Genomic DNA, 144,179 nt, shown 5'->3' with positions numbered 1-144,179 from the left:
TTCCATGATCCTCCACCTCGCAAATTGACTCTGCCATTTGTGCACTCTCGCCCATCGCACCCCATAGAAGGTATTTTCAGTATGCATCACACCTCCCGTGTGCATTTAGGTGGGATGCAGTGCACTTTAACCATGGAGCAGGTGAGATGGTCTAGCTTTGACCAGTTCTGAGTAGTTTTTCATGGAGAACTTCTGGGAGATGATGTAATCAGCTGACCTTGTTCTTTCAGGGGATGGAATAGCACTTTTAGGGACTTAGGAGTCCTTGGTTTATGGACATGTTTGATTGGGGTTGCAGTGCCCAATAATGTCTATAATAGTTGCCCCCTAAAGCATGAGGTTGTTAATCTTTTGATGTCGGGTGAAATGCTTTATCATGAGGATCCAAAGTTTTTTCGAGCTGGAAGGTGACCTGTAATAAGATACAATACAATACATTATCTTCATAATATTTTCATGATCTAGTTGAGGCGGGCATTCCCATGCTCAGCTTTATAAATTCATTTTCATGTACATAAGACAGACAATTGTCTGTGTGCAGACTGATGATTCTGGTAGAGCCATCATCCCTTAGATTAGATGATTATCTGTGCAGCAATGATGTACATTTGATGTCTTTATTTTCCTGAATATATATCGCATCCCGGATGGATGAAACTAGATCCGGGGTCTTCAATATCGTTCGATCTTCACTCAAAGTACAAGTCGATCCATGCAAGAGATGTTCTGGAGTCGAACATGGAAAGACATCTCCTGATTACCAGCCAGTGATGTAAGCTTTTAACAGGCGCAAGAGGAATCCCCAATAATGATGATGACCCTCAAGGTACGACAGTACAATTCACGTGGTGTGAAAAAGGGACTTGGTGTCGAACACCACGCAAAATATTTTGGTCGAAGGCCATTGATGTAAACCTGTCGTCGGAAGTGAGAAACTTGCCATTGAGGCATGCAAGCTTCAAAGTACTGAAAGGGTTGTTCCTAGATAGGCTTCCTGGATAATGAGCTGATGTCGACAAGAAGTGATATGTCATAGGAGGGCTTTAATGAATCCCACATCTATGACATGGAACGGAGCAAATGATTTTAATGGAGGTGAAAACGATCTGATGATATAAGGTTCAGGGTGGCGGTCATGAAAGAACGGAGCGTAAATGTATTGCAGTGGATGAGACACAGGTGAATTCTCTGAGTGACTTCTCTTGAACATATTGGCAACACTGACATAATGGATTGGTAGCGTTAACCCCAAATGTGGATGGTGTGATGGACCAATGGTGATAAGACCAGTGAATGGAACAACCCAACCCGACTCGGATGCGGAGCGAAAGTGTCATGTTCAAGAGCGACTTGCTACCAATAAAGTTTCTTCAAGTTTTCTTCCCAATTTTTCCCCTGTCATTGCTGACCAGTACCTCTTTATTTTTGTCAAGCTTGAGGAGGATAACATATGCTTGTTCTATAATTTTCCCTTCGGGCAAACCCATCGCTATGTTTTAACGAGCCTAGCGATAGTGAAACTCGTTCTTGTCTGTATGGACAAGTTTGTCGCTATTCGGTTTTAACGAGTTTAACGACAAAGATAACTTGGTCCTTTTCAATTTTAGAGAGTCTAAAAGGGACGTAAATAAAACTCCAACAATCCTTTTTCATCTCATAATCCCTTAAGTCCGAAAAAGTATAAAATAATACAAAATGGATGAATTTTCGGTTATTTTAACGAGCCGAACAAAACAAGAGCTCGATCTTTTTGTGTAATAATCCCTCAGGTCCAAAAAGATTAAAATCTAAAGGAGGGATAACACTTCCAGTCACTTTAACGAGCTGGAGAGGCCAATTACTCGGTAATCTTTTCATATTTTACGAGTCAGATGAAAAGAGCTTAAAGGAGACTCGTTTTTTGAGGAACGAGTGATAAATTCGGGTAGCAACTGATTCCAGGTAAGCTTTGGAATTTTCCAATCATGGCAGTGTCACAAGGATGGCTAACAGGATCACTCTTCGCAGTTGTTCCTCAAAAAAGGTAAACAATCAAATGGAGGTGAATGATCGGCCAATATAGAGTGGAGGTGATGATGAGAACACGACCAAGGCTTCAAAGGCTGATGATAATGCATTCACAATGGTTATTTACCGGAAATTGGTTCATTTTTTAATGAATGAGCTTAAACTCTGGGGGAAACATTTTCTCACTGCTTAAGTTTAATTTTTAACGAGCTTGAACTCCACATAAAAACTACTCGATCCAATCGTATAATAAGGATGCCTCATCTAAGATGCCATTTGCACTTTAAAAAGATTTTCCCCGCATCCTTTCTTTATGCAAGTTAGGAAACGACCAATCCTACGAGTTTAAAGGGTTAGAGGACCTACAAATTTAAAAAAATAAATGGTCGCTCTTCTCTTGCATTCCAAAAGGTTTGCATGCCCTTAGGTATAGTGAAGTAGAGTTTCCCAAGTTACCCCTCAATTTGTAGAAAAAACATTTGTTTTATCGGGAAAGGCCTACCTTTTACACGTTACCCCTCAATTTGCAGACAAAACATTTGTTCTATCGGGAAAGGACTACCTTCCTACAGAGGTATCTTATTCCAGTCTAATCTCATAAACCATTCATATATCCTTCACGGAAACCTACCCTATGCCCAAGGTTTTCCTGCCAAAGTAGACCAGGGTGCATGCCCCCTGAGTTTCAATCATTTCCTCCCGAATCACTCACGTTCATCAGGTGGACGGACTGGGGATTGATGAGAAATTCCTTGCATGAAAAGACCATTCAGGGATGGTGTTTGACTATTTGCTATGTGTGAGCCGGGGAATGAAAGCTGGTCTACGAGCTTGACCACTCTTCCTTCATGCGGAAAACACATTACTCTAAAGAGCGAGGAGACAATGGCTCCCATGCAAGAAATATAGTCGCGTCCAAGGAGTAAATTATAATCTAGGGGTGCTTGGAATACCATTATGTTCATGTGAACAATTTTCCTTCGCAATGTTATCGGCACATTGGGAAGGATCCCTAATGGTCGACTGGTTCCTTTGTCAAAGCCTGTTAGATTTCTCATTTCAGGCAAAAGTGATGGTGAACCAAGCATTTTCCAAGCAATTGAGGAAAGGATACTCACAGAAGCCCCTTCATCTATGATGGTACCGGCCATGACCATTATTCATATTTTTGCAATGATTCGAAATGGTACACTAGCCGGTAAACGGGATCTGCCTAGTAGATTTCGATCGAAGGAAACAACTAGGTTGCTTGGAGGTGGGACCGAATAGACGGCCGGATATGATTCTGACAAACTTCCTTCCTGCAGTAAAGGAACGGGTAGACTGCCCCCATGTTCATCAGAGTCTGTGTTTACGAAGAGAATTTGAACGGTGTCGTTCTTGTTCTCTCCGGTGACTGTATCATCTGAAGATGGACCTTCTGAAGGCAAGACCGGGTCAACTGCTGCCTCGACCTTTTGAGTTTCGTCTAGTGTGAATTCAGATGGTTTATCTTCAACGATAGACGCTTTGACTGACCACAATGGCCTGTCAGTCAGATTTTCAACTAGTGATGGACTTGGCAAGAGTTTATTATATCCAGGAGGAAGCCGTAACGGTGAAACTAGACAGTCGTCCAAAACTCTTTTGGCCTCGTCTAGGAAGGGACAACGATGGACAGCGTGATCGCCTTCACACAGTTTACAAGGGAATTTGCTTTTCCTTTTCTGTCCTGACATTTCGCTTTCACTAGTTGATGGTGTACTCTCAACATGATCATTAGAAGTTGTTGACACCGGATTGTGCAAACGAGGAGACCAGTGCCTTAAGATCTGAGGGATGCAAGGACAATCTCGATGATAGTGATCTCCTTTACAAATGACACATGGAGATTTAGGCTTTGACAGTGTAGTGTGTGGATTTTCACTAGATGATGCCTGGTTGCCCCCTGTCATCTTTGGCTCCTTCTTCTTCTTCTCTTTCTTCTTCTTCTCCTTCTTCTTCTTAGTTACTTGACTTTTGGCTTTACCAGCTTCATCAAGCGAAGAGGAAGGAGGAGAGGGAGAATCGAACGAAGTAGAAGGTTGGGGGGTAGCTTTGGTATCGTCTAGTTGCTTACTTGATTGCTCAGGAATCACAGTGTTCTGAATGACAGAGGTCGAGAAGAGCCATACGGGCAGGCCGATTGTCAATCCTGGAAGCGACAATGTGGCCATATGGGGTGCACCAACATCTCCCCAAGAGGAGAAAGGACTAGGATTTCCTCCAAGGGGAAATCCTTGGTTGGTGGACTCCATTTTCCTCAACCTAAGACCAACGTAGGAAAGGTGATGTTTATTTCGATTAAAATAAATTTTAGACGCTTTGACACAACTTGTTTTTTCAATTTTTAAGAGTCGAGAAAAAACAAAAGATGACTCTAGTTACCTTCGATTTTTAATGAGCTTGAAGTGACAAGTGCTCAGATGGACCTTTTCCTTTAAGGAGTCTGAAAAGGAACGAAAGAGACTACTCTGGAAATCTAGACAGAGGGATTACCAAACCAATCGCAAAATTGTAGAATACTTTTTACGGTATAGCAGTCAATCTTCCCGAATGCTGTGTTCAGTGCATTGCAATCGATAGGGCGGCAGACACGGCTTCCTATGGATAAAGGATATAGCTTATTGTGGTCTGCCAATATATACTCGATGGTACGTGGGAGCACAAGTCTGTACTGGCACTTGTTGTCTCAAAGTGGAGGAATCACCCAACCAGCAATGAAAAGAACAGTTACCAGGCTTTACAATGCCAGAATACGTCTCTAGCCTAGACTTCTAAATGTTGTGCGTTAGGTTCCAAAGCGTTTTTAGATTCATTAAATTTATTTTACAGTTGATCTTGTTTAAGAAATTTTCCTTTCAGGTTCACTGCGTGATGTAGATATACAATTCCTAAAATGCAATCTAATATGATAAACAATCGTTTAATCTTCTTTTTGCAATGAAAATCCTAGCTACTAAAGAAAGAGAGATGATATTCTTTCAACATAGAGCAGAGAGCACACACTATATGCACTATCCTAAATCAAACCAACAAACAGTCTAAATGCAAATGCACATGCATGTATTTGTTTTCAGCCTTCTTAATGTGTGAATGATAAAAAGAAACCTAAGCGCAAATCTGAATTATTCTTCAAAGCGACTTTACTAAAAAGCTTCTTTTCAAGACAAAATGAAGACAATGGAGACACTTTGCAATTTGGAATTGAAAACTTGCTTTCAACGCTTGAAAACTACTAATTCAAATCAAATACAAGAGTAACAATGTAATCGACTATCAAGAACAATCAGATTCTCTTCTATGACTGAAAACGATACTTGCGACACTTCCAAATCAAGAAATGACAATCCAATTACGCTACTTCTTTGTAAAAGAAAACTGAAAATGGCTCACAATACATAAAAAAAATTACAGTTCTTTCCACAATGGAGGTAGAATAATGGCAAGGAAGGGGGTTTCCACAGAGGTATACTAACTATAGACAACAAAACTCCTGAATAGAGCTGAAAAGAGTGAAGAAAAACCAAAGTCTGGAGGCAAAATTAGCCTTTTCTGACCAATGCACCTGTTACACAGGGATTCCAGTATGCATCCCACCTACAGCACACGGGAAGTGCGATGCATACTGATATCCCTGAAGAGAGGGTGCGATGGTACAGTGCGAGACTTTTGATCCAATTCTTGATCACAGTTTGCAGTACAGTTCAGGGATTTAGGCCGAGCAAGTGATAATCAGTAAATAAATCACAGGGGTAGATCTAAGGAGGTTACTAGAGCCACCACAAGGGCAATTAGAGAGTTTTTAAATCGATTGTTTAGTTCATAAACAAAACCCGGAGATAGACTGAAGCAGCATTGATCTACTTTGCACTTGCATAGCAAATGCAGTTCGAAGGCTAGCTGGCTTGACTTCAGGCTCCGTCTGTAAGTTTATAAAGCAAACAAATATAGACAAACAAACAATCTATTCGCTCCCTAGTGGAGTCGCCATTTTGTTATCGAGAAATCTAGTGTCTATGTAGAGCTGCGAGTCCCACTAAGGCTGGTAGCTATCTTAGAAACAAACAAACTAAAACTACTTCGTTTTCCTTTATGAGAAGTAGATAAGAGGGGAACAAAGGAGACCAACCTCTGTCTTGCGCTTGGTTCCTTGCTTGATTCCTCTCCCTTCTGATAGATCTCTGCCACTCGCTTCCTCGTCTACCCAGCTTCAAATAGTACCTGTGGAATCAAAGCAGCATAACACTATCCAAGAATAGAGATCTACTATCACAAACAATATAGGACCAGATATATATTGACCACACAAATGCATATATCATCAATCATACAAGAATGTGGAGGAAAAATTGAATAGCTTTATTAATATCAAGAATAGCAAAGAGGATTACAACCAATTGTTCTGACCCAGCGTCATCCTCTTAGCAAGAAATCCCTTCTTCACCTCATGAAAAGCTTAGATCACCCAACACTATGATGTTGCACCAAGAAACCAGCAACACTTCCTTACAAGATACAAAATTCCAGCCTCTGGATCTCTGGGATGAGGGATCCATATATAGATGATTGCAGGGAGGTGAGTTAGCTTCTGAGATTTGATTAGTGTCCTCTCTTTGATAGTTCTTGATTCCACTTGGAGATTGATGATCTCTTACTCATCCCTGGGCGAATGTAGAGAGGCAAGTGTCTCAGGAGAAGTTTCTGGAAGATTCCATGATCCTCCACCTCGCAAATTGACTTTGTCATTTGTCCACTCTCACCCATTGCACCCCATAGAAGGGCTTTTCAGTATGCATCGCACCTCCCATGTGCATTTAGGTGGGATGCATCGCACTTTGACCATGGAGCAGGTGAGATGGTCCAGCTTTGACCAGTTCTGAGTAGTTTTTCATGGAGAACTTCTGGGAGATGATGTAATCAGCTGACCTTGTTCTTTCAGGGGATGGAACAAAACTTTTAGGGACTTAGGAATCCTTGGTTTATGGACATGTTTGATAGGGGTTTCAGTGCCCAAAAATGTCTATAACACCTATCTCCATGATTGATCGCCAGCTACCCCTACTTCTGTAAGTATGAAAGGCTTTGAGGAATCACTGCATTGAATTTAGATTTCTTTTCTTGGGCCTTTGAAAGTATTTCATGTGCTGCATTCAACCTATTATTATTTTCTTTACAAATCCGAATATATTCCCCCATAATACTCAATGTATCTACTAGATTAGGAGAATATTCCTCTCCTTGCTACTTGATTGACTTCTTCCCTTCCACTGATTTCAATTTGGGCCTGTATGGGGAGTCATGTGAATTGTAATCTATCATTCTACTCTTCATATTTTGGCCTTATATTTACTGCAAAAATACCATTTTAGATAAACCAAATAGAAGACATATTCAAAATCACACTTCAATGTATATTTCTAGAGATTATTACATCTGCATAGGTAAGTCTAGATTAGCATGATACATAATAATATCAAGGGCTTAATTTTCATGAACGTAGTCGCAATGACAATAATAAAAATCCATATAAATGCAATTAATATAAATAAAAACTAACTATCATGCATGTATTCCAAAAATATAAACCTACATGATAATATTCTTTTACTGCAAGGTCCAATGTTGTAACATTTCTCTGATACCATCTTGTAACAACCCACCCCACATTTACCAACTTTGACAAGATTTCTAGGGTAAACACGAGTCGAGAGTTACTATGGCATCAAGAAACATCCCAGTTCTAGTTGTGGAAGTGGGGTATATGAACCGAAAACGTACTGCAACCTCACAAGGACACCTAATCACTGAGATGTCAGACAAAAACCCCTGGTGATTTTTCCCTCAGATAGAACTTTTTATTTTCCTTGCCTCATAGCCTAACCACACGAATTCTAAGTTTTTCATGTGGCCAGAAGGCTCCAACTACATACACAAGCCATCCTCCAGTGGCTACTACAAAAAATCCTCAGTTTTGTGTTGAAAATGGCAACAAAAATGATAAAAATAGAAGTGCTAAAAATAGCACTGCTATAAATAGCAGTTCAGGTACTAGTGTTGGACTAAGCAACAAGGAATGAAAAATGAAAGTGCTAAAAATAGCATTGCTATTTTTAGTAGTTTGGGATAGATTCCTATTTTAGTTAGTCCTTGAACTAAAATAGTGAAGTAAAATTCGAATTTGATCTTTGCAGTTGTTTGTAAAATAATTAATTAATTTATCTTGGGTTAATTAGTTAAGAAAAATCAAACATAAAGTCTGTGTGCGGACATGCAATAGTTTATCCATTAATTGAGGAATTTATCCATCAGTTAAAAGATAAGGATGAGTTGTAATTAGTTGGCTCAGTTAACTGAGTCAAGTCCAATTAGATTCATTCAAACAGTTTGTTGAATTAATGTAAGTTCAGTTAGTTAATGCTTGCATGCATGTAACTACTACGCTTCAGATAACTGAGTATTCTCTCATAAATAACTCATGCATGTCAGTTCAGACAGAGACACAGTTGAGATCAGAGGAGGGAGAGTGTACTGTCAGTTGGATGAATTTTTCCTATAAAGGAACCTCATCCATGTAGAAGGAATTATCTCCTTCAGGATTGCGTAGTTACTACTAGGCCAAGTGAGTAGTGTGAGGTGGCAATTCACATGTGTGGAAGCACTGGACCCCAAGAAAAACTATGCAAGGAAATAAGAGGCTTGGAGGGCACAGGAGAAGGTCTGTGAGAGGCCTTTGACTGTCTATAAGCAATAGAGGGATTATACTAAGAGCTGGTTGGCTTCCAAGCTAAGGCTTTGTGTAATTCTATGACTATTTTCCACTTTTATGATAATACAGAGATTGGGGCTTTAGGCTGAGGCTTTCCCTAGGTTATTTCTTCTGTGTTATGTGTGATTGATTTCTCATTCTCAGTTATATGTGTTCTCATTGATCTTGCTCAATTCGATTAAGCTTCCGCAAAGTTTGTTGTAGAAGTAGATCTTGTATTTTGCTTTAGTCTATTGCATAATATGTTGATATACAATGGGAATTTCTACATGGTATCGGAGCAAAGGTGATCAAAGCAGAGAACAATATACATGAAGAAGAGAATTCGAAGTTAAAAAAAAATTGGGCCGCGCGTTCTCAGAGTAGATCTGAAAATTTTTGTGCAAAATTTTCAGAAACAAATAGAAGATCTGGATTCCTTACACAAAAAGACCCAAATTCAAAAAAAAATCATCTACATCAGAGTTTGGACGAGGGAGGTATCACTGATTTAAAATCAGCTCTTTTTTCCAGAAAATTTCGTGATGGCGGGAAAGATGAAACAAATTGGTGTGCTAGCCAAGAACCTGTATGCACTTGAGGTACAAGACGCATGTAAAGCCTTAAGGAGAAAGGAAAAGGTTAGATACTTGGTGGTTGAGAGGGAGAGTAAATTACCTCTCAACATGCAGCGCCAAAAGAAGTCTCAGACAATTGTGTAAGAGCCAGAATTGGTGAAGCAACTTCAGGAGGTTGTGGAGCAGCCACAACTATAGAAGCCCATAGGAGACCGAGTGGAGGCATACACTCATGTAGAGACCTATAGTAGGGGGATATTTCGATCCAAGTGGGTAGAGCGATCACATGCATCCATACCTCCAAGTAGGAGGTGGGGCGATGTGGAGTGACAAGTCCTAAGAAGGCTGGAATAGGGGCGGGATCATTGAGGTACCCAACCTCTTTGATTAGACCTTGCTATGGGAGCCTCGACGAGGAGTAGCAGGACTGACTGAGTGGGTAGAGAGAGATGTGGATGGAGCAGCAGAGAGAGCAATAGTGTAGGAGTCCCAAGACTCTGCAGAGCTAGCAAGTTGTAGCAATGCGAGAGGCACAGGAGTGTTGTACCAGTGCAGGATGGCACAGAGAGGTGTGCAATGGTGTGAGATGCATGGAGATGTTGCAGTAGCTTAGAGGTCAGAGAGGGAGCACTTTTTAGTGACAGAGGGAGCTTCAACATCAGAGTATGTTTCTAGCCCAATAGAGAGGTCAGTAGGGAGTTGTTTTGTTTCTAGAGTTACTAGAGCAACCACACTGGGGAGAAGTGTTGCATGCAGAACATTCCAAAGGTTTAGGATCGGGTTCGAGTTGAATTCCTTTCTTGTTGAGAGGGAGTGTTGAAAATGGCAACAAGAAATGGTAAAAATAGAAGTGTTAAAAATAGCACTGCTATAAATAGCAGTTCAGGTACCAGTGCTGGACTGAACAACAAGGAATGAAAAATGGAAGTGCTAAAAATAGCATTGCTATTTTTAGCAGTTCAGGATAGATTCCTATTTTAGTTAGTTCTAGAACTAAAATAGTGAAGTAAAATTCGAATTTGATCTTAGCAGATATTTGTAAAATAATTAATTAATTCATCTTGAGTTAATTAGTTAAGGAAAATCAAACATGAAGTCTATGTGGGGACATGCAACAGTTTCTCCATTAATTGAGGAATTTATCCATCAGTTAAAGGATAAGGATGAGTTGTAATTATGAGTTGTAATTAGTTGGATCAGTTAACTGAGTCAAGTCTAGTAAGATTAATTCAAACAATTTGTTGAATTAATGTAAGTTCAGTTAGTTAATGCTTGCATGCATGTAACTATTGCACTTCAGATAACTGAGTATTCTCTCATAAATAACTCATGCATGTCAGTTTAGATAGAGACCCAGTTGAGATCAGAGGAGGGACAATGTACTATCAGTTGGATGAATTTTTCCTATATAGGAAACTCATCCATGTAGAAGGAATTATCTCCTTCAGGATTGCGTAGTTACTATTGGGCCAAGTGAGCAGTGTGAGATGGGAATTCACATGTGTAGAAGCACTGGACCCCAAGAAAAACTGCACAAGAAAATAGGAGGCTTGGAGGGTAGAGGAGAAGGTTTGTGAGAGGCCTTTGACTCTCTATGAGTAGCAGAGGGATTATACTGAGAGCTGGGTCGCTTCCAAGCTAAGGCTTTGTGTAATTCTGTGACTATTTTCCACTTGTATGATAATATAGAGATTGGGGTTTTAGGCTGAGGCTTTACCTGGGTTATTTCTTTTGTGTTATGTGTGATTGATTTCTCATTCTCAGTTATATGTGTTCTCATTGATCTTGGTCAATTCGATTAAGCTTCTGTAAAGTTTGTTGTAGGAGTACATCTTGTATTTTTCTTTAGTCTGTTCCATAATATGTTGATCTACAGTTGGAATTTCTACATATTTTTCCAGTGGACATGGATTCAACACCACATTTTCTGATCTAGCCTTTAGGCCACTACCAAGAACTACCAAAAACTCTCTAGAATCAAGTCTAAGATAATCACAAGTATGCATAAACTATACTTAGGCTCAGATCTTACCCAAAAATGGAAATCACATGATAAACATTTATACAAACTGTTATAGACATATTTGGGCACTGCAACCCCAATCACATATGTACATAAAACAAGGGCTTCTAAACCCCTAAAAGTGTTGTTTCATACCCTAAAGGAACAAGGTCAGCTAATTACATCATTTCCCAGAAGTTCTCCCTGAAAAACTGCTCAGAACTGGTTGAAACTGGACCATACAGACTGCTCCATGCTGAGGGTGTGATGCATCTCACATGTTACACATAGGGGGTGCGTTGCATACTGAAAATCCCTTCTATAGGGTGCAATGAGTGAGAGAAGACAAATGGAAAAAGAAGTTTGCTAGGTGGAAACTTAAAGAATCTTCTAGAAACTGCTCATATGACACTTGCCTCTTTGAATTTGCCCAGGGATGAGTAAGAGATCATGAAATCTCCAAGTGGAACCAAGAAATATTAGTGAAATGACACTAATCAAAATCCCAGAAGCTGACTCACTCTCCTGCAAACATCTATATATGGATCCCTCATCCTAGAGATCCAGAGGCTGGAATTTTGTAATTTGTAAGGAAGTGTTGTTGGTTTCTCTTTGAAGACATTGTATTGTTGGGTGATCTTGCTTTGTATGAGGTGAAGAGGGCTTTCATGCTGGGAGGATGATGCTGGATTAGATAGCTTGGTTGTAATCCTCTCTTTTACTACTTCTATCAATAAAGCTATTTGAGTTTTCCTCCATATGTTTGTATATCTCTGAATCTTGTATTTGTATATGCATTTGTATGGTTAATGTACATCTGATCCTACATTGTTTATGGTTATAGATCTCTATGCTTTGATGGTATTTTTCTACTTTGACTCTACAGGTATTATTTGAAGCGAGACAAGTGAGAAAGGAGTGGCAAAAGCTCTATCAAAGGAGGGGGGAAACAAGCAAGGAGACTAGCGAAAGACTGAGGTTGGTGCTCTCTGCTTCTCTCTCATCTATCTCTCATAAAGGAAAACACAAGTAACTTTAGTTTGTTTGTTTCTAAGATAGCTACCCATCTTAGTGGGACTCGCAGCTCTAAATGGACACTAGTTTTCCCGATAACAAAATGGTGACTCCACTGGGGAGCGAATAGTTTGTTTGTTTTGTTACTGTTGTTTGTTTTATAAACCACAGATGAAGCCTAGAGTTAAGCCAGCTAGTCTTTGAATTGCTTTTGCTATGCAACTGCAATGTAGATCAACGCTGCTTCAGTCAATCTCCGGGTTGGTTTGTGAACTGAACATCTGACTTGCAAACATCCTAAGTGCCCTAGTGGTATCTCAAATAACCTCATTAGATCGCCCATGTACTTTGTTTTTATTGACAATCATTAGCTCAACCTAAATCCCTGAAGTTAGTTGCAAACTGTGAGTTAAAACCAAGCTCAGTCTCGTCCCTAGACCATCGCATTGTCTCTCATTGGCAATCTAGATGCATCGCACCTCCTGTGTGTTGCAGGTGAGATGCATCCCTATTTCCCCGTGTTACAGGTGCGATGATTGAGTGAGACTGTTTTTGCCTCCAGATTTTGGTCTTTTCTTCATTGTCTTCAGCGTTATTCAGTAGTTTTGCTGTCTATGATCAGTATATCACTATTGAAAGCATCTTCCTTTGCATTATTCAGCCTCCACTGTTAAGGAATTATGAATTTTTTTAATGTATTTATCATCATTTACAATTCTCCTTTGCAAATAGTAGCTTAATCAAACTGTCGTCTTTTGATTTGAAAGTGTCGCAAGTGTCGTTTTCAGTCAAGAAAAAGAGTGTCATAAAGAATTCCTCTTTTAGATAGTTGATTACAATGTTGCCATTGTATTTGATTTGAATTAATAGTATTTCAAGTGTCGAAAGCAATTTTAAATTCGAAATCACAAAGTGTTGTGTTATTCTTCCTTTCGTTTTTTGAATTCGAAATCACAAAGTGTTGTCTTAGTCTTCCTTCCATTTTTTTGAATTTGAAATCGCAAAGTGTCGTCTTAGCCTTCCTTTCATTTTTTGAAGAGAAAATTGTTAGTACTGTCGCTTTGAAAGAAGATAATTTAGATCTGTACTTATTTTTATTTTGTCATTCTCACATTAAGCAAACTGAAAAACAATACATGCATGTGCATTTGCATTTAGACTGCATGCTGAAATTGATTTAGGAAAACTGCATCTAGTGTGTGCTCTCTACTCTATGCTGAAAGAATTTCATCTCTCTTTCCTTAGTGGCTAGGATTTTCATTGCAAAAAGAAAGTAAATGACTGTTTATCATCTTAGATTGCATATTTAGGAATTGAATATCTACATCACGTGGTGAACCTTAAAGGAAAACTTCTTAAGAAAGATCAACTGTAAAATAAACCTCAATGAACATAAAAATATGCTTTGGAACCTAACGCACAACATTTAGAAGTCTAGGCTAGAGACGTATCCCGGCGTCGTAAAGCCTGGTAACTATCGATTTCATTGTAGGTTCGGTGATTCCTCCTCTTTGAGATGACAAGTGCCAGTATGGACTTGTGCTCCCATGTGTCGTCGAGTATATATTGGGAGACCACAATAGGCTACATCCTTTATCCTTAGGAAGCCATGTCTGCCACCTTATCGATTGCAATGCACTAAACACAGCATTCGCGAAGACTGACTGCTGTACCATAAAAAGTGTTTTGCAGTTTTGCGATTGGTTTGGTAATCCCTCTGTCTAGATTTCCATAGTAGTCACTTTCATTCCTTTTCAAACTCCTTAAAATAAAATGTCCATCTAAGCACTTGTCACTTCATGCTTATTAAAATCGAAGGTGACTAGAGTCATCTTTAGCTTTTTCTCGACTCTTAAAAATTGAAAAAGCAAGTTGTGTCAAAGCGTCATAAAATTTATTTTAATCAGAATAATGTCACTGTTCCCTTGTTGGTCTTAGTTTGAGAAAATGTAGTCTACCAATCAAGGATTTCCCCTTGGGGGAAATCCTAGTCCCTTCTCTTGGGGAGATGTTGGTACTCCACATATGGCTACATTGTCCCTTCCAGGACTCACAATTGGCCTGCCAGTATGGCTTTTCTCGACCTCTGTCATTCAAAACATTGCAATTCCTCAGCAATCAAATTGGTAACCAGATGATACTGAAGTTGCTCCCCCACCTTCTACTTTGTTTGTTTCTCCCTCTCCTTCTTCCTCTTCGCTTGGTGAAGCTAGTAATGCTAAGAACCAAGTAACTGAGAAGAAGAAGAAAGGGAAGGAGAAGAAGCAGAAGAATCCAATGGAGAAAGGGGGCAATCATGCATCATCTGGCAAAAAGACACACACTGCACCTTCCAAACCTAAATCTCCATGTGTCATTTGCAAGGGAGACCACTATCATTGAGATTGTCCTTGCATCCCACGAATCCTGAGGGACTGGTCTCTCTGCTTGCACAATCTGGTGTCTTCAACCTCTAACGATCATGTTGAGAGCACAACATCAACTAGTGAAAACGAAGCCAATGGAAAGAAAGGAAGATCTAGATTTCCTTGTAGACTGTGTGAAGGTGATCATGCCCTCCACCGTTGTCCTTTCCTGGATGAAGCTAAAAGAGTCTTGGATAACCATCCTACTTCACTGCAGCGACTTCCTCCTGGATACAAGAAACTATTGCCGAGTCCATGACTAGTTGAAAATCCAACTAACACACTGTTGTTGTCAGTCGAAGCACCTATCATTGAAGATAGACCCTCTAAGTCCACACCGGACCAAAGTCAATAGGTCGAGATGACAGTCGACCTAGTCTTGTCTTCAGAAGGCCCACCTTCAGATGATACAGTCACCAAAGAGGATGAGAATGACACCATTCAAATTCTTTTCGTTAACATAGAATCCGATGAACATGGGGGAAATCTACCCATTCCTTTACCACAGGAAGGAAGTTCGTCAGAGATTTACCCGGTTGTTTATTCGGTCCCTCCTCCAAGCAATCTAGTCGTTTCCTTCAATTGGAATCTACTAGGGAGACCCCGCCTACCATCTAATGTACCATTCCGAATCATAGTACAAGCTTACAGAATGATCATGGTTGGTACTATAATAGATGAAGGGGCTTCTGTGAGTATTCTTTCCTCAACTTCTTGGAAAGTGCTTGGTTCACCATCGCTTCTACCTGAGATTTGAAATCTGACAGGCTTCACTAAAGGAACTAGTCGACCGTTAGGGATCCTTCCAAATTTTCCCACAACTTTGAGAAGGAAAACCGTTCATCTAAACATGATGGTAGTCCAAGGGCCTCTAGACTACAATCTACTCCTTGGGCGTGACTACATTTATAGCATGTGAGCTATTGTTTCCTCACTCTTTCGAGTGATGTGTTTTCCGCATGAAGGCAAAGTGGTCCACCTAGTTGACCAGATTTCATTCCCTGGTTCAAACACAACTATTAGTCAAATTCCATCCCTAACTGGTCTTTTTGCACAAGGAATGTTTCATCAATCTCCAGTCTGTCCACCTAATGAGCGCGAGTGATTCGGTGATTGTGATTGAAACCCAGGAGGCATGCGCCCTCGTCTGCTTCAATAGGAAAACCCCATATATAAGGTAGGTTTCTACATAGGAATATGAATAGTTTGATACCCCTGTCCATTTAGGAAAATGGATTTAGACTGGAAAAGGATTCCCCCATCAAAGGTTATGTGACTGGCACTTACAACAGTCACCCTTGTCCATTTCGATGGACGAAGCCAAGGAAGTGTTTTGTCTGCTACGTGGATGGAACAATCTTGCTAATGCAAGAACTTCCGTATGGTAACCTGGAAACTCTACTTCGTTATACCTGGGGGCATGCAAACCTTTTTGCATGCAAGTGAAAAATGACCTTTTATTTTCTTAGTTTGTAGGCTCTCAACCCTTTAAACTCGTAGGTTGTTTGTTCCTAGCTTGCATACAAAAGTCTTCGGAGCAAAGTTTCAAATGGCACAAGCTCCCTAAAAAATGAACCTATCGATGAGACATCCTTATTATACGACTGGCATGAGCAGTTTTACGTGAAGTTCAAGCTCGTTAAAAAATAAACCTAGCAATGAGCAAATGTTCCCCCAGAGTTCAAGCTCATTAAAAAATGAACCCACCTTCGATAAATAACCATTGCGATCGCATAATTATCAGCTTTTGAACCTTGGTTGCGTTCTTACCATCACCTCCACTCTTTTTTAGCCAATCATATGCCTCCATTTGATTGTTTACCCGTTTTGAGGAACAGCTACAACGAGTGATTCCATTAGCCACCTTCTTTACACTGTCGTGATTGAAAAGTTCCAAACCTTACTTGGAACTAGTTGCTATCCAAAAACATCAATCGTTCCTCAGAAAACAAGTCTCCTTTAAGTTCTTTTCATCTGACTCATAAAATATGAAAATATTGCTGAGAAATTGGCCTCTCCAGTTCATTAAAGCAATCGGAAGTGCCATCCCTCCTTTTTGGAACTGAGGGATCATTACACAAAAAGATTGAGTGCTTGTCTTGTTCGGCTCGTTAAAACTATCAAAAATTCATCCATTTCGTATTATTTTATACTTTTTCGGACTTAAGGGATTATATTACAAAAAATGACTACTGGAGTTGCCTTTACATCTCTTTTTAGACTCTCTAAAATTGAAAAGGACCGAGTTATCTTTGTCGTTAAACTCGTTAAAACAATAGTGACAAACTTTTCCATGTAGACAAGAGCGAGTTTCACTGTCGCTAGGCTTGTTAAAACATAGCGACAGGTTTGCCCGAAGGGAAGATTATAGAACAAGCATATGTTATCCTCCTCAATCTTGACAAAAATAAAGAGGTACTAGCCAACAATGACTGGGGAAAAAGGGAAGAAAACTTGAATAACTTTATTGGTAGCAGGTCGCTCTTGAACATGACACTTTCACTCCATCACCATGATTGAGTTGGGTTGGGTAATTCCATTCACCAGTCATATCACCATTGGTCCACCGTACCATCCATTCTAGGGTTAATGCTACCAATCCATTTCAGTGTCACTGATATGTTCAAAAGAAGTCGCTTAGAGAATTCACCAACCCAACTAACACCTCATCTGCTGCAATACCTTCACTCTCCATTTTTCATGACCGCCACCCTGAACTTTGTATCATCAGATCATTTTCACCTCCACAAAATCATTTGCTCTATTCCGTGTCGTAGATGTGGGATTCATTAAGGCCCTCCTACGATGGGTCACTTCTTGTTGACATCAGCTCATTATCTAAGAATTTGACTTAGGAAAAACCCTTTCAGTACTTTGAAGCTTGCATGCGTCAATGGCAATTTTCTCACTTTCGGCGATAGGTTTACATCAATGGCCTTCGACCGAAAGATTTTGCGTGGTGTTCGACATCAACTCATGTATTCACACCACATGAATTGTACTGCAGTACCTTGAGGGTCATTATCATTATCAGTGATTCCTCTCGCACTTGTTAATAGCTTACATCATTGGCTAGTAATCAGGTGATGTCTTTCCATGTTCGACATCAAAACATCTTTTCACATGGATCGACTTGTACTTGGGGTGAAGATTGAACGAGTTTGAAGACCCCAGATCTAGTTTCACCCATCCAGGCTGCGATATATGCAAGAAAATAAAGTCGTCAAATGTACATCATAGCTACACAGATAATCATCCAAGCAAAGGGATGATGGCTCTACCAGAATCATCAATCTGCCACACAGACGATTGTCTATCTTATGTACATGAAAATGAATTTATAAAGCTGAGCATTGGAATGCTTGCCTCAACTAGATCATGAAAATACTATGAAGAAAATGTATTGTATTGTATCTTATTACAGGTCACCTTCCAATTCGAAACCTCGGATCCTCATGATAAAGAATTTCACCCGACATCAGAAAATTTATGACCTGATGCTTTAGGGGGTAACTGTTATAGACATATTTGGGCACTGCAACCCCAATCACATATGTCCATAAACCAAGGGCTTCTAAACCCCTAAAAGTGTTGTTTCATACCCTAAAGGAACAAGGTCAGCTAATTACATCATTTCCCAGAAGTTCTCCCTAAAAAACTACTCAAAACTGGTCAAAACTAGACCATACAAATTGCTCCATGCTGAGGGTGCGATGCATCTCACCTATTACAGATAGGGGGTGGGATGCATACTGAAAATCCCTTATGTAGGGTACGATGAGCGAGAGCAGACAAATGGCAGAAGTAGTTTGCTAGGTGGAAACTCAAATAATCTTCTAGAAACTACTCATATGACACTTGCCTCTCTGAATTCACCCAGGGATGAGTAAGAGATCATGAAATCTCCAAGTGGAACCAAGAACTATCAGTGAAATGAAACTAATCAAAATCCCAGAAGCTGACTCACTTTCTTGCAAACATCTATATATTGATCCCTCATCCTAGAGATCCAGAGGTTGGAATTTTGTATTTTGTAAGAAAGTGTTGTTGGTTTCTCTTTGAAGACATTGTATTGTTGGGTGATCTTGCTTTGTATGAGGTGAAGAGGGCTTTCATGCTGGGAGGATGATGCTGGATCAGACAACTTGGTTGTAATCCTCTCTTCTACTACTTCTATCAATAAAGCTATCTGAGTTTTCCTCCATATGCTTGTATATCTCTGAATCTTGTATTTGTATTTGCATTTGTATGGTTAATGTACATCTAATCCTACATTGTTTATGGTTATAGATCTCTATGATTTGATGGTATTTTGTTGCTTTGACTCTATAGGTGTTCTTTGAAGTGGGACAAGTGAGAAAGGAGTGGCGAAAGCTCTATCAAAGGAGAGAGGAAACAATAAAGGAGACTAGCGAAATACTGAGGTTGGTGCCCTCTTCTTCTCTCTCATATATCTCTCATAAAAGAAAACAAAAGTAACTTTAGTTTGTTTGTTTCTAAGATAGCTACCCGTCTTAGTGGGACTAGCAGCTCTGAATGGACACTAGTTTTCCCGATAACACAAGCATATAGTAATCATGGTATCTAAAGGTCATGAATGCATATATGTAAATTATTTCCTTAGCTTCATCAGAGGATCATCAAGAAGGATCACTTCCCTCTCAAGCTATATGCAACAACACTAGTTATCTCATACATCCATATAACCATTTAATAACTTATCTAATCATGGACAAGATCCATAACAAGAGCACATCATTGAACCATGCCTATAACCAATATTTAAGAAGAATGAAGCCATGATAAACGAGTCATAAAATCAATATACTAACCAATAGATATGTTCATTTATCTTAATAAGAAATAATACATAGTAACATATGCATAAATCCAACAAAGTCAGGGACTTCCACATACCACCCGAACATAGATAGGGATGAACTAAATTTCTCTTTTAGGAAATCACCCCCATGCAATATTCCAAGCATGAGTGTGGTATTTCATGGGATAAACCAAATAAAAAGAAAATAGGGACTCTAGAGGTTAAGCCACCTCGACCCCCAAGCCATAGTGATCTCACCTAAACTGGTACAGAGATCACCCAAAAAACACAAGATTGGATGCATCAAAATTTCTTCACCATACCCAGGCACATTTTTTTTGTCTCCACCCACCTATCAAGGGCTTCCCGAAGAAAACCGTCTCCACCCCCAACCCTTGGAATTTTCGTAATACCACCTAACTCGGATCCAAAATATTATTATCATCACCATCCATAGATCAACTAATAATTAATCCCAACACACCATGGCTACCCAAAAAATGGCAAGACAATCTGAACAAACTGTGAGTCCTGGAAATCCCATACCAATGATAGAAGAATAATCATGTAAACCAAATGCATGCAGCATGCATTCAAATCCCAACAAGGAAATCATCATGAAACCTGTTACCTGCAAAATACTCCTACTATAGTTTATCCTCCAACCTTCTCCTTGTGCTCCCTTTCTTTCCTTTTCTTGTCCTTTGATTGATTTCTTTCTTATGTCCAAGTGCTCTCTCTATCCTCTTGGTGTTTTATTTATTCCTTATCAAAACCAAAGTTGTCAAAAGCTAAAGTTGATCAAAAGTTTTCAATTATTTCTCATATTCCTTTTTATCATTGATGTATAGTGTCTCTTCCTTTCCTTTTCCTCTTTTCTTTACCTTTCCTTTATTTTCTCTTTAGTTTCTCTTCCATACATATTCTTGTCTCTAAATCTTCCTTTTCTCATACTTCCTTTATTCCTTTAAATTAATTTCCATTTATTGCTCTTTTCATTTTGCTAGTGCCAATGAAAGATTCCAAAGCCATTAATTAACCACAAGTGATTGTCACTTTAATGTTTTTCCCTCCATGGAACTCGAAATACATGTCCCATGACCTTGTTCTTATTTTTCCTTTATAATGTCCCTCCATATACATGTAAAATCAACTCGAGGTTATTACAAAGGTGCCTCTTTCTTGGGACAATGTTTAGTCTCTTGGTTTAGAAAAAGAAAAGTTATATATCCTTATCAATTGTTGAAGTAGAATATGTTGTAGTTGTAGCCTGTTGTATTCAACTCCTCTAGATGATTCAAACACTGCAAGATATCTAACTCACCTGTCCTCAACCTATGCCTATTCTTTTTCACAATACAAGTGCCATTATCATTTCTAAAAACTTAGTCATTCACTTAAAAACTAAACATATTCTGATCAAATATCACTTTCTTAGAGATAAAGCCTTAGAATAGAAAACAAAGTTGGAATATATTCCTTCAAAGGAACACGTTGCATATATTTTTACCAAATCTCTTCCCCATGATTCATTTGAGTATCTTTGCCAATGGTTAAGAATGATCTCTGCTTCTTCCCTTTCCTAATTATAATAGGTGCATGATCTCAAAGGGAGATATACATGTGTACTAACATAATTATTTCATAAGTTACTGATGATTTATTATATTATGATAAGGGTTGGCCAGCAAAGTTTCAAAGTGAGAAACTCTTATGCTTCAAATTAGTCCATTAATTACATTATGGCTCCTTCCTAGTAGATGTGATCTACTTATCTCCTCTTGGTTCCTTTAAGATTGTTCATAATTCCTATATTGTCTTTGAGAGTGTGTTGCTTTATGATGGGTTCATTCTTACTACTTACATTAATTACTGTTATATGGAAGCCAGATATATCTATTTATGTCCCTATGTCATGCTGCTATGGACTGTTCAATAATTGGTGTGTGACATGTTACAACTCATACCCATATTTTCAGAGGGAGTACTTATTTAAGCCTACTTCTTCCCTTTTCCCTTGAGGTTAAAGGGGGAGAGATAGACTTGGTATTTCGGGTGGAGGTTTCCATCAAGTCTAAAGGGGGTGATTGTTATCATTATGGATATATGTTGTCCTTGATGACAAACTTGATGGCGATTTCATAAGAACTTTACAATGATCACAAGAACAATTAATCATTATCATTCATTTTGGTTAATATTGATTAGAGATTACAAGCCATTATTGAATATTAGCCCAATCCTCTTACATACAACATATTTTATTTATGGTAGAGGTTTCCATTAGTCACTATCTATTCTATATTTTATTGTAAGGATGAAGAATTCATTGGCCATCGATGGTTGATATCATGATTGGAAATTAAAGCCATAACAAACTCTTTAAGTTGATTTAAAAGTTGGACCCAATAAAAAATAAATTATTTAATAATGAGGCTCAATTACATGGTCAAATACTATTAAAATTCCATCAGTATGAGCTCATGGTTTTGTGGCTTGAGAAGATCCCATCAAACTTATAAATTCAAAATCTATACAAGGTATGGTGTGTGAAGCTAGTCTGAGATTGATCTCGTTGGCTTGGGTGTCCTAATTTGTTTTCTCTATCACAAAAAGGGTTTCATTATGATCTTACTCTGCATATCTAGAGGTTCATTGTTTTTGTTTTGAATTTCAATGTTATGGGTATATGGATCCCATAAAGGTACATGTTGGAAAGGAAATTCAAGAATCTAGGCACACTACAACAGATATGAGACATGTATCTTTAAGAATGCATCATCTAAGGGATGTGTGGTCAATGTTTGATTTGTTAGTCTGACCTCATAGACAAAGATAAATGTTTTAAGTCATCAATTTGATATTATATATATATATATATATATATATATATATATATATATATATTATAGACACACACACACACATATCCAACAATTTCTTTTGTAGCATCCATGGCTTATAAACTTTGCCTATAGATGGGTGTGTGTTGAATTGTGAAAAGAATGAATATCACATTCGTGTGTGTTGCAGAAAATTACCAAATTAAGTATGTGTTTTGAGTTGATATGATCCCCAATTTATAAGCATATGTAGGACGATATCACTGAGTATATGTCTGTTTTCTTTAGATGCCTGATCTCAAATATGTATGGAAGCGACTTATCTTGTGCATAAACTAATATAATTTTTCTATTACTTATTGATGCAATTAATATAGGTTTTCTTTGGAAAAAGAAGCACTTTATAGTAGAGACCAATAACTTAATGTTTACACACATAAATTCAATGCATTCTACTAGATTCATTTGTGGGGTATCCTTACTATATGTGCAATAGTGATTGACTTATCTTGCGCACTTGGATGCCATAGGGAAATAAGCATGGATAGTTTTATTTTATTTTTATCTACATTTCATATGCAAGGGAGAGAAGTTGTTTGAACAAAGGATTGTGAGTTATCTAAGGATTTTAAATGCCTATTAGAGGTAAACAAAAGAAATCAAATACAAGCATATTTATACTAATCCTGTAGATTTTGTTGTGATCTTGATGGTTGCTACTATTGACAGTGATGTTGCATGTTGTTGAAGTGTGGTAGATCTTGTTATATTCTTAGAAGTTCTTTGTTGAGAACTGGTTTTATGCAGTGAACATATATTTTCTAATAGTGATAGTTGTAGGGCTTCTATTCACTAACTTATGTTTCACATTGATGATCAATATATATACACCACCGAATTTTGCAGGTCTCTGAAGTCATTTTGCAGTAAATATTGAATGGTTTTAGAGAAAAAGTGAGGCCTGCTTGATGCCATATGCAAAATTGTGAATTTTTGGTTGACTTGTTTGCAAAAGATCTTATTATATCTAAATTTCTTTTGTTGCAAAAGGAATATTAATTCTTATGACAGTGTATGCAGGGATTTGATGATAATGCCTTATTTTTTGCTTGAGATCCTGTTGTCGTAGAGGCTTTCATGTCTTGACTTGTTTTGTATGTCTTGTTGGGTATATATATATATATATATATATATATATATATATATATATATATATATATATATATATATATATATATATAGATATATATATATTATTCAGTGAACAAATTAGATATTGTATGTAGTCTATAGATCATAAGTTGGTGATGAAAATAAGAACTAATCCTATATTTCTATAGTTTTCATGAAGAATTGGGGATAGAAGCCACACATTGTTTACACTATGCTATTGTTGTCTTGCTTATGAGATTGACTGTTCATTGTTCCTTTGAAGCTTGTTAATGTATCGTTTTAGATATGAATGGATCACATTGATGAATAAAATTTTTATGAAGTTGGAAATATGTTTGAGAAAGTTTATGGGCAAATATTTCTTGGTTGCATTGTGGGTCTAGTGACCTACCTGATCAGTATTGTATAGGTGGTCCCAGTTTGAAAATTTATAAAAAGTGGATCACAAGAATATTGGAGGGGCTGGTTTCTCCCTTCTAGTAGCAGTTGGAAAGCATAGTGAAGGTAGGAGCCTTTAGTAGGTAGGAGATTGTGGATTGGAAAATTTGTACACGAGTGCAAGATGTAAAAAAGTTATTTGATAATAATAAGAAGACAAAGTAGACAACAACAATGATGGTTTCTGTTGTCTTGGGTTTCCACCTAAAATATCAATGTCTCAATGTGTTGATTGTGTGGTGTAATTTTATAGTTTATTTACTTTTATCTTGAATGATGTTCATGTTTCCTAATATTGATTGTAGATGGAACATAAGTTAAGTGAATATTTTTGGGGATCAAATACTAATTTAGAACCCCCCACCGCCCCTATTATTATTTATAACAACTATTCTCTTAAAAAGTGATACTTTGTGGGAATGTGTTTCATCTTTGAATGCCTCATAAGGTTCTTTGAAAATTTAATTTCACTTGTATTATCATAGAAAATGGTTATTTATTGATCATATTCTTCTATGATATCCTTTAGAGTCTTCTTCTTCCAAGCAACTTGAGTACAATATGTTATCAATGAAACATATCTAGTGTTAGATAGTGGATAGGGAGATTGAGGTTTGTTTCATGCTCAACCACGATACTCAAAAATTTCCCAAAAATAATGCTCCTCAAACTCTACTTTTCCTGTCATTTATACCTCCTTCCTTCCTAATCTACCTTTGTATATTCTATTATAGTAGATTATTTTATTTGTATATAACATAGTCTAAAGAATATAGTTCCCTTTAAATATCTAAATATTCCCTTAACTATTTGTGCATGAGTCTCCTTTGGTGCATATTGAAATATTGCAACCAATCATACCACTTGCATAAATTATATTCCTGATGCTTTCAAATATAGTAAGCTACCAATTATTGACTTGTACATAGTTTGATTTTCATTAGGGGATTCATATTATTTTCTCAACATATATATTGTGATCATGGATGTGCTCACTAGTGCACAATTTTCCATGGAAAATTTTTATAACATTTCCTTTAGATACTTTGTTGAGAAAAAAATATGCCTTGTTTGATTGAGTAATCCACAATTCTAGGAAGAATGATAGTTCTCCTAGCATGGACATCTCAAACTCATTTTTCATTTATGCTGCAAAAATTTGACTCATTATATCAACATCATTTCCAAAAACGATATCATATAAATATACTATAATAATTAACAAATTTTCATTATCTCTTTTTTGCTTGCATGGTGTTGGCAATGATGGAAACCCTGGGAAGTTAGTTAATCAGTTGAGGTTTTTATTAATGTTAACAAGTTTTGTATTGATGATTAGGTGTGATGCATATGTTTTTTGAGGCTGTTATAGGTGATTAACATCCTTACTATGTGGTGTTTAAGTTTCTTATGTTCTTGGTAGAGAAAGTTTGATTTTCCAAGCACTAAAGTGGTGGCGCAATCATCTCTCCTTGATAGTGTGGCACTATATTAGTGTTGTGCTCTTCCTTTGTTATTCCTATAGACATTGTTGCACAATGGCCATTCACAAACACCACCACTCCTATAGGTGAATATTGTTCAATTCATTGGGCCTAAACCTAAGAAATTTCGCAAGTTTCTAGTTAGAAGGTTCGATTGTATTGAGTCTTCGACAATTAAAGTTATTTGGTTATCATTCACAGTGTGTACGCTACTAATTGACTTGGTTATAATTTGAATGAAATGATTGTTTAGTAGTCGCATTAGTGTTTTTCTTAGTTCTATATCTGCTCCACATGTTGAATTAAACAATGATTAATCTAGTCTTTGTAATGAATGCATGTTAGTGGTGAAATTAAGTTTATATGGAGTGTTGGATGTTGTTTTATATATACCCATGCATTACACTGAGTCGAGGTTGCTATGTGCACACATATCGAGCAACAGATGGTGTTAAATATGCATGAGTTATGAGAATAGAGAGAGATGTTCATTGTACAAAAATGGAGAGCTTTACTAGTTCATAATAAAGCCAATGCCTAGTTCAGATAGTGCACAATTATTGGAGAGAAATGGATATAGAGATATAATGCTAAGAAGAGTGTGCATAGAACATGGAATTACTAAGATCAATAACCAAAGTGTGCTGATGTGTGACTAGTAGAAAATAATTGTGAACTAATATCTTGATGTCTTTGTAGAAATAACTTGAAATTTGCAAATGCTAATGAATTCAGCCTGAAATAAATGGACACAAATTTCTTTTACTAAAATTTTCATAAGGAAAATTGACAATAGAAACACATACTATCATTCAATCATAATAAAAATAGATTCTACTTGGGAACCAAACTGGGAAAACTCCCTCCTCAGTTTCTATTATATCAGATGAGAACAATGATCTATTAGAATGTCTACTTCAATAATTGAAGCTCAAACTGCACTACAATATTAATCTCCTTCTGAGTCTGCTCTGGCCAATACTTAGCCAAAATAGGCCTCTTACTTCCTCCTATTTCCTTGCATAATTCCTAAGGAAATTAGCTCACCTGCTACATGAAAACACTTTACACTCACTAGTATACATTAATGATTACAATATTCATTTTCTCTCGAACTTCACTAACAAATATGACTTGCATGCCTGACTGGGGAATTTTTTAGTAAATTGACTAGTCAATTGAGGGTTAGTTGAATTTACAATAGTTACAACCACTCAACTGAACTCACACTAAATCTATTCTAGACTATAGTTCAAATAACTGATTTTCACTAAATATAACATAACAAGACAGCTAGATCGTAGCCATAAACATGTACGTAATTCTACCATTAACCAACCAACTCGAATTCACTGGCTTAACTCAGTGATTTTTCCATGTCACTCCTTCTGATTTCTTGACAACTCATCCTATTGAAGTGGAAATTCAAATTTATTCATTTGACTTAGGAACAATTCAAAATAAGCCTTTTCTTGCTACAATTTAACACTCTGTCTTAGCAAGAGAAGGATTTTGAACAACCCCAATCCCGCTCATGTGGAACTAAGACTTACCTCTTGACAAAACCTTTGTCAACATCTCTACATCCACTCCTCTGTAGGAATTTAATATAACATAAAAATCATCCTCTACACATAATCTCTTAGATTATGGTAACACATGTCTATATTCTTGGACCTATCATGAAAGACTGTATTTTTAGAGAGTTTTATATAACTCTAATTTCATAATGGATCAATGTAGGCTCCATAACATGACTAAAGATACCAATCAATATCTTCCTCATCTAAATAACCTTGCATTCTACTTTATTAGCATTCATATACTTTGCCTATTCTAAGTTGAGTGCTATAAATATATGTTTCTTTTTGTACCAAGAAATTGTTGTTGACCCAACACTTAAGACTGCTCCTGATGTGTTCCTACCTGAGGGATTCCCTACCCAATCTGCATCTATGAAGCCTTGGAGCTTCACTCCATCAGTCTACATGTACCATAAAATAAATTTTGTTGTGCCTCTAAGACATCTTAGAATATGTTTTTTCTTTTCCAATGAAGCTTGGAAGGTTGTACCACAAACTAACTAAGGTAGTTCACTGTAAAACAAATATTGGGCATTGTGTTCACCAAGTACATCAAGAAACCCACCAACTGTCTATAGATAGTGCCATATATGGCCTCCCTCGTAGAAGCATCCTCTTTCCTCTAGTTGGTACCTAAAGAAGTATCCATGGATTTTCAATCCTGCATAAGGAATCTCTGAATGAATTGATAGGTGCACTTCCCCAATCCAACAAATATCTCTGCATCAAACCTGTATCCTTCATCTCGAGCTCTCTTGCAAGGTCCTCCTTGAATTATTGGATCAACCTATCATCTTCTATCAATGTCAAATCATCCACATAGATAACTAAGATGAGTAGACTTCCACTTACCATAATGTAGTAGAGATTGGTCTTTGCTTCACTCTTAATGAAGCCCAATCCACTAAGATAAGAATCTATGCGATTGTACCAAGAACGATGTGCCTAATTGATACCATAGAGGGATCTCTTGAGTCTCCATTTGGTGGATTCTCCACCCCAATTGTGCTATTACTGCAAGTATGGTCCTGATAGATTATTATATTTCCACATTGGGAAATGTCTCCTCATAATCAATCCCCTCCACCTGTGAGAAGCCTTTGGCCACAAATATGGCCTTGTACTTCTCAACGGGACCATCAGTTGTGTGTTTCACCTTATACAACTACCTGTAACCAACTCCTAACTTGTTCTCGGGTTTGGACACAACTTTCCAAACTTTTTTCTTCACGATGGATTTATACTCCTCCCCCATGACATATACCCACACTTGCTGGGAAACAACCTCTTCAAAAGAAGATGGCTGAAAATATACTAGCATAGATCCATATTAAGTACGAATCTAACATGAGCTGAGAGGGATCAAAATTCTTCATGTGAAAATGTTTTTAGAGTGAAAAATAAAATGTGTTATTTTTCATTATTTAAATTGTATTTTTGAATGTTAAATAGAGTATATATAGGACCAAATAAAAATTTTAACCATAAGAACTTAATTTTTTTTCTATATATAGATACATACGAAGTTGATATCGACATAAATTAGTTAACATAGATCTTAAAATAGTTTATTTAAATCTCTTGTTGAAGTATTTTTGAAAAGTATAATATTTAAACATCTAATTCACAATTTCTTTTTTTACTTCTAATTACTTTACAACATATTCTTTTCTTTTTAATTATAGCCAACTTTATTTTTCTATTTAGAACACACACACACACACACACACACACACACACACATATATATATAAAGGGGTCATGTACGGAAGAACAAACTTACACATCCCATCATACTGGGATGTAGAATGAGTGTCTCATCTCAATCAAGTTTGTGACGAGTGCCATATATCTTGTATATCTATCTGGTGAACTCCTCTTCCTGTGCAAGGAGCTAGGCACTCCAACCTACTCTCGAGCTTCCTGCACCAATTTGCCAACCATCCTAGTCCTCTTCCTCCATTATCTGGAAGGATTTGTGTGAGTGGGTGCCTCCACTCAATTTTCTCTCTTCTCCTCCATATGTGTCTTCTCCACATCATCCTCCTAGAATTTCCCCTTACGTTTGAGAAATATATTACTCTGTAGATCTGACTAAGGCTCCTCCTTTGGAGCTAGAAACTCCTCCTCTGGTGGTATTCTTAGCTCTTTCTCTAGCAAGCTCCTCATGGCTTCATCCTCATCAAATCTCACCTTCCTCCTCATAACAGTCATCCTGAGTGAGGGAATGTACACCTGGTAAATATGAGGTGTCTCAAAATAGACCACAAAGATCCTTGTCTCTGCATTGAGCTCCAACTTTTTCTTGCTATCCTTGTATACATGACAATAGACTATGGATATAAAAATGAAAAAGTGGGAGACATCTAGACAAGTCCTAGAGAGATCCTTTTTACGTGTAGTCATTCCAAGAATGTTGTGAGGGATTTTGTTCTGCAAGAAAACAACTATATTTCAATCTTCCTCCCACGGGGATAGTGGAAATCCATGGTCATACAAAATTTCTCTAGAAGCTCCTAAAATAATTATATTTTTGTTCTCTGCAAACCCATTTTGTTGTGGGTTGGGGGGTGCAATCAAATCCCTTCTAATACCCTCCTTGGATCATAATTCTTTGAAGGAATTAGACACACACTCTCCTCCATTATCACTTCTCAGGGATTTCATTTTGTTTCCAGTATCATTTTAAACTAAGGTTTTAAATTCAACAAACTTTTAATAAACATCATCTTTCTTCTTCATGAAATATATCCAACATTTGTGGGAAAAATCATCTATGAAGATCACATATTACCTGTGCTTTGCAACTGAGCTTATGGAAAATACTCCACATAAATCTCATTGAAGTTCCTCCAAGATGGCTCCAACTATGTTATTTTGGTCATGTAAGGAGGATTAAATGTATTTTCCAAGAGTACATCCCTTGAAAGTATCATGTTGATCAAGGGTGAATTTTGAAATTCTGGTGGTTATTTGTTGCACTATTTTCAAATATCCATGGTTTAGGTGTCCCATATGCCTATGCCAATGCTCTCCAACATCCCATCCCTAAACATGTTCTGCCTTGCTACTTAATGTAGCACATGCATCCAACTCTAGTTTGTAGATATTTTTAATGCGAACACCAATTTGTTTTACTTGTCTAGTAGAAACATTCTTCAAATAAGCCTTCCCTCTATTGAGCACCACATCATATCCTTTGTCTTGAAGTACATCTACATAAACTATATTTTTCTTCGCACTAGGCAAATACATTAGATTCTTTAGGTGAACATGGGAGCTTGACTCCCTCTTAAAGGTGACAGTTCCAATCCCTTTGGTAATATACCTTCCATCATATCCATGCTCTATGTGTATTTCTAGGTCCTTCTCCTCAAATATGCTGAAGAAATCATAATTTGATTTCATATGAAATGAAGCACCAGAGTCTAAGTACCATACATTACCTTATACAATATTTTACATGGAATTAGTGAGGGTGAAATCAAACTCAAATTGTGATGTGAGAGCATCTCCCCTCGCTCCTGCTACAACCTTCCTACTAGATTTCTTGCATGGACACTTGGTTGCATAGTTTCCATACTCATGGAATTCAAGCCTTTAATTTTACTATGGTCTTTCTTCTTGCCATGGTTTTGGATGGATTATTCCTTGACTTGTTCCTTCTCTCCTTTGTTTTTTTTCATTTTCCTACTAAAACAAAGTTTTATTCCTCATCATTTCTGGATGTGACTCCATCTCTATTGTTTCTTCTAATATCCTCTTGAACCAAGCTAGAACAAACTCTCTCCCAATCTGGGATCTTGTCTCTTCCATTAACTAAATCTTGATAGTTGTGCGAGGGCCTTGGAAGACCAAGGAGTTCTAAGCTCAAAAGTTTTGATGGTGGTATAGTCTCTCCAACTCCTCCAAGATCATATCTCACTTCAGTGAATCTGGATAGATACTAAACAATAATTTCATTTTTATTCATTTGAATGTCCTTGAGCTTATATTTCAATGCCATCTTCCTGGAATCACTACTATTTTTGAATAGCTCTGTAAGGGATTTCCACATTTCATAAGAAGTCTCCTTTCCATACAAATTTGAAACCACGTGGTATCTTAATCCCTCCAGGATAAACCTCCTAGATGTAGTTGTATCTTCCTTCCACTAAGCTAGTTGTTGTGCATCTAATGTTGTTGGTTTTGGAATATTAGATTCTGAATACTCTAATACTCCATTGTCATCCAACACAACTTCCATTTTGTCTTTCCAAGCACATGAATTTGAATTTCCCTCCAATTCATATTAAAGCTGCAATCCATTGGAAGACATTGTTCCTGCACTAAAGAAATACCTACACTACAAATATTCTATTTGAAAATTATTTGAGAGATGATAAAGAACATAGTTTTTCAGCTGCTAATGAATTGAGACTAATATCAATAGAGACAAATTTCTTCTACTAAATTCAGTGGAAGGAAAATTTACAATAGAAACACATGCTATCATTAAATCACACTGAACAAAATGTTTACTGGGGAACCCAACTGGGAAAAACCAGTCCGCTATTTGTATTACATCATATGAGAACAATGATCTATTACAATGGCCACTTCAATGCTTGGAGCTCAATCTGCACTGCAATATTGATCTCCTCCTGAGTATGATCTTGTCAATACTTAGCCAAAATATGCCTCTTGATTCCTCATATTTCCTTACACAATTCATGCTCCTAAATAATAGGGAAGCTCTTATTTCCTTGTGCATTTACTAATGAAATTATCTTACCTACTACATGCACACATTATACACTCACTAGTATACAATAATGATTACAATATGCCTTTTCTCTCCAACTTCACTAGGAAATTTGAATTGTATGCATGACGAGGGATATTTTTAGTGAATTGACTAGTTAATTGAGAGTTATTTGAGTTTACAACAATTACAAATAGTCACCTTAACTCATACTAAATATATTTTAGGCTAGAGCTAAGATAAATTACTTTAACTAAATATAAGACCTCTAGATATCTATATCTTATCCATCAACTTGCAAACAACTCTACTACTATCCCACCAACTCAAATTGAATAACTTAATTGAGTGATTTTGCCATGTCACTCATGCTAACTACTTGACAACTCATCTTGTTGAAGTGGAAATTCGAATTTATTCATTTGACTAAGGCACAAGTCAAAACAAGCCTTTTCTTGCTACAATTTAATAGTCTTGAACAATGGATTGAATGGTGGTGAATAGTGTCTTGTTCACATGAAGTATTATGAGGCTAGAGAATGCACATATGTACAAGTGAATTATATATAAAAATAATGGAAATACCAATAACAAAGTTTAATGATAGAGTTTCCTATGCTATGACAAACTATGAGAAGAGATTGAAGTGGTTGTGTTAGAGTATTGGTTGTGTTTAGTATTCTATCATGTTTGTGATTATAGGGGTTACCAGCTTAGCATATTTTGTTGTAGAAAAAATCTTATATGGTTGTAGTATTATATATTTGCTTTGTATGGCTAAGTCAAGATTGTTGAGATTTATTGATTTCATGTGTAGATGAGTCTTGATGCAATGCTGCTAGAGTGCTTAGGTTTAGTGTATGAGAGCTTGGTTACACACAACTAATTGTTTGGGGGAAATTTATATTGTGGGGGATGTGTGTATACAGTAGAGAGTCGTGCATTGTCATATATTGATATATGTATGTTGTGTCGAGAGCATGTTGTTGACTTGATGTGAGAGTTGAGATTGGCTATGTGTTGATGATAAAGACTGAATTGACCTGGGGCTTATACCATACTTAGGAAATACTAAATATCACTCATGGATACTATTAGGGATAAACTTAAGAACCATTATTAATTTTTTTGCAAATGCAAAAGGCTAATTCACACACATTCTTATTGGAAGGGAAAATTTAGTATATTATGGGATAAATCATGGTAAAAACCAAGCTAAAGGTCTCAACATTTAAAAACAATAGGTGATGCAATTTTTTATTAACTCGAGAACTGCATTACAACCACTAGCCATAAAGAGGTGTATTTCTATACCTACCATTTTTATAAAATTAGATTGATGGGTGGTTTATAGCTTTTGAAAATATTCCTTGTTATAATATGAAGGTGACTCTATATTTCCTTCTGCTGATATGTTAAGAAAAGATAATTACTTCCTCTAATTACATACCTCTCCATTTTCTATAATTAGGCTCCCCCTATCAACGTAATGTCTTTTTACCCTTAGATGCAACAATTACTCTTGTTTAGCTATGCTCATGAGACTACTACCTCTATACCTAAACTTCCTTTGACTTTTTCTTTTTGTAATTTCTTCCCAATGGCTTATGTTTCCTTTTCTATATAATTTAACTCCTTCGAATACAACTTTCTTCTTTTCTACTAAACATATGCTCCCCCTAGACTAATGTTTCTTCTTATTTATAACTCTCACCCTTTGTTGATGTCAAAGGAAAGATGCTACTTCCCTTGAACTTATGTAATATTGTTAACTGAAATACCTCCTTTTGATCACTTTCTCTTGTTGATTTGTATCCTACTACTTTTTCATTTAACCTTTTTTCTCCTGCATCTCACTCTCAAAATTTCTTATCTTCTTAATGTGGATTGAGGTGTTATAGTGTCTTACTTCTCTGTTACTCCCAACATTTGTCTTAGGTATTCGAAAGTTTCGCTAGGAAGAGGTTTTGGTAAATATAATTGCAACATGTTCCATGGCAGAAACACTTTGTTCAACTACTTACTCTCTTAAAAAGTGATACTTGATGGGGATACATTTTTTTCATTGAATGCATCATAGAGTTATTTGTAATGTTAATTTCAATTGTATTACAATAGCCAATTGATATTTCTTGACCATATTCTACTATGATATCCTTCAAAGTATTCTTCATCAGAACAACTTGAGTTCAATATGTTACCGATGCAATGTATCTAACATTCAAAAATGGATAGGGAGATTGAGGTTTGTTTCTTACTCAACCATGATACTAGATACTTTCCAAAAATTAATGCTCGTCCAATTATAATTTTCATGTCATTTATACTTCCATCCTAATTGGCATATGTATATGTCATTAAAGTAAAGTCTTTTCTTCTTGAATACAACAAGATAAAGTATAGAGTTCCCTTTAAATGTTTAATTATTCTCTTAATTGTATGTGCATGAGTCTCCTTTGGTTCATTTTGAAATATTGCAATGAATCCTACCACTTTCATAAATTCTAATCATGATGTTGTCAAATATAATAAACTCTCAATTATTGACCTATACCTAGTTTGATTTTCATTAGGGAATTCATATTATTTTCTCAACTTGCATGTTGTGACCATGGACGTGTTGATAGGTTCACAATTTGCAATGTCAAATTTCTTTAATTTTTCCTTTAGATACTTTTTTTTAGAAAAGAAATATACCTCATTTGATTAATTTTTAGAAAATAAATATACCCTGTTTGATTAAGTAACCTGCAATCCTAGGGAGAATGATAGTTATCCTAGCATGGGCATCTCAAACTCCTTTCATATTTATTATACAAAATTTTGACTCGTTATATCAACATCATTTCCAAAAATAATATCATATACATATTCCACAATAATTAACAAATTTTCATTATCTCTTTGTTGTTGCATGTTGTTGGCATTGATGTCAACCCTAAGGAGTCAGTTAACCAATTGAGGTTGACATTGATGTTTAGAAGATTTATATTTATGATTAAGTGTGTTGCATAGGTTTGATGAGGCTTACATAGGCCATGGAGGTCCTTGATGATGTGGTGGTGAAGTTTCTTTAAATTCTGGGTAGAGAAAGTTTGATTTTCCAAGCACTAAGGGGTGGAGTGGTCATTCCTCCTTCATAGAGTGGCACTAGCTCAATGTTGTGCTCTTCATTTGTTACTCATGTTGACATTGTTGCATGGTGCCCATTCACCACGGTGGATTCACCTGGGGATAAATTACATGCCACGTGCATTCATATTGCAAATATATATTGAGGCAAAAATGACATAATATATTGAGCATATAATAGAGGGTAAACGGTTTTTATATGGGAAAGTGTAAAAAATGGAGCTCAATGTTAATGAAAAAGTATCAAGGGGTACAAAAAAATGTTAGTGAAAAAATGGATACCTATAATATCTAGTTAAAGTAGCGTTTTTTTTATATTTGTAAGGTGTACTAGGTTCATATTGCTAGGGAGTTAAACAATGTGAGTTTTAGAGGAATTTTCCAATATGTAGTCAAATTAATGGTATTGTTTAGTATGCCACAAACACATGTGATATGTTAGAGGTTCATTTATTGAAGTCCCTCTGCCATTCACAGACAATACCACTCCTATTAGTGAAAAACGTGTAATACCTTGGGCCTAAACCAAAGAACTTTCTGAAGGTTCTGATTATAAGGTTCGATTGGATTGAGTCTTCAATGATTAAAGTGATTTGGTTATCATTCACACTGTGTACACTATAAATTAAGCTGGTTATGGTGTGAATGGAATGATTTTTTAGTAGCAGAATTAGTGTTTGACTCGGTTCTAGATCTAGTCCACATGTTGAATTAAACAATGATTGATCTAGTATTTTCAATGAATATGTGTTAGTGGTGCAATGAGGTCGATCTGGAGTGTTGGATGTGGTTTTTGATATACCCATGCATTGCACTAATCCAAGGTTTCTATTTTCATATACAAAAAGAAATAAATGGTGTTAAGTATGCATGAGTTGTTATAATAGAGAGATAGACACACAATGCACATTGTACAATAATGGAGAGCATTTCAAGTTCGTAAGAAAGTTAATTCCTAGTTTAGATAGTGCACAGTTGTTGGAGATAAATGGATAGAAACATATAATGCTAGGAAGAGTGTGCATAGCTTAGCATGGAATTACTAAGATAAATAGCGAGAGTATGTTTTTATGTGATTGGTAGAAAATAATTGTGCGTTGATATGCTGATGTCTTGAGCAAAGGATTGGATGGTAGAGAATAGTGCCTTGGGTGCATTGTATGTAAAAATCATTGAAATAAAAGTCATAGGGTTCCATGAAATATTTTTTATGTAGTGACAAAGTATGAGTAGAGATTGAAGTGTTTGTCTTAGAGCATTGGTTGTGTTTAATATAATAACATGGTTATAATTGTAGGGGTTCCTAGCTGAGCATATTTTGTTGTAGCACAAATCTCACATGGGTGTAGTGTTGTGTATGTTTTCTGCATGGATGATTCTAGAATGTTGAGATGTAATGTTTCTAGAGTGCTTAGGTCTATTGAATGGTAACTTGGTTGTATGCGACATATTTTTTTGAGTAAAGTTATGATGTGAAAGATGTGCGTTGCAATAGAGAGCCACATATTTTCATATCTTGATATATGTATGTTGTGTTAAGAGTATGTTTTTGAGTTAATATGAGAGTTGAGATTGGTTATGTGTTGTTGATAAAGATGGCATGTAGAGTGAAAATGTGAGTCTTGAGTCAGTTGATGTGCATAATGTTATTGTGGGTCTAGTTTGAGAATGGGTTGAAACGACACCCATGGGAAATTGAGTTTGAGTCAAGTTGATCTGTTGTAGTCGATGCAACACCAACCAGATTTTTTTCCCACACTCGAATATTGGAGCCTACTATGGATCTTGTGATTGATCGTTCCTTAGTCACTTACTGGTCTGTTGATGATTGCAAGTACCCTTCTCAGATATCAAGTGGCATTCACACTTTTATCTTCATATACTAAGTGTCTTGTTCGGGCATGGGAATTATCACTTGTCATGCAAAAGGAGAGTTTTGATTTGCATCAAGGGGAAATATTTGTGAAAATGAATTTTTCTCATCATATAGATATGTTTTTCACTCTTGTCCAATGATTCAATGTAACACCCTCCTCCCACACCTTCCCAAGCAACCAGTCAGTCGGGGTAAACATGCAACGAGAGGCCACTATGATATGATTATACCTCTTAAATCACATTAAGGAAGCAAAACTAGAGAAAACATGCCATATAGACATTAATGATCAACTACATGACCCTCAAGAACCAATCTAATACTTTAGACATCCTACCTTGGGGTCCCACTAAGATTTTGTACAATTTAACACTTAGTCGCTCAGATGCTATAGGCATGAGTGCGAAAAACAACCCAAATTTTCTCTCACAGGCCTTCCTTCCAAGGACCAAAGACCAAAAATGTCAGTGCTATGATAATGACTCTGGGATTTGAACCACTTTTTCTGGCCCAAAGCCTAGGTCACTGCCCAGAATTGAACCATATCTTCAGATCAACAAAATAACATGAAAATAACGGTGCTAAAGAAAATACTTGTTAAAGACCTTGACTGGACCCCTACTAGCCATGACAGGCATTTCGTCAAACATATTACCAATGTGTAATGTATAGGTGTAATTAACAGTTCTGAGCATAGGGGTCTCATACTTAGCTGAGAATCACTAAGAACCATTGATGCCTCAACACATCAACTTCCATTCCATCCATTAGGTCATAGGTACATTGTTCATTCAATTATAGGTAAAAACATGATGAGAGCCACATAAGGATGTTGTCATAAAACACATACATAACCAGCATAATAGCACCAGAAATACTCATGAAAGTACAACCATATGGACCACATACAATCCATCAAAATTCTCATATAAATACAAGGATAAATAGCATTTCATTAATGATGCAAAATCCAAACCCAGGACAGGACTTCCACATTCCACTCAACCGTAGAATGGCTAAGACAAATTTCTCATCAGTGATTCACCCCCGTGTCATATTCCAAACATGAATGTGTCATCTAATAGAAGAAATCAATAAAAAATCATCCAAGGCTTCCACAAGCCACCCACATCAACCCGTCAAACAGAGATTCCACTTCACAGTTAGACATCACAAAATCATCATCAGATTGGTCTTTATCCAAGTATTCAAAGGCTTCCAGAGTGTTTGTTCTAATCAAGGGTTATAGGACTAGTATCTCAACCCACAGTTGTCGTCGGGCTTCCAGAGCCTTTGTCCAACAAAGGCTTCTATGACTATTAGATAAACCCACCAAGGGCATCCAGAGCGTTTGTCCAATTAAGGCTTCTAGGACTAGTAACTCAACCCAAGTTGTTACAGAGCTTCTAGAGCGTTTGTACAACCAGGGCTTCCAGAAAATAATAACTCAACCCAAGTTAAGGAAACATGATAACTAACCAAAAACAAATCATGAAAGTAAACCAATAATCACCATGGCTATCCAAGAAATGGAGAGGCTAGGAAATCCATTTTCAATCCTTAAAATCCTCCATGCCAACGACAGATCACAACCAAGAAACCACATGCATGTGTCATGCATGCCAAAACTAGTAAAGGAAACATACATCCAACTCAATACCTACAAGAAAATCTAATGTAGTTGTTGATCCTGATGCCCTCTTATTCTTTCATGTTGTTGCTTTGGCTTCTTGCTCCAAAAATCCAAGTATGTGACACCGTCCAAGAATGCTCCAAGAAAACTATAAGTCTCCAAGAGTATGATAGAGAGAGGGAGAATATTGAGAGAGATTCAAAACTGAATTGGTAAAAGGTTACCAAATGATCCACAAAAGCCTTTTTAAGAATGAGGCCTCTATTTTATTCATTTTCTATTATTTTCCTTCAATTTCCTCCTCACATGAAAGCTGTGACCTTTCACCTCCCTCTTCTCCTAATTTCCATTATTTTCATAAATAATTGTGCCAAAAATGATACTTTTCATTTCCAAAGCGTTAGCCATTTCCTTAGCCATAAACAATCACAAGTGATCCCTGTCACTAGGATTATGCCCAACATTCAACTTGGAATAAGTGTCCCATCATCCATGGTTATTATTTTGCCTTTATTTACTTTTATTACATGGAATTTTCACCATATATAATACAAAAACCTCACCGTTGGGGGAACACCTTCCTCGATTTTCAAAAACACCTATAACCACAAGACTATTGTAAGAAAATATATAATGTTGGTGTAGTTTTATAACTTATCTCGATACAATATTTACAATGATCATCCTGATGAAAGAAAAACAACATAACAACATAATAACATGACATCATAACAAGTTACTGCATAGTGGAGCTTTATAACATATGTCATGGAGGTATTTACACCCATATACATATGTACATAAACCAACATCATGAAAACATATATACCAAAGTATATACCACAACCTATACCAAAATCACACCAAAACACCAAGCCAAAATTGCTTTGCCTCAACTGGAAAACAAGGAAGGATACATAGCCCGCATCTGATCCACCATCTCCCATGTAGCTTCATCGGGCCCAATGTGCTTCCGCTGCACCTTAACTTGCTCCAACTATAATTCTCCATCTAGTTCCACCTGCAATACAGACCGATCAATGACATGATCATCATCCTTAACATATTTCTTAAGTAAAGATACATGGAAAACATCATGGGCTTTCACTATCGAAGACAATGAAATTCGATAGGCTACTAGCCCAATCCTCTCAATGATACTAAAGTGTCCACAAAACTGTGATGCCATCTTGGCACATGATCCAATTGGCAATGAACTCTTATTCAGTTTGATGCACAAGTACACCTATTCCCCAACCTGTAAATCCTTGAATAGCCTGTTCCTATCCGCATAACTCTTCTTCTTATCCTATGTTTCCTTTATATTCTTCTTGATTACCTGCATTTCCTATTCCATGTCTTCCAACATATCTGGTTCAATCAACACCTTGTTAACCAGATCACTCCAACTGATATGAGTGTTACAATGCTTCCCATACATTTCCTCAAAAGAAATCATCCTTAATGACTTATGATAACTATTGTTGTATGTGAACTCTACCAAACGAAGATACTCTTCCCACTTCCTCTCTGATGGATCACATACATCCTCAACATGTCCTCTAATATCCTATTGATCCACTCTGTCTGTAGATGATAAGTTTTTCTGAATGCCAACTCTATGCCCAAACCTATAAATAACTCCTTCCAAAACTTGGAAGTGAACCTCACATCCCTGTCTGACAAAATATTCCTTGGAAAATTGTACAGTCTAACCACATCTCAGATGAATACATGTGCTACATCACTAGTTGAGAATGTAGACTTCACTGGAATGAAATGTGAAACCTTCATCAACCTGTCCACAATAACCATAATGGAATCATCTTGTCTCACTTTCTTCAGGAGCCCTGTGATGAAGTCCATGGAAATAACTTCCCATTTCCACTTTGGAATGGGAATCAAATGTAGTAGTACACCTGGATGTTTACATTCTTCTTTCACTTACTGACAATCGAAACATATGACCACAAAATTTGCTACGTCCCTCTTCAAATTTGTCCAATAATAAAATTTCATCACTGCCGTTAACGTTTTCTGATAACCTGGCTGTCTTGAATAAGGTTTTGCATGAAACTCCTTTAAAATCACCTTCTTGAGATCATTGTTATTTGGAACATATATCCTATCCCTGAACCTGACCACTCCATCTGTCGTTAAAAATAATCCATACCCTGTGCTCCTGCTCCTATACCTATACCTGTACTTACACCTACATCTATACCACTACCTATACATGTACCAACATCCTACTGCAACTTGTGCACAATCTCCATATACTTGACATCTGGTTGACCTATCTATAAGACCATATCCTATAATTCTATCCCATAGAAGCTCATAGCTACCAAGTGATTTACTTTTACCCATCTACTGAGAGCATCTGCCACCCTATTCTGTTTACCTTTGATGTACCTTATCTCGAAATCAAACTCGTTGATTATGGCCAACCATCTAACCTGCATAGCATTAAGATTGAGTTGGTAAAACAAATACCTAAACCCAATGTGATCACTCATAAGTAAAAATATCCTGCCAAGAAGATAATGTCTCCACATCTTCAATGCATGTATGATTGCTGCTAACTCCAAATCATGTTTCAGGTAGTTCTTCTCATTCTCGTTTAGTTTTCGAGACTCATAACATACCACTTGTCCATCCTCCATAAGGACTCCACCAAGTCCTCTCTTGCAAGCATATGTGCATACCACAAACTGTTTGTTTAGATTTTTAATATGTAGCACTAGTGCATGTGTCAACAACTGATTAAGTTTCTCAAAGCTAGCCTCACACTCCTCAGTGCATTTGAACTTCTTACCTTTCCTTTACAATGATGTGATATGATAAGCAATCTGCGAGAAGTTCCCGATGAACCTCCTATAGTAGCTTTCCATACCCATGAAAGATCTCACCTCATCCACACTTTTAGGAGCTATCCACTCAATGATGGCTTTTATCTTCTTTGGATAAACTATAATGCATTCCTTGGAGAAAACATGTCCCAAGTAATGTACCTCAGTCTAAAATAAACTCCACTTGCTGATCTTAGCATACAACTGATGCTCTCTCAACAACCTCAACACTCCTTCTAAATGTTCGGCATGCTCTTCCACAATTTTAGAATATACCAGTATATCATCAATGAAAACAGTAACAAACTTATCCAAATATGGACACAACACAATACTCATCAAGCACATGAATGTAGCTGGAGTATTAGTTAAGCCAAATGGAACAACAACAAACTCATAATTCCCATACCTGGTCAAGAACACAGTCTTGTGAATGTCCTCCTCTTTGATGCATACCTGATGGTATCTGGATCTCAAGTCGATCTTCAAGAATATTGTTGCTCCCTTCAGCTGATTGAACAAGTCATCAATCCTTGGCAAAGGGTACCTATTGCTGATAGTAACTTTTTTCAACTACTTGTAACCAATGCATAATCTAAGTTTTCAATCTTTCTTATTTACGAACAATACTGGTGTGCCCTGTGGTGATACACTTGGCCTAATGTATCCCTTATCTAACATTTCCTTCAACTATACGTTTAACTCAACCAACTTAGATGTGCTCATTCTATAAGGTGATTTTTATGCTGGAGCTTCCCTTGGCACTAACACAATAGAAAAGTCTACCTCCCTCTAAGGTGGAAACTTTGTAATGTCCTCAAGAAATACATCCTTGAACTGTTGTAAAAATGGGTACCTTCTCAACACATCTATACCCTCAACTTCCTTACCCTTATCACTAGAAATGTGCACTGCAAATAACTTACACCCTTTCCTGTGACTAGAGTTTGCTTGCATAGTTGCCACTGTCCCAACTGATGTAGCTTTCTTCTTACCCTATAAGACTCGTGTTTATCCATTCCCAACAACACACTTAATGTCTTTGTCATAATAGTCTACCTTCGTTCTATGAAGATACAACCAGTCCCTGCCCAATAACATATTATATGAACCCAATGATAATACATTCAAATGTGTTGCGGTAGGCATAGCATTCAAATCAAATGCACAAGATCTTACCCAATGATAAAATCATTTCTTTGTACCTGTATCCAACTGTACTAACCAAGACACTGCATGTAATTCTGTACTCAAACCACACCTTTCCACCAATTCAGGACTAACATAGCTATAATTATATCCAAGGTCAATCAAAATAGAAATAACTTGATCACAAAGCTTAAAACCCACCTCAATGATAGATTCTTTATGATCTACATGTTTGTTATCCAATGTTGCATAGATGCATGGAATACTCTAACCAACATCCCAAATAGTGTGTTCCTCCTGTGCACTATATGTATGGGGTCTACCACCCTGATTCTCCTACGATGATCCTTCCCACAAATTTGACACTCTATAGGCTTCCAACTTGTCTCCTTGTTTTGTTCTTCTTATCAAAATCCCTATCCTCTATATGATGCATTGAACCTCTCAGGTGGTTCCACATTCTCCTTGTTATATGTATCTCGAGGTCTTTCTCTTTTTGTACCATTTTCCTTTGTTATTTGCATTACCTTTCTAGTATGGCTTAGTCTTAGTTCTACGCTTCGATTGTTCATATCAATGTCTTAGCTTCTAAATGGCCTCCTCCAATGATCTAGGCTCATTGAAATCAATTCTATCTTTATATGCAACTGGTAACCCACTACTGAACCTCTAAATCTTGGCCTTTTCCTCTGTGAGATAAGGCACATACCTCAGTAACTCCAACAACCTGCTAGTGTACTCATCATCTATCATGGATCCCACCTTTAGCTCATAGAATTCTTTCACCCTATCATAAAAGTATATTTCTAACAAATACTTCTTCTTGAAAAGATGCTCAAACTCACTCCAAGTCAAATCCTCCTCGTGACTTCATCTGTCACTCTTCACATCTTCCCACCAAATGTATGCTTTACCTTTGAGATTAAATGTAGCCACTCTAGCTTTCATGTTCTCTGAATAGTCATACAAACTGAAGAATTTTCGCATGCCAAGAAAGCATGCCTCTACATCATATGGTTTCTTCATCTCAACATCAAATGTTGGTGGCTTTGCTTTCTTAAATTCATCTGGAAAATATCCCCTATCACTCCTCCTGTAACGATGATACCGATGACGATCATAGTGCATATTTAAATCAGAACTAGAATCATACCTGTGTCTATGCCCTCTCCTATCTAGAGTATCGAACAATATGTCATCTATAATTGTGTCATATCTATCAAATATGTGACCACCATGTGACAAAATAAAAAATTCCCCATTAGTTCTATCCTCCTTCTCATGGCTGATCTGAAGCGGTCCCTTTTACTGCAAATATGACAAGCTCTGAAGTATGACTACATTTACCTCTACTAACTTTTCCCATGTCTGTATTATAATGTCATTATCCACCTTACAACTCCTTATTTCTTCCTTTAAATGTCTCAGTGTTACTACTGAATCAAAAGAGTTCCCAACACCATGCTGCTCATCAGATTCATAGGGGGACTCTTTGTAGTTAACCATCTTTCTAACCATTTGATATTTCTTCCTACAAGGTATATCATGTCATCTAAACCAAATCACAATAAACCAACGTACCTTAGTATATCTTAGGGAGGATACCTTGTCTGCGACATAAAAAAATGAACATGATACATGTAAAACATAATCATGACAACATATAGAAACTTAATACATAAGAATATGACCATGAAACTATAATTCTAGCTAGCATCCAGTCATTAATGCATGACCTCATGCATTAGAACCACCTTCATTACATCACTATACACTTGACCACATGCAGCCATGAACATGCATAAGCAATGCATAACCATCCACACATATGCATAAAAAGGCATAATCAAGCATGAATGAGCAATACTTGAAACCAAACTTGTAAGAACGATACATGCAACAAAGCATACAAGAATATAATCAACATGTAAGAATGTAACTACTCATACTACAATGATACATGTAAGCGACATAAATCAAAATGTACCCAGTCATATAGACACATCGATGCATTTCACAATAACACCTCAAATTCCACATGACGACATTACTACAACCATGACCAATATCATGCAAATGCAATAAGAACATGGAATACAAGGGTGAGAAACACACATGAAAATGACATGCCTGCATGACCAACACATAGCCCATCTAGTATGAGGAGTGAACCATGCTCTGAAACTACTCTGTAACACCCTCCTCCCACATCTAACGAAGAAATCATCTAGCCGAGGTAAACATGCAACGAGATGCCACTATGATATGATTCAACCTCCTAATTCACATTAAGCAAGTGGAACCAAAATAAACATACCATATATACATTAATCATCAACTACATGACCCTTAGGAATGAATCCAATACTTTATACAACTTTCCTTGGGGTCCCACTGATCTTTTGGACAATTTAAGGTGCATTCACTCCCATGATATAGGCATGAGTGTGACCAGAAACCGAAAGTCGCTTTCACAGGTTTTCCTGGCAAAAACTAGAGACCAAAACTATCAGTGCTATGCTAATGAATCTCAGATTTGAGCCACTTCTTTAGGCTGAAATCTCAAGTCACTACCCAGAATTGAAGCATCTCTTCATATTAGTAAAAAAACATGGAAATAATAGTGCTAAATCAAATACTTGTTCAAGACCTTGACTGAACCCCTACTAGCCATGACAACGACATATTGCAAATGTGTAATCTACAGGTGTAATTAACATTTCTGATGATAGGGGTCTCGTAGTTAGCTAAAAATCGGTAAGAACCATTGATGCCTCAACACATCAACTACCAATCCATCCATTAGTTCATAGGTACATTAATCATTCAATTACAGGTAAAAACATGATGAGAGGCACACATGGCTACTATCATAAAACACATACATAACCAATAAAATAGTAGCATACATAATCATGAAAGTACAACCATATGGACCACATACAATCCATAAAAATTCTCATAGAAATACAATGAGAGATAACCTTTCATTAATGATGAAAAATCCAAACCTGGGATGGGAATTCGACGTTCCACCCGATCATAGAATGGGTGAGCCAAATTTCTCTCCAGTCATTCACCCCCTTGTCATATTCCAAGCATGAATGTGGGATCTCATATAAAAAATCAGTCAAAAATCACCTAGGGCTTCCAGAGGCCACCCACCTCAACCCATAAAACAGGGATTCCACCGCATGGTTGGAAATCACAAAGCCATCATCAGATTGGTCTCCATCCAAGATTTTTAGTGTGTTTAGTGCATTTTTTCCAACCAAGGCTTCTAGGACTAGTAACTCAACCCACATCTATTGCTGAACTTCCATTGAATTTTTCCAACCAAGGCTTCCAAGACTACTAACTCAACCCACAAAGGGCTTCTAGAGAATTTTTCAAACCAGGGATTCCGTGACTAGTAACTCAACCCAAGTTGTTACAGGGCTTTTGGAGTGTTTGTCCAACCAGGGCTTCTAGGAACTAATAATTCAACCCAAGCTAAGAAAACATGAGAACCAAGCAAAAAAACAATGAAAGTAAACCCACAATCGCCATAGTTATCCAGGAAATGGAAAGGCTAGCCAATACACTATCAATCTATGTAATCCTCCATGCAAATGACATATCACAACCAAGAAACCACATGCATTTACCATGCATGCCAAAAATAGTGAAGGAAACATACATGCGACTCCATACCTGCAAGAAAATCTGATGTAGCTATTGATCACGATGCCCTCCTATGCTTTCCAGCTCTCCCTTTACCTTCTTGCTCCAAAAATCCAAGTATGCCACACCCTCCAAGAGTGCTCCAAGAAAACTCTAAGTCTCCAAGGGTGTGAGAGAGAAAGTGAGAATAATGAGAGGGCTCCAAAACTAAATTAACAAAAGTTTCCCAAGTGATCCTTAGAAGCCTTTGTATGAATGAGGCCTTTATTTTCTTCATTTTCCTTCAATTTCCTCCTCACATGCAATTTGTGACCTTTCACCTAACTTTTCTATGAATTTCCAATATTTGCATAAATAATTGTGCAAAAAATGTCATTTTTCCTTTCCAAAGCCTTAGCCATTTCCTTTTCCAATTTCATTTTCCATAAGCATTGACAAGTGATCCCAATCACTAGGATTCTACCCAATATTCATCTTGGAATAAGTGCCCCATGATCCATGGTTATTATTTTTCGTTTATTTATTTTTATTACATGGAATTTTCACCTAGGATATTACATTCACACACCATTACACAAGTGTCATCATTATCCTCACAATGTCCATTATCGGGGTGACACTTCTCGTAAGTTGCCACAAAGATTGTTGCATTAAGAGAAACATTTTTTCATATGTTCTGGGTGATCTACGTTGTATCACTAAGTATCCATGTGTGTGGTCATAGTCAAGTTCTATCATTGTTCAAAATGATTCTACTAATTCCACACTTACCCAAATTCCAGAGGCTTCCTATCAGCCTAGCCTCATTTAGCCTTCGTAAACTGCACACTTTTCATCTGCAACCCTCAATATTTTTCCTTTCCTGTCGGAACTACATAATGCACATAAAATTCAACCTCCCTTCGCCTCCAAAAGTGTGCATATGCTTCCTCATGTGTCCTTCCCTCAGCCAGAGCTCACTGCCTTCAGAAACTGTGCGGTTACATCTCTCAACTCTCTTAGCCACCCATTCCGCCTTGCCTCCTGATAATGTGCAGTTTGTCCTCTCAGGGACCCATCCCACAGTAGCCACTACCTACTTGAATTGTGCAATTATGTCCCTCAATGGGAACTGCGTAAATTTTTGCCTCAATGGGAACTACATGAATGTTTCCCTCAGTGGGAACTGTGCAATATTATCCCTCAGTAAAACCCATTCACTGAGCCTTACCCCTTGACCTAATACCAGTTCTAGCTTAGTCAATGAATTATGATGCCACATCTTAGACTAGAAGTTTGTCACATTGTTCTTTTCTTGTCATGAGTGGATTGTAGATAGAGGAATTCTACCATGTTGTGGCAAGATGATGAAGAAGGAGATGGACAAGGAGGACATGATGGATGACACTTAAGGAGCTGAGCAGAAAATATAATCATCAGATAACGAGACCATGAAACCCTAGGGTATGATATAAGATCAAAGATAAAGACCGCATCAAGACTCCATCTGATTCACAACCCTTTGGAGGGTAGGTATGAAAAACAAAGCACATCTTTCATGAACTTGAAATTCACCTCTTAGTGTAGTACAAAGGACAACTTACCATTGTCACAAACACTGAAAGTCATTACATGTGATTTTGCTAATTGTTTCACTTCCTTTCGCAAGATAGGAAAGATGTCGTATTTTTGCATGATGTTTATCACACTTTATGTATAGTCGCATTCTGGGGGTTGCAAGGGGTCATCTAAGTGTTTATGATTTTCCATAACCATCTAAACATCTGTCATCCTCATTCACAAAGTTTTGAGCATTTTCACACAAGTGTTGTCACAATTGTCATAAACTCTATTTTAGGTGTCACACTTGCTAGAGTTGGTCATGAAGTGATCACACATAAGCGAAAGTGTTATTCATGTCTCATGGGTGATCAATGTTGTTGATTTGTCAAGAATTCTAAGTGTTAGGACATAGTATAAGCTTCATCACTTCACCTGTTGGTCTCATTGGTCCAGCACTTGGTCTTTTCCGAAGAAGCTCCTTGTCCCATCAACTTGGCTTCACCCAACCTACCTTGACTACACATTGCACATTTCCATTCAACAAATTGTGACCTTGACCCTAGGATCCGTGGTATGTGCAGTTCTTGTCCCCTAGAGCTACTATAATGCAAAATTCCTCAACCCAAGACCCAACCTTCCCTTTCAGAATTGTGTAGGCCTTTCAGTCAGCCTTTCCTTCCAAAACTACATAGAATCTCCCTTCAGTAGTCCTTCCCTAATATTAACCCATTTTCTAGCAAAAATGTCTAGAATTTAGTCATCCTTCCTCTCTAGAACTACACAAAAATATTCCATACTGGCCCCTCCTTCAACCAGACTCCTTGTGTCTCAAAACTACGCAGACCATGTCCCTCAACCCAGCATGGAATACACATTACGCAGTTCCAGGCCTCAAGCCTCAACCCTAGCTAATAGGACTGCATAATGTACAGTCAGTAAGCCTCCCTCTTCAACCTGTAACTCAACTCCATCTCATTATTTGAAGTTGAATGTAGCATCTTGGGTTAGGAGGTTTTCGGGTTGATGTCGTCTCGTCATTAGTGAATTGTAGATACATGAACCTGTTGATGCCCCGAAAATCGTTGTATCAACATTGGGGGATAACCACCCGGTCTGGACCTTAGTACAGCTCCTTTTTCATTTGGAATGGTGGCTCCGACTGGGGATAATGGGACTAGTTTCCCAGAAATGGATAAACGGGATGAATGAATGATTGGTTGACTAATCTAATGATAGGCGAATAACTTAATCTATCGGCGAAATAAAAGAACTACTACTAATCCCGAGAACTATTGTACTTCTAAAGTGTAGCGCTTGATGATCTATGCTTATAAATAGGCATGTAGATGACTCTATTCAATAAACATGGACTTTTATTCATTCAAGAATTACTCTGCTTAAATTGTTAAACAAAGGGATTAGCGCAATATTGCTACACTTTATATATCATCAATACATATATGATCAAAGGGAAAGCATCCCATAAACATCCAATAGTAGAGGGAATAAAGAAATGTTGTTAAAACACATACATATATTCGATAATAGCAAAGGAAATCAAATAACAATTCATATGAAAAGAATGAATTCAGACATAGATAATAGTACCATATGAGCTTCTAGACACTCCCAATATCAATCGCTATTTGAGATTCTTCTTCCAACGCAGAAATACTTTCAAACAAAGACAGTAGTGCACATTTGCATAAAAGCTTCCTTGTCAAAATTAGAATAACTGGTCCAGTTTTATAAAAGAATATGGCTGAAGCACAATAGTGAAACTTCAGTCTTTAAGTCAAGTACAAAACTTTACGACCCTTTCTAAAAACATGAAAGGGTCTATAAATACTTAATTAAGCTAACTATCTATGAAACTGAAATCCTACTTAATTGGTATCAATTGATTTTAATCATATTCTTCTCAGCCATCTAGTAGTCAGCGGCATGACTCATCAAGTAGGCTGTTTGCCTTTGAACCTGAGCTGACTTATCGCAAGCATTGGCTCCACTTTGGGCGGTCTGTTGAGACGAGAGCTAAGCTGGGCGGCATAGGTGGCATCCTAAATATCGGGGATAATATACCCGATTGCATCTGTAAGGAATTTGAGGGCGGCTCTTTGAGTGTGTGGTTTTACCAAGAAGAACCAATAGGTGTCCCATGTTAAACTGTTAATTCCAGCAATTAATCTTCCCTTTTCCTCTAGATCTGGATAACATGACTGCTCCAATGTTTTCATCGCTGTCAATTTTCCTGGAGTGCATTGGGAAATCATGTTTGACAAGTAAAGAGTGTTATTAACTAATTCAACCAAATTGCTTGTATTTGATTTTGTTGGAAATAATACTGAGAGGGGGGGGGGGTGAATCAGTATTATTAGAACTATAAAACTTTTTCAATGCTCAGAAACATATACGCTACTTTCGTTAAGTGAACCACCGTGTACACGCAACTGTGTATAAAGAAAACAACGTATAACTAGAAATCTTATAATTCAGTCAGTTTATCTTCAGTTAAGTGCATGAGGACATTATTCACCATATTAAGAGTAAGCAGATGCAGTAGAACAGATCACACAGAAACCACACACATGAACACCAAGATATAAGGTGGAAACCCAATGTGGGTGAAAACCACCTGCTGCAAGTCGTCTCTATCTTTCTTTAATATGAAACTTCAGTTTACAATCTTTTTGTACTGGTGCAGCCTTATACCAGTACGCAGGCTACAACCTGCAGAAGGCTACAACCTTCTCTCGTTCTCCAAACTTCCTTGGAAGGGAGCTCCAACCCCCTTTTCTCTTGTACTAGCTAAGATACTAGTACGTAGGTGCTGACCTACAATCTTCTTTCTTTCAGGTACCACCTTTCATACATTTTCAGACTGGATATTCCTGAAGCACAACATTACAATATGAAGACCACAATTCATTCAACTTTCACAACAGATCATTGAAGCATAAAACAACCAATACTAGCATCATCAAACTTTGAATCACTGAATCACTGAACCCTGTCAATCACCAGTTACCAGAACACAGAGCAGACTACAGAACTCTACAATAACAGTCAGACCCAACTGTAAACCCAAAGATCAAGCTTCAAAAGATATACGCTACTTCAATGAGCGAAACCCGCGTATACACGCGCTTTTACCGAAGCCAACCTGCGTACAGATCTAAAAATAAATTCTCTCAACTTGCAGCTGTACCAGACATCAGTTAGACCCAGAACATAACATTGCGACAGTATGCAGATCTAGAAATACGCATAATCAACCATATCATAATAGTGCATTTCAAACCATTAGATCCCGATCTATCCTTAGATCTAGTCTTCCATCAACCGATGTGATCTCTCCTTAGCTTAGATCAAGCAACCCAGAACCTGCATATCAGATCTCTTTCCTTTTCAGATATTCAAGCCTTTTCAAAAGATGATATTGCCTAATGATTTTCTTCTCCTTATATAGCCTTAGGCCTTGCTCAATACCAAGAGCCAAAACCATTAGAAATCGAAAACCATCAACTTCAAAACTAGAGATCTACACGTTTGTCGAGGTACTTTGGTCCAAAGACATGGGCACAAGTACCGAGGACTAACTACCATGGACCAAAAGGAAACTTCCCGACATATACGCCCTCTTCTGTTCATGCATCTGCGTGTATACGCGCCTTTGTATATAGCTCTCCTGCGTATACGCGACTTAGTATGCATATCACCAGCGTGTATACGCAACTTTGACTTAATTAACATGCGTATATGAGATTTCTCTTCATTCTGTAGTCTGAACGGAGATCTGTCATCAAAGAGAGTTGCCATCAAGGACAACACCTGTATCATAGCGCCACACCTGAGCCAAAATGCCAACAGATTTGCACCTTGAAACTACCCTCTCTGCTTTCATTAACTGGGACTGCCATTCTGTAAATAATATATCTTTATGTGACTCTAAAATTCTTGGTAAATTCGCCGCTTGTCCCTGTTCAGTATCTTGCCAGTCAAGAAATGCAGCTATCGTTTCTTCAGCTTGATCCAATTCCGCTCTAGCCTTTTTTGTTTTTTCACTTATTGATGCCGTCAATTCGCATAGTGGCTCTGCCTGGGCGATTTGTTGACATAGAAGCTTGATTTGGGCTATTAATGCTGTATTTATCTGTAGTGCTTCTACTCTGAATTCAGTTATTTGTGGAACGCCCTTTGTCTTCTCAAGCTATGCTGATAGTTGAGCAATATGCTCATCTTTTGTTTTCAGCATTTGCTCATTTGCTGCCTTCAGTTGTGCCAAGGCCTCTGACAACTCTTTCTGCTTCTGGATTGCGTTGTGGTCAATCCTTTGTTTCTCTGCCTGCAATTGTTGAGTTAATTGATTATTTACTTGCTGTTGTGTCAACAATTGCTGTTCTGCCTGCTCCGCTTTCTGCTTTGCTTCAGTTAGTTGTGCCTGTAATAAGAAGATTTCCTGGTCTTTTGTTTTCAATAAAAGACTCACCTTTGATGCCTTGTCTATTGTTGCTGCCGAATAGGCTCAAACATATTGTGATAGTTTTGTCAGGTCATCAGAGGGGTCAAATTCCTCCTTCCAAACCACATTGCCCGTGACCGTCTATTCTGGGAAAAGGGAAGGTTGATCAGTCCTTCTTCTCTTCCTCTATCATTTTACTACAGCTTTATGCCTTGGGCTATAGAAGACATCCAAGGGAGGAATCTCTTCTACCTGCAAAATGATTTGATCGGAGGGGTCCTTTGGTATTATTTCTACTTCTTTTGAAATGGGTGGGCCGCTGGTTCCACTTGGAACCTGTTGTGAAGTGGTTTCCTGTGTGTCTGCTGCTTTCGGATTTTCGGTGTCCTTTGAACATTCTAGGCTGCTGATAATAGAATCAAATTGTTGCCATTCCTGGAGCAGTTTTGGATCAATATGAGTATCCACATTTACTTCTGTGTTGCTCTGCTTCTGCTCTTTAGTCTGGGTCTCCTCCCGCACTTTCTCCTGCTCTTTAGTCTGAGTTTCCTCCTGTGGTTTTTCTTGTTCTTTTGTTGTAACCAGAGGTTCCTTTGACTGTTGCCGTTCAGGCTCACTTGATGTTGTTGTTGGGGTTGTTGCTAACAGATCTAGAGGCAGAGTTTGCAACCTCTGTTCTCTAAGTCTGTTGAATTCAACCAACCCTTCATCTTGATATTTCATTCTGGAAAATGCCTTAACCTGCATTATTGACTCGGCTGAGGAGAACAGGTCATCGAACATATCTTCTTTATGATCAAACTTTGTCAATTTGGCCTGTTCAAGTGCATTATAGGCGACTTTGTTGGGATCAAATCGCCTATTAGGGAGAGTTGCTAGAGTTAATGATTTTATCTTTGTAGCTTCTTTCTCTGCATGTTTGAAATCATGCAACGTGTAGACACCACATCTCAAAGGAAAAGAGGGCCAGCCCTGCTTCTTATTTTTCTTGAGAGTCTGTGTTACTCCCTCGGCAATGATCTGATAAGCTATTTCCCTCGCCAGCAGTTTATCAGGTATGTACAAAGGAAGGACGTGAGGATCGGCTTGGCTACTGAAAACTCTTATATAAGTGAACTTTTCCTCCCCGAACCATCTTCCTATTGATGTTAAATCAATTCCGGCTTGGTAGGAAATCTTGGGAGCAGGTTTATCAAAAATAGAGTAATGAATGGGTAACATAAAGCCATTGCAGACTTGGTATAAATGGTGCTTATAAGAAGATTTCCACAATTTCTGATGGTATATGTGAATAGGCATGGGGTCTTGTGATGTCCACCTCCAGCCGAGCACAGTAAATTCAGAATTAAAACACAAGGTATCTAAAATATAGGCACTGTAGTAGAATGGGGGAATTAACCTTTCAGTAACGCGGGTCTTATTTCTAAACTCAAGAACAGCTGTTGCTAGTTTATCTGATAGTATAGTTGCCCAATCCATTATTTCGCTGTTACACGCCGCTTCCATCAAGGGAACCATTTCTATAGTGAAATTAGCGGAATCGTGCAACCCCACAATCTACACATCATTATCCCAACATAACAATAAGGAGAGCATAGGGAATCAACAGAATACTTACCGGAATATTCATGCTTGTGTTTTGCCTGATTTTGTCTCCAATCCCGGATGGGTTTGGATTCAATTTCATTTTCTTTTCGGAATTTCTCCAAAAACACCTTGTTGTACTTCTTCTCTGGCTCAGGCAAATGATACATTTGCCTTAAATCATCAGCCTTGAATGAACCGAAAATTCTCCCGTCTCTGGTGCAGAAGGTTCTGTCCATGATTGGGATTTCCTCAATTGCCCACCGCACTACATCCGTATATGGGAGAATTTGTTCCCGAGCTGCTATCCGATGAAGGAAGGAGTCAGCTAAGTCCTTTAAAGTACCATCAGATTTCTGAGTTGAATCTGCAGAGGCTTGTACTATTGTCACTTCAGGTTCTTCGGCTTCAATCAAATTATAGGTACTTTGCCAAGTAGTTTTGCCGAGACCAGAACATGTAGTATCAGATATCAATCCTTTCTTTTTATTTGTTGGATCAGCGACGGCTTGTCCTGTGGCTGGCGCAGCGGAAGCGACTGTGGTTTTCTTAGACTTCTTCCCCATTCTGCTTGAGTTTTCTGCTTTGGAAGAATTCTGCACAGGCGTGAAAATAAGCGTAACACAGAGAATTGGTAGTGAAAATCGAATATGAGAGAGATATATTGATCAATGCATGATGAGAGATTAACTTTAAAGTGGTTGCGGATACAATCTATGGGAAGATTTTAGGACTTACTATTACATTGAATGGTCGTTTAAAACCTGCCAATCCTTTAAATGCCCATCATATCATTAATCGGCCGAATGATTTGTTTAAGCGTGCCTTGGATGTTTTGGCGGTTGAGCGCAGGTAAATCATTGTTCGACAGATAAGGCTTTTAATATGAATTTATTGTAATATCCCTCTGTTTTTAATGGCTTTTTTAAAGTCTGCGATTCTGGCTTTATCGCAATCGGGCGTCGGGGAAAACTTAAATCCTTATATTGACACCTTTTGAAATCCCCGATTGCCGATAGCGATATCGCATCGCATCGGGAGTATGAGCACTTTACGAACGCATGGATGGTATATCGCCGATCGCCGATAGCGATATCGCATCGCATCGGGTGTATTACCTGGGGTGCTTTAAAAACATGCATAGCATATCGCCGATCGCCGATAGCGATATCGCATCGCATCGGAGCGAAAGGAACTTTATCGCATCAGGGAAAAGCAATGGGCCTTTAAAGTATCCTCCTATGTCATTGCGATATGCGATCTTGCGATCGCTTTATCGCAATGATAAAAGATTGATTATTAATATTAAAAGGCCAAAATTGGTTAGTCCAAAAGGTTTTTTATAATGTCTTCATTTTGTTTTCGAACCTTTTTGAATAATACAAGGTTGATACCAATCAAAATTAAAAGGGACCCATTTCATATGATAGTTTTTTGTGAATAAAAATGATATGAAATGGGGGGTTGTTGTAGAGCACAACAATTGGCGATTCGCTGGAAGAAACAGTTATCTCTGAAAAGTATGGAAATACTTAAACTTTTCCAAAATAGAGTTCTCATTAAAGGAGAAAATTCTAATATAACTAGGTATATATGCATTCTAAATAAAATGAATCTATCTTTGTTAATTTCCTCTCTTGTTTAAGATTAGATACATTCTAAGTTTTAAATTGGTCATTATTGGTTTATAATGATAAAACAGAGAACCTTTCCAAATCAGCTTTTAGAATTGACTCCTTTGTCATAGGTAGAGCCTCTGCTGCCAGCAAACGTTCATAGTTTCGACAGGGATACCTTTAAACCATATTATTGTCCATTGTCCCATCCATTTAAGAGTGTGATTAACAGAATGAATTCAAAACATGTTTTCATATTTTGTATTTCCTTTCTTTTTCTGTTATTGCTAAGATAAAAAGCCATTGTCTTGGTTTGGTGGCCAGCTATTGACAATGCCATTCACTGGTAGTAATCTAACTGAACAAGCTGGCTCGTGATGAGACCCCTTGTCTTATAATTCTAAGCCATTACCCTGTTTTGGTATGTAGTATTGGTAATGTCGGTTAAACTATTTCCCTATGAACATGGTAAGCAGGCTTGTAATAAGACCTCTTATCTTTAATATCAGATTTTTTAGAATTACACTCTGAGTAACCATAAACTTTGGTGAATGGGATGGACAATTTTCTCCTTAAGAGTAAATGGATGACAAGGTAAGAGTTGAAGATGCTAAAGTTGGATTAGCTTCTGTTTTGATATTGATAACCTTTATATGACCAATCTGAAAACATAAAATGATTTACAATACTTCTAAACTTTGAGAAGGGTTCACAAAAATTGAAGTGTGATTTTGGAATGCAATTATACCTGGTTTCCTAGAAATTATCCCTCTTGCGTAAGACTTCTATTATTTTAGAAGTAAATATCATCACTACTTCTGTTGAGCAACTTTTAAATACAGCAAAGGTCAATGGAAGATACATTACAACTTTATTTTCTAATGATCCTACAAACTACAAAACTCTATTAAACTAAAAAGGAGAAGGGGTTACCTCCTCAATTAAAGAATTTCTTTAAGATAAGGCCATTAATACGGAGAGAATCTCTCAAACCTGATAAATCTTGTAATATGAAGGTTGAATGGCCTATCTTCTCACAGATCTGAAATGGCCCAAGCCACATCTTCTGGAACTTGGTGTGTTTTCCCTGTCCTCATGGGCTTTGTCCCATTTCAGAACTAAATCACCGACTTGAAATCGTTTTGAACCGGATGAGACTGAATCAAAGGATGACTTGATGATTTGCTGATGTTTCACATGAATAATCTTGGCTTTTTCCCTTTCCTCTTCTAATTTTAGAATTTGGTCGTGTCTAAGTTGAATAGAAGAAGAAGGGCTTTCCTCAATAAACTAAACTAGGGCTAAGGAAGGAAGGACAAGATTTGTTGGTAATACTGCTTCTTTTCCATACACAAGGTTGAACGGAGAAGATCCTATGGAAGCCTTCTATGTTATCCTATCAGCCCATAGTGCGAATATTAAGGATTTGTGCCATGTTTTATGGTTCTGTTCGATAGTTCGCTTAATAATTTTAATCAAATTTTTATTTGTAGACTCTGCTAAACCATTACCCTGAGGATAGTAATTAGCAAAATATTTTAATTTAAATCCTCTTTTAATAGCGAAATCAAATGTAGCATTGCCTGAGAAGTAAGATGCATTATCACAAACAAGAGCATTTGGGACACCAAACCTGGTAATGATGAATTGATCTATGAATTCAATGATTGCCTCAGAATTTGTTGTCTTCAAAGGAATTGCTTCAACCCACTTAGTAAAATAATCTGTAGCAGTAAGGATATACTTATGCTGTTTGGAAGAATGCGGAGTAATTTCCCCAATGATGTCCAATCCCCATTGCTCAAATGGCTGTTCAATGTTGACTGGCTGCAAAGGAAAAGCCGATTTTCTTTGTCTTCCACTAGAAGTCTGACAATTTTGGCATTTCCTCACATATTCATGAGCATCTCTAAACAGAGTGGGCCAATAATAGCCAGCATGAATGATTTTATGGGTTGTTATATCAGCTCCAAAATGTCCTCCTACTGGTCCATCATGTAATTCCTGCAAAACCTTTTGTGCTTCAGGTTTTTCTAGGCATCTTAATAAGATTGAATCATAATTTTGCCTAAAAAGCACATCATCAATAACTGTGAAATTTTTTGCTTTCAATCTAATGGCCCTTTTGTTTTTGTAAGACAGGTTAGGAGGTGCATATCCATTTTTCAAATAAAAGATTAAGTCAGCATATTGTGACTCAGAATCAGTAATACTTATCTGGTTGATTTCTTCGGTTTGATCTGTATCATCTGATTCTGGAATGTTGGATGCTCCTGCCAATAACCTGCAAAAACCTTGGCCTCTAACAATCTTTGCTGGTTTAATTTCTAAGTCATATTTTTGAAGTGCTATAACCCAATTTGCCCTTTTTTCACCTAGTTCGGACCTTTGGATCAATAGTTGCCTTACTGCAGGGAAAGGAACTATAACTTTTGTGTGGGATTTTAAAAGGAAGGGCCTGTAATGTTTGACAGCTTTATATACAGCAAAGGCTTGTTTTTCCACTTCAGAGTAATTCAATTCAGCACCCTGAAGATTTGAACTATAGAATGAAATGAGTGCTTCCATATTGTGATCATTAAGCTGTGTAAGTACTGCTACATAAGACAAGGTGGATGCGATAGTATACAATGTAAAATGATTAGAAAAATTAGGAGTATTTAAGGCTGGGGCATTGATTATTGATTGTTTGATTAAATCAAACGCTTCCTTTTCTGCTGATCCCCACTTAAAGACTGAATTTTTCTTAATCATAGTTTGAAGTGGCAAAATAATTTGAGAAAAATCTAGAACAAATCTTTTGACAAAATTGATTTGGCCTAAAAATGACTACATGGATTTTTTATTATGAGGGAAAGGGATTTTAGAGATTTCTTTGATCCTGTCAGGATCAATATAAATGCCATCTTTAGACACAATAAAGCCTAAGAGCTTTCCTTGATCAAGAGCGAAGAAAGATTTTTTAGGGTTAAGAGAAATACCATATCTTTTGCAGCGTTGAAAGATTTGATTTAAATCATGCAAATGATTGGAATTCTCCTTAGAAAATACAGTAATATCGTCTAGATAGACGACTACTGTTCTATTAATCAACCCTTTAAAAGATATATCCATCGCTCTTTGGAACGTCGCTCCTGCATTAATAAGTCCGAAAGGCATTTTCTGATATGCATATGTTCCCCATTTTGTTATGAATGTGGTTTTGAGCTGGTCATCAGGATGGACCAATACTTGGTTATATCCTGAAAAACCGTCTAGAAAGGACATTAACTCGAAGCCTGCTACTGATTGGAGTATCTGCTCCATAGTAGGTAATGGGAAATTATCTTTTAAGCTTGCTTTGTTCAAATTTTTGAAATCAATACAAATCCTAATGTCGCCATTTTTCTTTCTGACCGGTACCATATTGGAGACCCAGTTTGAGTGCCGAACGGGAAAATAATCTTAGCTTTCAAGAGTTTATTAAGTTCAGATTTTATTTGACTCTCTAAGTTCGGATGTATTTTCCTCAACTTCTGCTAAATTGGTTTCTGTTCGAGAAGCATTGGAATGGTATGCTGGATGATAGATGTGTCATATGTCTTTAAATCATCATATTTCCAAGCAAAAACCTGTTTATTTTTCCTTAACAGTTTAATGAATGCCTCCTTCTCTTCCAAGGAAAGTCCTAATCCTAAATTAATGTTTTGAGGAGTTTGCTCAGTGCCAAGGTTTATCAACTCAAACCTTAGGGTAGAAATTCGGAGCTTTGCATTAGTTACAGGTTTAAACCTGTCTTTAATATCATAAAGATCCTCAAGCTTCACCACAGGCTTAGGGATTGAATTTTCCTCAGGTTTACCTCTTATTTGAAGGTCATACTCGTTTTCCTCGATGATTTGATCATCATAGGACTTTTCGGAAGTTAAGAACTGTAAAATGTCTTCATCATGATTGAATACTCTCCAATTAGTGACATTGTCAGGAATTGATGGCCTAAAAAGCAATTCTACTGAAAATCTATCTGGGCTGTAGTCTTCGGAAGGTAGGAGCTTGGAAGCAACATTGGCTAGCAGGCCAGCTGCCGAATTTTGAGACCTGGGAATAGAAGAAATATTGAATGCCAAAAAGTGGGAGGTGAGTTCCTGTATCAGCGATTGATAATGCTTGAGATGGGTGGAAAGACAATGAATTGTATTCCTTACCTGTTTGATAATAATTTCAGAATCTCCAAACACTTTCAAATATTGGACCTTAAGGCCAATAGCTTTATATAGTCCTTGGACTAAGGCTTCATACTCTGTTGTGTTATTTGTGCATTCAAATTCTAACCTACAGGACAGCATTGTTTTTTCCCCTTGGGGACTAATTAAAATACATCCTGCTCCTGAGCCCTCACTAGATTTGGACCCATCGAAATATAACGACCAAAATAAAGAAGTATTAACAATTTTATTTACAGTTTTCTCAATACCATTGAAACATCTTGACCTATCTGTTTGTGAAAAAATTTCAATCTGAGATGTAAAATGGTTTACTGAGAAAGGGGATGGCTGGGCAGCGAAGTTGCCAAAGAATGACTCTGATGAATAATTCCCCAAAATGTTGTTATTAAATGCTATTGGTTGGTTTTCTTGCTCAAACTCAGTAACTGTATGGGTCATATGTTTTTCCCGATCGATCCTTATTTGATTTGGCTTTCCCTTATAGGGAAGCCACATATGTGACCAATCAGTAGAAATATACCCATGTAGTTTCTCAGACCAATCCCTACTCAAGATTAAACCGTAAAATTCAGGTATATCAGCTATTAGGATATCAATCCTTTGTACTATTCTGGGATCAGCAGATAACTTGATAGTTACGGAATTAATTTCTCCCAAAACCTGTACTTTAGTCCTGTCCAACTGTACAATATGAATAGCAGACTTCTGGGGTTCAATGTTCAGTTTGGAACAAACTGAAGCTGGCATTATGTTAGAAGATGCCCCTGAGTCAATCAAATAGTTGTGCAGGTTTCTATTGTAGATCTCATAGGTTAGAAGAAAAGGTGGAGTATGAGAGTTTGATATATCTCCTATTAGGTCTGCATCAGTAGCTTCAACCATACCAGAAGGTGGTTGACCTATATCGTTAGCAGCTTTAGCACTGGGAAGAGGTGAAGTGGGAACAACATTTAATTCTTTGAGAAGCAATTTCTGCTGATGTTTTAATTTGCTAAGTTCAAACATGGTAATGTTTGCCTTAGTTTTCTTCATATCATCAACAATATTGTAATCCATTGAATCGGATACTACCAAAGTTTTAGATGTTGAAGGAGTATTTGAGGTTGAAGGTTGATTTTGAGGAACTGCTGCAGGTGGCTTCTTTGTAGATACTTTTTCCTTTGTTGTAGCCGCACCTGCACTCCTTTTCTTTGAAGTTGCCTGAACAGGTTCGGAGGTACTTTTACTCCTAGTAGTGATAGGAAACGCTTCTTCTTCATTATCTGTATCGGAGTTAGGTAGTATGAAATCCCACATTCCATGACATTCAACAATCTCCTCTTCTTCATCAGTAGGTGTAGCTGTTTCTTCTTCTCCTTCTTCAAGATCTGAATCTGCATTTGATATAACATTTGGTGGTTTTGATTCAGTTTTCTTATAATTTCTAAAGGGTCTTTTGGTCGAGGTTTCGGCTACCTGTTTTTTGATTTCAACCATTTCGTTTGACAAAGTCTTGAGGACCTTTTGCAGACCCTCCATGTCATATGGATCTTTTGGGGTTTTCTTCTTTGAGTCATCTTTAAAAGAAACCTTTTTGGCTTTTCTGTCTTCTAGAGCAGCTTTCTTTTCTAGAGCATTAATGCGTTTCTCCACAGCAAGTGCTTCTTTCATGTTTTCAGCTAAAGTAGGTTTCCCAACCCTGTCTACAAAAATAGCTATATTGGCAGGTAGGGCAGTTATATACCATTCGCTTCGGATTTGCTCACTTGGTTTGGAGGCCGTTGGGATTTTATTCAAGAGTTTATTGAATCGGGCATTAAATTCCTTAATTGGTTCTCTATGCTCTATCCTAAGATTGGAGAGATCGTTTATTAGTGTAGCCAAAGACCTATCATCTCCATACTTAGTAAGAAATTGTTCTTGGCAAGTGTTCCAACTGGTAATGGAATCAGAAGGTAAAGAAAAATACTAGGATCCTGCTGATCCTTACAAAGTATAAGGGAAAAGTCTAACGACAACATCTTGTTCTGTTACTCCTTTCAAGTTGACTGCCAACATGAAGTTATTAATATGTTCCTCAGCTTGCGTCCCATCATCAGGGTTAAACTTGGGTAGCCATTTTTCAGGAGCATCAGGTAATGCATGCAATGGTGCAGGCATGTTGACTGCACCAGGCCTGGTCCATGGATTTGCCATTATAACAGCAGTAGTAGATGATACTACTGTTGAAATTCCAAATGTCTGGGAAGGAAATGATATTGCGGAGTGAGCAGGTTGGGATGTTAAAGTTCCTAATCCCTGATGAACAACAATATGTAATGGGGGAGTGGATGGTTGACTTTGCACAGGGGAAGGTGAGATGGAGGATGTGGATGAAAGCTCTTCACTGTCAGATCCTTCAGTATATTTCTTCGCCTTTTTCCTTTTGGGTAAAGGGAACTTAGTGGGTTCAATACTGAGCTTTTCACTCTGAAGTCTGGTGAGAGGGTGAGGTAAATTGAACTGCGAAGTCGCGCTGCTTTGTGATACCTTAGATCTCTGTGGTGAAATCGAGAAGCTCTGAAGTTTGTGGATAAGAGACTGGACTTTAGGGGATTCGAGACTTAATTGTTCTGGAGTATGATGGGTTTGAGCAGTGGTAGTTGATTCCTCTTCTTCTTGTTTGGATACTGGAAAACCAGCATGCAATTGGGAAGTATGAGGTGATACGGAGGGAGAATTACTCTTAGAATGGCCTGTAGATTTGGGTTTGCTTGCCATTCATAGTTGAGGCCCTCCTTCTAGCGCCAAAAATGTTGATGCCCCGAAAATCGTTGTATCAACATTGGGGGATAACCACCCGGTCCGGACCTTAGTACAACTCCTTTTCCGTTTGGAATGGTGGCTCCGACTGGGGATAATGGGACCAGTTTCCCAGAAATGGATAAACGGGATGAATGAATGATTGGTTGACTAATCTAATGATAGGCGAATAACTTAATCTATCGGCAAAATAAAAGAACTACTACTAATCCCAGGAACTATTGTACTTTTAAAGTGTAGCGCTTGATGATCTATGTTTATAAACAGGCATGTAGATGACTCTATTCAATAAACATGGACTTTTATTCATTCAAGAATTACTCTGCTTAAATCGTTAAACAAAGGGATTAGCGCAATATTGCTACACTTTATATATCATCGATACATATATGATCAAAGGAAAGCATCCCATAAACATCCAATAGTAGAGGGAATAAATAAATGCTGTTAAAACACATACATATATTCGATAATAGCAAAGGCAATCAAATAACAATTCATATGAAAATAATGAATTCAGACATAGATAATAGTACCATATGAGCTGCTAGACACTCCCAATATCAATCGCTATTTGAGATTCTTCTTCCAACGCAGAAATACTTTCAAACAAAGACAGTAGTGCACATTTGCATAAAAGCTTCCTTGTCAAAATTAGAATAACTGGTCCAGTTTTATAAAAGAATATGGCTGAAGCACAATAGTGCAACTTCAGTCTTTAAGTCAAGTACAAAACTTTACGACCCTTTCTAAAAACATGAAAGGGTCTATAAATACTTAATTAAGCTAACTATCTATGAAACTGAAATCCTACTTAATTGGTATCAATTGATTTTAATCATATTCTTCTCAGCAATCTGGTAGTCGGCGGCATGACTCATCAAGTAGGCTGTTTGCCTTTGAACCTGAGCTAACTTATCGCAAGCATTGGCTCCACTTCGGGCGGTCTGTTGAGACGAGAGCTAAGCTGGGCGGCATAGATGGCATCCTGAATATTGGGGATAATATACCCGATTGCATCTGTAAGGCATTTGAGGGCGGCTCTTTGAGTGTGTGGTTTTACCAAGAAGAACCAATAGGTGTCCCATGTTAAACTGTTATCCAACAATTAATCTTCCCTTTTCCTCTAGATCTGGATAACATGACTGCTCCAATGTTTTCATCGCTGTCAATTTTCCTGGAGTGCATTGGGAAATCATGTTTGAGAAGTAGAGAGTGTTATTAACTAATTCAACCAAATTGCTTGTAGTTGATTTGCACCTTGAAACTACCCTCTCTGCTTTCATTAACTGGGACTGCCATTCTGTAAATAATATATCTTTATGTGACTCTAAAATTCTTGGTAAATTCGCCGCTTATCCCTGATCAGTATCTTTCCAGTCAAGAAATGCAGCTATCGTTTCTTCAGCTTGATCCAATTCCGCTCTATCCTTTTCTATTTTTTCACTTATTGATGCCGTCAATTCGCATAGTGGCTCCGCCTGGGCAATTTGTTGACATAGAAGCTTGATTTGGGCTATTAATGCCATATTTATCTGTAGTGCTTCTACTCTGAATTCAGTTATTTGTGGAACGCCCTTTGTCTTCTCAAGCTGTGCTGATAGTTGAGCAATCTGCTCATCTTTTGTTTTCAGCATTTGTTCATTTGTTGCCTTCAGTTGTGCCAAGGCCTCTGACAACTCTTTCTGCTTCTGGATTGCGCTGTGGTCAATCCTTTGTTTCTCTGCCTACAATTGTTGAGTTAATTGATTATTTACTTGCTGTTGTGTCAACAATTGCTGTTCTGCCTGCTCCGCTTTCTGCTTTGCTTCAGTTAGCTGTGCCTGTAATAAGAAGATTTCCTGGTCTTTTGTTTTCAATAAAAGACTCACCTCTGATGCCTTGTCTATTGTTGCTGCCGAATAGGCTCCAGCATATTGTGATAGTTTTGTCAGGTCATCAGAGGGGTCAAATTCCTCCTTCCAAACCACATTGCCCGTGACTGTCTGTTCTGGGAAAAGGGAAGGTTGATCAGTCCTTCTTCTCTTCCTCTGTCGTTTTACTACAGCTTTATGCCTTGGCTATAGAAGACATCCAAGGGAGGAATCTCTTCTACCCGCAAAATGATTTGATCAGAGGGGTCCTTTGGTATTATTTCTACTTCTTTTGAAATGGGTGGGCCGCTGGTTCCACTTGGAACCTGTTGTGAAGTGGTTTCCTGTGTGTCTACTGCTTTCGAAGTTTCGGTGTCCTTTGAACATTCTAGACTGCTGATAATAGAATCAAATTGTTGCCATTCCTGGAGCAGTTTTGGATCAATATGAGTATCCGCATTTACTTCTGTGTTGCTCTGCTTCTGCTCTTTAGTCTGGGTCTCCTCCCGCACTTTAACCTGCTCTTTAGTCTGAGTTTCCTCCTGTGGTTTTTCTTGTTCTTTTGTTGTAACTGGAGGTTCCTTTGACTGTTGCCGTTCAGGCTCACTTGATGTTGTTGTTGGGGTTGTTGCTAACAGATCTAGAGGCAGAGTTTGTAACCTTTGTTCTCTAAGTCTGTTGAATTCAACCAACCCTTCATCTTGATATTTGATTCTGGCAAATACCTTAACCTGCATTATTGACTCGGCTGAGGAGAACAGGTCATCGAACATATCTTCTTTATGATCAAACTTTGTCAATTTGGCCTGTTCAAGTGCATTATAGGCAACTTAGTTGGGATCAAATCGCCTATTAGGGAGAGTTGCTAGAGTTACTGATTTTATCTTTGTAGCTTCTTTCTCTGCATGTTTGAAATCATGCAACGTGAAGACACCACATCTCAAAGGAAAAGAGGGCTAGGCCTACTTCTTATTTTTCTTGAGAGTCTGTGTGACTCCCTCGGTAATGATCTGATAAGCTATTTCCCTCGCCAGCAGTTTATCAGGTATGTACAAAGGAAGGATGCGAGGATCGGCTTGGCTACCAAAAACTCTTATATAAGTGAAATTTTCCTCCTCGAACCATCTTCCTATTGATGTTAAATCAATTCCGGCTTGGTAGGAAATCTTGGGAGCAGGTTTATCAAAAATAGAGTAATGAATGGGTAACATAAAGCCATTGCAGACTTGGTATAAATGGTGCTTATAAGAAGATTTCCACAATTTCTGATGGTATATGTGAATAGGCATGGGGTCTTGTGATGTCCACCTCCAGCTGAGCACAGGAACTTCAGAATTAAAACATAAGGTATCTAAAATATAGGCACTGTAGTAGAATGGGGGAATTAACCTTTCAGTAACGCGGATCTTATTTCTAAACTCAAGAACAACTGTTGCTAGTTTATCTGACAGTATAGTTGCCCAATCCATTATTTCGCTGTTACACGCCGCTTCCATCAAGGGAACCATATCTATAGTGAAATTAGCGGAATCGTGCAACCCCCACAATCTACACATCATTATCCTAGCATAACAATAAGGAGAGCATAGGGAATCAACAGAATACTTACCGGAAGATTCATGCTTGTGTTTTGCCGGATTTTGTCTCCAATCCCGGATGGGTTCGGATTCAATTTCGTTTTCTTTTCAAAATTTCTCCAAAAATGCCTTGTTGTACTTCTTCTCTGGCTCAGGCAAATGATACATTTGCCTTAAATCATCAGCCTTGAATGAACCAAAAATTCTCCCGTCTCTGGTGCAGAAGGTTCTGTCCATGATTGGGATTTCCTCAATTGCCCACCGCACTACATCCGTATATGGGAGAATTTGTTCCCGAGCTGCTATCCGATGAAGGAAGGAGTGAGCTAAGTCCATTAAAGTACCATAAGATTTCCGAGTTGAATCTGCAGAGGCTTGTACTGTTGTCACTTCAGGTTCTTCGGCTTCAATCAAATTATAGGTACTTTGCCAAGTAGTTTTGCCGAGACCAGAACATGTAGTATCAGATATCAATCCTTTCTTTTTATTTGTTGGATCAACGACGGCTTGTCTTGTGGCTGGCACAGCGGAAGTGACTGTGGTTTTCTTAGACTTCTTCCCCATTCTGCTTGAGTTTTCTGCTTTGGAAGAATTCTGCACAGGCATGAAAATAAGCGTAACACAAAGAATTGGTAGTGAAAATCGAATATGAGAGAGATATATTGATCAATGCATGATGAGAGATTAACTTTAAAGTGGCTGTGGATACAATCTATGGGAAGATTTTAGGACTTACTATTACATTGAATGGCCGTTTAAAACCTACCAATCCTTTAAATGCCCATCATATCATTAATCGGCCGAATGATTTGTTTAAGTGTGCCTTGGATGTTTTGGCAGTTGAGCGCAGGTAAATCATTGTTCGACAGATAAGGCTTTTAATGTGAATTGATCGTAATATCCCTCTGTTTTTAACGAATTTTTTGAAGTCTGCGCTTCTGGCTTTATCGCAATCGAGCATCGGGGAAAAATTAAATCCTTGTATTGACACCTTTTGAAATCCCCGATTGCCGATAGCGATATCGCATCGCATCGGGAGTATGAGCACTTTACGAACGCATGGATGGTATATCACCGATCGCCGATAGCGATATTGCATCGCATCAGGTGTATGACCTGGGGTGCTTAAAAAACATGCATAGCATATCGCCGATCGCCGATAGCGATATCGCATCGCATCGAAGCGAAAGGAACTTTATCGCATCGGGGAAAAGCAATGGGCCTTTAAAGTATCCTCCTATGTCATTGCGATATGCGATCTTGCGATCGATTTATCGCAATGATAAAAGATTGATTATTAATATTAAAAGGCCAAAATTGGTTAGTCCAAAAGGTTTTTTATAATGTCTTCATTTTGTTTTCGGACCTTTTTGAATAATACAAGGTTGATACCAATCAAAATTAAAAGGGACCCATTTCATATGATAGTTTTTTGTGAATAAAAATGATATGAAATGGGGGGTTGTTGTAGAGCACAACAGAACCTAGCGGGATGATGAAGAATGAGATGAAGGTAGAAGAAATGCAAGGGAGATTCTTATAACTGAGAATGCAATATGATCCATTAAGGTAAAGCAAAGGGACACCAACTCATGACCACAACCCAAGACTTAAGATCATTGAATATTCATGTCACCAAACCATGAGAAGGTGGAAGACAAGAGTATTCTCAAGAAGACATCTCTCATAGCAAGAACAATAGCCTGCCACTACCACAACATCTACGAAGTTTACATCGACGATGTCATGTCATGTTTTGTCATGAGTTGTCATATGCCACATCATTATTGTGGACAACGTATATTCTATTCAAATGTAATTTAAAGTGGAAGTCTAAAGGACACACATGAAAATGGACAGTCATGTAAGTTGAAAAGTCATAGGAAGTTGGATAGTCATGAGGGTAGTCAAAGAGTCACAAAGGAGACATCACCCCTTCGTTATATATACCCCCTCATTTTATGAGGAAAGTAATTTTCACCTTGGCTCCTCCGAAAAGGCATCAGAGAGGTCAACTAGTTCTTTGAGGAGCAAGGAATGGCTCCAATGTCCCACTACTGGGGATAGTGATGTACATTGTAATTATGTGTCTTGGGACTTTTTCTGAATATCAAAAGCCTTTTAAGGCTAGCATGTTCTTCATCCATGGAGTATGAATGTTTGTAACACTATTGTCTGGACATTTGTATTTCATGTTTTCTTTGACATGTACTGATATAGTTGAACTATTTGGTTATTTTAGTGTTCATCTTATTGAGAATTCACTATAATTGTTGTTATTGTTTTCCCATCCTCGTGGACTATTCTGTGGGATACTAGAAAAATATTTCCTTGTTTATTGGTGTTGACAACCATCACATCCAATGTGGACTATTTCACTGGATGTTAGATTGACTGTTCTTGTTCATGTATGTCTCTTCCTGGGTGGTACTGTTACCTATCACTTAGAGGATCACTTTTATCTCCCACTTTGCAGTAGAGAAACATTGACATAATTATAATTGCACAATCACACACCATTGTATCACTCTCCTGTGATGATAGTTAGAGCCAAGGAATATCTTTCAGATATATGGAAAGTGGGCCAACATTCCAGATGGGGCTCCTACACCAAACAATGTGAGGTCTAATTGGGACTTCACATCGAGCAGACCCCCTTGATTGATGGATTTCCAACACCATCAAAAAAATGGCATTAGAAGGAGGGCCAGACGAGAAGTTATGCCCATTAATTCTAGTTTGAATCTCTTATTTAAAATGGCTCTTCCCCAAATTATAGTCTCAAGATGTTTTTCTAATGTTCTTAATTGTACCATCCCTGTGAAAGTTATTCATTACCTGTCCAAATTTAAGTTCGATGGTGTGGGTGAATCAACTTTTCATGAACATCTATTTTAGGTTGTTTGTCTTTGTTTTTATAATATAATATGTTGCAATGATTTCAAGTCTAGATTACTCACCCTCACATTCGAAGGTCAGGTTGATCGTTGGTGTAATAGATTACCCATTGCTTCTATCCATTCATTCAACCATCTTGCCAACATGCTTCATAAAGCCATCGATAAGTACAATTAACGAGATTTTTGTGGAAGAATCAATCTTTTAAGAATGAAGAGTGATGAATCAATTAATGATTTTTCTAATTGATTCCTTCACCTATGTTATGAAAGTCCTAGAAGACATCTGAACTGGGATTTCTTGAAATTAGGAGTTTGGGTGCTTGGTTCTTGTCTCTTCATATGATGAACTTGAACCTCATTATTTTTTTTCTTCCTCAAATCTTGCGAATCATGAGGAACTTAAAATTTAAGAGGAGGAGATTACTGCCCCTTTTGTTCTTTTTCCTCCTCCCTTTCTAGTCCTGATGCGGGTGTCTCCTTGCAGTGGTTGTAAAATTGGGAAATATGTGAATCAAATCTCTAGTCCATCTTCTCATTCTTCTTTCGCCTTTCATGTTTCAGATTCAATGGAGGAAATTACAAAATGGCTCATGAATCCTATGGTGACAACTCACTCCTTTGTTTTGCAAGATGTTGTCACCATTCACAACTCTAGTCTCAAAGCTAAACTAGATTTTTGTTGTCCTCAATCATCTACACATCGCAACTCTTTGTACCCTGACCTTCTTCATCGATCTACTCCACCAGCTCGTTCTTCACATTCTATTGATTATCAAGCTATTGGATCAAATTGTGATCAGGTACAAACCAATCACATTAAGCAAGTAGAGGAGAAAAAAGGTGAAGATTCTTTCAATTTTTCCTCACCTTTTCATAATCTTCCATGTCAAAATAATTATTTTCCACTCTTCTATGATTCTCAATCTACTAATATCAGTAGAGAATCCAATGCAATCAACTATTTCAATCAACCCCCAACCTTGGGAAGTTACCATTCCAATATTTTTGTATGTCATGACAAATTCCCAAGCACATCACATGATCTTTCAGTTTCTCATGAATATTTTAATTTAGATCTAGAATCTGGTTCGGTCAAAGAAGAAGTTCATATCGAAGCTTCCTATTCACCTCACCATTCCCTGTGTCTTACCATTTTCAACACATCTACTTGTGGCAAAGATACTCCATGCTCTTCAGTTTCTTCATCTTGTGAGTGATCACCTTGATTGACACAAGGTAGTGAGTTTGTCGATGGTGAAATTAAAAACAGTCAAATCATAGAGAACTCTTCAAATAAGCCTTCTCACGAGATCTCCTGGATTCATTTATCTTTGAATCTACGATCAGAAGAGTCTTTTGACTTGAGCAATCTGGTTGTTGAAGTTGAAAAATCTGGTAAAATCTATGATAGAGATGGCTGCCATCTAATGAGAAATTCTCTTGCTCAAACTAGAAATAGCAGTTATCCACAAGTCATGCATGATATCTTCCAAATTTCAAAATTTGTTTCTACAATCCTAGGAATTTCTAGGACATTTATGGGAGTCGAGGCAATTCAACTTCTGTTGATGGTTATGTCAGGATCTCACGACTCTGGTAAGCCCCCCAAATTAAGTCAGATATGGTTTCTCTCACACAATCCATATCTTTTCATGGTTTCACTCGATGTAAATTTCCTTGGGAAAAATGTTTGGTATTTTGGGTGTGACCTTTAAAATTTTCAACATTTTACTTCGAACTAAATTCAAGAATATGTTACAGTTCATCCACCTTCATGCAAATCTCTCACATCAAACTCAGGTTGAGAATGTGAATCTCTCATAGATTCATGGAATTGCAAATTTGATCATTCCAAGGACTATCTTTACCCAATGGAATAATAATTATCAAATTTATCCCTTAATGGTCAGCTCCTGAGTCTTCTTGCAAATTTCATATTGCAAATTTATGCTCTCATCACACCAAAAATCCTCTTGAGTGACAATGAATGCACATGATCCAGGTGGATATTGGTGGCCAACCACCTATTCCATCTAGACCTCCTAGTCAAGTTCATTTGTTTCCTTGTTTGTTTAGACATTTACTATTTTTAGCAGTTTTTCGGGTCCTGACCTTCCATAGTAGTTTTGACCCCGTAAACGACGTTTTTTTGGGGTCCATGGCAAGCACATATCCATAGGTAAGGGCTTGATAAAAAACCTATAGTACTCAAAGAGACCTTTCCAACAAGGTATTGTATGCAACAAATGGAGATAATATGACCAAGTTATGACCTTGGGAAGTTGCATGCCCACCAAACCCCAACGAGGTCCACAAACTATTCGTGTTACATCTCTTGGGGTTAGGGTTTTGCTTTTTTAGGGTTTTCTCAGGTTTTCCAATAATAAATAGGCCCTTGAGCCTCATTATAACACAATTTAGAGGCATGTACCTGCCACATATCTTCTCAAAGATAAGCTACCATCACCTGAGCTATCTTATTTCCATTCTATTTGTAAGAATAGTTCAATATTTCTCTATTAATGAAATGAAGTGTTTTTATGCTACATCTTTGGGTTTATGATTATATATGGAATTTGTGTCATTCCTATTCAAGTTTAGATCAATGTTATCAGAGTCGGCTTCTCTTTCTCTGTTTTCCTTTGCATGTCCCCAATGTGGTCAGGGTATAAGGACTTAGGGATCGATCTAGCTAAATCGTTGCAATATCAAGCTTGCAAAACCTGACAACCTCCTGTGGCAGAAGAAACAAAAAATGATGGGGCAGGAGATCCTTTCAAAATGTTTTTTGAGGAATCCCTCGAGCGATAGAGGGAGGCGATGATGGACAACTTTGCCCAGATCCTTCGACAACTACCCACAAGCAATGCATCTTCATCCAGTAGCCACTCTAGAGGTGCCACTCCTTTTAAGGTACAAGTTAACTTTGATATTCCCATATTTGAAGCCTTGATAGATGTAGACACCGTAGATAAATGGTTAAATCTATTGGAAGAATATTTTTCAGTTCATGAATTTTCCAATCGGGAAAATATTACTTTTACAATTCTTAAAGCCACCCCACACGTAAAGGATTGGTGGGAAAACTACTATGAACAAAAGGATGAGAGTGAACCCTCACTGTTTTCAGGCACACCCACTTGTAATTCTTTCCAAGGCACCATTAAGGAACAATATCACCCCATCAGGAGCTATGAAGGAAAATACATAAAGTGGACCACACTATGGTAGGAAGGGACCAAGATGTACCATAGTTCACAAATACATTCCATGCCCTTGACATGAAGATGGGTATCAAGGATATTGAGCGATATTTGGTGCTCAAGTACTGCGATTATCTACACAAGTACATCCAGGATGAAATGTAGTTCCTGGGCATTTCCTCACTCTGCATGACATATCAGTACGGTGTCAATATTGAGAAAAAGTTTAAATAGAAGAAGCGGGAATTTGGATCTACGAATCTAAAGAAAGGAAAAGGCGCCCCCAAACCATAGAACAAGTGACCAAGCCAAGATGGTGCTACCCAAGATAGCTCATCAAAGCTAGAAGAAGACAAAAACACCTAGAATATGAAGAAGGAGACGAGAAAATGGTGCGAGTTCCATAAGAGCTCCACTAAAAATACAAGTGAGCATCGGGCCAAGTAGTCATTGGTGGTCGAGATGAAGGCTTCTGAATTAGATGCAGGTTTTGACTCTTAATGAGAACTTGATAAGGGAACTGATAAAGGGAAGAAGATCATTGATGCAGAGCCCAGTGCCACTATGGCCACCACCAAGATCCAAAAGATTGAGCCTGAAGATCCAGAGGAGGGGGAACGCCTCTTCCACGAATAGATATGGGTTAAGGGTTCTTCGCGATAGTTCATTATTGATGGTGGGAGCCAAAAGAAACTAATTTCAGCAAAGGTCATGAAGCGGCTAGTCCTAAAGACTATAGCACATCCACATCCGTACACCATCAGGTGGCTTCACCAATGACAATATCATCATGTCAGCCAGGAGGGCAACCTTCCCTACTACATGAAGCCCTTCATGGATGAGGTAATGTATGACATTGCTCCTCTTGAAGTTTGTGATGTATTTTAGGACAACCATACTTGTGGAAGAGACATGTTGTATATGAGTATAGATCTCACTATGTGATTATTACTTTGGCTAATAAGTTGTATAGGATACTAGAGGTAGCCCCACCTACCACCATCTCCTTGATCACTGCAAAGAAATGTAGTAAGATCATTTCCTAGACCATGAAATTTGTTTTCCTTGTGATTCAACCCCATGACAAGAATAAGGTTTTGGCCATGGATTCCAAGAAGGGCTTCTCTACACAATAGCAACAGATGGACAAGGTCGTGGAGGTGTACAAGGATATTTTCACCTCACCCACAAGCATACCTATGCACTATCAGGCCAAGCACTCCATCGGTCTAACCTTGGGCACACTGCTGCCCGATGGACCCATTTATCGATGCTCTATTCTGGAGAATGATGAGAACATGATCCAAATTGTATCCTAGAGCACTCACTAAGTTTTCATGAACTCTTCAAAAAGTATTCCAAAGATTCAAAGTCTTGGAAAGATCAAGCTATCGAAAGGAATCCTCAGACAGTTGCGAATTGTGGTTAGTGCGGATCAACAAGGGCCATCAATCTAGCATGCAGAGCAGCGGACCATGGTAACACACACTGACACCAACCAGAAAATATAGGGAAAAAATGAAGCAGCGGAGGTATTTTCTGATATGTGATTAGCAATAAGTCACTAATCGCATATCGTAGGGCAAACCTCTCAGTGAAGGAAATCCCCGAGCACCCGGACCCGAAATAATTATAAAACATGGAAAATAATGTTTCGGTTCCATCGGCATGGCATTCCACAAAACCAACAGAATATTGGAAGGGCTTCGAGCGGTAAGTGGTTTTAGCGAAGTTCTGCTCGATGCCACGCAGCAATCGCCATGCATCTCGGCAAGGAGAGAGAAAACCGCTCACATTGAATAGGTAAACATCATGCTAATTAGCCACCCAATATGAACGATGATCGTAGGATCTGGGGCCCCCAGATCAACGGCGGAGATGTGTTCTGATGGATGACCAGATTTGGCAAGGTTATGAAGCGAGGTCACATAGGATTTGAAGTTTGATATGGACGATGCGTTGGCAGCATGTCATGTTTCGCGAGCGTTCTTGTAGTTAACAGTAAAAATTGTCGTTTTGAGTATATCCAAGAGCACTGACACTCATCTGTTACAAAATAGGTGGACACCTCCCTGTGAGGCGTTATATAGTGATTGATGACGCAGGATAGATGGATTCAAACAGACAGAGGCAGGGGAACCAGAAAGATGGGAGGCAGAAATCTAAGAACAGTAGGTAGTAAGATGAAAGCAGAGAGAAGAAGCCGAGCTGACCTACAAAGGAAAAGGCAGCATCGAGCCAGAGTTAAGATAGAGACAGAGAGAGTCAGAGATTCTGTGTACTCTGGAGAAGGCTTGAGAGGTTCAAGTGCACCCCTCTGTAATGCTTGTCATGTATGAGTCTCAAAATGGGCTCATGACACTATGACCAATACAGGTCAAAAGTCAGTAAGGAGAGTCTGTGTACTCTAGAGACTTCGGAGATCCAAGTACGGTCTTGTTGATTTATATCTGTTGTGTGAGACTCAAATTGAGCTCATGTTGTAAAAACTCTACTTGAAAACATAATAAAGAGGCCACCACTGAAGGCTGGACCAGGAGACGTAGCCCAGGAGTATTGGGTGAACTCCTTATTAAACTTGTTGTGTTTATATGCGTTGCCTATTATGTTTTCTTTTACTGCTTTAGTTTTTGTGTATTTCACAATATTATCGATCCGTTGCACAAAATAACATAGGAGTCTATAATACCCTATTGTTTGTCTTAGATCAATTACAGATCGAGTGGTATTAGAGCTCTAGGTTGCTAGGGTTTAATAAGCTTGTGATAGATTTTTTTGTTGAATGCTAACTAGGACAAAGCTCAAATTAGGAGAAGGAGAATTGGTTGAAGCTAACCTAGAAATTAGAAGAGTCTATCCTAAGAGGAAAATGGTAGAAGAAATTCCCTTGGAATCAGACTCCTAGTTCATGGATAGTTTCATGACCATGAGAGCCATGGTAGAAGAAATGTATAGAAAATTTAAGAAAGGTAGAGATGAAGATTCATCAACCTCCAAACAAGATAAAGGAGAAGAATAATCTCTCCTCAATGACCATCCTAAAGGCAAAGGGAAAGAAGAAAAGCTTCCCACACCGTCTAATAGCCCTGAAAATAAAAAGAAAACATCTTTGATTAAATTATATGTTAAATTTGATTTGTCGATATATGATGTAGAGTTGAATGCACTGAAGCTAGATAATTGGATTAGATAGATTGATGTGTATTGCAAGGTGCGGAGCATTGATTCAGACAAAAGTAAGATTCAGCTGGCTAGCTACACCTTGGAGGCACTGGCTTCATATGGTTGGAAGGTAGGACGCAAGCTGACATGAAGAAGCATGGTAAAATCCTTTCTATCTGGAGTGAATTTGTTTCTGTAATTAAAAAATAGTTCTATCCACTAGATTATATGCAGCAAGCAATGATGAGTTGGCAAACTCTTTGCCAATTGAAAGGGCAAAGTGTACAAGGCTACACCCAAGAATTTAGGAAAAGAGCTTTGATTCTAGGAATTTCTTTAGACTCACCTGAAACTGTGGTGAAGTATATAGGTGGTCTATGCAACTATTTAAAACACACAATTCTCATGTTTAAACCCACTAGCATAGATGAGGTATCTATTTAGGTTACACATCTAGAGGCTAGAGGCAAGAATGTGAACCCAGAAGTTAGGGCATGCTCAAAACCCATTGCAAGCAAGAACAAGGAAAAGAGAAAGCAAAAATGGAAAGAGAGGAAGACAAATACTATACAAAAGATCGAACCTTCATGCACTCACTACAAGAAGGATGGGCATGATGATGAACACTACTGGATTTTGTATTCAAAGCTAAGGCCCAAGAAGTTCAATGGAAAAAAGAAGAAGACTGCTGCAACTATTCAAAAAGATTTGGGGTTAGACTCAGGGCATGAAACAACAATCACAACCACATATACAAAAGGTAAAAATTCTGAAGCATCTACTAGTAATTCTGTACAATCTACTGATAATGAAGAAAATTAGAGGAAAAGGCATGAGCTTTTTCATATTAGAGTTATTTCCAAGCATAAAAAGATTGATACTTTCTTTGATAGTGGCTCACAAGTAAACTTAATTTTTGAAGCAATTGTAAAGAAGCTGGGATTACTAACCACACCTCACAAGAAGCCATATCCATTGGGTTGGGTATGTGATAAAACAAAGCTACAAGTGACTAGACAATGTAAACTTAGGTTTTCTTTTGGGTCAACAATTGTAGATGAGGTTGAGTTAGATATAGTTCCTTTGGATATATGTGGAATTGTTTTAGGAATTCCTTACTTGTATGATAAAAAAGCCATTTTCTATAGAGATGAAAACAAGTATCAACTTGTTAAAGATGGAATCGAATATATTGTAAGAGCTCATAAAATCAAGAATAACTATACTCTCATAAACTCAGGCCAGATGAAAAGAATTGTAAATTCATGCAAACAATGTTTATTGATGGTTGTAAAGGAAAAGAAACCTGATAAAACTAATGTATTTGAAGGCTGTAATGCTAAACAACAAGCTGATTTAGAAAAGGTTGTTTCACGAACCTAAAGGTCTGCCACCCAAAAATAAAATAGTACATGATATTAATTTGCAGCAAGATGTGCCATTGCCTAACATCAGATTGTACAGGTTGTCCGCTTTAGAGAATGCAGAAATCAAGAAGCAGGTACAGGAGCTGCTCTAGAAAGGGGTCATAAGACCTATCACATCACCATGTGGGTCTCCAATTATCTTGGTGAGAAAGAAAGATGGCTCATGGAGAATGTGCATTGATTACCGAGCACTGAATAAGATAACGATAAAAAATTGTTATCCCCTTCCTCGCATAGATGATATATTAGATCAGTTGAAAGAAGCTATTTACTTTTCCAAGTTGGAATTCCATAGTGGCTACCATTAGGTCAGAGTTGCAGAGAAAGATGCATGGAAGACTGCTTTCAAAACAAAGCAGGGATTTTATGAGTGGTTAGTTATGCCTTTTGGCTTAACTAATGCTCCTGCTACTTTCATGAGAGTAATGAATGATGTACTCAGACCTTTTATTGATGATTGTGTCATTGTATATTTAGATGACATTCTTATATTTAGTAAAACATGGGAAGAACATTTGAAGCATGTAAAACAAACTCTAGATGTTTTGAAAAAAGGAAATCTTTATGTTAAGCTATCAAAATTTTAATTTGGCAAAACATATTTGAATTATTTGGGTCATATTGTAGGGTGTGGTGAATTGAAGATAGATCCCTCTAAGGTTGTAGTCATTGTAAACTGGTCTAAACTGAAATCTTCTACAAAAGTTAGAAGCTTCCTAGGAGCAGCACAGTATTGGAGAAAGTTTATTGCTAACTTTTCCTCGATTGCGGCTCCATTACATGGTTTAACAGGATTGAACAAGGTGTTTCAGTGGGGAGGCAAACAGAAGAAAGCCTTCAACACCTTAAAAGAAAAGATTAGTACAACACCAGTACTAGCACTGCCTGATCTTCAAAGACCCTTTGAGATTGAAACGGATGCTAGTTACTATGCCATGGGAGCAGTGTTGATGCAGCATGGTAAACCCATATGTTATCACTCTGAAACATTTAATTCTGCAGTAGTTAATTATCCCACATATGATAAAGAATTGTATGCATTAGTACAGAGTGTGAAAAAGTGGAAACATTATTTAATGGGAAAAGAGATAGTTATACATACTGATCATCAACCACTTCAATATTTACACTCACAAACTAAGTTGCAGCAATCAAGACACTATAGGTGGATGGGTTTTCTACAACAATTTCATCTTTTCATCAGATATAAAAAGGGCATACACAATAAATTTGCAGATATGTTGTCTAGACCAATCATAAATGCATCTACTATACTTAAGCATAATTCAGTATTGCATGAAAGCTACATTGAACAGTATGCTCAAGATATATATTTCAAAGATGTATACACAACTTTAAGTAATGGAAAACAAGTAGAAGAATTGTATTATCATGTTAAGGACCAACTCTTGTATCATTTTGGAAAGTTATGCATTCCTCAAACTGAAAGAGTAAAGATAATTCGAGAAGCACACACTTCTCTAATATCAGGTCACTTTGGGTAAGTAGAACAGTTTCACAGCTGCAAAGATTTTGTTATTGGCCAAAAATGAATGAAAAAGTTTCTAGATATGTAAGAGGGTCTACCATGTGTGCTAAAAGCAAGCCTAGCAATAGAAAACTAGGCTTGTACACTCCACTACCAGTTCCTTCCCATCATTGGGAAAGTGTTTCCATGGACTTTGTTGGGGGACTGCCTAAATCTAGAAAAGGTCATGACTATTTATATGTTGTTATGGATAGGTTCAGCAAAATGTGTATTTTAATACCCTGTAACAAATAGATTACAGCTGAACAAACAACAAAGTTGTTATTTTAGCATGTATGGGTTCATTTTGGATTACCCACTTCCATTATATCTGATCGAGATTCTTGATTTGTTGAGAAGTTTTGGTCAAGTCTGTGGGAATTGATGGACACCAGACTGAAGAAGAGAACAACCTTTCATCCACAAATAGATGGCCAAACAGAAGTGGTCAACTAGACAGTGATCCAGTTGCTCAGAGGCTATTGCAACAAGCATCCCAAGCTTTGGGATGAACATTTGTGTTATGTGCAACATGCTTACAACTGTGCTAAACATTCTTCTACACAGAGATCTCCTTTCGAGACCTGTTTTGGTTTCACACCAAGGACTCCTTTGGATTTTGTCTTTGGTAAAGACATAGTGGTTGATGGACACGGCGATGTGGACAAAGAAACCAAGTTCATTGAACAAATCCAAGAGATTCACTAGGCAGTACAGGAACAACTGGAAAGGAGCCAAGCCAAGTATAAGGCAAGGCATGATAAGCATCAGATTGAGCATAGTTTCCAAGTTGGTGATCAAGTCTAGCTGTATATCAACAAAGATAGATTGCAAGGTGAAGGTAAGAAGCTAAAGCCAATAAGGTATGGACCTTTCAAGATACTTGAGAAAATTGGTGAGAATGCTTTTCGCCTTGATTTTCTAACTTACATGCACATCTATTCGGTAGTTAATGCAAAAATCTTAAGACTATTTGAACCTTCATTGATTGAAGATCTCGAAGAGCAGAGTCAATTGCCTTCTATTGATGATCTGTTGCCTGAATATCTCAATGAATTACAGGAAGATACAGTTCTAGACAAGCAGGTGAGAACTACACGCAGAGGGGAAGTCTAGTACCACAGGATTGGACTCAAAGGTTCAAAACCAAGCAGTGAAAAATGGATAGAAATTGGGCAAGCGAGGAATCTATACCCTCACTTGACCGATGCTTAAAAACCAAATTTTGGTGGTCCAAAAGCTTTTTCAATGGGAAGGCCATGATCCAAATTGGATCCTAGAACACTCTCTAAGTTTTCATGAACTCTTCAAAAATTATGCCAAAGATTCAAAGTCTTGTAAAGATCAAGCTATTGGAAGGAATGCTCAGACAGTTGCGAATTGCGGTCAGTGCGGATCAACGAGGGCTGTCAATCTAGCATGCAGAGCGGCGGACCATGGTAACGCATGCTGACACGAACCAACAAATGCAGGGACAAAATGAACCAGCAGAGGTAGTTTTTGATATGTGACTAATCACATATCGTAGGGGAAACCTCTTAGTGAAGGAAAGCCCTGAGCGCGTGGGCCCAAAATAATTATAAAACCCGTAAAATAATGCTTCGGTTTTGTTAGCACGGGATTCCACAAAACTGGAAGAATATCGGAGGGGCTTTGAGCAGTAAGCGGTTTCGGCCGAGTTCTGGCTGATGCCACGTAGTGATCGCCATGCATCTAGGCGGGGAGAGAGAAAATTGCTCACATCGGATGGGTAAACGTCATGCTACTTAGCCGCCTGATATGAGCAATGACCGTAGGATCTAGGGCCCCTAGATCAACGACGGAGATGCGTTCCGATAGATAACCAAATTTGACAAGGTTATAAAGCGAGGTCACATAATATTTGAAGTCCGATATGGACGATGCACTGGCAACAGGTCATGTTTCGCGGGAATTCCTTGAGTTAATGGTAAAAATGGTCGTTTCGAGTATATCCAAGAGAACTGACACTCATCCGTTACGAAATAGGTGGCCACCTCCATGTGAGGCGTTATACAGTGACTGATGATGCAGGACAGAGGGATTCAAACGGACCGAGGCAAGGGAACCGGAAATCCAGGAGGTGGAAGGCTAAGACCAGTAGGTAGTAAGCCAAAAGCAGGGAGAAGAAGCTAAGCTGACTTACAGAGGCAAAGGCAACATCAAGCCAGAGTTAAGATAGAGACAGAGAGAGTCAAAGAGTCTATGTACTCCAAAGAAGGCTTAAGAGGTTGAAGCGCACTCCTCTGTAATTCCTGTCATGAATGAGTCTCAGATTGGGCTCATGCCACTGTGACCAATAGAGGTCAAAAGTTAGTAAGGAGAGTCTGTGTACTCCAGAGACTTGGGAGATCCAAGTACAGTCTTGCTTATTTATATCTATTGTGTGAGACTCAAATTGAGCTCACTGTTCTAAAAACTCTACTTGAAAACATAATAGAAAGGCCACCACTGAAGGTTGGACTAGGAGACGTAGCCCAGGAGTATTGGGTGAACTCCTTTTTAAACTTGTTGTGTTTATATTTGTTTCCTATTATGTTTTCTTTTACTGCTTCAGTGTCTGTGTATTTCACAATCTTATCGATCCATTGCACAAAATAACATAGGCACATCCATGCACATTAGATCAAGAGGCAGATTCAAGAATTATTGCAGAAAGGGAAGATCAATCTAAGCTCATCACCTTGTGGGAGCCTGATTGTATTGGTATAGAAGAAGGATGAGACCTGGAGGCTCTATATTGACTATTGGGCGCTGAACAAGATCACTGTCCAGAATAGGTACCCAATCACGTGGATTGATGACCTTATTGACCAGCTCAAGTAGGCAAGATATTTTGGCAAGATTGATTTAAACTCAGGTTATCACTAGGTGCCTTTCAAGCCCTTCTATGTGTGGAAGAATACCTTCAAATCCAAGGAGGGTCTTTTCGAATGGTTGGTCATGTTATTCGAATTGACGAACGCCCCTGAAACCTTCATGAGACTGATGGATGACATCTTCTGACCCTTCACCAATGCATTCGTGGTGTTGTATTTATATGACATATTTATCTTCAACTAGAATTCGGAAGAGAACCTCCACCATATTCGACAGGTCCTTCAAACCCTGCGCCAACACGAGTTGTTTACTAACTTGGAGAAATGCACCTTTGGCCTAACCCAAGTTCAATATCTGGGATACATCATTGATGAGCAAGGTGTACATGTGGACCCATCCAAGACGCAAGTCATTTAGGATTGGCCAGGCCCAACCACTCTAACAGAGCCCCGTAGCTTTTTGGGTCTTGCTAATTTCTACTGTAGGTTTATGCTGGGGTTCTCTCATATCACTTGGCCTTTAAGTGAAGTCACCAAGGGTGGAGCGAAAGAATTTTGTTTTTGGTTGGAAACCCAACAAAAAGCATTCTCCAAGTTGAAGAATTGCCTCTATTCTGCACCAGTGCTCACATTACCAGACTTGTAACAACCATTTGATATTGATATAGATGCCTCCAACTATGTTATTGGTATGGCTCTTACTCATCATGGTCATCTAGTGGCTTACCACAATGAAACCCTTTCAAGCACAGTCCAAAAGTACACTACTTACGAAAATGAAATGTATTCCATTGTGGAGGTCTATCGTCAATGGAAGCATTACATTATGGGGGAGGAAACGATCATCCACACAGACCAACGACCTCTATAGTTCATACTAACACAAGGGAAGTTGCAGAACGATCACCATCAGAAATGGTCCACCTATTTGCAACAGTTCCATTTGAACATTAAGTATAAGAAGGGTAGCACCAATAATTGTTTTCATTGCCTTAGCTGACCACTAGTCATGGCGTTGATCACTGTGATCGACTTCTGTGGGCACGAGACATTAGGGTGCCTACATCTTTACAAGAGCAATCTAGAATTCGATAGCATATACCAAACACTCCTAGAAGGGAAACAAATTCCAAATTTTCACCTTTAAGATGAACTGTTATGCCACTTGGGACACATCTGTGTTCCTTCAAGTGAGCGTGCCAAGATGATTTGGGAGGCACACTATAGTTGGGTTGTTGGAAATTTCAAAGTAGAGAAAATAATGATGGTATTGTAGAAGTATTTTTATTGGTTGAAACTTTGTCAGGATGTTGGGAATCACATTAGATCTTGTATCATTTACATCATTGCGAAACCAAACATCAAGAAGGAAGGCCTTTATACTCCTCTACCTACTCGTAGTTGATGTTGGGAATTTGTCTCCATGGATTACATGTCGAGCCTTCGTTGTACTAAGCACAACAATGATTGCATTTTCTTGGTCGTTGACAAATTCTCTAAGATGGCCATCATGGTGACCTACAAGAAGAGTATTACAATAGAGGCCACTATTAAGCTCTTCTTTGAGCGAGTATGCATACACTATGGGATCCCACAGTCCATTATCTCAGATCAAGAAAACAAACTCCTGAGTTCATTTTGGCCAAGTCTCTAGTCGATGGTGGATATAAAACTTACTAAGTCCATGACTTTCCATTCCCAAACTAATGGCCAAAGAGAGGTTGTCAACAGGATGATCGTACTCATTCTATGCATGTAGAACTTGAAGCATCCATGCATGTGAGATGAATGTCTCCCCTATATCCAACACAGCTACAAAATATCTCTCCACAACTCAACAGGCAACATCCCCTTTCAGGTAGGGCTAGGATTTCAGCCATTGTGCCCCATTGATGTGGCCATACCATTTGTAGCCACCCTGGTAGATTCAGCTCACGTTCAGTCCGAAGCTAAAAGGGCTAACAACTTCATTGAGCACATTCAAAACATCTGTGAGCAGGTCCATGATATATTAGATAGATTTAGTACTAAGTACAAGCAATGTCATGATCATCATCGAGTGTCGGACAAGCTCCATATGGGTGAAAAAGTTTGGCTACATTTGCAGAAGGAATGCCTTAATGGACCCCATCGCAAGCTTCACCTACTCTGATATGAGCCATACACCATCACCAAGGTCATCAATGACATTTCCTTTGAGCTTATCATCCCACCGTTCCTTGGTCTACACCCAGTGTTCAAGGTTGATCGCCTTCAGCCATGCTTTCAACCATTGTTCGACACATCTGACATTGTAGGAAAAATCACACCAACATAGCTCAACCTAGACTACATGGAGCATGCCACAACTGATCAAATCATGGAGACATAGATCAAGAACACTTGCTAACAAAGGATACAGCCATATCGAGTTGTGAAAGCAGGTCAACTCCTTCACCAGGGCAAGTGGTTCACTAGGGACTAGATTCAATAGAAATTTCCTCACCTCATGAAGGCTCTGCACACAATGGGGACCATTTCTTCCTAAGGGGGTGGAATGATCCAAGTGGATATTGCTTCTCACCCACCTATTCCACCTAGACCCTCTAGTTAGTTTCATCTATTTCATTGTTCATTTCCGCATTTACTAATTTTAGCAGTTTTTCGAGTCCTGAATATCTGAAGCAGTTTTTGACCCCCAAAGCGATGTTTCTTAGGGGTCTGCAACAATCCCATGGGGATAGGAATGTTCTTGAAGTAAAACCTATAGTACTCAGAGAGACCTTTCCAACAAGGTATAATATGCACCAAACAGAGATAATATGACCAAGTTATGACCCTGGGAAGTTGTCTTCCCAACTAAGCCCAACGAGGCCCACAAACTCTTGGTTTTACATCTCCTAGGGTTAGGCTTTTGGTGTTTTAGAGTTTTTTCATGTTTTCCAATAATAAATAGGCCCTTGAGCCTCATTGTAACACAATTCAAAGGTATGTATACGCCACATCTCTTCTCAGAGATAAGCTACCATCACCCAAACTATCTTATTTCCATTCTGTTTGTAAGCATATTTCAATATTTCTCTATTGATGAAATGAAGTCTTTTTATACTGCATCTCTTTGTTTATTATATTTGGAAGTTTTTGTGTTCCTTTTTAAGTTTGGATCAGCACGAGTTTTCACACGAATCAAGTTCTTCTCCATTCACCATGTCCCAATTGGTCTCATGTATTTGTGGTGCTAACATCCTTTTTAAACTATTTTGATGACTATGATGCTTGTACAATTTGTCACTAGTTGCAGGAAAATGGTCCATCATATTTTTCTCACAAGGAACTTGGTTCGATTGTTCATATCATTTGCGAGACTGTTCAAATTGATTTTTCTTCATTTATTGCAAATTGGTAATATGATTCTTTAATCAGCTCATCTAATCATTTTTCTGTCTTTGGTGACTGTCATTCAACTTATCATTTTCCCATCAGCACATCCAATGACATTTGTTTCACACCCCTTGATATTCATTGTTCAAAATCTATTTATTCATATTTTTGTTAAGCAGACGAGGCACTTCAACCTTCTCTAATGGTTTTTGCAGGTCCTCACTTTTTTGGCATGACTGTTGAGTATGATCATATTTATTTTTTCTCACAAGATTCCCATCGTGATCCTGCTCCTCTAATTGAAAATTCATATTTTTCAATATTAGGCTTTTCAAGAGGGCCATTATGAATTTTACAATCCAATCGTTGAATGGATGGAACAATCTTACCTTGCAAACTGTCTAGAAAACAACAAGTTTTGATCTTTCCTCACGCTTTCTATGGAGCTCAATGTAGATGAAGAGACATCGGCAAGAAGCTTCCAAAGTTTGTTGAAAATGGTATTCATCAAAAAGGGAAGCATGTCGATTTCTCGTGAATTTTTTGAAGTTTTTATATCTTCTATTGCACATCACTTTTTATCTGTTTTAATTATTCACTTCTTTATGGATTTAGGTTGGGAACAACTATGGTGGCTTCACTGGAAATTTCATTATACGTGACCCTGACCTTCTACCTGTTAGGTGAGGAGTAGGATTAGCTACATCCTAGTTTTCCCCTTCTTGCAGTAATTATCTACTCGTTCCCTATAGTATATCCTCGTTTTCATATTATAGTTGTACATCATGTTCTCTTTAGCCAGTTTTCTCTCTTGTCTTTTAGTTATGTTTCCTTTTTGTGTGTTTTCTTTATTTTCATCTTGTTTTCTTTTTTGTTGATATTTTCCTTTTGTTTTCATCATGTAAATAAGTGTTGTACTTGGACCTATTTTAGCTTCTTAGTATGTGTGTGGCCCAACTATAAAGAGTCTTGTGACACTTCAAAATTTGGCTAGCCATCTGTCCATCTTCATTAGGTTCATTACATAATTTGGCCAATGAATTTCTAAAGGAAAATATGATCCATCCATAAGGAGAATTTTGGTGCAACCATGAAACCACATCTAGTCCAGAAACCTCATGCCTATATTTATTTTTTTCTTCTTTGGTGTTCCCAAGAGTATGCAACTAGAAGAAATGGAGAAGGGAAAAATCTAAATGAGAAAACCTAAAACATAGGTCTCTATATGCTTCTATGAACGAACAACCTCTTCTACTCTCAAGAAGTCAAGATCCCTCTACCACCCCAAAGTAAATAAGTGTTAATGCATAGTTCTCTTTAAATAAATAAATAAAGGAGAAAGAAGAGAAAGGATTCCTATGCAGAGAGGTGAAGCAAGAAACTTCGCAGGGGTGCTATCTAGGCTTGCTGGTAGCTGAGAAATGTTTGTGTTCCTCCATTACAATTCCAGGGTATTGTCCAAGCCTGCTGGCAGTGTAGCAAAACTAGAGATGAAAAATTATACTCTAAAATATTAAGCTACCAAGCTACACTTACCTTCTCAACTCGAAACATTATGATTATTCTAAATCTTATGTTGTGTTTGATCGATAAGGTATAAATGAGACCTTGTCTAGTCATGGGGTAAGTGGAAAAGGCTAAGGTAATCTATAGATGAATCAATAATCCACAAAGAACCAAGGCCCTATAGGGAAGGATTTAATGAAAACAGATAAGTTCGATTCTACCAGTGTGTCACCAAGAGTTGTAGTGGCTGCAACACCGTCCAAAATTTTGGCCTATACTCGAATTTTGGAACCTACTATAGATCTTTTGATCGATCATTCCTTAGTCACTTATGGATCAGTTGATGATTTCAAGCCCACTTTGTTGGGTGCAAAAATTGCGGCTAAGCAAGCTCCTTTCAACACTTAATTTATCAACTCGAGGTTTTGTACACTTCGAGGAATAGCACAAGAAATGCCAAGAAATGATATGAACCTTATCTAATTGTATTCCTACTTCTTAAATCATAAATTTACAGACTCGAAAAGAATGGTGATCAAGCGACACCTAATACTCAAAGAAATTCAGGTGTTGGAATAAATAAAAGGTACTTTTGTAGAAACTAAAATAGACTCCTAATTCATTGTGAACAATATTAACTAAAGAAATGACCATTTATATTTACTTTTGCTAAGACAGTGTGAGAAATAAGTTATTCAGTGTATCTATCTTCTTTAAAGACATTCATGCCTGTAGTAAATTGTTATTCTTGCACTACAATGTTCCTGTACCAGAATGTTGTGCCTGCACTGGAATGAGGTGTAGATACAGGAAGGATGTTCTATACTTGTACTGTAGTTCTGAGCTTTGTGCAAGAGCTCTAAGTCTCTGGGATGGAACACTCTGATCCTATACAGGATCTAAGGTTCTTACACCACATAATCAATATTTCTACAGTTGGTTTCTAGATTACTTTCAGAAGAAATAAAAAGTGTGTTTAGTGAAATAAAGTGAAAATAAAAAATAATTTGAAAGTAAATTATGACAATCAGAAAGATGCTTACAACAAACTTATATTCTGAACAGGAAATTATTTTCAAAAGTATCAAAGTAAATATTTCTTTTAAATAGAAAACTCTTTTATATGATTACGGAAATCATCTGGTTGTGTAGATCAGGATTTTCCTGAGATAATTGTGCATGTAATTTAGATTTTCTTTTTTTATGCTTTAACTTAGAGGGTTCATTCAATAATTAATCATGAAATTCAATCCTTTCTTTGAAAGTGTTCAGTGCAAGCACAAACTTGTAAGTTACTACAACGTTTGTTCCATATGCAGCACAATTAAATATTAAGTGAAATATCAGATATTAATAATGCCCTTATTTTTAGAAACAAACATCAATCTTGCATGAATAAATAAAAGAAGTTTTCCAAAGATAAAGGAATAAAAGACTTTACAAAATTGGACCAATAGAATCAAATTGTAGAATCAAGAATGCACTAGTACAACCAGCGTACTTGGACAAACAACGTGCTTGTACTGATTTTTCAAAAATGAAGTAAATCATAAAAAGGAAAGCTTATGTAAATTGGAATCAAATATTTCTAAGTTTGTACACCATGGATCCGTAACACAATCCTGATAAATGAAATGAAACCTATAACTTGTGAGAAAGATTAAAGTAAATAATGAATTCATGCCTACACTCTAAGATAAATTAACACACATTTACAGAAAGGGAGAAAGAGTTGGGTTGCTTGGGCCCTAGCCAACTAGCTCATTTCCCTATTAAGAAATCGAGAAACATAGTTGGGCAAAGATTCATCACAACACAAATAGGAAATGAAACTTCATACTGACACATTCCTTTATATTAGTTTGAAAAGCTAAAATACATGTTGGATCCACAATCTAGCCTAGAGAGGTGATACTACAAAATAACCATAGTTTCTTAACAAAGTTTTACCATGGCATTGGTCCCTAATTCCTATCAGAATTTTATAATATATATAAGCCTTCAGGCCTACGACCGTAATAAAATCACAAAAGTAGCTTAACTAAGCCTTTTGGTTGTTTACAAAATTATAATATAAGGTATCTAGCTGAGGTCATGATCTTCAATCCACTGATTTATCTCCTGCTCCGAGCCCAACTCGAGATCAATTGATCCTTTTCCAAAGGTATGCGTTGGATGATGAGTTGCCACGGGAGTGTAGGAATCTGCCAACTGGTGCAAGATTCCTACCTGCACTTGACCATGATAACTCAATGATTAATACATTTTCTTATAAAATACTTTAGGAAAGACAAATATTAGTTAGAATAATAATTAAAGGTATAAATTCCATAAATAAATAATTAATTCCATGACAAACCATTAAATATGAAAATATAAAGAGAGTGCATGAATATGCATGATTTTAGAGAAAAATACAGGAATGAATAGGTTCTTGGGTTAAAAAAGAGGTTTAGGTCATGTGTCTAGAGTAGGATAGAGGTTAAAAATAGGACAATTTAACCTACCAACATACTACCATCCCTATTTTGTTGTGTGTCCTCACACAACCTTTATCTGCTACAAGAGAACCAAAAAGGGAGCCTTCTCCCTGTCCTGTATTTGTATGCTAATTCTTGCTTTCATTGTCCTCCTCTTCTTTCCTTGAACCTTCTTCAGCCATTTGGTCACCTTTTTGAGACGACCATAGCACTCTGATGCCCAAAATTTACATATCTTCACTTGGCATTTCTTTCATTCACTTCTTCTAGTTTTGTGTTCTTTTCTTCCTGTAGTGTCACTTGCACTTTCAAATCATGGTTCACTATTTCCAACCCATAGATACGTTGCTTGATATCTTCTATTTGATTGTTCAAGTGGAGAGTGGGGTCTTCCTTAACGACTTATTCTTGTGCAGGATTTTTCTCAACAGTTGACTCCAAACTAGTGCTGGCATCATCGAGGTTGATGTCACCCCGGTCATTGAGGTCGATATCACCCTGGTCATTATCCTCTCACATTTCAATATCATGAAGGGTTTCAGTACCCTGCAGTTTAATATCATGAAGGGTTTCAATACCCTATACTTCAACATCCATCGGATCCTCTGTCAAGCCGTTATCCGCACTTACACTAGGTGTCAGTGTCATTTTCCTTTTCTTCATTTTTCCAAGAAAAACTAACAAGGGTGTATTTTCTTCTTCATCAATATCCACCTCGCTAATTACTCTATGAGCCACAACATATGCAAGCATTGTAAGGTTGTCTATGGCTGGTGGAGAATGTGGGGAGTCATCCAAATTTATTGGGGAAGTCGATTGAATGTGGGCTTCTTTCAAAGAGGCATTCCTCTTGACCGAGATTCGGGTCCTCATTTTTTATGTAGACATGGTTTTAACAATGAGCTCTCGCTCCTTTTCTTGCACTAACTCTTTTCTGTCTTTTCTCTTTCTAGGGCATGGGGTCAGGGTTTCAGGCTTCCCCTTCTTGCTTGCACTTTTCTTGTTGGAGTATTTCCCTGTACCTCTTTTCTGTAGCTCATTAAAAAATGCTTCCTAGGTCATATTCCAAGCCTTTAATTCCTGCTTAACTAAAATTGTAGTCAACCCATGATTGTATAATTTGCATGAAGCTTGGCTCGCTTTACTTTTCTGCACTCCTTTTGACATTTTCTTCAAACTTCTTAACAAAAAATAATGGAATTGATAAGTTTACCTAACTCAAAATCTAACAACAGTCGAATATGATATAAGAAGGTCAATGAGTAGAAACCCTCACAAGTGAGGAACTTTTGTAGTATGTATAGCAGGTCTTTCCATTTTCCTTTCATGGAAATGTGTGGCAATCCTTTCTTCCAATTCACTTTTTGTTTCTTGTCGACCACAAACTAGCACCACTTTTTCTTCTCAATCTTCTACTTTTTGAACCATTTCTCACCTTCTATTGGTAATCCCATGGCCTATGATATAGAATGTTCTACTACTTCAAATTCTAGTTATCCTACCTTGGATCGACTACCATCAAAGGTATAAGAAAACTCTAACACCATGACCAAGTCAAAGCCATTAAATTTAAGAAAAAAGGGAGGAACCCGGATACCTGTAGCAGTTTAAGACTATTCCTGTACTCAACCATTTGTTCTAATGCCTTCCCAGAACAGGGTTCAATTCTCATGGTCACCATCCTTAATTCACCAAACCCTATCTAAAAATTCTTTAGAAAAAATCTCACGGCCATTTAGGAGCTCTGTCTAAACTCAATTTTATGATTACTGAGCTATCCGACTGCCACTATATTGACCACCTTATAACATTCATGCTTCATCATTAAACGTAGACCTTCGGACGAATGCGATATGTATAGGTTGTGGTGCAAGCAGAGATAATTATTGGTGAAGGCGGCAGTTAAGGTCCCATGATTAATATGACAATCATGCGCAGTATGGTATAAGGTCGGGTCATCATTAAGATGTAACCAGATTTCTCAAAACGGTAAGTATGGTATGATAGGTTAAACCGTACACATCCCACAATCACTTCATTATTTCACACAAGGTGTACATGGTACTTTAAAAAATAAGATTTCATAACTTAAATATCCCCATACTTAAAATATTTCCTTCCTATTTAGAAAATGATAAAACAAAGCTTAATGACAAAAAAAAATATTGAATGTTATCAATCTAGAAGTGGTGCAGTCATTCCGTCTACACATGATTTTCATGAAACAAGAGAAAACTTTCCAAATACGCATTTCTACGCCAGGTATTCCTACACGATACTACAAATTTTGCATTAAAGACCATTATTCCTACACCAGGACATGTAGTTTGGTACCCGGGAGTGCTTAGTAGTGTGGATTTTTGCGCTGAACATTTTTGCACTAGACATTCCTGCACTGGATATTTCTGCATCGATCATTCTTGCACTGGACATTTCTGCACTGGATATTTCTACACTGGAAATTTCTATATTGAACATTCTTGTACTATATATTTCTCCACCAAACATTTTTGCACTAAACATTCTTGCATTGAACATTTTGGCACTAAACACATATACATGTACCAGGGATAATGTGGTCAAGAATTTATGATGAAATTCATTGGCTAGATTCTGAAGGAGTTGTTGAATCATAAAGGAGGTTTTATTCACCAACTTTTCTGGACCAATACATTTCTTTTGATATGCTTCATAAGCTTAAATCCGATTCTGCAATATGATATTATGAGGGAGAAAAGAAGTGGGAAAGGGGTAAATTTTCAGAACGGGAAGGAAATTATGATAGGGAATTTCAAGAGTGAGACTACTAAGAGGGACATATCGAAAAAATGAATCTAGGAAAAAAAAATAGGGGAAAGAAAGAAGGAAGAACAAAATTAGATAGGGACAGCTTCCGTATGAAGAAAGGGGTAGTAAAATTTATGGTTTAAAAAGAAGAAAAATAGAGGGAATTTTAAGAAAAAAGGAAAGAGAAGAAGGGCATAATTTCACCTCAAAAATATGCCTGGATAGTACCGAACCAAAAATAAATGCAGCAGGAATTGAGTGTTGCTTGCATAAAAATTTCCATGACTGTTGTCCCAAACTTGGATAAGGGCTCCATTCCTGCACTTAAAACCTACTTCTTATTTGTGACAGTTAGCACATATAAAGATCAAGAAACATTCCCATTTTATTAAAATTTCGATCTTCCTGCCAGCATGATGGTTTTAGGCTAATCCATCTGTGACCATGTCAGCAAACTAATCTTCACAATCACAGTAAAATATTTTTTTCTTTTTCTATTTTTAGTTTTTGTCAGTTTTTTCTTTTTATTGTTTTTTTTCATTTATTTTTGAAAAGAGAGAATCAGATCCATAATAGGTTGCCATGGCCACCTACCATCTCTAGCTCAGGTTGCTGTTGTGGTTTCTGCATCAAATGCTCCTTTGTGAGGGATTGAAAATATACCCTGAGTCTGTGCGTTTCCACAAGGAATAATAAATTTTTCCCATCAAATGTTTTGGTCTCTACAGCCCCATTCTTGAAAATTCTGACTACTTCATAAGGCCCTATCTAGCGTGTATGGAATTTCCCTTTGAAATGTTTAAATCTAGAGTCATAGAGAAGTACCCAATCCCTGGATGGAACTGCTTCTTCCTGATAGATTTGTCATGCCACTTTTTGCGTTTCTTTTGCACTAACACATTCTTTTGAATAACATCTCTTTGAAATTCATCTAACTCATTTAATTTTAATAGACGTTGCTACTATGCTTCTGAGATATCTAACCTCAACTGAATTGTTGTTCGAAAGGTTTTTATCTGGAATTCTATAGGCAAAAGAACTTGTTTCCCATATACCAACTCATATGCTGTATGTCCTCTGTTATTCTTCCAAGTGGTTTGGTAAGGCCTTAAGGCTTTAGGTAACCGGCTAGCCCAATCCTTCCTATGCACATTTACTCTATTGGTGAGGATGGATTCCATCATCTTATTGGTAGGTTCTACCTGGTCGTTTGCTTGTGGGTGATACGGAGTGGAATTTCTATGCCCAATTTTGTATTGATCCATGACTTCATGTACCATATTAGAAATAAGTTGCAGTCCATTGTCAGTAGAAATCCCTCTAGGAACATGAAATCTAGTAAAACTTTCACTAAACAAAAATTCAACAAAAAAATTTTCTGTAGCAAAAGAAACAGCTTTAGGCTCTACCCATTTTCTAAAAAAATCGGTGCAAACCAATATATGATTTTTATTCATAGGTGTTGGATTTATTGGTCCTGTTAGTGTCAGTGTCTTCACTCTGCCATCAGTGGTCAAAATCTACTCTTTTGCATTTCATAGTAGGAGTCCCATACTGATGAGTTTGCATTCCATTAGGTCATGGATTCATTGATGGTAGGGTTTACTTCAATTTTTCCCTCATGATCTGTACTTGTTGATCTTCTTTCATATATTTCAGTCATGGTTCATGTTCATTCTCTAGTTTATTTCAATAAGTCTTAGGGTTTGGTCTCATTAGGTCTTAGGGTCCCACCATGGCCAAATCTAGTTATTACATGCTAATAATGATTAGCAACGACGTGAGGAGGCCAATAACGATTGGTAAAGTCATAATTTATCAGCTTGAGAGCCAAATGTAGTTCTCACCTCAAAACTTGTTTTGAGGTGAAAATAGAGTATTATTGTTTTTATCTTCATTTATGATGTAATTTTATCTTCTCATATGTAATATTTGTTCCCTGCTGCTTCTCAGCATCTTGTGATGTTGCTAGTACTTGCTACTGCCAAAAAATCAAGTCATCTTGAGCATCAATCCACTTGCGAGAGTAAAAGAAAACAAACATGGAAAACAAAGTATTAAAAAAAGAAAGATAAATAGACATTACAAAAGTGGGTTTTTTCAAAATAAAAAATTAAAAGGAGACCATATATAAACTCAACGCTTGCTATTTTCATGTCATTGTGTCATTTTGCAAACCAAGAGAGGCAAGGAGAGAGGAAAAAATGATTTCTAGGCATCCTTGAGCAAAACAAAGGAAAGTGCTGCGCTTCTGGAGGTTTTGGCCTGGAGATGTGCTCCTGAGTGGTGGTGCTACACTCCTAGCCTAGCGCTGCGCTCCTAGAAATTTATCCCGTTCAAAATATAACGGGAACTGCGCTCTTAGGGTGGTGTTGCGCTTCTATATGGTGGCACTGCGCTTTGACGAGAAAAACCCAAAAACACTCCATGCTTCCAAATTTCGCTAAATTTCTTCCAAATTTAGTCTGAGCAAGTAAGTGCTATCACTCCTCTTGTTGTTTAGTGTGCACATGTGAAAATTTTCTTGGTCTTTCATCCTCAAAATTAAAACCCTAATCTCTATTATAAAACCCTAGTTTTCCTACCATTCACTTCATAAGCTAAAACCCTTATTCCCACTATTTCTTTCACACTCTATCACTCACTTATCACTCCCCAAACCCCCTCCCTCATACATTTTTCCCACACCTTCATTTGCACCCATTCCTCCAAGCCATTTCCCATAGCACCATCCATACATTATCACACTGTGCAAACTAAGGGAAACATGGACAGAGACAGTGACTTTGAATATGAGGAGGAGACATTTAGTGACAGTTCTATGGAGAGGCACAGGCAACAGAGGAAGCCTCATAAAGGAGGAAAAATCATCAGAGAGGAGCCCACCAGTTTGAGAGAATTACAGGCTTGCCCACTTGCAGTTTCTTGTTTCAGACACCAAGCATGTTTTGAATTTTGTGAACTAGTGGAAAGAGTTCAGTTTCACCATGAGTTGGCCAGACTTTTTGTGGCTCATTTACATAACAATGAGGTGACACTTGCCAGAGTAACCTTCACAATATCACCAGTTGTCATTTCAGAGGCCACTAGAATTCCTAATGTTGGTGAGAAATGGTACAAGGGTCAGGACCTTGATGAGGATTACTATGAGCCTTACATCAAGCCTCAATACAAAAACTAGGTGAAGAGGCTTTTCCCCTTTAAATTTTTGGAGAATAGGTATGTTCCTTTGATGAAGATTATCATCAAATATTTCACTTTTGAAGGCAGATTCTCTCGGTTGTATGCCTACCATATCAGACTCCTCATGCACTTCACCAGGGTAAAGATGACGAATCTCCCATATTTATTATTTAGAAATATTGATAAAATAGCTTACATTGTGCAGAAGAAACCATACCCTCGGCAGTTGAACAACATCTCTCATTACTCTCTGATCAAAATCATTGTTCTTCATCATCTCAATCTTCTTATAATTCCTTGAGAGACTTTCATTGCTCATGACATGTTCAAAGGTCAATAGATCCCTTCACCAATGCATCAAGAAGAAGGTGGGCCTTCTAGCCATATGGAAACAAGGAAGGATGTCAAGGAAACCAAAACTACTGAGGTGCCAATGTACTTAACATATCAGAGAGGCACAAGGAGTCTTTTTGTAGCTACTAGGCAAGTGTTTTCTCCACAAGGTGTGGAAGGGGCCTTGCCTTCGTCATCAGTCCATAGGCAAATGTTATCTCCACAAGGTGTGGAAGGGGCTTTGCCTTCTACATCAAAAAAATAGGTACAGGTTGAGCAGTTGAGAAAAGGAAAGGAAAAAGTGCAAGAGGAAGATCTTGGTGATGAGGAGGAAAGAGATTTTGACCTGATTGAGCATGAGGAGCCACAACAGCACTTTACTCATCATGGAATTGGCATCATTGATTTGGAGGCTCAGGATGAAAAAACCATCAAAGACATCATCATTCAAGAAAGGGAAGCTCAAATACAAGCTTTGGCGGACAACTTAGAGAGAGCCAAGTTCATCATCAAATATTTAGAATAGGAAAACAAACAATTGAGTGACAAGCAAGTCCTCATGGAGCTGCAAATGATCAAAGCAAACAGGCAAATGGCTAAAGAGGCTCATGTCACATTTACTCCTATTGAGCAAGAGATTGAAAATGATAGGGAAACTTGGCTTGAGAGGGTCAACATACATCTTGAAGGACTAATTGAGAAGGCCAACAGGGATAAGAAAATGCTTCGACACATGGCCTACCATTACATGACCCGCAACAAAATTTGTAATATGAGGATTAGGAAGCTAAAAGCTAGGTTGAGGAGAGCCTTAGAGGGAAAGAAAGAGAAATATAGGTTGAAGATGTTGGTTGAAGCCTCCCTAGCCCATCAAAGCAGCTGATGGTGGTGTTCCATGCCAAATTTGGGCAAATTTTGAGAAGTTTTTGCATTTTTGAAATTTTGAAATTTATAACACAGAAATTTTGCCCAGCGCTTTTTCCTAGAGCATTAGATGGAGAAAAGGTTTTCATTTTTGGATTCAAGATGATGAGGACATGCACCCTGGAAATTTTCAGAAGTTTTGGAGAAAATCTAGGTCACCAAAAGGTCCAAAAACTACCAAAAAATGACCTCTCTGCCTCTTTTTGGACACACAGAAGCAGTCTTGGGAGATTCAAGTTTTGGTGGGGGGGGGGGGGGGGGGAATGACCTCCAAGTTCACAAATTCTAGGTGTTCCAGAAACTAGACTTGAAGACCTTCCAATGAGCTATCATGGACTCAATTTTGGTAAGGGGAAGGCCTCCAAAATCAGGTGGAAAGTGGCGCCATGCTTAGGACCAATGGCGCTACACTTTTGATCATTTTGCTCAGAAAAACAAAATTCGCCTATTTTGACTGTGAATTTGATTTCTCTCTACTCATGGATGATTTAACTGATGTAATTGATGACATGGCATGTAAATGTAATGGTAAAATAGTGTTAGAGGGTAGATTCATTAGTTAGAGGTGGTTTTGAGGCAAATGAATCAGTTTCCCTACTTATAGAGGCAAGTTGTTTGACTGCCTATATTCCTGGTCCTTGTTTGGAAATGGTTGAAATAGCTTCTCTCCTCATGGTTTTGACCCCTAATGGTTAGGATAAGGGATTGCAATTTCTATATTATGTATTTTCTTTCTCATTTGCAAGTGTTGGATTTAGCTGGATGCTCATGTACTGAACACTTATCATTTTGTAGCAGTTTTGGCAAGAAGCTAATAAAGTTGCAGCTATTTTTATGGGATTCCTATGGTATGGCCTTTAGCATGTGTTTCTTCTTCTGTTAATTTGTTCACATGTTATTTATGTATGTCTCTTTCATGTAATCTCTTATGATTGGTTGTTTTCAAGTTAGATAGGTTGAATACATTAGGTTTTAATGCGTTGCCTTGGGAAACACCAATAGTTTATGTTTTCATCTGTTTAGGAAGGATTCTTGACTTGCTCAAGCCCTTCATAGCGCCTCACCAATCTAGCCTTTCACCTCATCAAGCTTTAAGGTGCTGAAGATTATACCTACCTTGCCCCATAGAATCCCCTGTGATTTTACCTTAGTTTCCCAGACCCAAAATTGCCCAGCTCCTCCTGATCTGGAAAAAACACCAACAAATTCAATCAAAATCCTTGAGCTACTATACCTAGCATAAAATCTTGTTCCTAATCCAGTCATCTTGACTGAGATTCATAAGGAGATAGCCCTCTCCCAGCCTGGTAGGGCTAGCTACCAAGTTAAGCTTGGTTTGTGGTTACCCTAGAATTCCCTTCCCTTCAGCCTGAGGTCAATCTAGGTTATAACAGGTCCTACAAAATCGATAACCCATTTTTGAAAAGGCTTAATAATAATATGAGGACATAAAGGAATTTCATTGGCTTGAATAGGTTGACCCATTCTCTGATAGCTATCACATCGCTTGACATATTGTTTGGCGTCCTCAAACAAGGAAGGCCAAAAGTATCCAACACGTAAGATTTTATATGCAATCCTCTTGTGAGCGAAGTGACCACCACAAGGTTCATCATGTGTAGATTTTACTATATAAAACACTTCCTCCTCTCTCACACATCTATGAATAATAAGATCTAGTCCAATGTAAAAGAGGTCTACTTGGACCCAAGAATATGCAACACTTTTTAATATGATATTACGCTTTTCATGAGCGGATAAGTGAGATGGTGTTTTTCTAGTGACTAAATAGTTATTTATGTTAGAAAACCGTGGAGAATATTTTGACGTAGAAAAGAGATGTTCATTAGGGAAATCATCATCAATATGAATTACTTCATCGAGACTATTCAATATAGAAAAATAGTCAGCTACAATATTAGATTTTCCTGGTGTATCAGCAATAGTAACATTAAATTCTTGTAACAATAGTAAGAACCTAATCACTCTACTCAATGGTTTATTCATTAGATATTTTATCACATAATGATTAGAATGAACAAAGTCTTCATATCCTATGATGTAGTGCCTGAATTTATTGATAGAAAAAATTACAACTAAAACTCTTTCTCGGTCACTATATAGTTCAATTCAGCGGTTGAATTTTTTTTACTGATGAAGTAAATAGAATAGGATTCTTTGTTTTCTTCCTATCCTAAAGTTGCACCAATAGTGGTATCTAAGTCATTATAGGAAATATGGAATGGAAGGGACCAGTTGGGATCTCTCAAAACTGGTGCTTGCACTAATTTTTCCTTTAATGTGTCAAAAGGCTGTTGGCAAGCTGTGAACCAGAGAAACTCACTATCCTTAGCTAAAAATTGGAAAACGGGTGCAGATATGCTTGAAAATATCTCAATGAATCTCCTATAATAGCCTGCATGTCCCAGGAATCCTCTTACCTCCCTTTATGTTTTGGGAGTAGGAAGATGCAAGATAACTTCTATTTTGGCTGGGTCTACATGGATACCATTTTCAAAAACCAAATGTCCAAGGACTACTCTTGCTTTGCACATTAATCTACATTTTTTATCACTCAAATAAAGGTGAGCCTCTCGGCAATGTAAAAGCACTTTTTCTTAGTTTTTGAAGGCTTCGTTAAATGAGTTACCAAACACTGAAAAATGATCCATATAGATTTCAACACACTTGAGATCAATACAAATGGCTAGCACAACCCTTTGAAAGGTGGCTGGCACATTACATAGCCCAAAGGGAAACACTCAGTAAGAAAATGTACCCCATGGACATGTAGATGTGGTCTTATCTTAATTTGCGGGTGTGATCTAAATTTGGTTGTACCCACTAAATCCATCTAAAAATGAAAAGTAATTTTTACCAGCAAGGGTATCTAGCACCTGATCAATAAAAGGAAGGGGAATGTAATCCTTGAGAGTGGCTTTTTAAGTTCTCAATAATTAATGAAAATGCCCCATATCCCATCCTTTTTCGGGATTATTACCCATGGGGAGACCCACTCGCTATCAGATATAGGACATATAAACTTAGCATCTAAGATATTTTGTAGTTCTTCCTTCACAACATCTTTTAGTGCACGGTTCATGCACCTTTGGGGTTGGAGAATAGGTCAGGATCCCTCCTGAATATAAATATGGTGAGTACAGGTCTCAGGAGGTATGCCTTTCATGTACACATAACTCCATGCAAAGGCATCAAGGTGATCACACAACAAATCAACAAGTTTCTCTCATTGAGATGAGGCCAGGTCTAAACTAATATGTAAGGATTTTCCTTGACTAATATCAACAAGATTAGTCTTGGCCTCAAGAGTATAGGAAGATGCTACTAAAATTGGTGATGAGGAGGGTTGACAATCAAAATTTTCTTGAAAATTGGGACTAAATATTTGACGAAACATGTCAAAATTAGGCATTGTGTCCAAATTGTTCAAGCAATATTGTAATTCACCCTCCTAGGTAGACTTTGTATAATGGTGGATCAAAGAAACATGTTAAGTCTCCTCATCACTACTGTCATAATCTAACCACAAGGTGTCCTTAAGCTCCTGAATAAATCTAGCAGGCGGATATAAGGTGACCTTCTTCCTAGAGTCTCCATGTAAAATATACATGTCACCATAGCAGCATCCAATGTAAGCATCAGCTGTGGCAAGCAATGGTCTCCCCAAAACCAAGGGATGTCCACCAACAGGATCTTTCAGCTGAAGGACAAGAAAGTAAATGAGGTATTTCCAAGAGTCTATGGAGACAACCATGTCATCCAGTACACCTTATGGATTGATTTATGATCTATCTGCAAGCTCAAGCACAGTGGGGGTAGGATGAATATGGAACAACCCAAGTTGATCCATGGTTTTCCTAGTCATGACATTGATAGCCGTACCCAAGTTTACTAACACATTGGGGACAAGGATACCACCTATCTGAATAGAGACAACTGGGTTTCCATGATCAATATACTTTTCCATTTGTGTACATCTTTTCATTAACTTGGCTGCTGAACCCATAAATTGAATGGTCTGAGGTTCTTCTCTCTTCCTCCCTAGATTTTTCAGACATATTTCCCTAATGATCTTTGTTCATATGGGGATCTCTCTAATAGAATGAAGTAAAGGTACCTTTATGCAAAGATTCCTCATCTCAGAAGCCACAAAGGACTTGGGGTCACTCCTCTCCATAACTAACCTCTCCCGGTAGGGAGGCTGGTTTGAAGAAGATGGTAACTTTGATGGTGCGGGAATGGGCTAAATGGTGTCATTATTCTTCAAATGATCAAGGGTTTCCTCCTCATTTTTCTCCTCAATGATCACCATGGACTGTTTCTGTTTTTCTACTTTAACTACCCTTCCCGATCTTAATTGAATCTCATGTATCCCAACCGATAAGGTTTGATGCATATGAGAAGGGGGTGGTTTAACAGAACAAATCGATTGCACCACCTTATTATTAGGATTCAGTACCGGTTGAGAAGGTAGTTTCGGTGGTCGAAAAGGTTGGGTTAAAGGTAATTGTGGCATTTCTTGACTTTGTTGAGGTAAGGGAGGAAATGGTGGTTGTAAGATATGGTGAGGTGCATATCTAGGAGGATATGATGACATCTGTGTAGGATAGGAGTAATGTAAATGATTCAGCCCTCTCCATCCTTGTTGCTAGGATTGAGTGGGCTACCCATACTGATAATGGTTCCCATGCTGTGAAGGTTGAGAGTGTTGAGTGTTATAATAGGAATCTGGATGTGCATTACCACCAAAAAAATGTGGTGAAGGTTCAGGAACCATACCTGCACCTACCTGAGGCCAGTTTCTCCGTGCTCCCATATCATGTAATGATTTAGGTTCAGAATGCTCTCTTGTAAATACAACTTTTAATCCTAGTATGGAGGGGCATTTCTCGGTGGCATGGTTCTCTGCACAAATCATACATTATAAATCAGTAGGACATTCTCTTAAGAGATGGTTTTTCCTACATGCAGGACAAAAAATAGACAAAGACTCTTGTTCATCTACCAATTTCTACTGCATTTTTAAAGAGTCTATTTTCCTTCTAACAATATTCGTTATCTCAATTTTCATATTGTCCATTTTTTTCTCCAAACCAATAATGATAGCATTTGTAGATCCAAGTTTACTAGTTTTATTTCGATTTCCTCTATTGGATATAATTGATTCCTTGAAAATTTCCTGCGTAAGTCACAAATTTGATCAAAAGATTTCTAAGCAATATCCCCTTGTCATAATAAATTCAAATTATGACTAGAATCTTCAGTAAGTCCACATAAGAAAGAGGTCTCGGCAGTACTTATGTCAAATTTATGTTTCGACCTCTAGAGGATGTATAAAAATCTCGCTAGGTAATCCTCCAAAGTCTCATCGTCACCTTGCACAATGGTAAAGACCTCATCCTACATTTCTTTAGTTTTACAATATTCCTGGTATTTAGTCAAAAGCACCCTCTTCATTTGGTCCCAAGAAGGTATAGTTCTCCCTTTGAGTCCCATGAACCAAAGAAACACTGAGTCCTTGAGAGTGGTGGGGAATAACTTTAATTTCTTGACATCGTAAGTGTAATCATAGCTTCTACATAGGATGTCAAATTCAAAAACAAAAGAATCAGGATCTTTATGCACCTTACCATAGAAATAAGGAAGAGCTAATAGTGGGATGTTTTTCATTTGAGTAATTTTTTCAGATCCACTATTGGAAATCCAAAGGTGGATTGTTCATTAATTACCTAATTCTCTCGAGTCCCCTTAGCATGATCCTCATGCTCTGCCATCTTTTTTCCCTTAATCAAACCAATCTTATTAAAGTGAGAAGGTTGACTATGGTTCAAATTAGTGTCTGGAGCACCACTAGTGTCCTTCTTTCCCCTCTTGGGTTATGTCACACTTGAACTGCTATTTTCAGAATCCATGTTGATAGTTCTTGTGTGATGAGTTTGTGTCTATTTGGACATTTTGCCTGCAAAAGAAGGTCCAATATGAGAGAAAAGTTTCATATTTATCAGAATTTTCTTGACCCATATTGAGCTTCAGTTCTCTACCCTTTTAGGCATTCATCATAAAATAAAAGAAAAAAATGACAAAACTTTTAAATTTACAAAAAAAGAATCTTAAATCAAATGCTGCAAATGAATGAATAAACTGAAAATATGAAATACTTCAAAGATAGAAGGACACTACAAAAAAATAAAGGTAGACTTACCCCTACTGTAAAGGAAATAAAACAAGAAAGTTCTTACCAATCTTTAGAAATGCCTCCCCGGCAATGACACCAAAATGTTGGGTGCAGGAATTGTGGTTAAGCAAGCTCCTTTCAACATGTAATTTGTCAACCCATGGTTTCATACACTTCGAGGTGTAGCATAGGAAATACCAAGAAATGATATGAACCTTCTCTAATTGTATTCCTACTTCTTAAATCACAAATTTACAAGTTCGAAAAGAATGATGATCAAGCGACAACTGATACTCAAAGAAATTCTGGTGCTCGAATAAATGAAAAGTACTTTTGTAAAAACTAAAATAGACTCCTAATTCATTGTGAACAATATTAACTAAATAAATGACCATTTATATTTAACTTTAGTAAGACAGTGTGAGAAATAAGTTATTCAATGTATCTATCTTCTTTAAAGATATTCCCACGTGCACTAAACTATTATTCCTGCACTACAACAATGTTCCTATACTAGAACATTGTGCCTGCACTAGAATGAGGTGTAGATGTTGGAAGGATGTTCTATATTTGTACTGAACTTCTGACCTTCGTGCAGGAGTTCTAAGTCTCTGAGCTAGAACACATTTATCCAAAAATGGATTTGAGGTTTCTGCACCAGATAATCAATATTTCTACACTTTGATTCTAGATTACTTACAAAAGAAATAAAAAGTACGTTTAGTGAAATAACGTGAAAAAAAAACAGAATTCAAAAGTATTCTCACAAGCAGAAAGACACTTAAACCAGGCTTAGGTTCTGAAGAGGAAATCATTTTCAAAAGCATCAAAGTAAATCTTTCTTTTAAACAGAAAACTCTTTTATATGATTACATAAATCATCTGGTTGTGTAGATCAGGCATTTCCTAATATAGTTGTGCATGTAATTTAGATCTTATTTTCTATGCTTTAACTGAGAGGGCTCATTCAATAATTAATCATGAAATTAATTCCTTTCTTTGAAAGTGTTTGATGCAAGAATGGAACTGTAAATTACTATAGTGTTTGTTCCATATGCATATAATTAAATATTAAGTGAAATCTCAGATATTAATAGTTCCCTTAGTTTTAGAAAAAAGCATCAATCTTTGATGAAGAAATGAAACAAATTTTGCAAAGAGGAAGGAATAAAAGAATTTACGAAACTGAACCAATAGAGTCAACTTGCAGAATCAGGAATGCCCTAGTACAGATAGTGTGCTTGGACAGACAACGTGCTTGTACTGATTTTGCATAAATGAAATCAATCATCAAAAGGAAATCGTATGTAAATTGGAATCAAATATTTCTAAGTCTTCACCCCATGGATCCGTAACACAATCTTGATAAAAAAAATCAAGCCTGTAACTTGCGAGAAATGTTAAAGTAAATAATGAGTTCAGGCCTGCATTATAAGATAAATTAACACACCTTTACCAAAAGGGAGAACGAGCTAGGTTGGTTGGGCCCTGGCCAACCAGCTTGTTTCCCTGTTAAGAAATCGACAAATGTAGTTGGTCAAAGATTCATCACAACGCAAATAGGAAACAAAACTTCATACTGGCGCATTCCTTTATATTAGTTTAAAAAGAAAAATACATCTTGGATCTGCAATCCAGACCAGAGAGGCAATACTCCAAAATAACCAATGTTTATTAATAAAATTTTACCATCGCATCGCTCCCTAATGCCTATTAGAATTTTACAATATATACAAGCCTTCAGGCCTACGACTTTAACAAAATCATAATAGTAGCTTAACTAAGCCTTTTGGTTGTTTACAAAATGCTAATCCAAGGTATTCAACCAAGGTCTTGATCTTCAATCCATTTATTTCTCTCCCACTCCAAGCCCAACTCGAGGTCAACTGATCCTTTGCCAAAGATACGAGTCGGTTGGTGAGATTTCATGGGAGTGCAAGAATCCTACCTACACTCGACCATGCTAAGACAATGATTAATATATTTTCTTATCAAATACTTTAAGAAAGACAAATATTAGTTGCAAGGATAGTTAAAGGTATAAAATCCATAAATAAATAACTAAGTCCATGACAAACCATTAAATATGAAAATATAACAAGAGTTCATGAATGTGCATGATTTTAAAGAAAATTACAACAATGAACATGTTCTTGGGTTAAAACAGAGGTTTACATCATGTGTCTAGAGTAGGATAGAGGTTAAAAATAGGACAATTTATCCTACCAACACCCTTCTCGAATATCAAGTGTCGTTCATGATTTTATCTTTATACAACAAGTGTCGTCTTCGGGCATGGGAATCATCACTTATCATGAAAAGGGGATTTTTGGTTTCCATCAAGGGGTAATCTTTGTGAAAATGAATTTTTCTCATCATATAGACATGTTTCACACTCATTTGCAAGGTTTCACACACCATTACACAAGTGTCATCATTATCCTGACAAAGTCCATCGACAGGGCCGCACTTGTCTTAAGTTGCCACAAAGGTTGTTGCATTAAGAAAGCTATGTTTTCATATGTTCTCAATTATCTACATTGTATTACTAAGTATCTAAGTGTGTGGTCATAGTCAAGTTGTATCATTGTTCACATCGGTTCAACTGATACCACACCTAGCCAAATTCCAGAGGATTCCTAGCAACCTATCTTGATCGAGCCTTCCTAAACTACACACTTCGCCACTGTAACCCTCAATATTTTTCCTCTCCTCTTGGAACTATGCAATGCATAGAAATCCCAACCTCGCTTCACCTCCAAAACTGCGCAGATACTTCCTCTAGTGTCCTTCCCTCATCCATAGCTTACTGACTTAAAAAACTGTGTAGTTTTGTCTCTGAAGTCTCTTAGTTTCCCAGTCCCCCTTGCCTCCTGAAAATGTGCAGTTTTTCTGTTGAAAATGCAACAAGATGATGGAGCATAGTGGAAAGGAGTCACCTTCCCTAAGTGGGCCTGCAGGCTATTTTTGGCACAAAGTCTATTTTTAGACTATGTTTATTTTAGACTATGTTTATTTTAGACTATGTCTATTTTTGGACATATGGATCATGGTCTATGAGTTGCAGGATGCTATTTGTGGATGATTGGTCATGTTGGTAAAAATAGATGGACTTCTATTTTTAGACATATAAGCGGAGTCTATTTTTAGACTGCCAGGCTAAAAATAGAACAATCAAATATTATTAGCTCTTAATAATATTTGGACTATAAAAATTATCTTATCCTCTTGCAGCACTTCAGTTCGAGCTATGGATGTGGCACATGCAACTGCCAGAAGGAAATACGCTTTTCTTATGGGTCAGTTGAGCTATTGCATGATGGACTTCAGTTAGAACTCAAGTGATTGAGTTTGGTGGAGTTGATGGAGTTGTGTTCAGTTTGACTTGGTTGAAATAGTTGTATTTAGTCTAACTGCAAATACACTAGTGATGAGTGATGTGAATTATTTATTAATTAATTCACTAATTATTAACTCATAAATCAACTAAAGAATACATCAGTTAACTCAGTGCATGGAAAGTTTAGTGGAGACAAGTGTCAGAGGTGGGTGAAAGAGTGAGACTGCTATCAGTTGTGACTATAGCTGTGCATGAGATTTGCACAATCAATGGTAGAGATTTCCAATGAGAATTGTGTAGTAAAAACCAAGGGAATTCGAGCTTGGATAAGATATATTCTCACATTCTTGCTTTGGATTGCGCAGTAGAGGCAGGCAAACAACGGAGGAGATTTGAACCTATGACTTAATTCAGATCTAAGCTAGTTTGTGTGTAACAGGTGGAGATAGTACTGAGTACTTGTGAGGAGTATTGTACTATGTATTGTTACATGTTCTCAATCAATATAATATACAGATAGTTGCGGGTTTTCAGCTATATGATTTCCCCGTGATATACTGTGTTGATATGTGTGATTGATGCTTCAATGTGCACATGCGATTGTTTCTGAATACTACAAATTGATGATCAATAGTAGAGGAGGTTATGTATTATGCATGCATTCCAAAAATAGTGTATAATCAGGATAATATCTGTGAATAAGTGTTATATTATTCAAAATTTCTACATGGTATCATAGCAGAGTTGATCATCAGATCTATTATTCAGAAAGTGATTAGATTTTATTTCTTCAGGCAGAGTCTGTAATCGGGCTAGGTAGCCTCTAGATTCATCCTTCCTTTGGAAGGTGAGATATCCAGTAAAATCCCATACAGTCAATCTCTGTACGAGAAATACTTTGTTCTCAAGAATTTTAGATCAGAAGCGGTTGAGTTTGGAGCTAGTAGAATTCGAATTTGCAATAGTGTTTTCTTGGTGTCAAAGTTGAATTGTCTTTCAATAGATTGCAATTGGAGTATGCTCTTTAAGGAAGCTCAAATTATATTGCATGGAAAGACAGGATGGAGGGGGTGTTAGATGACAATGGGCTGAAGGAGTTCATAGAGGCTGAGGTCCCAAAGCCTACTAATGCTGCTCACATTGAGGCTTGGCAAAAGAAGACAACAAAGTGTCGAAGGATTCTGTTGGAGGGCGTGAAGGATCGCATTGTATCCAGCCTGCATGGAAAGGCTTCTCCATACTTGATGTGGAAAGAGTTGACAGTTCTATTCCAAAGCAAGAGCAACCAGAGGAAGTTGGCGCTCAAGGATAAACTCAGAAACATTAAGTGTGAGAAAGGAGACAGTATGCCCAAGTATCTCACGAAGTTCACTCAATGCCGGGATGAGCAGGGAAGTGTGGGGGTGACTGTCGATGATGAGGACTTGGTGATCTTGGCTCTCCTTGGTCTTCTGAAGAGTTGGCATTCCTATCAGGACTCTATCAATGGTTGGGAGAAATTGCCAAGATGGGAGAGACTTTGGTCGGATCTTGTGCAAGAGGAGATTAGGTGGAATACCAGGGACGAATCTTCATCAAAGGCATCTGATGAAGAAAATTGCGCTTTGGCTGCCAAAGCAAAGAAGGGGAAGGAGAAGGGTTCTCTTTCTGAATCTAGTTCTTCCAATGATGGGAAGAAGGTTGACAAGTCGAAAGTGTGATGATTTCGTTGTCATGAGGTGGGCCATTATGCTTTAAATTGTCCACGGAGGAAATCCAAGAAGGGATCCGGGGAAGGATATGAAGGTGAGGCACTTGCTTCACAGTTTGAGTTGGATTTCACACTCTTTGCATGCATGGTTTCATCCATGGTGGGAAGTGGTTGGTTTCTTGACAGTGGAGCTTCTTTCCACATGATCGGTGACAATAGTTTGTTCAGTACTTTGGAGGAGAAAGATCTCCAGATACTCATAGCGATGGGTAATGATGAGAAGTATAGTGTCTTAGGTGTAGGCACGGTTATTTTTCAGAGGGAGCATGGAGCTCGCCTTACGTTGACCGATGTCAAGTATGTACCAGGACTGAGGAGAAACTTGGTGTCGATTGTGATGCTGGAAGACAGAGGCTATGATGTAGTCTTCAGTAAGGGAAAGGTTTTCCTTGGACACATCATCACTAGACAGGTGAAGCAGATTAGTTCACGGGTCAAGAACCTGTATGCTCTTGAGGTTCAAGATGCATGAAAAGCATTGAGTAGTGAGGCAACTGATGGAGACTTGGTGGTTGAGAGGGAGCGTATATTACCTCTCAACATGCAGAGCCAGAATAAGTCTCAGACGATTGTGGAGGAGCCACGATTGGTGCAGCAGCTTCAGGAGGTTGTGGAGCAGCCACAACAAGGGAACCTGAGAGGAGATCAAGTAGAGACATCTACTCATGCAGAGACCTCCAGTAGGGGGGAACTTCGAGCTAGGTGGGCTGAGGGATCACATGCAGCCATACCTCCAGGTAGGAGGTGGGGCGATATAGAGTGATCGTCCCAAGGAGGAGGGGCAGGATCCTTGAGGTACCCAACCTCTTGGATGAGACCTTGCTATGGAAGCCCCGATGTGGAGTAGCAGGAACTGACTGATTGGGTAGAGACAGAAGTAGATGGAGCAACAGAAAGAGTGAAAGTGCAGGGAATCCTAGGACAGTGCATAGCTAGCAGGCTGCAGCAATGCGACAGGCACAAGTGTTTTTCACAGTGCTAGGTGGCACAGAGAAGTGTGCAATGGTGCGAGATGCATGGAGATGTTGCAGTAGCACAGATGTCAGAGAGGGAGCACTTGTCAGCAACAAGTAGAGCTTTAGCATCAGAGTATGTTCCTAGCCCAACAGAGTGGTCAGTTGGGAGTGTTTTTGTTCCAAGTGTTGTTGGAGCAAGTGGACCGGGCAAATGTGTTGCATGCAGAACATTCCAGAGTTGCAGGATAAGGGTTGCTGATAATCCATATCTTGTTGAGAGGGAGTTTTGAAAATGCAACAAGATGATGGAGGTTAGTGGAAAGGAGTCGCCTTCACTAAGTGGGCCCGCAGGCTATTTTTGGTGCAAAGTCTATTTTTGGACTATGTCTATTTTTAGACATATGGATCATGGTCTATGAGTTGCAGGATGCTATTTGTGGATGAGTGGTCATGTTGGTAAAAATAGATGGAATTCTATTTTTAGACATATGGGCGGAGTCTATTTTTAGACTGCCAGGCTAAAAATAGAACAGTCGAATATTATTAGCTCTTAATAATATTTGGACTATAAACATTATCTTATCCTCTTGCAACACTTCAGTTCGAGCTATGGATGTGGCAAATGCAATTGCCAGAAGGAAATATGCTTTTCTTATGGGTCATTTGAGCTATTTCATGATGGACTTCAGTTAGAACTCAAGTGCTTGAGTTTGGTGGAGTTGATGGAGGAGTTGATGGAGTTATGTTCAGTTTGACTTGGTTGAACTAGTTGTATTTAGTCTAACTGCAAATACACTAGTGATGAGTGATGTGAATTAATTATTGATTAATTCACTAATTATTAACTCATAAATCAACTAAAGAATACATCAGTTAACTCAGTGCATGGATAGTTCATTGGAGACAAGTGTTAGAGGTGGGTGAAAGAGTGAGACTGCTATCAGTTGTGACTATAGCTGTGCATGAGATTTTCACAGTCAATGGTAGAGATTGCCAATGAGGATTGCGCAATACAAATCAAGGGAATTCAAGCTTGGATCAGATCTATTCTCACATTCTTGCTTTGGATTGCGCAGTAGAGGCAGGCAGACAGCGGAGGAGATTTGAACCTGTGACTTGATTCAGATCTGAGCTAGTTTGTGTGTAACAGGTGGAGATAGTACTGAGTACTTGTGAGGATTATTGTACTATGTCTTGTTACATGTTCTCAATCAATATAATTTACAGATAGTTGGGGGTTTCCAGCTGTATGCTTTCCCCGTGATATATTGTGTTGATATGTGTGATTGATGCTTCAATGTGCGCATGCGATTGTTTCTGAATACTGCAAATTGATGATCAATAGTAGAGGAGGTTATGTATTATGCATGCATTCCGCAAATAGTGTATAATCAGGATAATCCCTGTGAATAAGTCTTATATTATTCAAAATTTTTACATTTTCCTTTAAGGGCCCCATCCCATAGTAGCCACTTCCTTATTGAATTCCACTATTCAATCCCTTAGTGGGCACTACGCAAATTTTTCCCTCAGTGGGGACAATGCAATTGTTTCCCTTAGTGGGCACTATGGAATCTTATCCCTTAGTCTAAGCCAGTCACTGAGCCTTCCCCCTTGACCTAATACAAATTCTGGCTCAGATAATGGATTATCATGTGACATCTTAGACTAGCATTTTATCACACTAATGTCATCTTGTCATGAGTGGATTTTAGATACATGAATTCTACCATGTTATGGAAAGGTGATGAAGAAGGAGATGGAGAAGGAGGACATGCTAGATGACACTTAAGGAAATGAAGAGAAAATATAATCATCAGATAAGGAGACCAAGGAACCCCGGGGTATGATAGTAGATCATAGATCATGACCACATGAAGACTCCATCTGGTTCACAACCATTTGGAGGGGTGGTATGAAAGAAAACCACATATTTCATGAAGTTGAAATGCACCTCTTATTATAGTATGAAGGATAACTTACCATTGTCATATCATTATGTCTTCGATGACATGTATGGTCACAAACATTGAAAGTCATTCCATGTGTTTTAGCTAAGTGTTTCGCTCCCTTTCGCAAGATAGGAAAGATGTTTTCTTTTTGCATGATGGTTGTCACAATTTATGCATAAGTTCATTCTGGTGGTTGAAAGGACTCATATTTTTGTTTATGAGTTTTCCTAACCATGTAAACACCTGTCACACTCATTCAAAAAATTTTGAGCATTGATGCACAAGTGTCGTCACGATCGTCATAAATTCTATATTAGTTGTCGCACTTGTCATAGTTGGTCATGAAACAGTCACACACAAGCGAAATTTTTATTCATGTGTCATGGGTGATCAATGTTGTTGAATCATCAAGTATTCTAAGTGTCAGGACACAGTCGAAGCTTCATCACTTCACCTGTTAGTCTCATTGGTCCAACACTTGGCATTTTCTGAAGAAGCTCCCCAACCCTTCAAATTGGCTTCACCCAACCTACCTATACTACACATTGTGTAGTTCTTGTTAGCAGGTGGTGACCTTGACCATTAGATATACATAATGCACAATTCCTATCCCCCAGGGCTATTGCACTACGCAATTCCTGAGCCTGATGCCCAACCTTCCCTTCAAGAATTACGCAATTATTTTAGTCAACCTTCCATCCCAGAACTATTCAAAAGATGCCTTTAGTAGTCCTACCCTCATCCTGACCAACTGTCTCCATGAACTACCCAAAATTTAGTTAGCCTTCCTCTCTAGAACATCGCATAAATATTCCACAGTTTCCCCGCCTTCAATCGAAATCATTGTCTCTCAAAACTATGTAGAGACTCTCCCTGAATCTAGTCTAGACTACGCATTGCACATTTCCATACATCAAGCCTCAGGCCTGGATATTGGGACTGTGTAATACATAGTCATTGAGCCTTCGTCTTCAACCTGCAACTCAATTATGGCTTAGTATTTGAAGTTGAATGCACCATCTTAGGTTAGGAGGTTTTCGGGCTGATGTCGTCTCGTCATGAGTGAGTTTTAGATATAGGAACCTAGAAGGATGATGAAGAACAAGATGAAAGTGGAAGATATGTAGAGTACATTCTTATAGTTGAGCATGCAAGATGATCCATCAAGGAAATAAAAGGGACACCAACTCATGACCACAACCAAAGATGTGGGATCATTGAACATTCATGTCACCAAGCCATGACGAGGTGGAAGACAAGAATATTCTCAAGAAGACATCACTCATAGTAGCAGCAGTGACCTGACACTACCATGACATCCAATAAGTTTACATCAACAGTGCCATGTCATGTTTTTTCATGAGCTATCATATGCCACATCATCATTGTGAACCATGTATATTATATTCAAATGTATTGTAAAGTGGAAGTCCAAAGGACACACATGAATATGGAGAGTCATGTAAGTTGAAAATTCACAGGAATTTGGATAGTTATGAGGGTAGTCAAAGAGTCACAAAGGGGAAGCATCACCCCTTGGTTATATATACCCCCTCATTGTATGAGAAAAGGAATTTTCATCGTGGCTCCTCTCGCAAGGCCTTAGAGAGATCAACTAGTTCTTTGAGGAGCAAGGAGTGGCTCCAATGTACCACTACTGGGGCTAGTGATGTCCATTGTAAACACATGTCTTGGAACTTTTGCTTAATAGCATAAGCCTTTTAAGCTCAACACGTTCTTCATGCATGGACAATGAACATTTGTAAGACTATTCTGTGGACATTTCTATTTCATGTTTTCTTTCACATGTACTAAGATAGTTGAACTATTGAGGTTATTTTAGTGCTCATATTATTAATAATGTGTTGTAATGGTTGGTATTGTTGTCCCATCCTTGTGAACTATTCCGCGAGATACTAGGCCAACTTTTCGTTGTTTGCTAATTATAATGACCGTCACATCCACTGTGGACTATTCTTCTAGATGTTAGAAAAAGCCATTTGGGTAATGTGTGTCTCTTCCTAGGTGGTAATATTACCACTCACTTAGAGGCTCATTCGTGCCCCCCACTTTCAATAGAGGAGCCTTAAAAAAGTTGCAACTATACACTCACGAGGCACACCTACCTTTCTTTTTGAAGATACAATTGTGTCACTCTCCTGTGTTGATAGTTAGAACCAAGGCATATCTTTGAGATATATGGAAACCAGGCCAACATTCCAGATGGGTCTCCCACACCAAACGGGGTAAGGTATAATTAGGACTTAAAATCGGGAAGACAACCTTAGTTGACGGATTTCCAACACTGTCAACAAGATCTCAGTATGAAATATTATGAAACATGGTCCATAGGAGAGCTTAAAGGTTGGGGCATTCAACAAAGAAAGTGGTGGTTTGCATATTCAAGGTCTAATCTCATCGTTCATGTAGTGACTCGAGAACTTGGGAGTAGTGTCTTCTACCTAGTGGTGGATGGATATAATATTAGGTGTTGGGGAATCTAGTAGGTGGTGGCCTGTAATGTCATGGGAGTGTTGGCTTGAAAAAAATGTTGATCTACAAAGTTTATAAAGGTGTGTCTTTTGTCAGGTAGTGGCTTAGAGTGAGAGTTGCTCACATGTTTGAAATTTTTGGCTTTCATATTGGTGGTGACTAGTTATTTGATTTAATGAAAGATTTTGATAATAGAATAAGAGATGGAGAAGAGAAAAGTAGAACGGTGTATTCTTTCTGAGAATCACTTCAATCTTATATCTCATTTTCTTATGTTTGATGTTGCTCTGGGTATTGATCTTGTGGCTATTTTTTTTTATGGTTTTTTCTCTCTTACATTGGTTACGATTGTGTATAGATATTTTATTGGTGTGTATCCTGCTAATGAATGAATCAATCAATGTTTGTAAAGAAAATGAAAACATTGGCATAATTTGATAGGTAGTGCACAATATTGATTCAAAACCCCCCCTCTTAGTATTGTCAAGCTTCCAACAATTGGTATCAAAGAGGATATTTATGGTGTAGCTTGACCATTATAAAGTAGATCTCGGAAATTTTCGTAAATTTTTTTTTTCCGATGGGTCTTTTAGGAGTGTCCCTTATCACTACTACAAACTTTAAGATATGGATTGTAAAAGTTAAATCTGAAGTTCTATATTATGGATTTGATGTTTGAAAGTTATTTTTTTAATGATATGTTATATATCCTCCCTCATCGAAGGTTATGTAATAGAATGTGTAACCAAATTGTTTTATTTATGACAATATATATAATGTAGATTTGGATTATATAATAGATGTAAAATCCACAAAGGATATTTGTGATAGATTGTATATTTTGTATGGAGGAGACAACAAAATGGAGAGAAGAAAATAAAAAACGAAAAGGAAAAATCCTCATGGAAGAAAGAATCACATCCCCCTAGTGTGAGTTCAACAGTTGATAAGGAGAAATCATAAAATGGCTCAGTGGGACCTAGTGTAGTCTAGCACAGTAGATATGCAGGTATAAATAAAGATGCATTACTATTGAAATATAGATTATATGGTTTTGACACTAGTCGGGTTGAATTCCATAGTGATGATGATTGTGATAGAATGATGCTACTTTAGGTTGAATATGAGTTAGTCATGGTTTTCATAGAAAAAATTCCTATTGAATTTAGTATACTGAAACTTGTGTGTGGATATGAAGGAAAATTTTTGCAAATCTATGATGAAAAGGAGCTCGAGCTCAAAGAAGAAATGATCAGTTTTAATATCTTGTTAAAGGAGGCCAAAAGAGTTAAGGATGTGATGGTCAATCAACAAAAAGAGAAGGAGGACCAAGTGAAGAGCTTGAGACTAAAATTGTCTCTTGAGAAAGAGGTTGGAACATAAGGATAATTTTCTCAAGAAAGAGAAAATCACTAAGGCTTTGGCCAACCTCAATAGTCAAAGATATCCCACATGCATATCTGATTTTACTTTTCAAAAAAGAGAATCTAGCACACAAGCACATGTAACGAAGAATGAAAAATCTAAGAATTGTTGGAGTCACGATTTCCGTTACACCAAAACCCGCAGGTGTTAGTAAACAGACACATTGCTAGATTTAAGCACATTCCACGAAACACATAGGGAGCGTTGGATTATCCTTCTACACTGCCATTAACTGGGAGTGCAACAATCTCCCCCCCACCCCCCCCCCAACGCGAGCCATGTGTGTTTCAAACTCGAGACCTTTGGCTCTGATACCACTTGTTGGAATCACGATTGCCATTACACCAAAACTTGTAGGTGTTAGTAAACAGACACATTTCTAGATTTAAGCACATGCCACGAAACACACAGGGAGCATTGGATTATCATTCTACACTGCCATTAACAGGGAGCGCAACAAGAATCCTATAGCAAGGAATAACAACAACAAGAGAAACAAAGAAAGAAAGAAGTAGAAGGTCCAATAGTTAAGAAAGAAACTAAGAAGAGCACGTATGCAAGATGATCATTCTTTTTTAATGTTAAAGATTATGGCTAACATAATATATTTCAAAGGATTAAAGACCCATTTTCTCCTTTGATGGATGAGGTATAATGTTACATCTAGCATAACTTTGGTTATGTTGTAGGAAACTGTAGAAGGAGAGTGCTTAAATCTAGTTAGCAGAGCATGCACCAATTTGAGTAGATACTAAGATCATCAATTAGGTATAATAGTTCTTTTAATGGTTATTATTTTCTTGTAACTTGTTTGGCCATAAGGAGAATGATTGTAGATTTAGCCCACAGAGGAGAGGTATATTTTATTCAAGGGATAGATCTAGCATGGGAAACAAAATATTTGACCCTATAGAAACATATCTTGATCATGTAGATGCTATGCATATCACAATTTTGGTCACATGGCTATAGATTACCAACTATTCAAGCCTTCAAAAAAGATCTAAAGAAAAGAGAAATTGATCCACAATATGCCTAGAAGAAAATTATAGAAGAATGTGTATGCCATAAAGCAACCTACTATAGCTTGGAAGAATGAGAAGTAGCACGTAAAGTGTGGTATTTTCTTATTCGTGTTTGATAATGATGATCTAAGTTATATAGATAATGGTTTCTCACATCATATGTCAAGGGAGAAGAATATTTTTCCCTCCATGAGGAAGACCAAAGATGGCCATGTATTTCTTGGAGCTAATACACTTGCTAAGGTGTTGGGAAAATGAAATGCTAGTCTTAGTGATGAGAGGAAAAATTTAGTTGATATGTTTCTAGTAGAAGGTTTGAATCATAACATCCTTAGTGTGATCTAGATGTTTGATGGATGCAAGGAAGTGATCTTCAAATTCAAGCGTTGTTGCATTAGGAAGGTATGATCGAAGAGAGTGATTTATAAAGGAATAAAAACCCAAGGTACTGTGGATGTGTTGAAGGAAAGAGTGGGAAAAAGCAAGATATCAAGGATATTCTCTTTCATTTCATCTCTCTAGTAGGAGAAGCTAGTTTCCATTGCAGTCCAATATTTTCAATTGTGTTCTCACGGGGAGTGTTAGCAGTAGCATGGAAACATGAAAATTTGATGTAGATGAGAAGTAGAAACAACAAAGTGTGACCATGATCCTAATTTCATAACAAGGGCCACAAGATCAACCTATCTATTAGGGGTATAATGATTTTAGGGGGAGCTGCATATGCTACTCAAGTATCAATGTTGTAAATTGATCTATTTATTTTTCACTCATTATATTGTAGTAGAATCTCGTATTGTATTCTTGAGTGAAAGGCGTGTGAAAATCCTTGTTTTACTTGTTATGATTACCATCCATTAGTAACTCTAGTATGAGGCACGGTTGGGAAAGGGAGATTTTTGGCATGCATTGTAGTGAGCCATTTTATTTGGCAAAGTAAAAAACTATTTAGTGTAATATTCAATCCTGTAGGTTATTTATTTCATCATTGAGTCTAGTTCATTGTGTAATCCTTGTATTGATCATGCATGGGAGAGATTCATTTTTTCTCTTACATGAAATGAAGAAGTCTTGGTTCAACCATGTGTAGGAAAAGGTATGTGTTAAAATGCATATTAGTGTGTCTATTTTAGCCATGTTTCATGTATGCCATATATTTTTTAGCTTGCTTTAATAGTACTTTTGGTATCCATGTATGAGAGAGTGGTCCTTAGTGCATTTTAGAGGTAAGTCATTTTTCTAGACTCACATACAAATATTGCTCTTAGTTGTGCATGGAGAGGCTTGAGTCACCTTAAATTTATTGTATCTATTGATAGTCTAATGGAATCATTATTGTAACTTTTTATTTCCTATGCTATAGCTATATACATCAAAACATAACCACATAACTCATTGTACATCATTTGGATGTGATGTGTATGGAGTCCTTGGTCCATGAGGAGTAGCCTTTTGAATGTGTTAAGGAAGCCATGGAAACAATATGAGTGTTTCTATAACAACATGAAGAAGTTGCTTGTAGTGTCATTACATGTTCAAGAAAAGTACATTTAGATTGAAGAAAGAGCATGGTGTTTTCTTAGCTAGTATGTGGGGGCATTTTCCTTGGTTCCCAATGCCTACGACACATGAGTGTTGGTAGCCAATTTGTTTCATTAACAAATTATTGTTATGAACATTACATATTGGTATTAGTGTGAAGTATTTACTGGTGTGAGCATGGTGTTTTCAACAATGTTTGGACCACCCTTTTCCAATGATGTCAAACGGGGAGAGTGATACAACCATTAACATTAGCATAGTGTGAGACTAGAAAAAGTGAAGAATATCAGTTTGGGTGTGTGGTTGAAGGTTGTCATTAATGCAAAAGGGGGAGAATGTTGGCAACATGGTGTTCACATTGATTTCAGCCCTAGGGAGTTAGGGAGTCAATTAAGGCTATAATTTATGTCAACATGCATTTTATTGATGATCAGGTGTGTTAGAGGATGTGGTGATGGAGTTATTGAAGGTTTGGGAAAATAATTTTTTATTTTCCAAGTACTAAACAAGTGATGCGGTCATTTCTCCTTCATAGAGTGACATTACCTCAGTGCCACACTCTTCCATTAGCATTCCTATGCACATTACTGCATGGTGTTAATTTAGAGACAATGGCACTCTTGTAGGTGGAGAATGAAAAATACCTTGGGCCTAAACCAAATAATTTGTCAAAGGTTTCAATTAGATGGTTCTATTAGATTGAATATTCAATTATTAAAGTGATTTGGTTATCATTTGTAGTGTGTATTCAATCAGTTGACTTGGTTAAGGTGTGAATGCATTGATTTTTTAGTAGTGGCATTAGTGGTCGACTTAGATATAGATATGGACCATGCGTTGAATTACCTAATGATTCATCTGGTATTTGTAATGAATGAATCTTAGTGGTGTGATGAGGTTGATCTGGAGCATTGGACATTTTTGTATATATTCCCATACAATGTATTGAGATGAGGTTGGTGTGTGCAGATAGACAAAGAAATAAATGGTGTTAAGTATGCATGAGCTATGTGAATAGAGAGAGACACATAGTGTGCATTTCAAAATAATGGAGAGCATGGTCAATTAATTTAGATAGTGCATAATTGTCGGAGAGAAATGGATGCAAATATTTAATTCTAGGAATATTGTGCATATTTCAACATTGAATTGCTAAGATAAATGACCATAGTGTGTTGTTGTGTGATTGGTAGAAATAACATGTGCACCAGAGTGTTGATGTCTTGAGCAAAGGATTGAATGGAAGATAATAATGTCCTAGACACATTAAATATGTTGATATTAGAGAACAAACATATGTACGAGTGTTTTTTATGCATATCTCACTGAAATATCTATAGAATAGTTCAATGAAAGAGTTTCTTATGCCATGAAAAATTATGAGTAGATTTTGGAGTGGTTGTGGTAGAGTAATGGTTTTCTTTAGTATGTTGACATGTTTGCGATTACAGTGGTTCCTAAGTGAGCATATTTTGTTGTGGCACAAACCATATAGTGGTGTAGCCTTGTGTATATATTTTGTATTGTTGAGTCTAGATTGTTGAGATGTATTGATGCCATGTATATACCTTTTATGTTTTCCTTAGACATTTGTATATGAGAATTGATGTAATATTGCTAAAGTGCTTTCATATGGTGTATGGGAGCTTGGTTGTATGCAACTAATTGTTTGTGGCAGCATTATATTATGGCATATATGTGTATGCAGCAGAGGTCCATGTATTTTCATATATTGATATATGTATTTTGGGTTGAGAGTATTCTTTTAGCTGAAATTGGTTGTGCGTTGCTAACAAATATTGCATGCAGAGAGAGAGTTGCGTCTTGTGTTAGTTGATAAGAATAATTTTTTTGTGGGTCTAGTGTGAAAATGGGATGAAATGAGGCCCATGGTTAATTAAATTTCATTTAGGTACATCCTAGTGTGAAATATGTCAAAACATGGTTCATAGGAGAGCTTGAAGGTTTAGAGCTCCAGTGAAGAAAGTGGTGGTTTGCAAATTGAAGTTGTAGTGGAATCCTTCAGGCACTGGCCTGAGAAATTAGGAGTAGTGGCTTCCATCCCATGGTGGTTGGATAGACTATTGGGTGGTGGGGCATTTAGTATGTGGTGGCCTAAAAATTCATGTGAATGGTGAATTCGAATAGATGGTGGTCTACAAAGTTTACTGAGTGGTGGCTTCTGTGAGGTAATGACTTGGAGCGAGATTAACTCACATGATAACAAGTTGTGGTTTGGCCATTGGTGGTGGCTAGTGATTTGATGTGAATACATATTTTGATAATAGAAAAAGAGACAAAGTAGAGAAAAGAAAATGGTGGCTTTTCTCTCATAAGGGTTTCCACCTTATGTCTCATGTTCTTATGTGTCGTGTTGTTTTGGATGTCGATATTATGGTTATTGTTTTTATGGTTGATGCTACCATACATTTATTATGACTACGTTTAGATATTTTATTGATGTGTATGCTAACATGAATGAATGAATTAGTGTTTGTAAAGAAAAGGAGAAAACTGGTATAAGTTTATCAATAGTGCATAAAACAGATTCACCCCCTCCCGTCACAGTATTCTGAAGCTTCCAACAATATTTTTATATAAATATTATTGTCTATTGTTCCCTATTGGGTTGGTTTTTTTGTAAATACTTGTCAAGTATTGAGTATGAAGCCTTAGGAGCTTACTTTAGACTATACCATTCTTTCTTTAGTCTACACCCATCATTTTTATTTCCTAACCCCTAAGATACTTCTAGTTTTTCAACATATACCTCTTCTTCTAAGTCACCATATAAGTAGTTTGACTTGACATCAATTTGATATACATTGAAAATTTTCAAGTAAGAAAATGAAAAAAATATTTTGATGTCTTTGATTTTTTTCTACAAGAGAAAAGGTTTCTTCAAAGTCAAAACCTTCCACTTATGCATACACTTCAAAGAATAATATATCATGATTCCTCACCACTTGTCCAACCTCATTTATTTTGTCCATGAAGATCCAGTTAGCACCAATTACATTTGTACCTTTTGGTATTGGAACAACTATGCATTCATGATTTATCTTAATGTGGTCCATAGTGTTGACATGATGTTTTTCTTCACTAGATTTGGAAAAGTTCATGGGCTTTATTTTGGAAAAAAGGGCAAGGTTAGCATGCCTTTGTGTTCTTATCAATTTATTTCTAGGTTGAACCCCTAACCCCTTATCACCAATAATTTTATTTTTTGGATGCCCCTTTTGAACATATCTTAATGCAATGTTAAGAAGTTGAAGTATTTCTCTTCCTATTCTTCCTATTTTTTTCTTATTTTGCCTCTTCATGTTCATTGTTGATTAACTCATCCCTTTCATCATTTACTTTATTGTTTTATTTATGAGTTAATGGTTCATAATGTCTTATATCAATGTTATCTAACACTTTGTGAAGTCTTTTTTTGTAACATCCACAACGGCCTTGGTTCTAAGTAAAAAACTAACAAAAGACCTTGATCTCTTTTGGAATCAAACTTGTCTAAATTGTCTTCATTTATCTTTATTTAGCACTTGCTTCCAAATACCTTCAAGGGTTTTTCTATAGATGGTATTCCTTTCCATATTCATAATAACCCTTGTTTCTATTACCTTGATTGATGCTCTATTCAAAATTTAGATTGTAGGATATACTACTTCTTCTCAAAATGTATCTAGAATATTGGCTTTGAGACACCTCTAACAAACCTCATTTTTTTTTTGACATAGGGGGGTATGACCTTGGTTAGGGTTTTCAAGATAAGGGCTCATGTTTGTATCACATTCTTACCAAAAATTACAATATTTTAAAAGATGTCATAACTTAATAAAATTTCTAAAATAAATTTAAAATCTTCACTTATACAATAATTTGTATTCACTAAACCCTAGGGTCAAGTCCTAAAGTGGGATAAATGAATTGACACTTATTTTGTCAATATAGGTAGGTAAACTTTGAGGTGAAACACAGCATGTGTCAACTAGTTCCTGCTAATTTTCTATAAAAAAAAACTATTGATAAAGCATGTAGAGGTACATCCTAGAGTTGATCCAACTTATATTGAATTTCATATTCCTAAATTCAATTTTGATTTGTTTTCATAAAGTTTACATATTCAACAAGATTCATCACACTTCCTCACCATATACTTTGTCTGAATTAATCATTGGTCAAAATCAACTAAGATTGTACTGAAAATGAATTTAAATAGAATCAATGTTCTGGGTTGTGTAAAAAAATGTCATTCAAAGAAAATAACAATTCCTTTATGCAAACTAAATCACTCTCCTAACTATTATTTTTAAGCATGATAAAAATATAATTATGCTATTGGTTCAGAGTATTATTACTATAGAAACTAAAGAAATCTACCTCATAAAATTATTTCAAGAAAATAGAGTATTCATTTAAAGAAATTTTGTAGAACTCTGTATGATTACAGGTTCACTATAGGAAATCGATAAAATGTTGTAGGAATTCTTCTGCGATTACAGGATCACTACAGGAATTTCTAGCACATAATTATGATAATTCTTGTATAATTATAGGATCACTAGAAGCAATTCTAGCACACAGTTACATGAATTCCTGTGTAATTACAGGGTCACTACAAGTAATTTTAACACGGTTACAAAATTCATGTATAATTGCAAGAAAAATAATGCATATTCATTTCTTATATACACCATGGAAAATATCAAACCAACCATATAAAAACTTAATAAATCATATAATAAACATAATTAGCATGTACCAGAGAGGCCCTCCTGGTTTGTGTTACTATTAAAGCTAGGAAAAAGGCACTACAAAATTATATAATCACTCACATAAATCCTTCTTGTAATACTAGAAGTAGGAGTTTGTTACAACAAAAGATATATGTCTTCCAAGTATCTTTCTCTCCAATAAACCTTTGTATCATTTATCTATTTTTATACAAAATATTACTTCTTAACTGAGATACCCAAAGTTATGGTCAATTCATCATTTTCATACTACCAATAGGCTTAATACAACAAAAACATAATTTCCCTCAATTCCATAATGCATATTCTGCTTCTTAAATTCTATTGACTAATCCTTATCATGTTTATAGAAGATTATGGCAACTCCCAATATATTCTACATAACACGTTGATTTGGTACACCTTGCCTTACCCCATTTGGATAAACAAAATGGTGGAGAGGAGAATGGTGGAAAAGTAGGAGGAACATGTGGAGGTGCTACCAAAATTTGGAATCAAGAGATACTTATCAAAAGTTGAAAGAACTCTTGGGGTTTTGGGTTGATAAAGACATAGTGAGTTCATACAAAAGTTGGTGTTCAACAATTGGTATAGGCATAACGCTAGGAATAAGTTGGGATTTTTCTCTAAAAATGAAGGATGATCCCATAGGTAATAAGCTCTCCTAGGCAGTTTTGATTTAAATTTATTTATAAATTATAAAAATAGCCTTTGCATATGATTTTGGAGCAAAATAACTATTAGCTCGTAGTGAAGAATTTACTAATATTTTATTTAATGCTAAAATTTAATTGGTTAATAACAATAAATGTAACACTTAGAATGTGGTTAAAATACTTCAATTTCTAGAATGTGGTTAAAATACTTCAATTTCTATTATTTGGTGAAATTTTATAGATAAATGCTAATTAATTTTGTTAGCTATGCATGTCACACACATCTACAGCGTGATTGAGATACTCTATACGCAATTATCACATTTGGTGCATAAATTTTTGTTTTACATAAATCCTTGTGTTATTTTAGATAATACTTTTTGTCATTAATATTTTGGTTTTTATTTTATATTATTTTATTTATTTATTATATTTAACTATAAAACTTTAAGATTTTAATATTCATGGTAAGTACCCTCTTACAAAATTTTCTCTGATTGCAATTTTCCTCTGTATGGAGTAAATATGCAATAGAATAGTTAAAAATAGTTATTCCATGAGAAAATGTTAGAATAGTTAAAAATAGTTATTCGTTGAGAAAATGTTTAAACCATGTATTTTTATTGTATAATAAGTCTATAAAATGAATATTATTGAAGTTGAGTGAGGTTGTAAAGGGTTTTGTAATAGTTTATAAATTATAAATTTTGTATAATTTTCTTTTACTATTTGTTTGGGCTTAAGTAATTTAATTGTTTGCACTATTTTATTTGGCCTTAAGCAATAAAATAGTTAAAAATAGTTATTCAATGAGAAAATGTTAGAATAGTTAAAAATAGTTATTTATTAGAGAATTTTTAAACCATGTATTTTTAATCTATAAAATAAATATTATTGAAGTTGAGTGAGGTTGTAAAGGGTTTTGTAATAGTTCATAAATTCTCATTGTATAATTTTATTTTATTTTCTATTTATTTGGGGTTAAGTAATTTAATTGTCTTCACTATTTCATTTGGCTTTCATAATTTAACTTGTGTAACATATTTTATTTCATTTGGCTTTCATAATTTAACTTGTGTAACATATTTTATTTGAAACATATAAAGTTTATTCTTTTTTATAATGTTGATGTGAGATAGAAATGTAATTACTCCAAAGATAATTTTTACTCACCATTTTTATTTATTTTTAATTTAAAAATATAATCGTCACATTTGTTATGTATTGTTTATCATAAATAACTTATATTAATGATTTATTTATTTATTTATTTATTTCATCTAACATGTAAACCAAAGAAGCCACAAAAATCCATAATTGGTATAAGATGAAGGTTGAGCTATTTTAATCTCTCGAGAAAATTAATGTTTTTTTTCAGATTTATTTCTAGTCATTTACCGTTTCTCATCAACTTACATGCTACAATTAGAACTAAATGGGTCTCTCTCTGAACCAAGTCACATCATCAATTTAATCTAGCATGGTTTGGTGACTTCCTTCTATATATAAGGTATGTAAACATGGATATTAAGGGAAGCAATGTTATAAATGATTTAGTATTAATATAAATCTCTTTTAACCATGGATTTACATATCCCCAAAAAGGACTAGATATCTTGATATACAAACATAATTTAGAGTCAAAATCACACGCACGCACACACACACACATATGGATTTATCAAGCACCTAAAGAGATTTCTTTTTTGTGAAGTAAAGATTTGTATTGCTTGAAATTAGAGATTTACATCCTGCACATGATAATTCAATGTTGGCCTACCACTAGGGAAAATTGACTAAATGGAGAACTTTAATTATTAAAAAATTGCAAAAGATAAAAGAACATTGTTGACCACAGAATTGAAAATATTAGGAAAGACTACATTATCATTGCATCATTTCTTTAGTTTAGTTGTAATACAAGGAAAAATAAAAAGTAAAAACATACTTGCACATGCATATAAGGAAGAATTCCAGATTATCATTCAATTCTTGTGAAACTATGGTCTATTACAATCAAAAAAATGTTGGATTTGATTCAATGATGAAATGACATCATTCTTAAACTCACTGAGGTCTAGCAACAATCTCCTAGAACTAAATTGACATGTTAATAAATATCCACTATATAAATGTTTGATCATGTCTACCCATTTTATGGAAAGAATTAGGTACCCAATTCGTAACCACAACTAGCACCTTAGCGTCTGTGAGGTTGTGTGTCTCCTTTCATAGCTCTCACTCAACCCAAGTGTTCTCTTCCTATATTTGTTGGGGGTTCATTACTTGTAGAATTTTGCTAAATTTTTTTACCAGGCTTGGGCTCTACTACAACCTCAAGTCTCATAATAGGAAGCCCCACATCTTGCCCTAGCCCACTTCCTACCATTTTTATGAGTGAGCGGAATAATACAGGGAGACGTGTCACCCCTAGGCTAGTTGGAGTCGCAACTTTCAAACCACATCTAAGATTTCAGACTGGGTCCCCTAGGAACTGACTATGAGTGCAAGAAAATCCATCTACAAATAAATTGCTAAAACCAAGATCTAGGTGACAGTTTAAATAATAAACTTCAAAAACCCAAATGTATGAAAATTGGTGTTACCACCGACCTCTGAAGGTGGAAAGCAAGGATGGAATTTCTACTCTTCTATAACCAAAATCCTATCACATTGAGGCTTTATAGAAATCAACTCTGAAGTAGTTCCCATGAAAGTTAACTTCTTGTGTAAGATGGCACCATGTGCATTCTAGGAGGAGAAAATAGCAAGGCTATGTTTGCATTGTGAATCAAGAGTCTAAGTTTCCACAAGCAGATTTCCATAAAAATTGTTTTCCTAACATGGAAGGAAACATTGGCATTCTATTGTAGTTCTTAAAGTTTCATAGAGGGCCTCGTAAGGAGAGAAAATATTGCGACGACTCAAAAATGAGGATTTGCATCTTTGGGATCACTCTAAACTTCCCTAGACCATTTGTATAGTCTTGATGTGGAAGCCATAAATGGTTCTTCATTGAGTGTGAAATACTTGAGAATATTGCAGTGGGATAGCCTGTGCATGAGTGTGGTATTAACCTCCATTGTATTCATTGGAAGATCTTACATAATGTATGTTTGCATGGGTGGTTGGATATGGCATTGAATGTAGAGTATGCGTGTTGTAGAAATGATTGTCTTATTATATGCCACTTAACACTCTCCAGGGATGGTTTCCATGTCCTGTTGGCTTATGGGCTAGTGTGATGATGGAAAAACATCCCCCACTCCCTTCCAAATCCTTTTTTCCACCTTAGTCACCCTATCGAGGGGAAGCGACTAATGGGATTAAATCTCTTAAGGTGAAAACATTTTTTGAAGTTTTGCACTGTAAATAGGCCTTCATATTAATACACATGAAAAGTATAGGCACTTGGTAAATCTGTGGTTATGTATATATATATATATATATATATATATATATATATATATATATATATATATATATATATATATATATATCAATTTTGTATAAAATCTAGCAAATATTTGTTCGAATTACAAATTCAAGTTGTATAGTCTACACAATATAAGTTCCCAAGGGGATTTTTGAGGAATTGGATTCATTTATACATTATAAAATGCAATATATATATATATATATATATATATATATATATATATTTTAAATTCATTTTAGAATGTATAAATTGATGCAATGCCTCGAAAATCCCCCTCAAAACTTATAATGTGTATACCATACAACTTAAATTTGTAATTCAAACAAAGATTTGCTAGATTTTATACAAAATTGATAGAAACATAATTATGAAAATGACCAAAATCTAAAATTTTGAGACTACTTGAAATGTTTTAACTATAAGAATTCATTTTTTATTTCTTTATACAATATATACATATATGCGTAGTTAATATTGAAATGTTTTACTTAATATGAGAATTGAACTTTTTATTTATAATGCACATTGAATATTTTTTTATTATTAATTTTTTCCAATGGGTAAATGGATTGAGCAACTTTGAAATCCCCTTGTGGATTGTGCAGATTTCATAGGTTAAGCTTGCAATTTCAAAAAAATTGTGTTTTATTTCATAAGAAAATGACCAAGTTCTTTATTTCATAAACAATTGACCAAATGCATCATAAAGAGGACACAAATTTATGAGCTACATTATCTTATTTATGAAATATCTCATTTATGAGCTACATTATCTACATTAAAAATTTCAATCTTACTATTACTATTGTTAGTATATTTTTAAATACACGTCAATTTTTTTGTTACGACTAAAAAGGCTGATATTAAGTCATGTAAAACATACAACATGCCTTCCTTTATTTCACTATTCTTTCAACCTCACTCCTACCAGATTTGCTGTCCAGAAGTGAAGCACAAAAAATTATTAAAAAAGTTTCAAAACCTACTGATGATTAAAAAATAGAAAGACCGAGAATCCTAGAACACCCCTAAGATGAATATGCAACCAAAAGATGTTAAGGAGCATCAAGATTAACGAGAGTTGGATGCTCCTAGTTGTTACCCAGAAAATTTGAAGGCATTGGTTCACTATGATAATGAAATTCAACGTGACCCATTCTCCCTTCCAGGTGATCTAAATGCTAAAAAATTCTCTTTTGGCCCCTTCAAAGTGAAGCCAAATGATCCTACATATTTCCTAATTCTGTTGCAAATAATTAATGAAGCTAATGACCTCATTGCAATCATAATGGTGATGTTTTCTTAGCTAATCCAAGAGATGGGTGACATGTCAATGTTGTGAATCCAAGGCATAGAAAGAATTAGGAAGGTCAACATGACCAAGAAAAAGGGCAGGGTTGAGGGCCACCTCCTCCTCCAACTTTACTTCTACTCCACCTTCTTCCCTCAAATCCTCATCTCCCCCTCTATGTTAAACTATCTTCCCTCTAGGACCAAACCCTATTCTTTCTCTTCCACGCTACCTGTACATGATCAAACAAACCCCAACCCACTGTGACCACCCCTAAACATCCAACAATATGCAGAGAATAGGCCGCAATTCTAGATCCTTGTACTTAATAGAATATATCCAAGAATAACAAACCCTAACCTCACTTAGGGATGCTAATCGCAAATAAAAGCTGCCACCTTACCCTTCCAAATTTCCAACAAGAATAATTTGGACTCCCTCCTCTCAAAAAATGCAACGTCAACCAAAGTGACTTGATGCTACCAATAGTGAGAGAGTTATTCCAAAAGCACTAATAACAAACCCGAATACTCAATTATGCTAGGCCGAAGATAAAACTTATTGAATCCCACCACTGGCTAGGAATTTCCACTCACTAGGAGAATATTGAAGCATGGAAACACCCTGAACAGAAATCTAAGCTTGATACACTTGCAACCCCCTAAACTCCTATCTCCATCTTCTACAAAGGGGCTTGTGATTACTAGACCCAACTTTTGAGTACCCAAAACTAGTCCCATGACCCAAACAGTTGTTATCGACCCCCAATTACGACCAAATTTTTCCTTGATGCCTTGAAGATGCAGGCATCCCTCGATCAACAATGAAAGAAACAAGGTACAAACACAACTACAAATCCCTAACCCTCAACTAAATGAAAGAGAAACATTATGAGTGCCTAAGGAGTAGTTGATAATACTTACAAGAGTATTTATGGAAAAGCCCCAATTCAAAAACCCTCCACCAGCTACCCAATTTAGAAAACATCACCTGTGCATAGGGCCCAGCCAATGATAGAGAAAAATACAACGTTCAAGTTCACCAAGATCCCATACATGGCACATTTGATCACCAACAACACCACACAGGATCCTCCACTTGTATTTCAGATATTTTTTCACATAGAGCTGAAGATGAAGAAGCAAAATAGGTTCGCAACGCATGAAAACTCTTGACAACCTCCACAACCCTCACTTATTCCCATAATCAAGCTTACAAGCAACAATGTTACTCTTGCTAGCCTGCATATAAGGCTACCTTCCTCAATCTCCAAACTTCTATGAAACTCGTACTGAACATTGTCTAAATTCCACATGTCCCTTGTTTAAATGATCGAGAAGAGATAGTCCCTGCTGTCCTCCCTAATAGGACCACATTCCTCCACCCCCATCGGGGGAATCCACATTAGTATTACTTAAAGCTACATATTGAAATATTTTATTTATAAATCACAACGATTTTTTTTAAATAAATATTTTTATATTCCACGTATTAATTTTATATTAAAAATGGAATGAATCACATATCTTTTTTATTACTCTTATTAGAAACTAATTGAATTGTTTTTCTTTAAATTACTTCTCTCTAATTACTAAAATATTTAACTACAATTAACCTTAAATCAATAACTAATAAACAAACAAAGTGAGAGTGAGATTATTAAAATTTATAATGAATTTAATGTGTATTCATTTTTCTGTTCTTATTATAGTTAACGGTATTTTTTCCAATGGGAGATTATGTGCACGAAATAAATTACATATTTATCTTATATTAAGTTGGAGAATGGACTTGTCGGGTTGTAAAATAGGCTTCTCGAAGAAATTAAACCTAACATGATTCACAATCTCTATCCATATAATTGTAATTTTGTGTTTTCTTTTGTTTTTTTAATTAATTTAGTTATATCTATCATCAAAGAAAACATATTTATTAATCATCATAAATAAACATTTTGAAAATATATACTAGAAAATTAATTAAGTTTGAATAAAATTCCACGAGGAAACTATTACTTTATTTGCAATTTTGATCAGCTATGATTTCATATTTATACAATAAATTAAAAGTTATTACAAAGGTGAATTTGTTTAAAAAATAATAGTGTTTCTGGTACAACGCCATGGAGAATAGTAGAATCACAATATTCAAACCATATATATAGAAATTCACAAAGAAACTATTACTTTGTTTGCAATTTTGATCACCTATGATTTCCTATTTTTACAATAAATAATAAGTTATTACAAAGGTGAATTTGCTTAAAAAATAATAGTGTTTTTGGTCAATGTCATGGAGAATAGACCTTAGCTACGTACAAAATAAGCTACATTTGTGTTGTGTTATGTGTGTATATATTTGTAAATAGAAAGATAGAAATATATTGTTATTTTTATTGTTATATTCTTAATTAAAGAAACAAATGTTTTCATTGGTTTATTAAAACAAATTATATTTGGGAGTTTTTTAGTGTTCATTTCAGATGGTATCAGAGCTAACTTTTGGGTTGAACTTCCCAATATGATTATAAGAATGTCGGCTAGAAATTGTAATTGATAGAATAAACTCCAGTGACATTGCAAACATTATTATAATTTGAACTATGATATTTAATCAACTCACAAGTGTTACTACAACTTTCCCAATCTATTTAATGCTATGTTTTGTATATGAATATAAAATTAGATATGTCTCCATTAACAAAATATTACAACCAACGATAACTTGGCTCTTAATGAAGATAGATATGATTTCGGTTAATATAGTTTCCTCTGGTGGGATGTGTATCAGTTTATTGTTGGGATATGTATCAAAATACATATTGTATCCTTAACTCTTTTTATGTGGTTTTATAGTTTCGAGAATGTGTCTATAAAATGAAATTATGTTGAATTAATGACTATGTTATATGGTTAGATATGGAAGCTAAATTATGTTGAATTAATGACTATGTTATATGGTTAGATATGGAAGCTCTGTGTAAGAAATATGTTTCACTAAGGTTTTGATATAACAAGAAAGAATTTGGTGTCCATGATGTGGACCATTTATGTTCATTAATTTGATCTTAAAAATCACAAGGTTGTAATTTTGTTTATAGTCAAATATATTGCCACAAGGGTCAGACAAGGAATTACATCGTAAAATCCGGATGTGGTGAAACACTCTCTTATTCTACAAGTAAACTCCCCAATCATACAAGGCTACACAAGCACATATATACATTAGAGAATTTGTTTTCTCTTATTCTCTAAGTAAAGTCTCCAACCATACAAGGAGAACATTACATATGTATACATCACCTTCTATTAGTGTGCATTTCCTAGCATGTACAATATAGCCTCCTTCACCTTAATTATATATGAGAGAGTGAAAGGAGGACAACTTTCATGATGCATATGAGATTTTTTTTTTTTTTTTAAATATTGTGAGTTAAAGAAGAGCTTGGTCAAAATACCACAAGACAATCATTACTATATTCACATATGCCCACTATGAAACCATATAATATGGATGTTTACTAAATTGGACTCTTCCTTAACTTTAGCTAGTTGGTACCCATAACTACATAAGAAGGCCATAGTTTTAGAAATGACATTATCTTACAACAAGGCTATAGATATCTAGGTTAGATCAACTCACTAAAAAAACTCAAGTACACTCCTAAGATGATAAGGGATTGAGATTCCACACAATAAAGATGTAATATAAAAAACTTGAACTCTATAGATGAGATACATTAAAAAATAGCATATTTGGGGCATATGCGCTTTCTATGCTTAACATATAGAAAACCAAAAGGGTTAGTTGTTAGATAAACTAGAAACACTATCTAGATGGATTGACCTGCCTCATCTTGGGTTATAAAAGAAGTCTTAGAGGGATATGTCTATTTTAGAGATGAAAAATTGAGTGGAAATGTATCTTAGAGCATAGAAAATTTGGTGAATCTTTCTAGTCACTAATATCCATAACATCATTATAAAAATATCCAAAATTCTAATAACTTAATAGTGATTTTTAAAGTAACAAATTTTAGAAATAATGGTAATTAGTCAATCATTTATTTTGTAAAAATGTAATATACACAAATTTAACTCTTAAAATTTTTCCAGTTTAATTATCAAAATTATTATAATTCTTCTGGAAAAATTGTTAAGTAAACAATCCAATGATTATAATTCTTCATGAAAATTTGTTAAGTAAACCATCCTTCAATGATATTTAACCTCTAAAATCTCCTCAATTTAAGTGTTAGTAGTTTTTAACCCAAAAAAATGGTTTGACTTCTCAAAACAACAAAATTCAAAAATAAATATAAATACATATAAAATAATTAAATTGAAAATTTATAATAATATTATTATTTAGTGTATTGTAACCGAAATTTGAATTCAAAAATATTTAGTATATTATTGATAATAATGATTACTTAGCTTATAAATTTATTATTATTAAATGTAATGTACATTTAATCTTTCTATATATATATATATTCAATTTTTAAAATTTTAATAATATTTTAGCAATCTTATCTTTTAAATTTATATATTTAATAATATTAAAAATCTGAACACTATTAAAAAAATCATTAATATTATCACTTAATTTCCGTGAAAAGAAGATATTGATTAATATTGTAGACGAATAAATCTAATCTATTATTATTGATTCACTTAGCATAATAAAATATAATTTTATTTTTCATAATAATAATTTACTTTTAAAATTATGTTAAATTAAATTGATATATAATATTTTATTATTTATGAAATAAATTATAAATAATTATTTAAAAAATGTAAATATTTGAATTTATAGAATATACCCTCTATATATTTTAAATTTGAAACCATAAACTAAATTGTCTTGTAGTTTTAAATCATTAAACCTCAGAAAAATATGCCACATAAATCTGACTAAAAGAAATAAAAAATATACACATAATACTTGGGGAGGTTAAAACAATACACATTTGAGAGATCAAGGTCGTTCAAAATTATTTAACTATACAGTATCCTTATCTTCGTATTCCTTTGCATCCCAGCACCCTGAAGGGGAGGTCGTATGTTTTGTATATTATAAGCAGTCCTTTACTACGTTCTTATCGTATGAGATGCATTCAATCTTGGTGCCCAGCATCAACCCATGAGGTACCAACGATCTGTGTGTCAACGAAGGAACTAGAAGCCACTCCCATCTCTGCGTTTCCCATAATCCAGGGATGCATCACGAATTTGTCACTCTACCCATTAAATCCAATCGCAAGAAGACCTTTCGATTTTCAATTCATAATGCTAATTTTGCAAAACCCAAAACAAATCATAACCCACTTACTCAAAATTCAATTTATAGCGCTAATTTCGCAAAACCCAAAGCAATCAAAAGAAGACCTTTCAAATTTCAATTTGTAAGGCTAATTTTAGAAGACCCAAAACAAATCATACCCCACTCACTCTATTTTTTCTTCGCCAAAAAATCGCTTATCCACATTCTTCTGCATCATTCCAAGAACGAGCTCCTTTGCAAAAATCGATACAGAGCTCCATACACTGCCACTCACATCTACCTTCGTATTTTGTAATTGCTCATATATGCTCATGGCATCCTCATTCTCAGCATCAAACCGCTTCTGCGCTCCATATATCGACATAGTATGGTTCCTATTTCCGATCGGCATCGCTGTTGCAGAATATCCCCATGTTTCCATGTTTTGTGTGGCCTAACGAGGTACCTATAAAATAAAGTTCAAGATTAAATATTATTTCATGACTATGATCATGATTAAGTAAATTTAGTTGAGATAGTTCTTAATTTGATTGCTTGAGTGGATTAATTAGTAGCTCAATGCTATTCATGACTATGATCATGATTAAGTAAATTTAGTTGAGATAGTTATTAATTTGATTGGTTGAGCATTGGATGTCTTTACTAGGTGACTTTTCATTATCCATATTTAATTTGATTGGTTGAGTCGATTAATGAGTAGTTAAATGTTTCAGTTATATGTATGATGCATCTTATGTCTTTACCAAGTGAATTTTCATTATCAATACTTAAATCACTAGTGAAAAAATTTAAAGATACTTAGAATGGAATAAAAAGATATAGTTTACCATTTAATCTCAAGAAAAATACACACACATATTCAAAATTCTTAATTAAAAGAAAATATGTTTTTCATTAATACATTAATAGTTTCCTCCATCATATATATACATTTTTAGAAGCAATTATATTCGAGAGTCTTTTGAATGTTCATTACATATGATATTAGAGCTAGCTTTTAGGTTGCAATTGTCTATAAGCTTATGAGAATATTTGCTAGAAGTTGTTCTTGATAATTTGCTAGAAGTTGTGCTTGATAAAATAAACCACAATGACCTTTCTATTCCCTCCGATCGGTGAAAGATCCTATTGACCCTAAAGACATGAAGGGTGTGTATTTGATCCCTTATTCTTGTGGGACACCCTATATCGGGGAAACATGGCGCTCCATCTATCAGAGAATTTGCGAACATGCAGCTGACCTGAGACATGGGAGAACCAAGTTTTCAGCATTAGCAAAGCATGTGGATAAGACCAAGCATCAAGTCTGTATAGAGGAGGCCAAGGTTGTTGCCAAAGTTGCTCAGTTCCATCATCGTAAATTCAAGGAAGCTATTGAAATTAAAAGAAGGCCTAACAATTTCAACAGAGATGATGGTTGGAAGATCAGTAGATGTTGGATCCCTGCCCTTTCATCCTAGTGTTTGTTCCTCTCCCCCCCTTTTTTCTTTTGCGCTTTCGTCGTTCCCCCTTGTGCCTTCCTTTCCTCCTTGATCTTTGGTTTTCTATTGGATTTTTTCCAGTCCTTCGCCTTCTTTGTTTCTATGTCGCTCTTCCCGTTTGATTTTTTTTTTCCTAATTGATATTAGTAGATATAATCTTAACTGATATATATATATATATATATATATATAAAAATTATTAGTATTTATTTATTTATTGATGTTTTATTAGTACTATTATTATTAGTATTATTATTCCTCTTTTTTTAATTAATAAATAATTTACAAGTAAATTACCTTTTTATACCAACCATTAAAATTATGTTTATATATTTTAATGAACATTCTAATATTATTTTATACACACATATATATATAATTAATAAATAATTTAATAAACAAATAAATTAACTTTTTAAACTAACTATCATATGGTATTTATGTTTATTAATCCTAATTTTCTCTTAACAACCTAATATTATTATTTTAATTTATATATATATATATATATAATTAATAGTTTAAATAAATAAATGAATTATTTTTAAAAAACTAACCATTAATTTGTTTTATTTATTTGTACCTAATTTAACTTAGTTCCATAAATAATAATAATAATAATAATAATAATTAATAAATAATAATTAATGAATAATTTAATAAACAAATAAATCAACTTTTTATACTAACCTGGTATTTATTTATATAATTTTATTAATCCTAACCTTTTCTTATCAACCGAATATTATTAGTTTAACTTTTATATATATATATATATATATATATATATATAAGGTAATAATTTAAAGAAATAAATGAATTTAAAAAAAAAAACTAACCATTAATTTATTTTATTTATTTTTATCTAATTTAACTTGGTTCCATAAATAGAATAATAAATAATAATAATATTATTAAATTAATAAATGAAAATTTGACCTGGGTCCTAGAGTAAAAAATTAGCCGTTAATCTTTTGTAGCCGTTGGAGTCTCTGCTTAGACTATTTAACATGCTAAACTGGATCTATTTCTTCAACTTGTCCTGATGATGAACTACACTAGTTGGTTCTAAACGCGTCGACAAAGGTCTTTCTATATGTGATTTACGCCGAAATTCTTCTTATAACTTTCTATCATTATTAGGATTTGAAATATGATATTCAATAAGCTAACAAGTGTTACTACAACTTTCCTAATCTATTAAGTCCCAAATAGTTTCTATGAATATATTTAGATATGGCTCTATTAACAAAAGGTTACCAACAACAGTAATCTGACTTTTGTTGAAGATAGGTATATTTTGATTAATATAGTTTCTTATTGCTTGGATATGTGTTAGTTTCTTCTTTGTATTTTAAAAAAGATTGCATCCTTGACTCTTGTGATGTGGTTTTATAATTTCTACAATGTGTTTATGAAATGCAACTAGTGTTGAATTAATCGCTGTGTTATAGTGTTAGATATGAAAGTGCTTTGTAAGAAATATGTTGCACTAAACCTTACCCTAAGGTTGAGACAAGGAATTGCATGGTAAAACCCTAGTGTGGGGTAACACTCTCTTATTCTCAAAGTAAACCCCCTAAACACACAAGGCTACATTGAGAAAAAACATTTTTCCTATTCTCCAACATAACTCTCCAATCATACAAGGCGCACATTATATATGTACACACCACCCTCTTTTATTACACATTTTCTCACATGTACAATATAGACTTCTTCACCTCAATTATATATGAGAGAGTGAGTTGAAGAATAACTTCTTCAAAATGCCACTAGACAAGCATTAATACACTCACATTATAATAATAATGTTATATGCCCACTATGAAACCAATATAGTATGTTTGTTCAACAAATTATGCTCTTCCTTAAGTTTAGCTATTTGGTACTGATAAGCTCATAAGAAAGCCATAGTTTTGGAAATGGAATCATCTTGCAACAAGGCTATAAATATATAGTGTTGAAAATGGCAACAAGAAATGCTAAAAATAGCATTGCTATAAATAGCATCTCAGGTACCAGTGTTGGACATAGCAACAAGGAATGAAAAATGGAAGTGCTAAAAATAGCATTTTAGGATACCTTCCTATATTAGTTAGTCCCTCCACTAAAATAGAGAAGTAAAAATTCAAATTTGATCTTATCAGCTATTTGTAAAATAATTAATTAATTCATCTTAAGTTAATTAGTTGTAGAAAATCAAACATGAAGTCTATGTGCGGACATGCAACAATTTCTCTATTGATTGAGGAATTTATCCATCAGTTAAAGAGATAAGGATGAGTTGTAATTAGTTGGCTTAGTTAACTAAGTCAAGTCCAGTTATATTAGTTGAAACAGTTTGTTGAATTAACTGTGAGTTCAGTTAATTAATGCATGCATGCATGTAACTGCTACACTTTAGATAACTAAATATTCTCTCATAAATAACGCATGCATGTCAGTTTAGTCAGAGACCCAGTTGAGATTAGAGGAAGGGACAGTGTATTATCAGTTGGAGGATTTTTCCTATATAGGAAACTCATCCATGCAGAAGGAAGTATCCCCTTTAGGTTGTGCAGCTATTTCTGCCAAGTGAGCAGTGTGAGGTGGGAATTCACACAAGTGGAAGCACTGGACCCCAGGAAAAACTATGCAAAGAAATAGGAGGCTTGGAGGGTAGAGGAGAAGGTTTGTGAAAAGCCTTTGACTGTCTATGAGCTGCGGGAGGATTGCAGAGAGAGTAGGATAGCTTCTGAGCTTATTCTTTTTGTAATCTAAACATATTTCCACTTGTATGATAATACAGAGATTGAAGTTTTAGGCTGAGACTTTCCTTGGGTTATTTCTTCTGTTTTATGTGTGATTGATTTCTCATTCTCAGTTATATGTGTTCTCATTGATCTTGCACATATTCCATTAAGCTTCTGCAAAGTTTGTTGTAGAAGTAGATCTTGAATTTTGCTTTAGTATATTGCATAATCTGTTGATCTACAATGGGAATTTCTACATGGTATCGAAGCAAAGGTGATCAAAGCGAAGAACATTATACAAGAAGGGAAAAGGGAGAAGTTTGAGGTTCCTGAATATAGCGATCGAGTTCTTATCACATCTCAATTTTACCAATGGCGTTCAATGATTTAAGACTTCAGTATACCCTTGATGGTAGCTCGAATTATATATCCTGGAAGGATCACATGGAAGCAGAGTTAGAGGATAATGGTCTAAAGGACTTCATTAATCAAGAAGTCCCCAAGCCCACTGATGCTACTGAATTGGCGGAATGGAAGAAATGTGTGGCTAGAGCAAGGAGAATCCTTCTAGAGGGAGTTCAAGACCACATAATCTCGAGTCTCCATGGGAATGAGACACCATTTTTTATGTGGAAAACATTGAAAGATCTATATCAGAACAATAGAGATCAGAGGAAGCTGGCACTGAAAGACAATCTTTGTAAAATCAAGTGTGAAAAGGGTGAAACAATTTCTACATATCTGAACAAGCTCAACACCTGCAAGGATGAACTTGGAAGTGTAGGGATCACAACTGCTGATGATGACATGGTGAGTCTTGCACTCCTCGGTCTTCCTAAGAGGTAGCATACCTACCAAGACTTAGTTAATGGAAGAGAAAAACTACCAGATTGGGAACGACTTTGGTTGGATCTGATGCAGGAGGAGATAAGAAGAAGCACCAAATATGGATCCTCATCAAAGAAAGATGACGAGGAAAATCTAGCCTTAGCGAGTAAGGCGAGGAAAGGGAAAAGGAAGGCGTCCCATCCCAAATCTGATTCTTCCCATGGTGGGAAGGATCTTGACAAATCGAAAGTGTAATGCTTTCATTGTCATGAAGTGAGCCATTATGCTCCAAATTTTCCATAGAAGAAATCCAAGAAAGGATCCTCGAAAGGATCTAATGGTAAGGCACTGGCCTCATAGTTTGAGTTGGATTTCTCTCTTTTCGCATGCATGGTTTTATCCATCGTGTGATGTGGTTGGTTTCTTGACAGTGGAGCTTCTTTCCACATGACCGGCGACAAGAGTTTGTTCCATACCTTGGAGGACAAAGATCTCCAAATACTCATAGCGATGGGTAATGATGAAAATTATAGTGTCTCAGGTGTAGGCACAATTTGTTTTAGACGGAGCATGGAGCACGCATTACCTTGACTGATGTCAAGTATGTACCAGGATTGAGGAAAAATTTAGTGTCGACCGCAATGCTGGAAGACAAAGGCTATGATGTAGTCTTTAGTAAGGGAAAGGTTTTCCTTCGACACATCACCAATAGATAGAAGAAGAAGATCAGTTCACGAGTCAAGAACCTGTATGTTGTTGAGGCTCAAGATGCATGCAAAGCCTTGAGGAGCAAGGCAACTAATGGAGACTTGGTGGTTGAGAGAGAGAGTACATTATTTCTCAGCATGCAGCACCAGATAAAATCTCAGACAATTGTGGAGAAGCTACAGTTGGTGAAGCTGCTTCAGGAGGTTGTAGAGTAGCCACAACTAAAGAAGCCGAAAGGAGATCGAGTGGAGGCATCTACTCATGCAGAGACCTCCAGTAGGGGGAAATTTCGAGCCAAGTGGGCAGAGAGATCACATGCATCCATACCTCCAGGTTGGAGGTGGAGAGATGTGGAGTGACAGTCCCAAGAAGGCTGGAACAGGGGTAACATCATTGAGGTACCAAACCTCTTTGATTATACCTTGCTACGAAAGCCCCGATGCAGAGTAGCAGGACTGGTTGAGTGGGTAGAGACAGATGTAGATGGAGCGACAGAGAGAGCTACAGTGCAGAAGTCCCAAGACTATGCAAAGCTAACAAGCTGCAACAATTCGAGAGGCACAGGAGTGCTGCACCAGTGCAAGATGCCACAGAGAGGTGTGCAACAGTGCGAGGTGCATGGTGTGTTGCAGCAGCTCAGAGGTCAGAGAGGGAGCACTTGTCAGTGACAGAGGAAGCTTCAACATCAGAGGATGTTTCTAGCCCAACAGGGAGGTCAGTTGAGAGTTTTATTGTTTCTAGAGTTACTGGAGTAACAACACTTGGGAGACGTGTTGCATGCAGAACATTCTGAAGGTTCACGATCGGGTTCGAGTTGAATGCCTTTCTCGTTGAGAGGGAGTGTTGAAAATAGCAACAAGAAATGCTAAAAATAACATTGCTATAAATAGCATCTCAGGTACCAGTGTTGGACATAGCAACAAGGAATGAAAAATGGAAGTGCTAAAAATAGCATTGCTATAAATAGCATTTCAGGATACCTTCCGATTTTAGTTAGTCACTAAACTAAAATAGAGAAGTAAAAATTCAAATTTGATCTTAGTAGCTATTTGTAAAATAATTAATTAATTCATCTTGAGTTAATTAGTTGTATAAAATAAAACATGAAGTCTATGTGGGGACATGCAACAGTTTCTCCATTGGTTGAGAAATTTATCCATCAGTTAAGGAGATAAGGATGAGTTGTAATATTGAGTTGTAATTAGTTGGCTCAGTTAACTAAGTCAAGTCCAGTTAGATTAGTTCAAATAGTTTGTTGAACTAATTGTGAGTTCAGTTAGTTAAGGCATGCATGCATGTAACTGCTGCGCTCTCTCATAAATAACTCATGTATGTCAGTTGAGTCTGAGACCCACTTGAGATCAGAGGAAGGGACAATGTACTATCAGTTGGAGGAATTTTCCTGTATAGGAAACTCATCCATGCAGAAGGAATTATCTCCGTCAAGTTTGTGCAGTTATTTTTGAGCCAAGTGAGCATTCTGAGGTGGGAATTCACATAAATGGAAGCACTGGACCCAAGGCAAAACTGTGCAAGGAAATAGGATGCTTGGAGGGCAGAGGAGAAGGTTTGTGAGAAGCCTTTGATAGTCTATGAGCAGCAGAAGGATTGCAGAGAGAGCATGATAGCTTGTGAGATGATTCCTTTTGTAATTTGAACATATTTCGACTTGTATGATAATACAGAGATTGGGGCTTTAGGCTGAGGCTTTCCCCGATTATTTCTTCTATGTTATGTGTGATTGATTTCTCATTCTCAGTTATATGTGTTCTCACTAATCTTGTTCATATTCGATTAAGCTTCTGCAAAGTTTGTTATAGAAGTAGATCTTGTATTTTGCTTTAGTTTATTGCATAATCTGTTGATCTATAGTGCAAATTTCTACATGGTATCGGAGGAAAGGTGATCAAAGTGAAGAAAAATATACAAGAAGGGAGAAGTTCGATGTTTGAGGTTCCTGAATATAGAAATCGAGTTCTTATGACATCTCAATTTCACCAATGGCATTCAACAGTTTAAGACTTGAGTATGCCCTTAATGGTAGCTCAAGTTATATAGCCTAAAAGGATCGCATGGAAATAGTATTAGAGGATAACGGTCTAAAGGAATTTATTGATCAAGAAGTCCCCAAGCCAACTTATGCTAGTGAATTGGCGGAATGGAAGAAATGTGTGGCTAGAGCAAGGAGAATCTTTCTGGAGGGAGTTTGATACCACGTAGTCTTGAGTCTCCATGGGAAGGAGACAACGGTTTCGATGTGGAAAACATTGAAAGATCTATATCAGAACAACATCGATCAGAGGAAGTTGGCGCTGGAAGACAAGCTTCGGAAAATCAAGTGTGAAAAGGGTGACACGATCTCTACATATTTGAACAAGCCCACCACCTACAGGGATGAGTTTGGAAGTGTAGGGATCACGACTGTTGATGATGACATGGTGAGTCTTGCACTACTCGGTCTTCCTAAGAGCTGGCATAGCTACCAAGATTCGGTTAAAGGAAGAGAAAAACTGTCAAATTAGGAACGACTTTTGTCGGATCTGATGCGGGAGGAGATAAGAAGAAGCACCAGAGATGGATCCTCATCAAAGCAAGATGACGAGGAAAATCTAGCCTTAGCGAGTAAGGTGAAGAAAGGAAAAGGGAAGGCGTCCCATCCCAAATCTAGTTCTTCCCATGATGGGAAAAAGTTTGACAAATCTAAAGTGCGATGCTTTCATTGTCATGAAGTGGGCCTTTATGCTACAAATTGTCCACAAAAGAAATCCAAAAAAAGGATAGGGATCTGATGGTGAGGTACTAGAGTCACAATTTGAGTTGCATTTCTCTCTTTTCGCATGCATGGTTTCATCCATGGTGGAATGTGGTTGGTTTTTTTTACAGTGGAGCTTCTTTCTACATGACCAGCTACAATTGTTTGTTCCATACCTTCGACGAGAAAGATACTCATAACGATAGGTAATGATGAAAAGTATAGTGTCTCAAGTGTAGACACAGGAGCTCGCACTACTTTGACGATGTAATTTCATAACCAACTTACCCAAAAAAATTTCATAACCGACTTACTCAAAATTTCATCGCAAGAAAGTAGTTTATGCACATTCTTTTGCATCATTCCAATAACGAGTTCCTTTGCAGAAACCTATACCGAGCTCCATACACCGCTACTGACATCGATGTCTGTATTTTCTATTTAATCATACATACTCATGCCATCTTCATTCTCAGCATCAAATGGTGTTCCACCACAGAGAAGAGCATACAGGACCACTCCCGCGCTCCATATATCGACGTCGTACGAGTACCCATTTCCCATCAGCATCTCTGGTGCAGAATATCCCAATATTCCCTCACCATGAAGCCGAATTGATCGATCGAAGTTTCCCAGTTTGACAACCCATGATGAGCCAGAGTTTGCTCCTGTTGAAATAAGGATGCTTGATGGCTTTACGTCTCTATGGATAATTCTCTGCGAATGGCAGAGCCGGAGAGCTTCCACGATGCATTTCATTACTCTAGCGGCTTCTCTTGCTGAAAGAATGCCATTTCTTTCGAGGAATCGCTGCAGATCTCCTCCATCACAGAGCTCGTAAATCATATAAAATTTTCTTTACCACCTATATTCACCCAGCAGCTGCGACCAGTAGCAGGCCCTAACCTTCAAGATCCCCAGGTGTTTCCGGATATGTGGTTTACGACTAAACATCTTGTTGTATGCATTATTGGTAATAGGCATATTTTTATAGGCGACTTCTACTCCGGTTGACCTACGACTGCACTTGTGCACACCTGCCAACTGTCCTCGAGGAATCACCACCCTAATTTCATAATTATTCTCCACAGAACTCATCAGAGCGCCACATTCCTCTGAATCCTCTCCATTACGTGCTCTGCAAAAACGCCACAGGAACCGTATCGCACGCAGCATGGCTTCAATCTTGCAAATCTTGACAATACAACGTTAACACCACGAGTTCTTGAAAAGATAATCTACGGAGGCGTGGATGATACGTTAAATCTGAATCTAAAATTGGAGGACCGTTATTTCACTGCTTGATCACTTCCTCAAGGAAATGTTGTTTGCGGACGATAACGCAAAGCGCAGGGATGCAATATATATGTGCGCACAATTCAACCGAACCCGTGCTCAACTATTAATTAATAATTAAAGTAATAGTGTGCGCAGATAGGCGTGACGACTGGGGGTGCTTTAAGAGTAGATGGTTTATATCATTAATCGATTTAAATAAATATTAATATAATATTTTATTACTGAAATAAAAATTATATGTAGAAATAAAAATATGCCATTTAAATTAATAAATAAATGTGAAAATAGGGTAAATTTTAATTTTTTAAATAATTTTCAATATATAACCTGCTTAATGGCATCAGATTTCTCATAATTCAAATATCTAGTTCAGTGTTAAAATTTAAGAAAGGTTAATTTTGAATCTATAATGTGTTTAATTAGATCAAATATCTTATAATGTAAATTTCTAGGTGAGTGTTAAATTTCATTAAATATTTGCATTTTTAGAGATTTGATTCCTCTCACTTTTTGGTACATTGGGGTTTACATGGATTTATGTTAATTTTGAGTAATAATCTAATAAAATATTTTAATTATTATTTCTTTCACTAATTTTATGATGATGATGATGGTGGTGGTTAACGTCCACTAAGACCAAATTGGTTTATCGAACCTATAATTTTCTTAGTTTCTAATTGTCTGGCTCCTCGTCCTTCTTGGCGAGATTGGTGCTGTAGCTTTTTTTTTTTTTTTTTTTTCTACAGTCTTCCAACTTTCTTTATGTTGCATCTCCTTCATCTCTTCTGGTTCTTGGGACATTGGTGTCTTAGCTTCGCGATCGACTGTGTTCGTCCTTTTGAAGATAGTCGAAGAAAAAGTTTGGTCTAGGAGATATGCTTTGTTGTTAAATGAAGATTTATTTTGTGTGGTATTTGAGTCCTCATAACTGTTGATGATTGAGGGGTTGTCGAGTTCACTTTTTTGTTTTTGGGCGAGGCTTTCCCCCTGCTTGTCTTGAGAGTTGTTTCTTTCTTGCCCGATTTCTTGTGATTCAGAGTTTTCTCGAGAGTATTCCTCTTTGATGACAATTTAGTTTTCTTTTTGTGCTCCTTCCCACCATGTAGATCCGTGGTGATTTTTTCTAGCAGAATTTTTCTAGGAGACTTTTGGGCAATTTTTGACTAGGTGGCCTATCTCAAAGCAGGATCGACATCTGAAGAGGACACTTTCATAATCGAGTTTCTGGTTCCACACATAATCTTTACTTGTTAGGTGTATTTCAGCTGGGAATCCGGTGTTGAAGTCCATTTCCACACAGATGCGTGCATAGGTGGTTCTGGCATATTCTTCTGTTTCTGAACACCTGTAGTAAAATTTTCCAATTACATTTCCAATGGCTTTTAGCGAAGAGAAATTCTAGAGATGCAAGGGTAGGTTTGGCAATCTCACCCAAATTGATGCTGAGGTTATGACTGTTGTTGGGGGATCAAATGATGGATTCCATGGCCTCATGAATAGGCTTGATTTTTCCCAAAACCAAGGGTCAGAATCTAGAATACATTGTCTTCTTTCAGGGTTTTCAAAATCTACTATAAAGAAACCCCTAGCACAGGGGTAGATATTAATTGCATCAGGAATTAGAGGCTTCCATACCTCCGAGATCCAACTATGTAGAGCTGTCAGCCGCTGCCAAAACCCATTGAATCGACAGATTAGGGCACTTTTAGAGAACTTCAAAGCCTCATCAAGTGAGCCCTGGACGACCTGGACAATGGGAGCTGGGGCTTCACTGACGACATGCACTGGAGCTTGCCCCCCGGAGGTAGACGAAACTGAGCCAACAATTATTTTCGTGAAGCTGGGAGCCATCTGGAGAATGCTTTCCTACTGAGTATAAAAGATTACCGAAGAGAAGGCCACATGAGATTGCCGAAGAGAAGTGAAAAGCCACTGATCTATAAAGAAGAGGTGCAGATCTATAAACCGAAGAAGGCCCAATCAATGAGAAGAGAAGTGAAGAGCCGAAGATCTATATTACGACTTGGTTACACATTACCATTTACTTTATATTTCGCAAGAGCTTTAGATCTGGAATTTTGAAGAGTCGCAGATCAAGAGCCGCAAATCTGCTCATGCAGAGACGGAAGACCACAAAAGACCGCAGAGATAGAAGACCACTAAAATCTCAATATCCATGACATATACATAATATCCATTAAAATATTTTATTTATAATTTACATTCTTCACACTAAAATGCTATTACATATTTTAATAAAAAAACTAAAGATGTTACATCTCTCTCAAAATATATATATTACATGTCGACTCCATATTAAACATTAAAGGAATTACAAATACTATAGTTTGAAAAAAAACTATTAACTACATTAATTTTTTTGCTAATATTAATATTTTTTAAATATTATATACCAGCCTAGCTCAATCTTAACCATGAATCTATCAAGACCAAGAGCTATCCAATCCCTTGAGTGTAAAACTTGAGGAAATGTTTGCATCTCAAGAGATTTGATCCTTCTCGGCCCTTGATAGATCCACGATTAAGATGGATCTAGGATGGTTATATAAAACTATATAATATATACATTTATATTTACATGTCTTTCTTATTCACTCTATCTATCTCACCTCTAAACATACACACTTTGTTTCCATATCTTCTTCTTCTCTCTCTCTCCCTTCCTCCCTCCCTCTTCCTCTTGCCTTCTCTCTCTTCCCCTTCTCCCCTTCTCTCTTTCTTCCTCTCCACCTTTCTCCCTTTATGTGTTTCTTCTTCCTTCCCCCTCTCCCTCCTTGAAACTCCATCTTTATCTCATCTCTCTTGAGACCTCTCTCCCTTTCTCTCCCAC

The sequence above is a fragment of the Pinus tabuliformis genome, chromosome 3_2 (genome assembly GCF_031772625.1).
Source record: "Pinus tabuliformis cultivar Carrire ecotype Pingquan chromosome 3_2, CPIR1, whole genome shotgun sequence".
NCBI classification, from domain to species: Eukaryota; Viridiplantae; Streptophyta; class Pinopsida; order Pinales; family Pinaceae; genus Pinus; species Pinus tabuliformis.
This window is presented reverse-complemented; position numbering follows the sequence as displayed.